This window comes from Rosa chinensis, chromosome 6 (genome assembly GCF_002994745.2).
Source record: "Rosa chinensis cultivar Old Blush chromosome 6, RchiOBHm-V2, whole genome shotgun sequence".
Classification (NCBI taxonomy): Eukaryota; Viridiplantae; Streptophyta; class Magnoliopsida; order Rosales; family Rosaceae; genus Rosa; species Rosa chinensis.
In genome coordinates this window covers 58018974-58154518 of record NC_037093.1, presented here as the reverse complement: position 1 = coordinate 58154518, position 135545 = coordinate 58018974, and the positions used below count along the sequence as shown (strand labels likewise).

At 39.9% G+C, this 135545-nt stretch overlaps 9 protein-coding genes across 9 annotated transcripts; 7 read left to right on the top strand and 2 right to left on the bottom strand.

Annotated features, from left to right (window-relative positions):
- The first annotated feature begins 65513 nt into the window (after positions 1-65513).
- LOC112173059 (metal transporter Nramp5) lies at positions 65514-69910 on the top strand. Its single transcript, XM_024310603.2, has 13 exons — positions 65514-65849; positions 65987-66065; positions 66191-66231; positions 66748-66826; positions 66983-67087; positions 67241-67350; positions 67801-67982; positions 68105-68174; positions 68271-68444; positions 68534-68638; positions 68750-68881; positions 68998-69093; positions 69369-69910. Exons 1-13 carry the CDS (start codon positions 65718-65720, stop codon positions 69693-69695), a joined length of 1632 nt encoding a protein of 543 aa, XP_024166371.1. The 5' UTR covers positions 65514-65717; the 3' UTR covers positions 69696-69910.
- A 16195-nt stretch (positions 69911-86105) lies between these two features.
- Positions 86106-87051, top strand: LOC112171653 (agamous-like MADS-box protein AGL82). The gene has a single exon (XM_024308803.2). It carries the CDS (start codon positions 86125-86127, stop codon positions 87049-87051), a length of 927 nt encoding a protein of 308 aa, XP_024164571.2. The 5' UTR covers positions 86106-86124.
- A 2356-nt stretch (positions 87052-89407) lies between these two features.
- On the top strand, positions 89408-90377 carry LOC112170451 (desmethyl-deoxy-podophyllotoxin synthase). Its single transcript, XM_024307746.2, has 2 exons — positions 89408-89519; positions 89709-90377. The coding sequence occupies exons 1-2, from the start codon at positions 89517-89519 to the stop codon at positions 90375-90377; spliced, it is 672 nt and encodes a 223-aa protein (XP_024163514.2). The 5' UTR covers positions 89408-89516.
- A 367-nt stretch (positions 90378-90744) lies between these two features.
- On the bottom strand, positions 90745-97820 carry LOC112170450 (SWI/SNF complex subunit SWI3C). The gene is made up of 9 exons (XM_024307745.2): positions 97584-97820; positions 96957-97490; positions 95507-96048; positions 93845-94208; positions 93680-93753; positions 93042-93175; positions 92664-92734; positions 92392-92576; positions 90745-91451 (listed from the first exon to the last, which is right to left on the bottom strand). The coding sequence occupies exons 1-9, from the start codon at positions 97612-97614 to the stop codon at positions 90987-90989; spliced, it is 2400 nt and encodes a 799-aa protein (XP_024163513.1). The 5' UTR covers positions 97615-97820; the 3' UTR covers positions 90745-90986.
- A 1127-nt stretch (positions 97821-98947) lies between these two features.
- LOC112168872 (N-glycosylase/DNA lyase OGG1) lies at positions 98948-100911 on the top strand. The gene is made up of 3 exons (XM_024305795.2): positions 98948-99685; positions 99789-99999; positions 100198-100911. Exons 1-3 carry the CDS (start codon positions 99015-99017, stop codon positions 100450-100452), a joined length of 1137 nt encoding a protein of 378 aa, XP_024161563.1. The 5' UTR covers positions 98948-99014; the 3' UTR covers positions 100453-100911.
- A 2580-nt stretch (positions 100912-103491) lies between these two features.
- Positions 103492-108611, bottom strand: LOC112168868 (beta-galactosidase 16). The gene is made up of 18 exons (XM_024305788.2): positions 108234-108611; positions 107210-107305; positions 106977-107089; positions 106767-106833; positions 106545-106637; positions 106305-106448; positions 106086-106180; positions 105832-105940; positions 105671-105755; positions 105452-105570; positions 105189-105350; positions 104923-105104; positions 104748-104839; positions 104551-104660; positions 104290-104382; positions 104108-104206; positions 103834-103979; positions 103492-103725 (listed from the first exon to the last, which is right to left on the bottom strand). Exons 1-18 carry the CDS (start codon positions 108405-108407, stop codon positions 103608-103610), a joined length of 2097 nt encoding a protein of 698 aa, XP_024161556.1. The 5' UTR covers positions 108408-108611; the 3' UTR covers positions 103492-103607.
- Positions 108612-115955: 7344 nt separating this feature from the next.
- LOC112168879 (proteasome subunit beta type-3-A) lies at positions 115956-118558 on the top strand. The gene is made up of 7 exons (XM_024305802.2): positions 115956-116113; positions 116199-116380; positions 116475-116582; positions 116732-116821; positions 117017-117101; positions 117582-117676; positions 118215-118558. Exons 1-7 carry the CDS (start codon positions 116108-116110, stop codon positions 118261-118263), a joined length of 615 nt encoding a protein of 204 aa, XP_024161570.1. The 5' UTR covers positions 115956-116107; the 3' UTR covers positions 118264-118558.
- Positions 118559-118785: 227 nt separating this feature from the next.
- LOC112168877 (E3 ubiquitin ligase BIG BROTHER-related) lies at positions 118786-120119 on the top strand. Its single transcript, XM_024305801.2, has 2 exons — positions 118786-119103; positions 119296-120119. The coding sequence occupies exon 2, from the start codon at positions 119336-119338 to the stop codon at positions 119993-119995; it is 660 nt and encodes a 219-aa protein (XP_024161569.1). The 5' UTR covers positions 118786-119103; positions 119296-119335; the 3' UTR covers positions 119996-120119.
- A 7824-nt stretch (positions 120120-127943) lies between these two features.
- On the top strand, positions 127944-129825 carry LOC112168875 (NAC domain-containing protein 2). Its single transcript, XM_024305798.2, has 3 exons — positions 127944-128211; positions 128311-128585; positions 129057-129825. The coding sequence occupies exons 1-3, from the start codon at positions 128049-128051 to the stop codon at positions 129486-129488; spliced, it is 870 nt and encodes a 289-aa protein (XP_024161566.1). The 5' UTR covers positions 127944-128048; the 3' UTR covers positions 129489-129825.
- The last annotated feature ends 5720 nt before the right edge of the window (positions 129826-135545 follow it).

Here is a 135545-nt window from a genome sequence, read left to right as displayed (position 1 = left end):
GGCGTTATTGGAAAGCTTTAGTTATCTTGAAGTTCAAATGAGACTCAAGAACTCTGGCACCCACACTGCATGTCTAGTTAAATGCTTGACCACTGGAAACGTAAGCCCCAATGCTCAAAGCAAAGTGATCCACTTGTATGGAGGCCGAGCAGAATCAAAGTCCAGAATTTCAGTTCCGTTCATGATTAATGGTGATCAAGCAAATGCATTGCATCGCAAGACTTGCATAACATGGATTTGAGGCTGTGTGGAGTGAAGGTCGATCAGCTGAGGCTTTACTCTAAACCCTAGACGTATTCAAGAACTGGATCAGTTCACCAAGCATCATCCCACAAAATAAAATGGATTTTAGAATCACTAATATAGGATTCTATGCCATGTCTGAACTAAGGTTTTAAATATTGGTATCTTCATATGTATCGGTACTTTAAAAAAATGAGATTTCGGAAATATCGGCGATACAGGGTAACAAAATGTCATTTTTGAAAAATGTCAATTTATTAGAAATTTAGAACTACATATAAATACATATGAATGTCAACTTCATCTACATCCAAAAAGGGACTCTAGGCGGTTGAAAATCCGCTCGCTGGTCTACGAAAATGCAATATTAATCAGGCCAAGACATATGACCCATATATGGCTTTATCTGCAATGTCATCCATATATGGTTCCTTGACTTCCTTCTGCAACGTCATTTGGCCTCATTTGAATAATTGAACCTTTATGGCTTTATCTTCTTTCTATTATTCAACTATAGAGTTATAAACTACATACAGAGTTACAGACATAGTCACAGACTACATATATAGTACCAAATCTCTCCTCACACAGATTTGCATTTAGACTTTTAGAGAATTACTTCTCACCCAAAATCAAGGATTCAAATTTCGGTTTCGGTTTTGATTTCAGTATTTCAAATTTAAGGAAATTTCGGAGAAAGTTTCGATTTCGGTGGAAATTTCAATTAAAATAAAGAAATCACATTAATTGCATTTATAAAATGATATTTTTGATTGAAACTTTTACTTTTACATAGACTAAACTAATCTATAATAAACCTATTTACAATATAATTCTGTAAAATTATACATTATAATAAAATTGTAATATTTAATATGGACGAATAATTAACTAGTATTGTAGTATGTTGCTAAACTATTGTTTTTATCTATGTGTAATTATAAATGTGTTGTATATTGATAATGTGAATGTGATTTTTTTTTATTATTAATTTTTTTTTATGGTTGGAATCCAATGAGAGGCTTGGTTATCAAAACTACTACAATGTGGTTCGATTTAGCTGGTTGAACTGCTTCCATTTAGTATCATTCAATAATGCTCCCAAATTTCGACTTGATTTTTCTTTAAGTCTCAGGATCTAACTTAATTGTTCAAACAATTATTTATTTTCTTTTTTATTTTACTATTTACCATACTACCACTCAATTATTAAAAATTAACATAAGATCTAAGACTTTTACTATCTTTTCACAATCAAAGTGGGTTCTCTTAAATATAAATATAGAGATATAGATAAGTATTGGTTGGTTCACTAGGTTGGTTGCTGTTACTTCTACATTAAAAAGTAGTATGATGTTTTAATCAACTAGTCAAAATGGGTTCTCTTAAATATAATATAGATGAGTGTTGGTTTGTTGCTGTTACATCTACATTAAAACAGAGTATGATGTTTTAATCATAGTTAATAATTTTTCATATTATACGCGAATAAAACATGTTTTTATGTTTTTATTTATTTTTTATTTTTTAATTTATTTTTTTTATAAAATTAAGTAATTCAACGAACTAATTGATAAAATATTTGAATAATACAAGTACGTATTTTTCGTATACCATAAACGTCCTATTTATTACTAACTATGGTTTTAATCAACCATATCATGTATCTAATCGAAAAACTATATCATGTATATAATCGAAAAAATCACATCAGTAATGTATTCAAATATCTTAATCTGTGGACTATTTCAAAGAAAATGAGTGAAGCCTGTTATTTTTAAGGAAGTCCATTGAAAGAAAATTCCCACACAATAGTCCACCATCTTAATTTGGACGTAAATAATTGGGCAATTGTAGAACAAATCCTCCACAAGATATTGATTAATTCTTGGTCAGAAAATGCTGATTGAGATACTTGGCAATAATACAATTTTTATTTTTACAATTAAGCTTCTTAACACACTCTCGTTCCACCATTTTTTCTGCATACCTTCCTCAACAAGTGGGGGACCGTTTTGGCTCTTATAAATGCAGCCGAGAGGCTTTATAGTCTTCACAAGCATTTCAAGTTCTTTCATTATTCTCAACTGTGTTGAAAGGTGAGTACTCCAATTTTCTCCAAATTTGGTTGGAGATAAATGATATAGATAAGTCTTGGTTGGTTGCTGTTACGTCTACATTAAACAAGAGTATGACGTAATACCAAAACCCCATAGATGAAAATGAACAAGTACAACAAAAAGAATGTCATAAAAAAAAAAGTACAACAAAAAGAATGTAAAAGCTACTACAATGTGGTTCGATCTAGCTGGTTGAACTATTTCCATTTAGTATCATACAATACTGCCCCCAAATACATGAATTTTGAAAATGATTTTGGTACTTCATCACATGGGTATTGTATGTATGTTGATCTCTTTCCACATGCAATCCATATATCGGATATTGTGAAATTACTCAATATGGTGTTTCATTTTATGAAGTATACGACATTTGAGACAAAGCAACAAAAGGAATTATGTTGTTGTTGAAGCATTCAACTTTGTAGCAGATAAAAGCAAAAAGGTGTTTTTGTTGTATTCAATTTTTTTTTGAACGTTGTGTATTCAACTTGATTGCAAAAAAAGAAAAAAAAAAATCAAAATTTCATATTTCTTCATGAAAGTATGAAGTAAAAAAATCATTGTTGGTGATATACAAATTTCACAAAAATTTAAGACAAATTTTGGACAAAATTTCGGTGTAAATTTTTAAATATATTTTTTATGTGTAGATATTTCAGAAATTAAGAATTTAGCGGAAATGTACCGAGAATTTCAGAAAATTTCGGGAAACTCCTGACGGAAATGATATAGCATATAGATTTCGTTTCGGTACTTCAAAATTACGGAAATTTCGATGGAAATTTTGACAGTTTCGGAGAAATTTGAAACCTTGCCCAAAATCGCCTTGTGGATATTTCTCCTCAGCTAGATTCGCCTTGAGGGGATTTTTTTTTCCTCACCTAGATTTGCCTTGAGGGGATTTTCTACTCACCTAGATTCACCTTGAGGGGATTTCTCCTCACTCAGATTTGCCTTTAGGAGATCTCTCGTCACACAGATTTTCATTTAGAGAATTACTGAGTTTTTTTATATTTTTACCTCAAATTTTACAGATATTTTTTCACTTTATCGGGGATATATCACAAATATCTAATATATCGGAGATATTTGACGATGTCGGAGAAATTTCGCAGAAACGGTAAAAAATAATATATTTACCCCCTAGATATATCGGTCCGTCAAAAAAAGGAGATATCGGAAATATCGCAGATATTTAAAACCTTTGTCTGAACCAATCAAGGTATTGAAACAAATAAACAATTCTTAGAGTACAAAATATTTATCTCAAATGTGAGGCTGGAGTTCGGATATCTCCCCTCTTTCTTGACCTTGATAAGCCAGAAACAACGCTTTGTTTGGGATGACGTTGTAAGATGAAGCATTACCAACTAAGTCAAGAAAGAGGGGAGATATCCGAACTCCAGCCTCACATTTGAGATATTGTTGATATTTTTTTTTTTGGGTTAAATCTTAGGATAACTGTTATATACGAGAATGATTAATTTGACACGAGTTAAGATTGCGATGTGACTTTCAAATCAAGGTGACACTACCGAAAACTTTACATAACATTGTACTGGCTTGAAAACTTTACATACCGCCAACTGCTACCGTATCCTTTTCCTCTTGTTTTATACTTATACACCGTTGTTAATCCTTCAAGTTGTGCATACTTTATCAATTTCTCTGAATTAATGGTTGAAAAGTTGTGCCTAGCTATGAATAAATTACGTGCTACCAATTGGTATCATCCTCAACTAGGCCGCAAAATTAAAGTCATGTAACGCAACTTTTACTACTTAAGCCGCCACTTATTCATGTTGAATTGCAAGAATCTCTTTAACCAACCGATGACTTATTTGATTGTTTGAGTATATATTATTTTCCTCATCATTTAGTTTATATTATCTCAAACAATGGTATGAAATACGATCACCAACCCCACGTACCCTGTGTTATTTCAGAATCAGTCGCGCGTGCAACGACACGTACACACACACATAACTCATCTTCAAAATATCTCTGCAAATATGATGACATATCTACACACACATATGAAGACATGCGTATACTAGTGTCATTCGACAAGTATGTATATCGATCAATTGACATCCTCGTTCTCATCAGGTGGTCGGAGTTGGTAACTATGTCGGGTTTTCTAAGTTGATATGGCTTGTTGCTTTAGTAGTAGGGTTGGCTTTGTTTTGTTGTTCTTTTTTTTCCCCTCCTCCCGGGATAACTTGCATTCGATATTCATCAAGGAGTCGACAAGGGCGTTTGAGATTGTCACTAGTAAGGTTCTCCGAGTTGATTGAATTGATTCATTGTACCAAGGCACCATTTGACCCAAGAAAAATATATAACATATTATTCTTGGTTTTGTTCGCATTCTTATTCTAATTCATCTAATTATATAATATGCAGTACTACTCCTGTAACGGGAATTGGTATGTATAGCTAGCAACAATAAAACTAATATTCAAGCTGGACACAAGTCAGTCATTAAGAATAAGAAGTCATATGCTATAGTTTAGAAGAGGATGGCTAATTTTAACATAGAATATATCCTTGTTTTGTTCGCAAGCAACAAGTACCGAAAGTTAGTACATATATACAATATGCTGATTAAAATTTAGAGCAAATGATCGAGCTGCATGGGTCACACCAGATACTGCTACCGTTAGCTTATGATGTGTGCCTTCCAGACCTATAGCATTGCCAGTTCCATGCCTCTTTGAGCCTTTGGCATTATGATCACTTTATAATTTCACGGTAGATTGACCATGTGAGGTTTACTGAACTATAAAGTGACAATAGTACTTATGTATTCTAAATTATGGTAATGAACCGTTTATGTCAGACAAATTTGATTTATCCATAGATTTGTTCTTCTTCAATATTTTAATCAATTAAGCTGAAATTAAGTTTTCATAAATGTGTGTGTGGAGGCCTAAACTTTAAACCGTTAGATTGTCGAAATGTAATTAAAAATAATGGGTTCAGTGCGCGAACCCTTAAATGTAGGAAAAAAAATATACGAAGATAATGGCTTGGCTCTATACGACACATGATTCATGATTGTCAAAAAAAATAAAAATAAAATAAAAACAAACAAAAAATTTACATAATATGAGAAAAGAGACAATGATCTATGGACTTTGCAGCCTTGCAGGTACGTATCGTCTTTATATGAAACAAGTTCAATTGTATAGACTATATCGAGGATGATCAATCATAACTACTCCTTTCTCTAAATCATGCTCGAGAATCATCTGTTGCTTTTTATTGATTAGTAGTGATACTTTGCCATAGTTAATTGTTCATCTGCTAGCTCATGCATGTCGACACTTTGCCAAAATTAGCTATTTTAATTTCTTTTAATTTGTTTGCTTTTTTTTTTTTGATACTTTAATTTGTTTCCTTGTTTGTTGTCGTTATTGCTGTATTACCTCCAACACTGTGTTTATAAGTCCAAACTTTTGCACGATGATCAATAGTTCACCTAATTTTAGGACATTGCACTTTTGGTCTATCAATTTTGTAGACGGTAATTAACAAAAGATATATGTATCAAAATGTAAAGGATAATATTTGGGTGAAGCTATTTTCACCCTATTAAATGCTTTGTTCACCCTACAATTAAATTTTTATTTTGAAATTTTCAATTTCACCCTCAAATAATTTAGACGAAAAAAATTAAAAAAAAAAAGAGAGATATCACCATTGAAAATGTGAAACTGGAAAAGAAAAAAAAGAAAAAATAAGCACACTGTCGTGGCAGCAGCTTCTAATTTCTTTTTACTCTTTCAGTTTTTTTCCTTTTCTCTATCTTCTCCCTTCATCAACTTTTGTGACGTAGAATCACATGAAGTAGAACAAAATAATACTAACCAACAATTCTTTTCACTTGTTGCTATAACATGAAAAATTTCGTCTAACTAATTGTTTGGTAGGCTAGTGATGAAGAAGATGAGATGATTTATTTATGGGTTATTATCATAAATGATACCTGAACTTATCCTCTATTTTATCGATGGTACCTGAACTTCAATTTTGATCACAACCAGTACCTGAACTTTTCGATTTCATTTTAAATGGTACCTAAGGCCACCTTTGGTCACTATTCCGGCTAAAAAAGCCAAATCTAAGAAAACAAAAAATAAAAAAAACAAGTTCAAGGCAAGTCAATTACCAAAAAATCATCACTATATATCATCAAAAATCATCACTATGATCACCTCCCATGTCGTTTTTAGTCGGAATAGTGACCGGAGGTGGCTCTAGGTACCATTTAAAATGAAATCGAAAAGTTCGGGTACTGGTTGTGATCAAAATTGAAGTTCAGGTACCATCGATAAGATTGAGGTATAGTTCAGATACCATTTGTGATAATAACCCTTTATTTATTGTTTAAGTAAATCTCTATTCTGTGTCTGGCCTAAACTCTAGGTTACTTGACCTAGTGGTAATTGGGTTACATTAGAATGATCTAGATTCCTATTTAATGTATGATTACTTTCCTTGTATGATTTGGATTCTATGCATTGTAATCCTCTATATAAAGAGGCTCATATTATCAATGAGAATACACAGCAAATTCCTCTCAATTTCAATTTCTCTACAACATTTATTTATTTTTTGGGTCAAGAAAGCTGAGATGATAAAATGGATGTCTGTTGGGTAAACTTTTATTTATTAATAAAATTGTTTTTGTTCAAGGAAAACCTAATTTGTGTTTAGCCCAAACTCTAGGTTACTTGACCTAGTGGTAATAGGTTTAATTAGAAGGATCTAGAATCCTATTCAATGTAGAATTACTTTCCTTGTATGATTGAGATTCTATGCATTGTAATCCTCTATATAAAGAGGCCCCTATTATCAATGAGAACACACAGCAAATTCCTCTCAAATTCAGTTTCTCTACAACACGTTATCAGCACGAAGCCCTAACCCTGAAGCCCTAAATTCGTAGCCTTCAAATCCCAGAAACCACCGCCGCCCACCTTGAAGATCTCAACTCTAGGAGTCCAGAACCGGCGGCCCCGCCCACAGAACCGGCTGGTTAATATCCGAACCGGCCACCGGAAGTAGCAAAAATCCCCCTGCCCGGTTCAAAGCATTCCTCACCACCTCCTGCCGCCATACTCGGCCACCTGAAGCAAATCCACCCCAGAAATCCGGAACCGGAAACTTCACCACCGGAACCGGCCAAAATTCAACTGAACCGGCCACCTGTGCCCACCAGACCTGAACCGGCAGAAAAAAAAAAAAAAAAAAAAAGGGGGGGGGGAAGAACCTGTACGGCCCAAGCCCGCCTGCTGCAGCCCACAGTCGAGCCCACGTGCAGCAGGCCCAGCGAAGCCCACGTGCGCCAGCCAAGCCGCCTAGCCGCCAAGATTCCTGCCACGTCAGCATCCAGCAGGCGTCCAGTCAGCAAGCCACGTCAGCTCCAGTCAGCAAGCCACGTCAGCTCCGACTGCCACGTCAGCACCCCGGTCAACGACCGGTCAACACTTTTCTGGCGACTTTTTCCAGCCACTTTCGGGCGAATTTTCCGGGCAGCTACAGTAACTTTCCGGCGACGACTTTTCCGACCATCTTTTAAGGTAAACTTTTCTAAAAGTTCCCGTTTTTGAAGTTTTATTTCAATTTCTTCTTCTTTTCTCGGGGACTTCCAACATCCCTTCTACTACCCCCCTTTTCTTCTTTATAGGGGAGACCAAAAGCCGAACTGTAGGGGTTCGTGCTCACTCCAAGCTTGGAGCTTGTAGAGTCCTCCAAACTTAAAGTTTGTTGAGAAGAAAACGATCGACCACATACATCGTTGTTTCGATCTAATCCAAAACCCCTCTTGGAATCGGATTTTCTTGGAAGCGACTATGCTCAGAAATTTAATAGTTTTTCGTGGTAGCCTTTTCGCTCCGAAACTAACCCTAATCTTGTGTTGTTTTTCAGGATGAGTAACCTGAACAAGTTGAACTTCGTTCCACTAGAAACAACTGGCGCAGGATACCATAGGTGGGTCCGAGATGTGCGCCAACATCTTAAGGCTGATGGACTTCTGGAAGCCATCCAAGAGCCTGGTCAGAACGTGCTCTCCATTGAACAAGCTATTGCTTTCGAAGCAAAATAAGCTAAAGCCATAATTCTCATGACAAGGCACATGAATGACGCGCTCCAAAATGAATACCTCAATGAGGAAGACCCAAGAAAGTTATGGGTAGAACTTGAGCAGCGATTTGGCAACGTTCGTGACTCCCTGCTTCCTGATTTAGAAGTGCGATGGCATAGCCTCCGCTTTTGTGATTTCAAGTCTGTGCTTGATTATAACTCGGAAGCTCTTCGTATCAAGTCTCTGATGGAGTTTTGTGGCCAAGCCATAACTGATACGATGTTGATCGAGAAGACTCTCTCTACCTTCCCCGTCTCTGCACTGATGATTTCAAAGAATTATCGGATTGATGTAAATGCAGGACGTATCACAAGGTTTCATGAGCTCATTGGCGCCATGAACGTAGCTGAAAAGCACGACAATATTCTTGTGAAGAACTATAATGCTATACCCGTGGGAACTAAGCCTATTCCGGAGTCTAACTATAGTCGCGCCCCCAATGGAGGACGCAAGGAGCGAAACCCTAAGGATAGGGACAATTCTAGACATTCTGGTCCATATGTTCGCCCTAAAGAGGAAGGAAATCGCCAAGAGAGGCGTGCACGGAACCGTGAAGGTCAACGTGTGAAGAGAGAGAGAGGCGGAGCCTCCGACCATGGTGGTAACGCCACCAAGAGGATGGGTCGTCCAAATCGCGCCCCAATGGCGCCTTGATCAAGGGAGCCTGACCATAATGATGTTTGTTTTCGATGTCCATCAACTGAACATTGGGCCAAAACATGTACCGCACCCCAGAATGTTGCAAACGCATACAAGACGTATCGTGAAGCAAGGGAAGCAAATTACATGGCACAAGAAGATCAAGATGGTGATCTAGATCTAAGGGTGGAAGACTACAAGGATCAAGACCCAGAAATTGGCTATTTTGATTAAGTCTTTTTATTTTCCAAGAGATGTAGGCGATTGCCATATTACTTTTTATTGGATTAGATTTTCTTTGATCATAGAAACAATGATGTATTCCGTTGGCTTATGAATAAAATTTCGAGTTCTTTTCATTATGACTCAATTTTGATTCTGAGCATATGACTTTGTGACTACGATGGCTGGGCCATCAGTATTAATTCAAGGACATGGAATAGCCCAAGTTCCACTTGCCAACACTAGGCCAATAACCTTAACATACAACACTTTTTACACAACGAAAAAAAAAAATTCGTTGTGTGATGTGGGAAAGTGAATCACACAACATGTTTACTAAAGTTACGTTGTATAAGCTGGTTAAAATTCTGAATTTTTTTTTAGAAGGTCATTGCACAACGGTTACAAGAATAATCTGTTGTGTGAATCAAAAAAAAAACGCGGCGGATTTACCTCCTAGATGGACTCAAATTTGGCTCCAAATTGTACCCTAGATGCCACTAAATTGTACAACAGTTTAGTTACTTGTGTTGTAGGAGTGTACTTGCAAATCATCATACAATGATTTTTAATGTGCCGTTGTGCAAGTGAGTGGTAAAATTTGGAGAAGTCTCCAAAATGGCATTCATTCTCTCCCCAAAACGAGTAAATTTGGCTTCAATGGTTTGTTATGCTTGCAAGTTCCTACAACACAATGAACTATTCTATTATGTGATTGAGAAATATCTAACCTCAGCGCCAAAACTGAAATTTTGACTGCACAGGCGGGAAATTTCCATCTTTGTTCCCTCAGGCTTGCTACACTTCAGACAACATATATAACTCTATTTGTTGTCTGAATAATTAAAAAAAATAAAAATTAATGTGTGGTGCCTTATACAACTCGAGGGCACCATTACACACACTTTCGTTTTTCAAGTCTAAGAGCAAAACCCAGAGCCTTTCTTCACTTCGAGCAAAATCTCGAGCCTTCCATCTCTCACTCCCACTTTGGCCTTAGAGAGTTTTCAGCTAAAAAAACTTCTAGCTCTTCCTCCCTCACTGCTCTCTCAGATCGATTTACAAACCAACAACTAAAGCTGAGTCATGTGAAGTTCTTCGAGGAAAGAGAGATTGAAGCGTAGAGAATAAAAAGAGTACCAGGAGAGAGAAAGTAGATCTGGTTTCTCCATCTTCGATCTCCGAACATCATCCAGCAACATCGCCTCCACCAATGGACTCTTTGGCCTCCAATTAGTTAACTAAGGCTGTGTTATCCGACGACACCGGAGGTCAGCGGCATAGCTTTGATTTTCTTGTGATCTTTCTTCTTTTGTAATTCGATCTTTCGTCTTCTCTACCCAAAGGAGAGGCTACAAAGGCGGCGGTGGCCGGGGAAGGAGCCCGCCGAGGAAGCGCAGGGAGCAGAATAATGAAAGCCTTTTGGTCCGGAACATTCCTCTGAATTCCAGGCCCTCAATTCTTTGAATCGAATTCGGTTTTCGCTTTTTGTGTTTTTGGTGTTTGTTCAGTTTTTTTTTCATTAGAGTTTGTGTTGATTTGCAGAACGGAAGAGCTATGTAGTTGATGCAAGAGATTTGGGCTTGTTCGGGATGTCTACGTTCCCAAGTATTACTACACTGGGTGAGCTTTACTTTTGCAGCTTTGCTAGTTATGATTTTGATTGAGAATTAGTCGAAGCTTGCTGTAATGGACAAGGGGGTGTGTTGGTTTGAACTTTGAAGTTAAAACAAGACCAAAGTTGAAATCTTTGGTATTGTGTGTTGGTTTTTGAACTGAAAGATAATTGGGAGTTATAGAATGGCTGAATTCCAAGTAGTATATATGATCTGAGTGTTTGATTCTTTGATGAAAAGATTAAAGCTTGATAATGTAACTATTAACTATTTCTTCTTGCTTTGTGATTGGGGAAATGTTTGACCTGATGATGACTATTTGGCTGTTAATTTCTTGGAAATATTCTACCTTTGTAGAATATAGATTAAATCATGAGATTACTAGTGAAGACTAGTGATGGTAAATGGGGTTAGCATTTGATATAGCTGGGACTATTTTACTGTAAGTCTGTATTTGCTTTATTTGTTTTATTTCTTCTCCTTCTTGGGATAGACACCTCTGTGTTTGCTAAGAGAGGTATCTACTGTGGGACTCTTTGACATCCTTCCTTACAAATCTGTTTCAAGATAATAAGAAGATGCATATGTCCCCCATAAAAGGCTCGTAGAAGCCATTGGTATAAAACTAATAGTGTGGATCTCAATGATGTGTTGGATCATCTCTCTATATATAAATATATGTTGACACATATGATAGCTTCTACACCAATTTTAATGTGATGAATACGCTCACATCAAAGAGCTTGATGAAGTGAAAGCTTCTACAAAATCTGTCTCATCAGAACATCGTGGTGAGTAGAACCTTGTTGCATCTTTTCAGTTCTTGAAGTCTATCATTAGTTTTCTGATGTTCTGGTTTTTCAGACATATTTGGGTTTTTCAGGGAGCAAATATCCTTGGTGATGTTAAAGGGCCCATTAAACTTACAGATTTTGGATTTGTACAAAAGTGAATGCAGGGATGGAAGGATAAAAGTGGTCGGGGGTGACAATATTGAAGGGCTTCTGATATCTCCTGAGCCATTGGCTTTAAATACTTGTAATTTTACTTCATATTGCATGTGATATCCTTGTATATTATTTTTTAATCATAACCTTTATAGAAAACTCTTATATCTTGTGCAGTTAATATATTAATTTTCTGGGCAGAGGTGCACTACAACTCAATTTATCCTAAGAAGGTAAATGCTTTCATTTTCATGTACATGTGTAGTTCGCTGTATTGAGTAAATTTGAATTGCGGCAGGGGATAACTTGATAAGCTAAAGTCAACTAGAAATGAGTAATGCTCTAATATGGATGGTGTGTCCACTTAACTTCTATAATACGTGGACTTGTTGAATATATCTAGACATAACTAGATTTTAATAGGATTACTTTTCTGAAGGTAGCTCCCTCATTTATGCCTTAAAGCTTCATTATCCCTAATGCTTCACTTACTGTGTTTTGTTTTGTTTCAGGTACACCTTCACATTTGAAAAAGCTGAGTTGATACTGCTTTGTAAAAGCTGAGGCATAATTACTAATTTTCTTGTCAATTTGAAAGCACATTCAGGCTTAATTACAGATTTTATCTTAAGTGCAGTTTTGGTGGCAGATTAAATATAGAATTGAAGAAAATAACAAGATTTACTTTTCTTAGTTACTGTTTGATACTATAGACGATGAGGTAAGTAAACTGTTCCGTAGGCACTTTAGATACTTGTATGTTATCTGTTGCTATACAATTTGTTGATGGTCTTGATCTAATTACAATTGCACAATTGTATCCATTTTTTTTTTTATGGCTGCTGTCATTGTATGTTTCCTTCTAATTTCAGCTTTTCAATATGATAATTTGATAAATACAACTGTCATTTGTTGAAACTGTCATTTGGTGAAATCAAATGAAGACATGCATGTTGCATTTGATGAAAGTGAAGAACAAGCACAAGCTGCATTAAGTGATATCATCTCTTGAGTGTTTATCTGCTCTAATTTTTTTTTTTTTGGTTAAATTTAGTAGTCCATACAATTATCATCTTATTATGGCTTTCTTTGTAGCTTTTCTGTAAAGGATCCTTCTTGAGTGCAAAAAGGTGCCTTCCTCCTGGAGACATGTTTACCTTAAGAAAATTTTGGAGCAGAAAACCTTTCCCAAGAAAGTTGTATATTTATTAGCATGTTTTGTTTTTGGGACTTAGAAATTACATAGACATTCTAAATGCAGCCTTCCATAATGAGATTGTAATAACACAGTTGACTGTAAATAATGTCCATTTTGCTTTTGGATGGGTACTATGTTGTTTGCTAAACATTGTTAGCTGTAGGAGTAAGTGATTTGATTGTTTGTGAACTCTTAAATTTATCTTTGGGGTGATTTTGGCTGATGATTTTGATTTGCAGGTCTCTCTCTCAAAACTAACTAGCCTGGAATTAAGGCCACATGTTATTGAGAGTTGTTATCTGTCAAAATATCAGGTTGTTTATATCTGCTGATTTCATGTTATGCGTGTTTGTTTGTTTGATCAATTGAAACTTTTAGCTATGATAGAGTAAGTGGCTGATGATTTTGATTTGCGTGTCTGTTGTGTGATAATCGTCTTTTCTGAATTTTGTGCTGATTTCATGTTATATATGATTATTTGTTTGTTTGATCAAATTGTATTATTTGTTTGTTATGCTTACACATATATTATAGCTCTGCTTCTCTTAGTGTACAAGGCTTGGTAATGTTACCTTGCAATGTTTTCTTCTATTTTAGCTTTAATTAGTTTGAATCATTCCTTCATAACCTTGAATTTTGCTTATTCTATTTGCAGGTTTGGGAATATCTAGTGAAATGTTACCTAAAGAGTCACTAAGTGATCAAGCATGGAATACCAAGCAATGAAGCAAAATATATTTTCTTTCATCATGTAAATTCAGCTAGCTAGGAAACTTTATAGCAATGACATGTTACTTGGATTCAATATTTGGTGGATATAGTGGAATTTTATTGATGTATCACATTGCTTTTGGCGTAAATATTAATCATTGTTCATTGGATAATGATTTCAAGCACTAATATAGTAAACTTCACACAATTAGTCATTGTTCATTAGGTAAAATGGAGCATTATTATCAATGCACAAAATCCAGAAAAGACGATTATCACACAACAAAATTTCTAATGTTCACACAATGAATCCTTATATAACATGCAACGGTTCTAACAATCATACGTTGTCTGATTTACAATCACACAACTGTAATAACTAGAATACGTTATCTAAAACTAGCACACAACAATAAAATTTCCAAAAGTGAAGTGTGAGGATAACTCATACAACAGAGAAAATAAAATGCTGTTGTCTGATTCGCCTTTCATACAACGGCTCGGAAATAACTTTCGTTGTGTGAATGATGCCAATGACATGTGCAGCATGACTGCGCGGCAACTGTGGCTGCCATCTGCCGAGAGAAGGCACAATAGTTTTGACCAAATAAGTGTTGACTGTTTGTGATTCACACAACGGGTTTCCACCGTTGTGCCATTTTTCATCACACAACGCTCCGATACACAACGGAGATCATCCAAATCACACAACGAATTTGGTCCGTTGTCTGTTCGCTTTTTTGGCCTAGTGCAAATGGCACCTTGATTACAGTTGTTACAGAAACTCTCTACGCTCTTAGGGCAAATAGTACCCTATGAATAACCAACGAATTCCATGCGAAAATGCATGTAGAGAACGGAAATGAGTTCCTTTGCATTACCTCTAATGATTGCGAACAAAGACGTATCTTAGAGAAGTTTATGTGTCTCTCTAGTGGACTTTATGTCACTATTCGAGCTATTAAATCCAATAAAGTTATGAGAGAAGATCTCTTGGATTTAGACACATATTGGCTTTGTCACGACATGATAGATCATCCTGGTCATGATATGATGATCCGTCTACAAAAGACTTCACATGGACATCATTTCTTTCGAGCGAAACGAAGCATGAATCACAAGTTGATTTCTAGACTAAGTGTGACCGACGCTGCTGCCTAGGGCACCGCCTCCGTCCACCACCAGCCTAGGGCTGGCGTAGTCCCTATCCATGACTCCATGGATGGCGTCCATCATGGTGATGGCTCCCTAGGTGATGCTGCAATCACCAACTTGCTTCAAAATAGCGTTTCAGACGCTCAGGCCTAACCAAAATTCTCATTGGTTGCTTCTAAAGCCTCTCACTCGTTTTACTAAAGCCTGTTCCTTAGGGAAATTAGGACTGAGACCGTCCTATGCAAAGGATATGACATTACTCATTCTGTTCTTACAAAGAATCCGTAGGGATTTTGTGGATTGATTCAACCAACTTGCGGACGTTTAAATATCTCATGATGTTGGTTGACACGCAAACACACTGGTCACGTGTTGTGCCATTGTCCACTTGTAATGCTGCTTATGCTACACTCCTAGCACATATCATACAACAACGGGCTCACTCCCCGAATCATCCTATTTAGTCAATTGGATTTGACTATACTAGAGAGTTTACATCGCAAGACTTTCGATGGATATTGCAATGGGCTTGATGTTGGACATCACATTCCCATGTACACACCCAATTGGTCTCGCGAAAACGACTACGATGGTAGTCCGAACATTGGTAATGCGCACCAATCTTCTTACATCCGCTTGGGGTGATGCAATATCGCATGCAGCTATGCTAATTCGTCTACGACCTAATGCCACTCCATGTACCTCTGCGTTACAACTAGTGACTGGGTACAGTCTTTTGTACTTACGCACATTTGAGTGAGCCATTTTGGTGCCAATTGCGCTGCCACAGCGCTCTATGATGGGTCCTTACAGACGAATGGGCAACTACGTTGGATTTGAGACTCCAACAATCGTCCGCCTCTTAATGCCCTTGCCAGGCGATCTCTTTACCGCTAGATTTGCAGGTTGTCACTTTGATGAGACAGTCTTCCCGTCGTTCGGGGGAGATAAGAACACAGATGTTCAACAGGAACGACAGGAATTGTCGTGGCCTGTCCCCACTATGTCTCATCTCGATCCCTGTTAAAGTGACGAGATCACACAAATATGCTGCAAACAAACCTGCAAGGAAGGACGTCCCTACGAGAGGACGTAGCGCCACCGCACACGGAGGTGGGTATAGCGCCAACGCCAAAGAGAGTGGCACTCTGGCGTTACAGGCCATGGCCCCAGCTAGGATGCGTGGGAGGCCCGTGGGTTCGAAGGATACTTTGGCACATTCCAATCCTTTGATCATCAAGACTCAAAATCAATCTCATGAGAGACTTCCGGGTTATGGTTATCGTTGGGGGACGCCTCAACGTCAGAACCTATTCCTGAGAATAAAGAGCTCTATGAAACTTACACTAGTGTACATGAGACGTGGGATAGAAACTCCATCCTAATGATGATGTAGTTGCGCATGCGCATGAGTTTGTTGAGTCCGATGATATCGAACCACGCTCCGTTGATGAATGAACGCCAACGTAGAGAAATTTGGCCTAAATGGAAAGATGCGATCCAGGTTAAGATGAATTCTCTAATGAAGAGGAAGGTTTTCGAGCTAGAGATGCCAACACCTCCTAATATAAAACCTGTTGACTAATGGGTCTTCGTTAGAAAGCGTAGTGAGAAAAAGATATGGTAATCTCGCCTTATGGCGCAAGGCTTCTCACAAAACGCCCTGGAATTGACTACGATGAGACATATTCTCTCGTAATGGATGTCACTGCACTCTACTACCTTGTCAGTTTGGTAGTTTCCGAATAACTGAACATACAGCTTACAAATGTGGTCAGTACAAATCTCTATAGGGATCTAGATACGGAATATACATGAAGGTTCATGGTGAACTTCATTTACCCAAGTCAAGTAGCTCTAGACCATGGAGCGCGTTTACAAAGAGGTTGAAACGCTCACTAAAGTGACTACTTGATTGGGAAGGGATATGCCCACGCGTTTCTATGACAAGTTTTGGATTCTATCGCGGTTCATGTTGGACATGATCTTCATTAGAAGCCCTTAAAGAGTTAAGGGAAACCGCTGAACACTTGAAATCCGTAGTTTGAGATGAAGGATTTTGGGAGAACACGATTATGGCTCGGTTTGGAACTTGAGCATCGTGTCGATAGATGCTTAGGCATTTTTACAAGGTCAAGCCTTCGAGCACCCCCATGATCGTCCGTAGTCTTGATCCTGAAAATGATCCTCTTCGTCGAAAGGATGATGACGAAGATATGTTAGAGGCAGAAGTGCCTTACTTAGTACAATAGGCGCATTATTGTACTTATCCCAATGCACAAGACCGGACATCTCATATGTTGTGAACTTGTTAGCTAGATATAACTTTGCACCAACGCGACGCCATTGGATTGGTGTAAAAGATATCTTTCGATACTTGAGATGTATGAATGATATGGGCTTGTTCTATCCCTACAAAGAGATGATGGATTCGGACCCATCACACACCAGAAACGCCGCCAACACTGGCCTGCGTTCTCTATCCCCATCCCAAAACGACATGTGTTTTGGAAGGTTTTGCTGATGTTGGGTATCTCTCTCACCCACACAATGGTCATTCCCAATCCGGTTAAATGTTCACCATGGGAAAAGACCGTGACATCTTGGAGGTCTACATAATAGACTCTAGTCGCTATATCTTCGAACAATGCAGAGATCATTGCTCTTCACAAAGTGGTTCGTGAATGTATTGGATCCATAATTTCGCATGTTCGAACAATTGTGGTTTGAAGTCTACAACAGATAAGCCTACGAGCATTTAGGATAATGCTACTTGTTTTGAACAAATGAGGCAAGGCTACATCAAAAGCGATAACACCAAGCATAATCAGCAACAACAGACACTCCTCGAGATCAAAGTGAACTAGATTCAATCTGAGGACAGTGAGGCAGACTTGTTTACTAAGTCATTGCCCAAATCCACGTTCGAGAAACATGTGGCAAGAATTGGCTTGCAGAAATTATCTGAACTCCCATGATCGTAGTCATCAGGGGGAGGCGCAGACATCAGGGGGAGATGTCTACATGTTCACCTCAAAACGTGAAGGGTGTGTTGTGCTCTTTTTCCCCTTCGACTGAGGTTATTTTTGTCCCACTGGGTTTTTGTTACTCGGCAAAGTTTTTAATGAGGCAACGAGAGAAGCACCGCGTTTGGGCAACACAAGGGGGAGTGTTCAAGGAAAACCTAATTTGTGTTTAGCCCAAACTCTAGGTTACTTGACCTAGTGGTAATATGATTTAATTAGAAGGATCTAGAATCCTATTCAATGTAGAATTACTTTCCTTGTATGATTGAGATTCTATGCATTGTAATCCTCTATATAAAAAGCCCCCTATTATCAATGAGAACACACAGCAAATTCCTCTCAAATTCAGTTTCTCTACAACAGTTTTCTCATTTTATTGTTTTTGTTAATAATTGTAGTTGAGGACAATTTTGAAATTTTAAAATAAAAATTTGGTTTTAGGGTGAACAAAGTGTTTAGTAGGGTAGAAATAGCTGCACCCTAAAAAATCTCATATTTTTTTCCCCAAAAAAAATGTCATTTTTCTAACACGGCTCTTCCATGTGACATATATCATATGTGATGTAATTAATGTTAACAAACTAATGAACAATTTATATGATGAGAAACCCATGTAACCAACAGGCTAGGGCTTTCTTATAAAAAAACTTTTTTTTTTGAATGATTGGATCAAAGCATACCATTCTTGACCTGTGGTATATCTTCAAGAACTGAACTCTCTAAATCGAGCGGTCTTTTGTTGAGAATTAATTATAGTACTGTTGGGAAAAATAAAAAATATGATTAATTTCAGTTTACCCCCCCCCCTGAGGTTTAGGGGTGTCATCATTTCACCCCCCAAACTCTCAATTTCACTTTTTTACCCCCTGAACTTTCCAATTTTTATCTTCCGTGCCCAATATCTCATTTTCCGTCCAAATTGGAGGTTAAGTCCGATAATGGGGCCCACTTTGAGGGCTAAAATGGTCATTTCAAGCCAAAACAAAAAACCAAAACAAAAAACCCTCTCTCTTTCACGTTCGGGGGTTTCTCTCTCTTCACCAATCCCTCTCTCTCTCTCTCTCTCCCCCCCTCCTTCCTCTTCCGCGGCCAAGAACCTCATCTGTCCACAATTTTCCTCACTTAATAACTAACCAGAAATAATGTCCTTCACTTTCATAACACAATACACACAAACAAAGACACCCAATTCCAATTCTGAAATTTCTAAACCCCCAAATATGCATATCAAGAACAAAACCCAAATTTCCAATTCCAAATCCAAACTCACTCACAGAAATGTACGAAACAACAAAGATCTAAGAACCCACAGTGCTCATAACTCAACAACCCAAAAAGCAAAGACCTTTACCCTAATTTGGATCCCCTGACGTCCCAGGCTCCGACTCATCAGCCGAAACGGGTCTCTGAGCTTCGATAATGGAAGGCAGTGTGTTCTTGAGCTGCTCCGGTACAGTGGCTCGGTACTCTTGAATCTTCACCGCCATTTCGGTGACTTGGCACTCCAACTCGTCCAGCTCGTCGGCGTCAGGGCTAGAGGCCATGTGAGGAGGGATGAGGATGTTGGCCTAGTAGTCGGCCCATCTCGGGTCGTTCTCGTAGTCGTAAGTCACCGCCGCTATCTTCTTTAGCTTCTGTGGGTCGTCCGTTTTCAGCGATGATCGGACTTTGTACGAGGGGAGTAGGAGTTCTCGGTGACTAGCTTCTCGAGGTCGGAGATGGAGGCGGAGATTTGTTCGAGGAAGGGTTTGAGGTGAGTGGGATCGGTGAGTCCACTTTGTCGCGCCCTTAATTTTTAACAAAATTAAAAATCGATATATAATCTCATACTTATATATGCGCGATCGTTCAGCCATCAATACAAAATACCTGGAAACTTTTCCCTTTTAACCTAAGTACACATTAATGCCCTGAACCCACAATAATAACATATACTCGCCCTCCACAGAGTTAGGTAATACAACAGCTTACGAATTAAATAGCCACAACAAAATAAAACGTAAATGCTCCTCAGAGCTCACTACAAGCGGAAGTCTTAATAACGGTAAAGTCACATAAATGACTTCCTACCATTAAGCTCCAAGCACGCTACCTCAGCTTCAGCCACGCTTATCCTGACCTGCAACAATAACCCCTACACCGTTTGAATGGTGCACCGGGTTGCCACACAACAAACCCAGTAAAATTTTGTAAGCCCGTATGAGTAACTCAAAACACACACGCACAACTCACCCAACGAGGAAACACATCAACTCGTAAAAAGGGACAGACACTCTGTTTTCCCAAAACAGTACATTTTTTTCCCAAAAGAAACAAATACAAGTCACCCCGTGACAAGATCATATTAATTGAAACTCTGACAATTTACATGTGATACACAAGTCCTCCCCGAACATTTAAAAGAAAGCATCCCCGAAACTCCCTTTTAAAAACATGTACTCATGAGCATCAGATAGCTCCCCGCTACCCCCCATGATGTACCAATGACAAATCAGTCCAACCTAGACACACAACACATCAACACACCCTCAATTATACCTATCGTTAACCTAACAAATAAAATATGATTCACAAGTCCTCCTAAGACATTTACAAGAAACAATCCCCGAAACTCTATTTTAAAAACGCATACTCATGAGTATCAGATAGCTCCCCGCTACCCCCAATGATGTACCAACAACAAATCTTGACACTTCCCAAACAAGAGGAATTCCCAATTCCTAACACATTGTCTCCCGAAAAGTCAAGCCTCAAGCAATAGAATGAAACCCATCAATCCCTATTGCATAAATCACCCCTCTACCCACAAGAATATACATATTTCACGTAAATATATATACACACGTAGTCATTCACTCAGGAATACTACTAATACCAACAATAGTTTGCAGTTAACTAAATAACTCTAAAAACAATAAAGATATTCCGTTCATTAATGAACCTTGTGAGATTACTCACCTTGAAACTCCCGCTGCGTCTTCAATACAGAACAAGGCAGCCACACCACAAAACAACCATCCAAGGATACCACGTCAAGTACCTAATCATATACGGTTTCTACTTAGCAATAATTCACATTTGATTTAAGTTCGAAACCCATGTTTTGAACTAAAATCCCCCAAAGTGGCGCCAATCGAGGAAAAATGACATCCGAGACCTCCCAAAGTCTCCAGAATACTTCTACGATTGATATGACCAACCCACAAGTCGATCGGAAGCTCGAATCCTCACGGATCGAATAAATCGACCGGTATGAAACCGTAAAAATCATAACAAATCCATACGAACTCCAAAATTTGCATATTATATATCAAAACGCTCGTATCAACGAGTAGAACATATATAATACCAAAAACAGTTCCCTATATGGCCGGAAAGCCACCAGAACGCCACCACAAGCAGTGGCGCACCGCCGCCTGCCAAAACTCAATATTTCACAAAACTCCCAACATCAAAGCTGTTCATCTAAGCATGCTTGTGAATTTTCATAACTAGCTCAAAGTCAGAAAACAAGTATAAAGAGTCGAAACTACCTCACAAGTTTTGGATTTTTGCTCAAACTGAGTTAAACCGATTTCCATGTAAATCGATCCAAACAAACACCATAGATCGATCAGGAAGCCTTCTCTGAACTCAACCAAGGAAGCATGAAGCCACGAAGTCGTCGGAGCTGCGTTTTCCGACCGGGTCCGAATACACCAACTCCGCCGCCTTCTAGCGCTATCACCGCCGCGAATCGCTGATAGAGGACACCACAGGGAGGAGCAGACGGCAACGACAAACCGATCTGGAAAGTTTCGTCGCCGGAGACAGCCGGAGCTCGCCAGAAAAGCCAGGTCGGGTTTCAGGGTTGGGGTCAGGTCAGTTAAGGGTGAGGAGAGAGAACGGAGCGTTTCTGGTTTCTAGAAAAGGAAATGGAAAATGGAAATAGTAAGTTTCCAAAATGGAAACTCCTATATATAGAATTTTCCCAAAACTTCAAACGCTCATAACTTTCACATACGAACTCCGATTTTCGCGTTCCGTATGTCCACGAACCGTATCGATGCGCTCTACAACTTTTGTGAATGAAGTTTTTGGAGAATCCCAATGACTAAAAAGTCAACCCTTGCACCCCTCCCTAAATGACGCTTTTTGAATAATTATTCGCCCGAAACACTTCCGCTCCATCTACGAAACCGTCTGATACCCACAATTTAAATTCCGTAAAATCCTCGGAAAAAAATACGAATTTCTGGGGCATCACACACTTGGGTGTTGACTGAGGACTTGGAGATGGGGAAGCAGGAGAGGAAGGCGGAGGTGGACTCGAAGGAAGGGGAGGGGTCGAAGGAGTTGGCGGCGGCGAGGCGTGTGAGGGAGGTGTCGAGAGGGAGAGATAGATTTGGAGATGCAGATCTCTGAGAGAGAGAGAGAGAGAGAGAGAGAGAGAGATAGATTTGGAGTTGCAGATATGTGTGTGTGTGTGTGTGTGTGAGAGAGAGAGAGAGAGAGAGAGAGAGAGAGAGAGAGAGAGAGAGAGAGAGAGATGAAAGAGAAATCGAAAGTGAAGGAAAAAGGTTTTTTTAGTTTTTGTTTTGAGTTTTTTTTTCCTTTGAAATGACCATTTTAGCCTCAAAGTGGGTCAAATAGTCAGACTTAACGTCCAATTTGGACGGAATCAGAGAAATTGGACACGGAAGATAAAAATTGGAAAGTTCAAGGGGTAAAAAAGTGAAATTGAGAGTTTGGGGGGTGAAATGATGACACCCCCAAACCTCAGGGGGATAAACTGAAATTAATCCTAAAAAATAAACGAGACAACAAGTCTAAAATGATTCGAAATGAAATAACCATCCCTGATGATGGCATGTAAATGGTTACATTAAAGCAAATACTTGTTTAAGTAAATCCAATACGTACTTAAAAATTAAGCAAGTTTTTAAATTTTATAAATTTAATATATAGGCTTATCGTGTCGTCAATGATAAAGAGTGGACTTTTATCTTGCTTAATTTTTAATGAGGCAACTTTCATATCTATTTATATTATTTTTAAGAGAAGAGACTTTTTTAGCCAAAACTGAAAATTTTGACAGATTTAACTCTGAAATATTAAAAAACTTTGAAAATAAATTAAATCACAAGGGTAAATATGACAATTATAAAATAGATTTTTATTAAAATTATTAAAAAGAAATGATCCCACAACCCCATATATTTCTCCCACAACCCCACATATTTCTCTCCCACTATTTTCTCTTTGCAATAACTATTTTATTTTATTTATTTTTTATTTTCTTAAAAAAAAAAAAAACTACCGCACATGCAAAGCATGTATGAATAAGGCTAGTGTATATATATTAGGGCTGGGATGGTTCGGGTTTGCCGGAAAAAAAAAAAAAAAAGAACTGAGACCGAACCGACAGGACAAGATTCGGGTTGGTTTGATGATTTCTAAACTCTGAAACCGAGAAAAACCAGAACCAACAAGAATCGGATTGGTTCCACGATTGTTCAGTTCCATTTGTGGAAGTACCTCTTGCACTTGGAATTCAAGAACAGGAAAACCTAAACCAAGCCACAACTCCAGTATTAGTGATCGAGACGATAAGTATAGAAATCGATCAGAGAGAGAGAAGAGAGAGAGAGAGGTCCAGTTAGGCTTTGGTGTTTAAGCTGAGAATCGGAGCGGATGAATTTGATGCCCGTAGTCCCCTACCCAGGTAGATCTCGGCGCCACTGAAGCGGCAAAACTCAGTCTTGAGAACCATGGCTGCTGCTTGCTAATAGTTTTTTTCCGACTAGGATGAGACTGGAATAGTTGAATACGAAGAAGTGAATGAGGAGGAGGAGGAATAGGAGAGAAGAAGAATAGTTGAGGCTAAGAGGGAAGAGATGGAACCGTGGAAGTATAATTAAAAAAGAATCAGAGAATAGAGAAAAGGAGGTGGTGGGGCCGAGAGACATATTGAAATGGGAGTCTGTGGTTTGTATTTAATTAGAGAAAAGAAAGTATAAAGGCAAAAGCACGTGAGTTAGCCATTAAGAGGTTGCCTATTAAAATACTGCCACCTAATTATATATTGGGTAAAGTGTAATCATACATTGCATTCTCAGTTCGGGTAAAACGAGAAACTATAGTTGAGAACCGGAACCGAACCGAACACTGTAGCATCTGAACTGAACCGGAGCAAAACAACTAAATTAAGATGGAAAACCGACCCAAACCGCACTGAGCCGGTCGGTTCGGACCAGTTCCTCGGTTTTCTGGGTCTAAAATCCCAGCCCTAATATATATATATATATATATATATATATATAGAGAGAGAGAGAGAGAGAGAGAGAGAGAGAGAGAGAGAGAGAGAGAGAGAGAGAGAGAGAGAGAGAAGACTTCCTTACTTTTGATAGAATTGTAAGGAAGATGAAAAAGATGATGAAAAGCCCAGAAAAGAGAGAGAGAGAGCTTTGTATATTGATGCAAAAAAAAAAAAATACAACCTTGCACACAATACACCAGACTTGTTTTTCTACTTTATACTTCTACATTTACTTAATACGATTAACTTTCCCTTTTTACCCTTAACACCCCCCTTAGCGGGTTATTCCATGTGTGCATGCCTCACGGCCACACAGACTCCACGTCACCCAATGTTGTCCATGTATACGGCTTGAAAATTCGCCACATGTGCAGAGTATATTGAGAATATATACATCCCACATGAGACATATCAAATATGAGACATTTCCTATAAGTTTATAAGGGTTTGGGCCACTCTATCCATTGTCAATTGATTTTGGATGTGAACCCCAGATTACTTTATCAACTTTAAGAATTTGAAGATTTTTACTATTTTACACTAATATATAACCAAATTTAATGATTTCGACCTTTGATAATTTACATTCCTATGCAAGAATTGTGTCTACAAAAAATCAACCAAATTCATAATCATTTGGTCATTGAAAATTGTGTAAACACATGTAGTCCGTTAGATTAAATTAAAATGAACATTGCGATAATCAAATGGTTAAACGTTTTCCGATTTAATTAATTTTTTGCATGATTCATATGTGTGTAGGTAACTAGAGAATGAGTGGTGTTGATTATTAAAATACATGCTAAAAGTAAAAACATCCTCATTTTTCAAGTTTGAGTGTGTGTGTGTGTATATATATATAGTCTTTCTATGCTGAAGGCCTCCTTAGATTTTAAAATCTAAGGATTTCATTGAATCTACTCACTTTTCGTTCGCATATCCACATCTCGACCGTTTAGTTTTTAGATCCTAATGTATAGATCACTTCTGCAAATTTTCAGCCAAATTGATAATTGTTAAGGTATCGAACTAGATTAAATCAATGATCGAACCGAATCTGTCCAACTTGAACCATTCGTGTTCATAATTGTAAATCACAGTTTTGAATGCCTTAATGATTATTAATTTGGTTGAAAATTTGCAGAGATGATATACTCATATATACCTAAAAATTGAACGGTCGAGATGTGGATATAGAATCGAAAAGTGAGTCTATTCAAGAAAATCCTTATATTTTAAAATCTAAGGAGGTCCTTAACATAGAAAGACTATATATATAGGCCGGATCAGAAGCGGACGTCCGCAACTGATGCAAAAGTGCGGACACCACTCACAAAGGCTTGAGGCTGTGCGGATGGCGGCTCTAGTTCTGTCCTCGGAGACCAAGGACACCCTGGACGGCGTTACCATCAAGTTGAGGGAAAACGTGATCGAAGTCGGAGGTCTGCGCAGGAAGTTCAACATAAACTCCTAGCAAATTAATTTCGACTTCTAACTCGTCACTGAGGAGTCCACCGACAAGAAAAATCTCAAGATGGAGGCCTGGTTTGGCACCAACAATATCAGCGCCACCATCCGCGCCACCCCGAGCAGTTCAGAGAGTCGTCTGCACTTTTGCATCTTTGCGGACGTCCGCCTTTGATCCTATATATATACTAGATGGCCCCACACACTGTGTGAAATTGAATTTTTTTTTTTTTTAATAAAGAGTGGGTAGTTTTTCATGGAATGATAGAAGTGGGTAGTTTGATTATTTGTTTCTCATTTTCACATTTTTTTATAATTTCTGTTTATTTTGTAATTTGACTATATCACCCCTATCTGTTTTATGAGTTGTATAGTTTTTTAATATTTCAGGGTCATTTTGGTATATTTTTTTCTATTTTGGCTAATAAAGTATCTTCTCTTAATATCTTGATTTCGAACAAAACTCGATTATTCTTAAATTTGGCCTAGAGAGATCCATTATTGAATTTGACACTGTAGTTCTAGTTGTCTAACCAAGGAGCCCTCCAACTTGGGCGTTGTCGGAAAGCTTAATTAGTTATCTTGAAGTTCAAATCATGAGAATCAAGAACACTCGATCGCCACAATGCACGTCTAGGTAAATGCTTGACCACTAGAAATGTAAGCCCCAACGCTCAAAGCGTAGTGATCCACTTGATATGGAAGCCAAACAGAATCTATGTCCAGCATTTCAGCTCTGTTCTTGAATGGTGATCGAGCGATCTCCAATGCAAGACTTGCATCACATGGATTTTGGGGCTGTGTATGTGGTTGAAGGTTAGTTGTGGCTTTACTCTAGACGTATGCAAGAACTAGATCAATACATCAATTAATCATCAACCATAAACACTCTAAGAGATTGCCCACTTACACAACAATTTTTATTTTTAAACCCCGCTTACCCAAAACTCTAAGAGTTAGACATGTTTTCTTCATATTTTTGGACCGTTTTGCCCTTTTCTAATTGTCAAAGCTGAAAATTAAAATAGAAAGAGATAGAGAGAGAAATTTTCCGATTTTAGAGAGAGAAGCTCTGCCATTTTAGAGAGAGAGAGAGAGAGAGAGAGAGAGAGAGAGAGAGAGAAGCTGCGCGGTTTCTGGAGAGAGAGCTCTGTGATTTCTAGAGGAGAGAGGAGCTGTGCTGTGATTATCACCATGGACCGAGATCGAGCTCTTGCTTGTGTTCCTCCTTCATCGTGGTTTGATTCTTTTCTTCATCGTTCTCAAATTGTTTGATTTTAGCTCGGTTTAATTTGTTTGATTTCAATTTCTAGGTCTTTTGTGTACGTTGTGTTAGTTTTGAAATTTTTGGGTTACGAACTGATTTTAGTGAATCTAAGCTTTGTGTTAAGTTCGAACTCTGCGATTTCTAGAGAGAGAGGAGCTGTGCTGTGATTATCACCATGGATCGAAATCGAGGTCTTGTTTTTGTTCCTCCTTCATCGCGGTTTGATTCTTTTCTTCATCGATCTCAAATTGTTTTATTTTAGCTCGATGCCTCGATCTAATATGTTTGATTTGAATTTCTGGGTCTTTTTGTGTACATTGTATTAGATTTGAATTGATGTGTTAATTTTGAAGTGATTTTGGTGAATATGAGCTTCGTGTTTAGTTGAACTGGTTGTATTGTAGTTTTGACTATATTATTGGGGGGCAATAATCTGTCTATTGGGGGGTAGTAATATGTGTTGGTTGTTATTCTGTCTCTCTAGGTTTTGTTTAGTGATCTTTTCCTTTGTGTTAAGAGCAAATTGTTACAGTTTATGAAGTGTTTTGGTTGTTCTGACTACATCATTGGGGGCCAATAATCTGTCTATTGGGGGGCAATAATATGTCTTAATTGTTATGAAGTCCCTATAATAGTTGTTCAATGATCTTTTTCTTTGTGTTCAAAGTAATTTGTTGCTACTTCTGATGTGTTTTGGTAGTTTTGAAATTATTATTGGGGGGTAATAATCTGTTTATTAGGGGCAATAATAGTTTTGTTTTGTTGATTTTTTTGCAGGAATATGGGTGATCCTTTCGTTGCTAGGTGCTTTTATTCTGGAATAGGTTATATGATTCCTCTGAAGTAGTAGTACATGTTTTTGGACAGAATTGTTAGGTTTTACAGTTTTTATTGGGGGACAATAATAGGTTTATTGGGGGGGCAATAATTGTTAATGTCCAGGCTCATTGTAACATTTTTCTTTTGAGGATGATTGATATTGACTTTTATTTTGATTTTTGTTGCTTTTTAAGAAGTGAATTAAATTTTGAACAGGATTACAGTGACTGTTTATAAGAGGTATATTGCGGGGCAATGGAGATTTTATTCCCCCCCACCCCCCAATAAACATGTTTAAAGGACTTGTAATAATTTGAATGCAACAAAAGTATATCATATCATCCAAATAATATCATTTCACCGTAATTGAAGAATAAATTGCATAGGAGAATGTACAATCCCTACTTTCGGAATCCCTATGTTAAATTCCTACTTTCAAAATAAAGATCCTCCTTTATAGTACATTAGAAGTTAGATATCATGTTCATGATCTCAGTTTTCACTTTCTCCAAGCTGCATCAAGAGGCATGATTCACTCAACTGTGTGATTCCTCTTCAGAATCACTCAATAGGTTGAATCTTGGTCTTGCCATTCTGCGCACAAACAAAACCAAAATCATTATCTTAGACTTTCAAACTCGAAGTTTCTAACATTACACTACTACAAAAATTGAATCATACCACACCTCTCAGACGACGCATCATAATTTTTTGTCATCTGATTGATTTTTATTTTTTTGTACGTCATTTTTATAAAACCTGTCATCTGATATGGAATTATGAACTAGTTCACAAGACGTTTAAGGATAAAAATGTTGTATGACCCTAAATAAATTGAGCCGCAAGTTTCCCACCATGTCTGTGATGCCAAACCTCGTCTCAAACCCCAAATTTTCCCCCAATATGTATTAATCATATGACGAGAAATAATAAAACTGTGGTCTGATTACCTGCTGGCAGAAAGGAAGAAGATTTCCCACCATCATTTTTCTCCAACTCCCCAACGAGGGAAGTCAAATTGATAGGAGACAAATTTCAAATTTTAAACTCATGTACTCACACCACATTTTTATAAAATTATGTTATGTGAGTCTTTGTAGGGCTTGTCCAAATTCATAGGGCAGGGCTTGAAACCCTACACTTAAGCCAAAAAAATAAGAAAAATAACAACAGATCGACCCAAAACCCTCACTCTTCACTCTCGGCAGCGCCCTGCGCCTCACTCTCTCTCGACACAAACCCAAAACCAAAACCAAAACCGTTTTGCTCACTCTCTCTCTCCTTGACAAACCCTATCTCCTCTTTGACAAACCCCAACCAAAGCTCTCTCTCTCTTCGACAAGCCTCGACCAAAATCTGATGGGTTATTCCATCTAGGAAATAGCGAAGGCCTTCATCGACGACCACTCCGAGCTCACCGCTGACCTCTTCACCTAGGCCATCGTCGTCGACCCCAACAACTCTGTGCTCTACTCCGACCGCCCTCAACCCAACATCAAATCCAACAATCTCACCGGTAAAAACCCCTTCTCTCTCTCTTTTGCAATTTCCGAAGCTTGTTCTTCGTCGTCCTCTTGTTTTGTTTCTGAGACATAAAATTGAAGAAATTGAATCAAAGATAGGAGACCTCAGATTGCCAGGGCTTTGAAATTGGAGTCGAATTAATTAGGGTTAAGGATTTGCGTCGATTTTCAAGAGGCTTCAAGATTTTGATCACGATTCAGGTTAAGAAGACTTTTCGGTATTGGATTTGAAATTTAGTTATGGGTCACTGGATTTGAATTTTGTGGTTTCAGCATTGGGTTCGAACATTGGAGCTGTGGATTTGGGACTGAAGGCAAAAATGTCAAAATTGGGTCTAAGAAGGTTTCTGGGTAAGCGGGTGAGTTTTATGTTCTTCAATCTTCTGGGTCGATGAGTTTTCTCTTAGCTTCCTTGATTTTTCCACGTTTTCTCATCTAGATCTCCTTGTTTTCTCAATTTCAAGTTTTCTGGGATTCAAAGTTGGGTGCTTTTTCCTCAGTTGCTTGTTTCAGTGACATAAAGTTGGTTAATTCTTCCATTTTTGGGTCTCTTTTGTTTTGGGTTCTGGATCTTGTTGCTATTGCATGCTAGGTTTCTGGAGAGATTTTGGTTCTGGAAGTTGATCATTCTCAGTAGATTTGGTTTTTCTTCCTTGAATGTTAGATACTAGGTGGATTAGAGTTGGAATTTTTTATCAGGAAGTTGGAAATTGAGGATGTGATGGTTTTTGGGCTCTTAAGTTTTGTGTGAGGAGTTTGAGCTTCTTTGCTGTTGCCAACTCTGTTGGGGGTCTTCAGGGAAACAATGTTTCATGCTTAGGTAACTTGTAGTGTTCTTCTTCCTTGAATGTTATTAGAAGCACGTTTTTGTTCTCAGGTTATTTAGTGAATTGAGTGTTTTAGTTTAGTTTCTAATTTTATAATGTCTTGACTCTTTGAATGTAGGTTCAAACTCTGACTAACCGCAAAGAGAAGTTCCGTAAATTTCTTGAATCATATAAGCCGAGTCTTGTATACTTGTGTACATGCATGTACATTTGCAAGCATAATTAGCTATAATGGGCCACGCTCATTGTACCGCCAAAGGTACTAATTCCAACTAAAGGAATGACATGCAGACACACCGCCAGACAGGCTACGGCCTCGGCGTCGGACCACCTCCAGATCGCCGCCGACGCGCCGCCACGCGCCACGCCAAGATGGATCAGAAGCTTTTGAAATTGGGAACTGAAGCATGTCAGTCCCACATCGAAAACAAAGAGAAGATCAACCTCTTCCTCACCTATAAAAGGTTCTCTCCTCTCTCCTCATTAGGGACGCATTCAATACTTACCTACTGTTACTTTGTCAACACAAATACATTGACTAACTTAGGCATCGGAGAGCAGAAGACCGCCCGGCGCGGTCTCCCTCTGACGCCCATTGTATTTCATTTGACAGGTGACGGTAGCTTCGAGAACAACACAAGTATTGATCCGCCCACCGGATCAACGTTAGCTAGGGTCCAGCTACCGCTGGACTTTTAGGCATCAACATTGGCGCCGTCTGTGGGAATCCTTGAACAAAAGGCCATCCCACCACACTCACCATGACTAACGGTAGTGGGGGAAATTCTGAAGAGCAGGCAGACCATCCCTCCATCCCCCAATCTTCCGACCCAGCGGTGGGCGTTAACCGCGCACTATTCACAACCCCGGTCAACCCCGGTGGTGAGGTAGATCCAAGTGGCAGTCGCCCGCCGGGCCAAGACCTCGTCACTATGTACGAGCTAGCACTAGCGGATCTCCATAGGGCAAACAGGGAACGTGAGGAGGAGCGCAAGGAAAAGGCCGAGGCCCAAAGACAGGTGGCTACGCTTATGGAACGTTTTGAGGAACTGAAAAGGACGCTGGCGGCCACCGCCCGCCCAGCACTGAGCGGGCAATCACATAACACCAGGCATAGTCGACCCAGCACCGGCACATTGGTACCAGGGCCGGCCATACAGATGCAGGTACCGTTGAACCCACCTGAATTGTTGGGAATGGGACCACCGCCCATACCTCAACTATTGCTGGAGCAAGTGGCGGAATCACTCCCGCACACCAACCACTCGGAAGCCAGGGCAAGGACTGAAGGCAATCTGCCTATGCCAGGGCGCAGGCCATCCCAGCGGGACATTCAGGCCGATTCCGCCGGCGATGCAACCGCCCAGATATTGGAAAGGATGCACCAACTGGAGCAGAGGTTGATCCGGGCGGAATCGGGCTTCCCAGCACCAACTCGGAATCCGCTCTTCACTTCCAGACCGGGACCCTTCTCCGCTGCAATTCTGCGGGCTGTCAGACCGGCACATGCAAAAACCCCAAAGATGTCGCATTACGGCGGAATGTCCGACCCCTTCGTCCACATGGACACCTTCAAGAAGGTCACCAACAACAAGGGGTTCGACGACGCCACCTTGTGCCACTTGTTCAGCAAAACGTTGGATGGCGAGGCAATGAACTGGTTCTTTGAGTGTCCGCCGGGGTCTGTCAGCTCATTCCATGCACTATCACACGCTTTCCTCTCCCGCTTCATCTTATTGTCCGCCGGTCATCACAACACGAGCCAGCTATTCAGCGTTAAGCAAGGGGAGGACGAATCACTGAAGGCCTTCGTCACAAGGTGGCGAGCGGCAGCGTCTCAGTGCCGCGACCTAGACAAAACTATGGCATCAGCGGCCTTCAGGAAGGGACTTCTCAAGGGACCGTTCCTCTATCACCTCAACTACAATCATCCCAATGCGACGTATGACCACGTCATGAGTGAGGCGGTCATTCACGCTCAGGCGGAATTCATCACATATGGAGAAACCCCACCACCACCAGCAACGCCAACAAAGTCAACACAGCCATCCTCCGGTCACCAGGAAACCGCTAACAAGAACCCCTCAGCACCACCAACTGACAAGAAAAGAGAGTGGCAGCAGGGCCACCACCAGAACAAGAAGCATAAGGACCAGCATTACAACAGGGGAAACCGCCCAACCCATGGGGATAACCGCGGCAAGCAGGCGGAGTCCTCGCAGCGGTATGCAGTTTTCACGGTCCTAACGGTCTCGTATGAAGATATCTATAATCAGTGCAAGGATCTGATTCCACCGCCACCTCCTCCAAAGTACCCAAAAACGGGTAAACCCAGGAACACCGGCAAGTGGTGCAAATACCACGAGGACAGCGGCCACAATACCAACAGCTGCAATGCTCTCAAAACAGCCGTTGAGACCTTGTACCGCGACGGCAAGATGGAACAGTTCAGGGTGCGCCAACCACCACCAGTAATTGCCAACGTCGAGACCTTGGGCCGCATCAACACCATCGATGGCGGTGCTCCTATCACCAACATGTCCCACAGGGCAAGAAAGCGATATGCACGCGCTAATCATCCGAAGGAAGTCTGCAACATCCGCTACGAGAGATCCGCCAAACTCCCAAGATCAGGTTGGGAACCTATTACCTTCTCAGAGGAGGAGGAGCGCGGAGTCCATTTACCCCATGACGACCCATTCTTGGTTGATGCCATTCTTGGCAAATTCTCGGTGGGGAGAATCTTGGTGGATAGCGGGTCCGCTGTCAACGTCATCTTCAGCGGCTGCTACGACCATCTCAAGCGGAACAAAAAACTACTCCAGGATCACGAGCCACTACTCAGCTTTTCCGGAGACGTCACACAACCGCTAGGGTCTGATTACATGCGCTTGGTTATTGGCACTAGTCCGTGCATGGCGGAGGTGCATACAGAGTTCATTATTGTCGACTGTTTCAGTTCGTACAACGCCATTATTGGTCGACCAGCGCTTAACAAGCTCAAGTGCATCATTGCCGGGTACATGCTTCTCATGAAGTTCCCCACGCCCAACGGCACGGGCTGTGTGAGGGGAAGCCAGCAGCTGGCACGAGAATGTTATTCAACGACTATAGCGCGGTCAACACGCCGCCATGAGATTCTGACGGTGGGTAACGAGGCACCACCACCAAACATCTTTGAGGATCCTAGAGATAAGGAGAAGAAATATGTAAAGAAGGAGCCGGTCAACCCGGACACGTCGTTGAAAGTTGTCTGCATCTCAAACGAGCACCCTGAGCGAACAGTCCGCATAGGCGCCCAACTAGATCCAGAGGTGGAGGCAGAACTCACTCAGTTCCTACGTGATAACGCCGCCGTCTTTGCATGGTCCTACGCGGACATGCCAGGTATCTCCCCTGAAATTATCACTCATAAACTGACCATCAAGCCCTCCTTTTATCCTATGAAGCAGAAGCGGAGGGCCTTTGATGAGGAAAAATACCGGGCAATCGGAGAGGAGGTCGCCAAACTACGGAACATTGGATTTATCCGCCAAGTCATCTATCCCCAGTGGATCTCAAATTTGGTAATGGTCAAAAAGCCCAGCGGCAAGTGGCGGATGTGCGTCGACTTCAAAAATCTCAACAAGGCATGCCCAAAGGATAGCTTCCCGCTACCTCGTATCGATCAGCTAGTTGATTCAACTGCCGGACACGAACTCCTCAGCATGATGGACGCTTTCTCCGGATACAATCAAATCAAGATGCACCCTAGCGACTAGGAATGCACTACCTTCACCACCGATAAAGGCCTCTACTGCTACAATGTCATGCCTTTCGGTCTAAAGAACGCCGGCGCAACGTACCAGCGGTTGATGAACGCCATGTTCGCTGAGCATCTGGGAAAAATCATCGAGGTCTACGTGGACGACATGCTAGTTAAGAGCATAAAGGCCGGTGGACATGTGGCAAACCTCAGGATCATAGTAACCATCCTCCTGGCCTATAATATGCGCCTCAACCCAGAAAAATGTTTCTTTGCAGTCACCGCTAGTAAATGTCTCGGCTACATCGTCAGCGAGCGAGGCATCGAGGCTAACCCGGATAAGGTACAGGCCATCCTTAACCTGGCGAACCCTGAGTATAAGGTGGACGTCCAGTGCCTCCAGGGCAAGTTAACCGCCCTTTCTCGATTCATCTCTCGACTCACTGATAAGTGTGCCCCATTCTTCAAACTCCTCAAAACAACTCACAAGAAGGTCATTGACTGGAACCCAGAGTGTCAGGCGGCGTTCCAGGGCCTAAAAGAATACCTGGCGGCAGTCCCTCTCCTTTCTGTCCCTGTGCAAGGAGAAACACTGTTCATCTCTCTAGCGGTCTCGGCAACGGCGATAAGTTGCGCCATTGTCCGACGGGAGGGCCAGGATGAGCTCCCCGTGTTCTACGCCGGCAGAGGCATGAACGGAGCCGAAACAAGATATTCACCGTTGGAGCAACTGGCCCTCGCACTTATCGTTGCCGCCAGACGCCTCCGGCAGTACTTCCAGGCTCACACGATCCATGTGTTAACCAATCAACCGCTGAGGCAAGTGATGCAGAATCCTGAACACTCGGGGCGCCTCAGTAAGTGGGCCATTGAGCTCAGCGAATTCGACATAGAATACAAGCCAAGAACCGCCATGAAGGGCCAGGCGGTGGCGGACTTCATCGCTGAACTTACTGAGCGTCAACCGGAACCCGGTACTCAAGCAGAGCCCGGAACAGAAATAGTAAACGGTGAAGAGGCAACTCCCCCACAGTCGGATTGGAACCTGCATGTGGACGGCTCCGCCTGCGCCAAGGCCAGCGGCGCCGGAGTCATCTTAACAGGACCCGGGGGACTGAACGCGGAGTACGCGTTGAAGTTCAACTTCAAAGCTTCAAACAACATGGCAGAGTACGAGGCACTTATCGCCGGCCTACTCCTCGCCATTGACTCAGAAGCTGACAGCGTCAACATATTCAGCGACTCGCAACTAGTCGTTAACCAAGTCAACGACAGCTTCCAGGCCAAGGACCAGCAGTTAGCGGCATATTTGGGATACGTCAAAACCTTGCTAAAAAAGTTCAAATTTCACTGCATCACACAAATCCCCAGGGAAAAGAACGCTAAGGCTGATTCACTGGCGAGACTGGCAACCGCCCAACCACATCAGAGTCCAGCGGACACAAGGGTGGAATACCTTGACAAGCCAAGTATCACAAAGACCCTGGCAGAGATTTTCAACATTCAGGTCAATCCCAGCTGGATGGACGAAATCATTGCATACAAGCGCAGCGGCACATTGCCAGAAGATAAAGTCCACGCAAGACAGCTCAAACGCAGGGCAACCCGCTACAACATCCAGGATGGCAAGCTTTACCGCCAGGGATTCACCCACCCCAACCTCCGTTGCCTAACCCCAGAAGAGGGAAAGGCCGTCCTAGCACAAATCCACGGCGGAGAATGTGGAAACCACTCGGGCGCCAGATCCTTGGCCAACCGCACAATGCGACAAGGCTACTTCTGGCCCACACTTGGTGATGACGCCTGGCGGATTTCGAGGTCTTGCCACAAATGCCAACAGTTTGCAGATCTCCCCCACGCACCGGCGGAACCACTGTCAGTCATCATCGGCCCATGGATTCATTCCACGTGGGGCCTGGATTTGATGGGAAGGTTCCAAACCGCCAAGGGTCAGTTCAAATACATCATTGTTGCCATAGATTACAACAGTAAGTGGATAGAGGCGGAGCCACTGACGGCAATAACTACCGCAAAGGTAATTCGCTTCCTTTGGAAGAATATTTACTGCCGCTATGGTGTCCCACATACAATCATTACAGACAACGGCACACAATTCAACAATAAGGAACTCATCTCATTTGCCGCCAACCTGGGCACCAAGTTAAGTTTTGCATCTGTCGCCCATCCCCAAACCAACGGCCAGGTCGAAGCAGCAAACAAGATAATCAAGAAGCTGCTAAAAAAGAAGCTCGACGACGCCAAGGGTTTATGGGCAGAAAAACTTCCAGAGGTCCTATGGGCCATCCGGACAACCCCATCTACCGCCACCGGCGAAACTCCTTTTTGTATGATGTTCGGCACAGAGGTGGTCCTTCCTATGGAGGTAACTCATCCTACCGCTAGGGTCGAAGGCTACGGCCCAGAGACCAACAACGACGGTGTCAACTTGGACAGGGATCTCCTAGAAGAAAGAAGATACAAGGCCCATCTGCATAACTTGCAAAACAAACAACGGGTATCGCGTTTCTACAACGCCAGAGTCAAGGCCCGGAACCTCCAACTGGGGCACTGGGTAATAAAGGAAGTCATCCCGCCACCTACAAAACTCCGCCCAACATGGGAAGGCCCATACAAAATCGTGGAAGTCGTTAGCCCAGGCACCTTCTACTTAATGGACAAGGACGGCGTCACGTCGACCCACCCTTGGAATACTGAACACCTTCGGTATTACTACAAATAGTCAAACCGCTACCCAAGAGCATCTTGACTTAGCTAAATTTTTGCTCAAATATTTAGCTAAGGGAAGCTACCCAACGGGTACTACCCCACTGTTGTACACTGATCCGTCAGCTATCAATGAAACGAGGAATTATTCAAACCATTGTTACCAAGTCTAGCACTGAGGGCAGCTGGCAACGCCAGCAATCGTCTGTGGACTTCGTCCGCCACGTGGTGCACTTGGACCAATCTTAATTCCTTTAATGTTTCATTGATCGACAGAAGAAATATATATAACTCAAAACACTAGCACTTGCAAACACATCATGGCAAACCAAGTCAGAAATTTATTTCACTTTCAATATTCTTTACAAGCTGTCGTGACTCAGCGGCCACAAAACAAAACAAAAAAAAAAAACTAGGAAGGTCTCCAGCGGCCTCGGCCGGCTTCAGGGGTTGCCTTCGACATTTTCTGCTTCGGCGGGCGGCGGCACGATCGATCGACTCGCTTGGTCGGACCCTCGCGCCGTCGGACTGGGGGTCTCCATGGTACCATCCGCCCGGGTGTGTGCCTCCAGGAATCCGGCACGTGAAACCTCCGACGGGGTGGGGTGGGGAGTCTGCTGGGACCCTTCCGCCGGATGAACGCCACTTTCTCCGCTGCCCGAGCATACACCGGCTGGGGCAGGCACGTCTGTCTCCGGCGGGATACTCTCAGTCGGCGGCACGTCAGGCTGTGACGCTTTGGCGAAGTCGATGGCGCCCTTCCGCTTCAGCATGTCTATATTTGCTCGGGCCCCAGCCTTCCCCGACTCGGTCATTGCCTTCTTAAACTCCGCTGACTGCTTGAACGCCTCAACGGCGGCGACCGCAGCGGTACTCCCTTCAGCCCTCAGCCGGGTAACCTCACCCCCCAGCCGCTTCACTTCAGCCATTCTCTCGGCGGACTCCCGCTGCACAATAATGAGTTTTTTATCCTTGGCAGCTATCCGCTCCTGCAGCTGGACGATGTCTTGCTCCAACTTGGAGACATATTCATTCCTCTCCAAGTCCCTCTCAATGGCTACGTTGAGCTTTCCGCGGACGTCGGCATAGTCACATTCCGCCTTGGCAAACCCCCGCTCCGCCTCCGCCAGCTTCTCCTTCGCCTCCTCCAACTCCCTCTGGAGACCTTGGATTTCATCCCGGAGCTCCCCCTCAATCAGGGGCCGCTTCGACGCCGCCACGAACATGTCGTGCAGTCCCGCCGATATTTGACCAAGCGCCGAGCTGAAGGGCGATTGGTCAATTGCCGTGGGGCGCGAGATACCCGCTAGGCCGCCGAACCCTAGCCGTTCGCATAGATGGAAGAGGAACTCCCGCTCACCATCTGTCATGAACGCGGCGTACTCAGAAAACGAGTCCAGATCACTGCCGGCGGCCGTCTCTCCCTCCACTGCAACAGTTTTCGAAGGAGCTTGGCGAGCCTTCTTCTGCCGGCGGGCCCCGATTACCTCAACCTCCTCTTCCTCTTCCTCGTCAGGAGAATCAACCTGCCGGCGTTTTCTCTCCAGCGCCCTTTGGTTCCCAGCGGCGGTCCTCGTCACCCTCGCTGGCGGCTCCGTCGGTTGCACCACTTTCCCCTTTTGAGGGCCACGCCTCTGAGCAGGCATCCTCTCCTTCTGTTGCCCAGCTGCAACGCCTCCCCTATCCCCGCCAGCCGCTTGGGTCCCCGTCTGCACTACCGGCAGACCATCCTCACCAAGGTGGGAGTGGTGCGGCATAGGCAGCACCACGGGAACCTCCGACTGACTCAGTGCCAGTGTCTCGGGGTTCACCAGCGTCTGCTGAGCCGCCAGCCCCTCGGGGTACATGGCCTCCAGAAAGTCGTCTATCTCCGCGTGGTCCATGGCCTTTTCGAAAGCGTCGCGACTTGATTTGTTACCCGGCAGAGTTTCTAAAAAAAAAAAAAAGAGAAAACGGTGTGGCGGAGATTTCTCACCAATGGAACGCGTTAGCCGCTGGTCGACCAGCAACTCCCAACCGGTCAGAAGTCGGAAATCAAGCAAGTTGCGGTTCCGCCAGCAACCTCTGATCCTCGCTACGCGGCACTCTTCTTCGCGCGTTAGCGTATACCGCAGTCCCGCTGCACAAAAACGGTAATCGTTAGTGAGACTACAAATGCAAATACGTAAACCCGCCAACTACGTTCAGCGGAAACCGGTTACCAACCTCGAATGGGTTGGAACTCCGACTTAATCCTAAATGTCGGCCCTTCCTCGTTCGACCTGGCGTGATACTCCCAACCCTCTGTGGCTACGCAGAAGGTCCCCCGCCAGTAGGACATTGAGTCCCTTAGGTTTTCGATCAGCTTGGGGGCTCCCTGCCGGCGGCTCAAGTTCACTTGCCCTTTGCAACCCCGGCGCTTCACGTACACCAGCTCGTAGAAGTGAAGCACTTCCGCCACAGTAGGCCCCTCGCACCCGGACAACCGCCAGAGTGAGTTCATGGCCAACATCAACCGCCACATGTTGGGGCAAATCTGACCAAGGGCAAGGCCAAATTCGTACACCAGGATTTGGAGATTGGGCACCAGCGGGAATGTCACTCCTTGGCGGAATATCGCCTCGTGAACGGCAGCAAATCCCACTGGGAGAATCGAGGCCTTCTCATCCGCTGTCGGCGGGTGCAACTTTACCGAGCCCGGCAACCGGAATGTCTGCTTCATTCGGTTAACGGCAGCGGCGTCCATCCGCCCTCCTGCCTCGTCGACGGCGGTCCCATCAGATAGAAACCACGCCGACTCAGCATTCTCACCCGCTACTTCTTCTTCTCCACCAGAGCCGCTAGCGGCGCTATTACTCTCCAAACGCTCGTCGTGCCTAGCGTTGGCAGCAGCGGCCTCACCCGCCCTAGAGCTCTCTGGACGCGAACCACGACCCATTTCTACCTCCCAGGGGATGGTCTGTAGCGGCTCAACTTCTAGTGGTCCTGGCAGTGAGGTTCCTGCATGGGCAGACGGACGCAACGAGTCAATAAAAATCCTATTCGCCGCGCTGAACGACACGTCAGACCCGGAATCCTCACTGCTCGAAATCTCTATGACGTTAGCCATCCCAAAACCCTAAAACCCACATCAATTAGCACAAACACAGATCTAGCCTATTCTCACATCAGTTATAGCCGAGCACATCAAGAACAAAAAAAAAAAAAAACCCAGAAAATGGCAAAACACGAACAAACGCACTCAACCCAGATTCGACCATCTAAATCCCTAACCACTAACGCTTGGCCAACCGCAATTCAACCCCCCCCCCCCCCCTCAAATCTCATTTTACACCTCAGAACACGCCCAACAAAACCAGCAGTCACCCCAGAAAGACAAACAACAAAACCGAGAAAGTAGCAGATCCAATGAAACAGGAAAAATAAATCCAGAAACCAACCTCGGTGGTGAAGCCTACAATACGATGATGCACGGTAATCCTAGGGGACCGCTATCGCCGTTTCTCCGGGAACGATATCTCCAAGCTCCGGCAACCTCTTTCTTCAATCTCGGACAAGTAGAGCGATAAGAACACGGCTGTGGTTTTGAAGCTTTTACCAAAGTGTCAAATCTCGCTAGCTTTCCCCCCCTTTTATGTCAACATCAGCGCGTCCTCTGCCGTCCGCTGCAAAACGACATCACACGACAACCGTACACGTGTCACAGCCCTCCACTTAATACCCGGATTAACCGAGGCGTCACTTCGATTGCGAAACCCGTAATTACTATCATTTATGGCAAGCAGACGGCCAGGCTTAGGGGAGAGGCCTCCGCACGCTAACCCCCTGCGGGTTGGACACGTGTCTACTACCACCAGACGAAGCGTCTGGTGGAAGTAACCACCGCGATAACTTCTCCCTTGAGTGATGAAGTCTCCGCTGAGCGAAATCCCGCCAGCGGAAACTTCTCCCTTGTCATCCCCCAAGCGACGAAGCCTCCGCTGAGCGAAACCCCGCCAGCGGAACTTCTCCCTTGTCCTATTCCAAGTGATGAAGTCTCCGCTGAGCGGTGGAACTTCTCCCTTATCCTCTTCCAGGTGATGAAGTCTCCGCTGAGCGAAACCCCGCCAGCGGAACTTCTCCCTTATCCTCTTCCAGGTGATGAAGTCTCCGCTGAGCGAAATCCCGCCAGCGGAAACTTCTCCCTTGTCATCCCCCAAGCGATGAAGGCTCCGCTGAGCGAAATCCCGCCAGCGGAAACTTCTCCCTTGTCATCCCCCAAGCGACGAAGCCTCCGCTGAGCGAAATCCCGCCAGCGGAAACTTCTCCCTTGTCATCCCCCAAGCGACGAAGTCTCCGCTGAGCGAAACCCCGCCAGCGAAACTTCTCCCTTGTCCTATTCCAAGTGATGAAGTCTCCGCTGAGCGAAACCCCGCCAGCGGAACTTCTCCCTTATCCTCTTCCAGGTGATGAAGTCTCCGCTGAGCGAAATCCCGCCAGCGGAAACTTCTCCCTTGTCATCCCCCAAGCGATGAAGTCTCCGCTGAGCGAAGTCCCGCCAGCGGAAACTTCTCCCTTGTCATCCCCCAAGCGACGAAGCCTCCGCTGAGCGAAATCCCGCCAGCGGAAACTTCTCCCTTGTCATCCCCCAAGCGACGAAGCCTCCGCTGAGCGAAACCCCGCCAGCGGAACTTCTCCCTTGTCCTCTTCCAGGAGATGAAGTCTCCGCTGAGCGAAACCCCGCCAGCGAAACTTCTCCCTTGTCCTCTTCCAGGAGATGAAGTCTCCGCTGAGCGAAACCCCGCCAGCGAAACTTCTCCCTTGTCCTATTCCAAGTGATGAAGTCTCCGCTGAGCAAAACCCCGCCAGCGGAACTTCTCCTTTGTCATCCTCCAGGTAATGAAGTCTGCGCTGAGCGAAACCCCGCCAGCAGAACTTATCCCTTGTCCTCTTCCAAGTGAGGAAGTTTCCGCTGAGCGGAACCCCGTCAGCGGAACCTCTCCATGGCCATCCTGCAAGCGGGGTGTCTTCCGCTATACATCTTCGGCGGAACCCCCTTGCAAACTGCGTACTTTGTTCAACGCAATATCGTTCAACAAAATACCGACAGCCGCGTCTACCGGACGCTGCTTCCTGCTACATTTAGCGGGGGGATATCCGCCAAACTGCGAATCCCGAGGCCACGCCTCACTCTGACAACGACCGCTACGCGGCGTTACCGTCAGACCGTCCCTACGGGACACGGGGACTAGTCAACAGTCTACGATGGCCCTGATCAGGCACGTTGACCCCCGTCATTTGGGTGTCACATTGGGCTCGCTACCCAACACCCTCTGCTCCGTGCAGCTCCCCCTCAACAAACAATTTGCCGACCATCCGGAGGTCTATCTTCGCCGGGGAGTGGGGGACTCCCTGGGGGGGCCCAGCAGGGGCCCGCCCGAAAGGGTATAAAGCATTTGCTCAGTAAAACCAACGGTTGACGACGCACTGACGCTAATTATGCTCTTGCAAGTCTAGCGGAAGAAAACGCTTCAAACCGCCGAGCAACTCCCCAACCAAGATTGCCCTCCTTGACTGGGGAATTGGGGGACTTGTACATGCATGTACATTTGCAAGCATAATTAGCTATAATGGGCCACGCTCATTGTACCGCCAAAGGTACTAATTCCAACTAAAGGACTGACATGCAGACACACCGCCAGACAGGCTACGGCCTCGGCGTCGGACCACCTCCAGATCGCCGCCGACGCGCCACGCCAAGATGGCATCAGAAGCTTCTGAAACTGGGAACTGAAGCATGTCAGTCCCACATCGAAAACAAAGAGAAGATCAACCTCTTCCTCACCTATAAAAGGTTCTCTCCTCTCTCCTCATTAGGGACGCATTCAATACTTACCTACTGTTACTTTGTCAACACAAATACATTGACTAACTTAGGCATCAGAGAGCAGAAGACCGCCCGGCGCGGTCTCCCTCTGACGCCCATTGTATTTCATTTGACAGGTGACGGTAGCTTCGAGAACAACACAAGTATCGATCCGCCCACCGGATCAACGTTAGCTAGGGTCCAGCTACCGCTGGACTTTTAGGCATCAACAACTTGCAAGGAGAGCAGCTTGAAAATGATGAAGTTGGTTCTTTTGCCTGGAGAGATGCTGATTTGCCAATTGCTAAATCTGTATCCAACATCTTTCCACATTGCCTACAACTGTAAGTATTAGCTATGTTGAACTAGTGAAATGTTTAACTTTTTTCTTTGTGATTGTGTGTATATATATGCATTCGATTCTCTTTGTGACTGTGTGTTTAACTAGGTGCATTGCAAATTGCTGCATTTCATTTCCCGGGATTTAGTTGATGATTTTTGTTTTCTTCGCTACTGCATTTAGATCATAAAAGCATAAAATTGTAATGCTACTTTAGAAGAAATGAGGATAATAACTCCATGGTCAATATCTGCTGCTGTGACTACTTATTAGGTTCACGATTATAGCTCCTTTACGATTCATTATACTGTTTGAATTGGGAATGAGATGTGTTAAAGTTTTACAGCAGGTTTATTTCACATTCTCCACATTGTGTTAATCATAGATAAGCTAATCTTATGCGTTAATAGATGGGAACAATTTCTATACATTGTCTTAATACAAATCAAAATACTAACAAAAAGTAATATTTGTTTGATGAGGTCAATCTTCTCAATTCCATTGTGGAATCCAATGATGAGATTGTGTTCCCTAAGCCTCAGAGAGCTTTTTAGCTCACATCCAGAATCACCCTGCTATAGCCTCCCCCAGATTACCTGCTGGTTTGACTTTGCCTCCTCCTGGTAGGAGTTTTTTTACCTTGTTGCCTGCAATGCTCTTTTTTTTCTTTTTTTCTTTTCTTTCCTGTTGTGGATGTATAATATTCCTTTTCATTGCATGTAGTGCCAGTTGAAGATCCATGTAAAAGAAAGAGAGGCGACACAAAAGATCATCCCCTGACCCAGTGGTTCATGAATTTTTCAGAAGCTGATGAGGTTCTACAGCTAGCTGCAGCTTGTCAGCAGGTGAGCATTACTTGGTCTGAAATTTCTGGATAAATAATATGGAAATTTGACCTGATTGATTTTATAAATTTTGTTGCATTTTTGTGAGCATCACGAGTTGTACTGCTGCATGTATTCTTAGATTAGTATGTAAGTGTTGAATTTTTTTTCTTTGTAGAAAATCCTTTGCCATGGAATGCATGTTTGTGCCTATGATTTAACCTCTTTTTATTTTAGAGTTCTTGGGGTGAGCTCTATGTTCATACTCCTTTTGCAGTCAAAAGTAACATTGGTTAGACATTAAGGCCTGCATTCAATAATTTGAATTTTGGAAGTAATTCATGCTTCTCATTTATGTATCTAATCCATTCTACTCACACCTCAGTGGTTATATCTTTTCTGCAATTTGAGAATGTATATTTGAGAATTATGAATTTTAAGATTGTCCTTGATGTGTTAATAGAGAAAGCACATAAGCTTGGTCTTAAACCAATTTGATTACTTACTCACGGTAAAGGCTGTGAAGCCGATGATGGATTGTAAAAGATTTTTTTGGGTCTATTATGAAAACCAATAACTGGCCATCCTCCCTACAGTAGGTCTACTATAAACTGAACATTGTTAGGTAGCAAATTCTTATTAGAAATTGATTTTAATTGGTGTAAGTTTAGCCAAAACCATTCCAGGTCTAAGTTTCTTCCTTCCATTTGGTCTCTCTCTCTTTCTCTCTCTCTCTCTCTCTCTGTGGACAACACTTTAAACTGTATGATTGCTGCAACTTGCAACACAGTGGACAAATGTAGGTGTATGGGCTTAGTAGAACCAAAAAACATTAAACACGGATTCTTTTATTTTGGTTAAGAGTCATGATGTGATACAAAGGAACTCTACTTCAGCATGCTCCTTTCCTTTACTACTTGGGTTCCTTTGCTGGTGGAATTCCGGTGAGCACCAATCGCTACTCTTTCGCTTAGGTAGCAATCCCTCTGCTTTGTTAGATGTACTCCTCAAGTAAATGGCAACAATGAAGAAGTATTGTTATAGAGTCTGCATGCTTGCTGTTAGTTTTCAAAGTAGTATTGTTTTAGTTTATCAAATAGCATGAGTTCAAAATTATGATTTTTAAGCTCGCATAAGTCTAACCATGCTAGTATTTGGTCGAGTTAATTGAGTTTTGGAACACGTGCTTTGTGCATGCCGAGTTATTGGCTAAAGATTTTTAGAGTATTGATCGATCTTTGATTTATTGCATGTGTGTGTGTGTGTGTGTTTTTTTTTTTTTGGAATTATGCTTTACAGTTCCTATAATCACCAAGCACCTATTCTTTCCTTTGATATTTATTTGCATATGTTTAGAAAAGAACCTTTTTTGACCTCTTGTGCGTTCTTAATTTCAACTTCTAGAAAAATTGTACAAGGAGAGATGGAAATGGAATCCTAAGGATTGGGTAGTCAGCATTATTATATCTCTGCAATCAATCCTATTGAATTAGTATTTGGAATCTTCTAAAGCTAGACTCCAATGAGGCTATGAGAGCAGCAAAGCTAGACTTCTTAAGTAAATTTCTGGATGTATTCAAAGTAATTATTAGATGTACTCCGTTTGTGGTATCTTTGCACAATTCATTTTGGAACATGATGTAGATTATAACAATCTCTTCTATATATTGATTAGTTACTGTTAATTTGGTCATTTTTTATTCCAGTTTCAGCATATATAATGCATTGAATCATTCTATTAGGACAATAATAACCACAAAAAAAACTGTCATATGTACACAATATTCACAATAGCCACAAAATAAAAACTGTCGTCTGAATTCAAAACAGATCACGGATGCTAAGAAAAAACAGTTGTGTGGATAACAGTCATACAACAGTTATAAACAAAAACGACTTCTGAATCGCAATCATACAACAGATTCTTAAGTTGCCCATTGTCTGAGTAACGTTCACACAACAGTTAATGCTGTCGAGAGCCTGTCGACATGCTGTTGACATGGATGCTGAGTCCTTCAGACGACAGTTTTCTAATTGCACTTTCATCAGACGACAACCACCCTCTATAGCAGACGACAGTTTTTAACTGTCGTCTGATTCAATTTCTGTAGTAGTGTTATTAAACCCCCCCCCCCCCAATAAAGACATTATTGGGGGGCAATAATCTGTCTACTGCCCCCCAATAGACCACCCAAAAATCACATGTTTCTATCATTCACAGATTATTGTACTATAATAAACTCAAAACAACAAAAGACATCTCAAGGCTCTAATTTTAGTGATTAATTAACCACACTTAAGAAATTATTAGGGGCCACTAATTTGTCTATTGCCCCCCAATAGGCCACCAAGAAAACACTCCATTCTCAATCAATAACAGATTAGTGTACTTAAATACATAGTGCAGTGATTATTGACCCCCAATAGGTATATTATTAGGGGGCAATAATGTTTTTTTTTAGTGTTTGGACTCCACAATAGGCTTTCAATGAGTCTCCATTTTCACTCAATTAACAGTTTATAATAATTTAAAAAAAGAAGAAGCAAAAAGCAAAACAAACTGAGAATGTGAGTGTGTGCAGAGAGAGAGAGAGAGGAGAAAACCACAGATCTTACCTCTGACGACGGCGACAGAGAGAAGCTCCTCTCAGAGAGTAGACAAAAAAGAACCTGGCGTCGCCACTGCCGTGACCTCCGATTTGTGCATCGACGACTGTGTCGGAGCCTTTGTTTGAGTCTAAACCGTGCTGCATGACGACGGATTGAGAGCCTTAATGTCGGACCGATTTGAGTGTCAACGACGACGCGATTCCGATGGCCTCGGATTGGTCCTCGACGACAGTGCTGAAGGGGGAGGAGGGAGGGACGGAAAGAGAGAGAGTCTGGGAGGAGAGAGAGTGAGAGAGGAGAGAGATCGATGAGTTTCAGTTTAATTGATAGGGCAAAACTGTCATTAAATGTTAAATTGGGTGAATGAGGTTAAAAAACTCTTAGTGGTGTAAGTGGGCAATTTTTAGGCTAAAATTGAGTAAGTGGTCACGGCCCCTATTTTTTTCTACCCTCTCCACCTATCATCTTCTTCTTTGAGAAAACTTGGGAGTATTTTTCTGCTTTTGGTTCCTAATTTCGTTTCTCAGTGGAAAAACCAACTTGCTTCCACAGTCTATTGGATTTGGCTTCATTATTACCACTATTATTATTCTGTAATTGAATTCACAGAGATTGGTACTAAAACACCACTAGGCAGTAGTTATCATCAGACTTGCAAATTTTAGACAACAAAATCGAATGAAGTGAAGGTGAGCGAGAAGTCCTAGCCTAAACACAGAAAAGAAGTCAGGAAGACGTTGGAGAACAGTCACAATCGGAAATTCGCAGGGTGATTCTCAGGATTGGCGATTTCCGGCACCGGTGATCCTATTTGTTCCTGTAACTGGAGATTGTGGGTCTTCCGGCGTACCTGGAGCTGCAATTCGTGAATGTGTTGGAGATAGTACGGTTAGAGCTAACCCTTTGTTGAGTTTTGACGCGGCCAGCTTGGTAGAGCAAGTTGTTGTTGTTGTTCAAATAGGAAAATCGAGGTGCTGTTGGGAGATTTGAGATTTGGGATGAATAAGAGAAAAATTCAGCAAATGTCCCCAAATTCTTGTGCCAATGCCAATTTGATACCCAAACTCTTAACTACACCAATGTGATACCTGAAGTTTTGTATTGATATCGTGTCTAATTTCCGTAACTGCTCCATCAAATTGATAACGTGAGGACAAAAAAAAAAATTAAATGACCAATTTATCATTTTTTCGTTAATTTTTTTTTTCTTTTCATTTCTTTTTCTTCTTCTTGTTCTTATGGGATTTTGTTCTAACCAAATCCCCGCAAGTTCCGCCCCCACATTTGCTTACTTACCTGACAACGTCATCGAAAAAATCCTCTCTTCCTTCCGATCAATCTAGCGGCCCAGGCGAACACCGTCTAGAAGCAGTGGGGGGCCTTGTGGCCTTCGTTCCCAGTAATCGATCTCGACGAGGCCGATCCGATCAATTGCGAACTCTATATTGAAGGTGGACGTTTCCTTAGCTTCTTGCACCATTCTCTCAGACGATGCAGGGATCAGAGGCTCTTGGACCTGCTTTGGTGCCATTTACTCTGACGGGTGGACAGATAAAGGTGTTAATTATATGACCTGGGCATCTAACAAAAGCTTTACTGTTGGACGTTCTTCATAAGCAAATTTCCTTCCTCAAATCTCCAGAATTCAGTTCCACCTCGAATCTCCAGAATTCAACTCCACCTCAAATCTCCATACCAACCCCCTTGCTAGAAACCCAACCACCACCGAAAATCACGATATGAATTCCGGCCCCAATCCCAATCTGATTTGGCCAACCACGCAACCCGCCATCAATCCCTTTCTTCCTCTTCCTTCTTCCTCCTCTGATTTCCTCTTCCATTTTGTTCCCAATATCTTCGTCCCCGATATCATGAATTCCAGCTTCAATATAATCCGTATAAACAAACCCACAAGCAAATCTACCAAAGGAGGGTACCACAAATAAAAGTCAATCGAATTTGGACAAAAAAACACCAAAAACCAGTGTACTGAAGACGACGCAAAAGGTTGGTTAGGATAGTTTCTATGGTGTTGGGTTGATTGATGGGGTTTGATTCGCAAGATGTTGGTATTGGTGGTGGTAGTGGAAAACAATGGGGTGGAATAGTTTTTGTTTTGTTCTTCGGATTATTGTTTTTTTTTTGTTTTTTTTTAACCTATTTGAGTGGGAGGCAGTGTTGGGAAGAAGAAGAAGAATGGGAGTTGGGAGAGAGATTGAGGGCACGTTTACTTACTTGGAAGGAAATGGAATGATTACGGGGTAAAAACATTCATGTGTTTACTAACACATAAAGGAATCGGAATGATTCCGGGTAAAAGAATTCCTGCATTTACTAACACATGAAGGAATCGGAATGGATGTAGGTCCCACCTCCTTATCAGGAATCGATTCCTGAATACTCATGAATTCGATTACGAAGGGGGGAGATGGGTTTAGGAATCATTCCTCCGGAATCAATACCGATTCCTTTCTTCTCACATTCCACTTGTCTCCGATTCATGATTATTTTCCATTTCAAGTAAGTAAACGTGCCAAGAGAGTGCTCAGTTCATGGGTCATTTTTTTTTTTTTTACTTAGTTAGTAGTGATAAGGGGAAAAAATATAAACAGTACTCCAACTATGGTCCATTCTAAATTTTCATACCCAACTTTTCAAAACTATCACATTAGTACCTAAAATAGCCAGCCCGACCCAACATTCGTACCTACCGTCCATGACAGCGTTAACTATCATGCCACGTGGCATATTTGGATGGGTAAAACCGTCCCTTCGTATTGAGAAGGTTTGCTCTTGAAGCTATTGAAGTTGTCAAGCTGCTACCCTTGAAGCTGTTGAAGCTCCAAAAGCTGCCCTCCATCACTCTCTTGGGCATCCCATGTTTCACCACCTGGAAGAACCCATAGCTCTCTGTGGCCCTCCGGACTTGGTCGATCACCTCAGCACACCTTTGACACCAGCTTTGGAGTCGTCGAAGGCCTTCAGCTGCTGCAATGATCTGGGTAGCTTGATTTCCTAGTGACCATATTCATGAAATCTGGTTGATTTTTTTGTTGATCAAAGAAAGCTGGTAGAGTGGTAGATGAAATTGGAGTCTTGCTCTTCTTCCCTTTAGACTTGCGGACGTGCAAATCCAAGTAGGTTCTTCAGTTGAATTGTTATGAGTTCTTTCCCAAATCTTTCATTCAAAAATTGGATGAAAACATAGCTTACCTTAGGTTCATTATGCTGTGGGAATAAATGATGTTGGTTTGGGTTGTTGAAATCTTGTTTTGCTTTCAATTTTGCAGGATTTTAGTGATTTGATTCCTACAATTAAGAAGTGGGGTTCTTGATTGTGAAGGGAATAGCTAGGTAGAATCTAGGGCCATCTAGTTAGGATTCGATGATCAAGATGAAGACGCATGCACATGTTAAGGGGAGAGATGGGTACATTAGTGAAGCTTCAATTTATGGGTCTTGTGCCATTTGGAGCTCCACATAAGCTGCTTTAATGGAATTGAATCCGGTGAAGAGCTTGGCCAGTAAAAGCCTCCATGAAAGCTCTGTTCTTGGCTTTGAGTTCCTTCATTTTTTCGAAATTGTATTCCTCTTTGGTGGCTTTGGCTTTGGCGTTGGGCTTGAGCTTGCAAATGCCATTGTTGGAAGCAGATTTTGGTTGCAGCTCGGAGGCTGATGACCTTGTGGAATGTCCTGACCAGCTTGCTCCACTTGATCGAAGCTTCTGAGCTTTAAATAGTCTACAGGAAGAAGATAACGAATGAAAGAGAGAGAATCGGATACCAAAGAGGCGACAGAGGAGGGAAATGGGATCTGCAACTCTGCTTTGGTGGGGGAGATAAATAAGGAAATTATCAAAATACCCATCTATAATTAGCACGTGGCATGATATTTAACACCGTCATGGACGGCAGGTACAAATGTTGGGTCGGGCTGGTTATTTGGAGTACCAATATGATAGTTTTGAAAAGTTGAGTATGTAAATTTAGAATGGGTCATAGTTGGGGTACTATTTATATCTTTTTCCCTAGTGATAAACTATTCTGTATTTGATAAAAATATCACATGCTTGTCACGTCAGCAAATAGACAGAGTCGTCACAGTTTTTGGACGGAGTTATCACGTCGATGTCAATATAAAACTTTGGGTATCACATTAGTATGTTTGACAGTTTGGGTATTAAATTGGCCTTGACATAATAGTTTAGGGACTGATGCTGAATTGCTGAATTTTTCTCAAAAGATAAATACCACTATTATTGGGCTTTATTATTTCTCATTTTCTCTTGTGTAAGTGAATATCTTCTAAACCAACCTCGTTCAATGCTTTGTAAAAATATTATTCTGTGTTTCAGCATACACATGAATTAGAATTTGGTTAAAATACCTTACATGTGGCTACTGTAAAACCATTTTTGAAAATTGAAAATTAAATCCGTATAAAACTCAATTCATTATTTGTAACATCCTGACTCGAATTAATAGTAAAGAACAAAAATAGGACTACACCATCTACTAGATCCATATCTGGATCAATATTTTTGGTATCTGTTATAATCGAAATAATGGGAAACCTTGGGTTCACCGATCATGGTCACAACATGACCAAAGATCACTTCACTACCCCCGAAGAAACTACCAACACAAAATTTTCAAGAAAAGATGATTGGGCAATGCCTCTTTTTGGTTTGGTCACCACCAATGAGGGCTTCGCCGAAAGGACAGAAGAGGGAGAAAGAAGCAAAAGGATCGAGTTTTCCGGATTCGAGAGAGATTGAGTCTCTTCTTCTTCTTCTTCTTTTTTTTTGTTCTCTTTTCTCCCTTCTTCTTGATCCTTCTTGACCCATCCCTTTATTTATTTTTCTTATTTTATTTGTATATTTATTTTACTAATGTCGGCTAACAAATCTAAGTGTATTACTTCACCATCTTTGGAGAAAATATCATATTAAAATAATCTTTATTATCTTTGTTTTCTAAGAAAATTAAATCACTCTTAAATCTATTGAAATAAGAAGAAAATATTTATTCCATTTTCTCGTGGTCTCATGAACTTTCTTATGTGAGAAAGATATATATTGTCAATAATTACTTGTCACTAACAATAATACAATATGCAAGCATTATGAGATTTTACTTCTAAAGGGTATTACATTATTATACTACTGAGAGGACTTACAGGCGGAATACATATATTCTCGTTATGATCCACATGTGCACTATCAAAAATAGGGACATTTAGAACACTTTTTAGTAGACTATACATTTTAATATCGTCATACAAAATTTCTTATTTTCTGTTTGGGAGTTTCAAAGAGATATCGAGCGTGTTGTTTAGTTTTAATCCAACTGAGCTTGTTGGGGGTGTTAACAATATTACTATTAATATTCTACATCAGCTAGTTCATGTTTCAAAATAGTCATTGATTATGTGCCACGTGTTTGTAATCTGTGGTCTCTAACTCTAGCATATATAGTTGGTTTCAGCTCGTGTTGGTACATTGAGGTTATCATCTCTAATACAGGCTTCTATTTTCCTCTGTATTTCTCTGTTTTCTCTGTTTTCCTTGTAAACACTTTCATGGTATCAGAGCCAGGTTACCCAGGTGTGCATGCCTAACGGTCACACGGACTCCACGTCACCCAAGTTGCCCACGTGTATGGCTTGAAAATTCGCCACACGTGCGGGGGCGTGTTAAGAATATATACATCCCACATAGGAAAATGGGACCGTGCCTATGAGTTTATAAGGGTTTGGGCCACTCCATCCATTGCCAATTGGTTTTGGATGTGAACCCCAGATTACTTTATCATGGTAACCTTTTTGTAGGAGCACCATCTAATGCATTCTTTCCGTCTCCATATGTTGGTAATTGTTTTGTGTCATCTACTTCACATATTGCTGCAACTAATATTGGTTTGATGCCTGGTGTTGCCAATAATGTTGTGATTCCTAATATGCATGATTTCATTCATTATAATATCTCACTTGCCACTTCTACTGTGAATCACTACAATACTCCATCTCCTAGCTTTAATACATACTTTGGGTTATCACAGAACAGTGTGATGTCAAGTACAGCTTCAATATGCCTAATGCATCTACAAATATTGTCAAGTCATGCCCTCAATTTCTATCAGTAATGGTGCACCTCAATCAATGTCTAACTCTGGATATGTGATGAGTAATGGGTCATTCGATGGTACTCGACAGCTACAATCACAAGTATACAATCCTACATATGGTGATAGTTGTTTTCAGCAAAATGGAGGCATTTCACAACAGCAAAGTGGTGGTGGTCTTCAGCAAAACAATGGTCTTCAACCTATTGGTAACCTATCATACAGTGGATCTAAATCTCAAGGTTAAGCTCAACTCAATTTCAGTAAAGGTTATCAAAATCAAAAGGTGGTGTGTCACAACACAATGTGAGTTCTTATCACAAATCAAGAAACTCTAACTCAAGTGACGGATTTTATATGCATATTCAACCAATTCATGTTCCCCCTGAAGAAGAACTTGTTGCACATGTGAATACTTTTGTTGATACTGCTGAAAAGAAGATGGATAATACAGATAGAAAACAGTCTCTCAATACTGATAAATGGACAAAGAGTCATAATGCGAAGGAAGCAGAGAATACAAATGTACTTGTGCCTTCTGTGCCTGATGACATACATGTGGTAAAGGATCCTGTGCTGATGCTTGAAGATTTCAGAAACAACAAAGGAAATCAATTAGACCAATTCACTTCCTTGGAATATTGGGAACAGTTTGATGCTAAGGAAAATGATGACAAATATTATGTTTTCAACGAGAATTTGAACCAAACTTCAGGTGAAATAGGAGCCCTTGCAGATGCAGTGATGTCTCAAATAACTAAAACCTATATGGTTGGTTTTTCTGGATTACATGAATCTTATGATAAGTCCAATAAGTCTCTACATGTGAACTTTGCTGCTAGTGATGCTGGAATAGATCAAACAACCCACTCAATTGGTTCAAGATCTACTGTAGGAAGTCATGTCAAGGCTGCTTTCCCTTGTACTCCTCGTGAAAGACCTCTACTGAACTGTAGACAGGCTTGTCAGCCTATGGAGCCATGGAAATCACTTCCTCTTATTCCTCCTGGCTAATAACTTCCAAGTTTAATCACCGAGGGTTTATGCTCAACTTAACTCTTGTACCAGTGTGCCAACTTGTTGTGCCTGAACTAATCTCTTCACCAATTGCCTGTTCTTCAATGCCAGTTCTTATATTTTTACTATAGAACCATCTCTAGTAGTTTTACTACAGAATTAGCAAGTGCTTCACTTTCAAAATCTTCAACAACAATCAGCAGAGCAACAGCTTGATGGAGCAGCAACCATCAAGTTGAGGGAGGGTGTTAAAAATATTACTATTAATATTCCACATCAGATAGTTCATGTTTCATAATAGCCATTGATTATGTGCCACGTGTTTGTAATATGTGCTCTCTAACTCTAGCATATATAGCTGGTTTCAGCTCGTGTTGGTACATTGAGGCTATCATCTCTAATACAGGCTTATTTTCCTCTGTATTTCTCTATTTTCTCTATTTTCCTTGTAAACACTTTCAGGGGGTGGGTTTCTTCTGTTCAATGTTCTGGGCTTTGGGCATTTTCCCTTTAATTCAAGAACTCTTCAGACCCAAAAACAAAAATACTTGTTCAATTCATTATATATAATCAATTTCCAATACCAATTACAGTAGATCGACTAGTACGTAGAGTTGTAGCTAGCAGTTGATAGCCTTTAAGGGTTAACATAGAGTTGTAGCAGTTGAAATCCTTTAAGGGTTAACATTGCAAGTTTGTCCTCTTCGTCGTCTCAGTAGTCGGGGATAGAGTTGGGGACTTGGGATCTTGTGGCTGTGGTTGTGGTTGTGGTGGTGGTTAGAGAGATAGCGATGACAAATAGAACATAGAGAAAATTGTAGAAGGAGGCTTAGTGTTTTTATTAAATAATAATTATACTACTATAAAGTGAGGCCATCTTTTTGGTGTCAAAGGCTTCACCAAAACATAGTTTGATTGATATACCATTGCCTAGCTAAATGAAATAAAACTAAAAAAATTATCAAATTTAAATGGTCTTATTGGAAGTAGATAAAGACATAAAGTACATAGTTATCCATGATCGTTCAAAAATTGAATAGTTAACTCATGAGAAACTTAACCATGTTCAAATCAGTTTCCAGTAGTGTCAATTTCTATGCTTTAGAAGTTTCATTAGAGACTTAATCACGTTCAAATAAGTTTCCATGCTTCAGAAGTACGTTCAGAGCATTATACAAACCTATGTTTTTCCATGTTTATATCAACAAAGAGCAGGTGAAGAAAAATTATTAAATGGTGAGCCATTTGCTTTGGGTTTCTTTTTCAATTCTTTGATCACTAATTGAAACTCTTCTTCAACTTTTTTAGGCAGTAACATTTTATACAAAAGGTGATTTTCAGGGCGTTTATAAGAGAAATGCATTTTGATGTACTTTATAGAACAAAGGAGTTCGAGATATTAAGCCATTTAAAATTCATTGTTCTTCATTCTTTTAGCAGTAACACGTACATCGCACAGGTATGAAGCTAGTACTATATTTAAGAGAAGAGACTTTATTAGAGCAACTCCAACAGCTTCCCTATAATTTTTGTATTATAGAGAAGCAAAAGTCAAACCTTTAGCCTATTTTTCTTCTCCAACTCCAACAGATTCCTTAGTTTACAGTAATCTATAAAATCTCCATATTCTTCTTTAAAATTTTGGAGTTTGCTGTAAATATAGGGAATTTGGTTTTCTCTCTCCTCACTTTCCCTAAAATAGAGATAGTTATAGGGAATCTGTTGGAGCAAAAGAGGCTCATTTTTCCCTAAAGTAGAGAAAAATCAAAATATAGAGAATCTGTTGGAGTTGCTCTTAGTCGAAGTGGGTGTGAAAAGACATTAAAACCCTTAGACCTTATATTAATTTTAAATAACTTCTAATAATTGAATGGTAGTGGTAAATAGTAAAATAAAAAAATCATATAGAAAAGAAAATAAATCATTTTTCAGACAATTAACTACTCATATCTGCATTAACCACCTATAATTCAGATAACCTCCTACTTTCTTTTTTCTTAAACAATTTTTTTTTTCTCTCAGTTTAAATTTTCCACATGCAGAGCATGTGAGCAAAAAAGTAGTATGTTATTAACAAAAAATCTTTAGTTTTTTTTTTTAGTTGGTGGAAGAAGACAATTTTATTCTTAAAATCAAGTCACATGTGTAGCAAATGCTTCATTTTAACAGGTCTGTGATGAAAATTGGATGGAGATATGACATTTAAAATAAAAAATAAGTCCATGTATCACATTGAAAGTCACTTAAGTGTTCAGATATTGTTGGTGAAAAAAACTCATTTAACGAATTAAGCTGAAACTTTGCATACTTTAGTAGATTTGTTCTGCTTCAGTACTTTGACAAATTAAGCTAGAATTTTGCATAAATGATCTGTGTGAAGGCCTAAACTTTGAACTGTTGAATAAAATGCATGGGCTTAAGTAGATGGCTCTATATACACATGTATGATTCATGAGTGTCAATATTCTTTTTTTTTTCTTTTTTTCTTTTTATAGAAAATTGCATAAATTAAGAAAAGGGCAATGATTTATGGATCATGCAGATACGTATAGTCCATTTATATGAAACAAGTTCAACTGTATAGAATAATATCGAGGATTAATTCCTAACTACTCCTTTCTCTAAATTATATATGGTCGAGAGTCATCTGTTGCTTTTTGTTTGGAGGTTATACTGATCAGTATGTTATCAGTAGCCTTTTACTCGGCAAAATTAATTAGTAGTGATACTTTGCCAAAGTTAATCGTTCATCCGCTAGCACATATGTCTCATGCCTGTCGACACTTTGCCACAATTAGCTATTTAATTTCTTTTAATTTGTTTGCTTGTTTGTTGTTGTTATTGCTTTATTTCCTCTATTTATAACAGATCAATAGAATTCACCTATTTTACTACATTTTCACTTGTGGTCATTCAATTTTAATACAAGAGGTATGTGTTTTGTACGTAAAGCTTAATATTCTTATGTGAAAATGTATCATATTTTTAACAAAATTCATCTGTATGACGTAAGTGGTGTAAATTAAATAAAATGAACTATTTATATAAAGTAACGGAATACATATAACCGTCAGAACTTTCTAGCGTTACAAGTAAACATATGTGTTTTCATTTTGATCAAAATATGATTAACATTCATTCTTGATCTGCAGTATATTTTCAAAAATTGAAGTCTTTAAAGTGGCAGCCTTTGTCATTGATGAATTATATTGTTGCACTGAAAAATTAAAATATAAACGTGACAACAGGTGTAAAATGATTCGATATGGATTATGTAATATCCATGCATAGTAGCCAAAGAAAAATAATTGATGGCATGGAAGTGGCCGGTTACAAAAAGCAATTACTTATTCAAGTCAATTGAATACATAAAAAACTAAACAGGTTTTTAAATTTGATAAAACTGGTTTATAGGCTTATCATGTCGTCAAGGATAAAGACCGGACTTTTATCTTGCTCAATTGTAAATGAGGCAACTCAGCTTGAGCTCCTTGATATATATCTAGATTCAGAACTCGGTTATTCTTGAATTTGGCCTAATAAATTCAATATATATGCTACTGTATATAGAAATGCTCCAATTCTTTACACTAACTGTCGACATGTTTAAACTATTAAATTCTTATCTGAATGCTTGATCACAGGAATTGTTTGGAGAAAATTAATCATTTTTTCTCAAAACAAATAAATTAGGGTTCATCTTCAGTCGTAAAGACGCAGATGCTGTTCCCATTAGGCCATTTGTAGTTAATTGCAAGTGGAAATCTGAGAAGGATAAATACGAATTTTTGGAATTTAACTAAGGAAAGAAATTAAAAGCATGGATCATGTCTCATCCATAAATTAAATTAATTAGGTGATAGACTGATAGTGGAAGTAGCGGCTTGTTCTCTACATTTCTGAGCTACTACAATGAAAACTAAATATAGAGCCAATCATATTCACTACCTTGTACTAAATTCCAAATTAATACCTTCAGTGATGACCACTATCGTGTCCATTTGTTTTTAGCAAGTTACTATTTGAAACTGTAGGATATAGTTGCAGCTAGACTACATATATTATATGTAGTAGTATAGAGAATATGATGTTGGCACTGAATTTAATAATATCAGATGATGAACCATTGAAATTGAAGAGTTATGTTGACAGAAATAGTTAACTATCCAAGAATCTTGGGCACAAGTAGTATATCCTATACCAAAAATATTAAAACTAATTAGCCATAAAATAAATTAAATAAATTTTGTCTACATCAAGCTTTATTGATTAAAGTTAATTCTTAATTTCTTAACAGGGTACGGCTATTGTCACTCTACTAATTACTTTTTTTCATCTTACAAGTTTCTCATTTATTAAAAGACTAAAATATTCTAATATAAAATTACAATAAAAGATAGTATCTTATTAACAATTACAATTTATTTTTCTCATTACATTAATGCACCCCACAGAACACGTACTTAAACTTCATTATTAATCTCTTCATTCTTCATTAAACTCTAACGCTTTATTTCTTAGCATTCATTATCTTCAAGACTTCAATCGTTCTCATGTTATGCTAACCAAAAAAATTCGAGATGCGAAGGAAGGCAAATAGAAAAGGAATTTAAGTTAAACCACATATTGAAAAATAGTATTTTGGTACTGTAAATGTCACGCCCCTGATTTTAACACAAATAAAAATCGATATATAATCTCATAATTTTACATGTGTGATCGTTCAGTCATCAATACCAAAAATCAAGAAATTTTTTTCCCTTCAACTAAATACATATTGATGTCCTGAACCCACTATGTCAATATTGACCCGCTCCGTAGTAAATTGTCAACAACAAAATAAAACGTAAATGCTCCTCAGAGTTTACTACACAACGGAAGTCCTTATCAACGGTAAAGTCACAAAAATGGCTTCCTACCGTAAAACTGCAAATGCGCTACCTCAGCTTTTAGCCACGATTATCCTGACCTGCAGAATTAACCCATACACCGTTTGAATTGTGCATCGGGTTGCCACACAACAGACCCGGAAAGCTTTTGCATGCCCATATGAGTAAACTCAAAACCACATAGCAGAAACACAGTCTTAAATCACCTCAACCTAAACAACGATAAGCACATTACTCACAACTGCAATCATCTGTTTCATAACCTTCCATAACATGCTTACGTAGGTCAACTCGTGAGTAAAACCACATGCTCAGATTCTCAACCTAGCATCCAATTACACAAATTCCAGTCAAATAAAACCTCCTCAAGTAATGTTTGGACATCCTTTGATGCACAATGGCGAGTCACAAAGATCACACTCATTTCCTTTCCACCGGAAGCCTTTGTCATCAACATGACATCAAAGGTGAAAACAATGAATCATCTTCCTATTCTAACACAGAGCACAATCGTCACCACTATGGCCTTCAAGATCAATCAAACCATAAATCAATAAAATCAAGAAGAAAACAAGGCAATCACAATTCAAAACAAGCAAAACAATTCATGGTAACCCCTGCATACAGTTTTAGTTCAGGAGGTCACATTAAGACAAGCAATTCAAGTCATAGTAATCATCATAACCTCACACTTTAACATTCGTAGGTAGCTCCGACCATCACAACAGTCCTCTCGATCTTTGTTAACTTAATAACAATTCAACTTCGCTACCGAGCAGTCATCACACAGATTTCACCGGTCATCACACAAATAGCAATCGTCGAACTGATCATCACACAGATATCACCGGTCATTACACAGATAGTGATCATCACATAGATTTCACCAGTCGTCACACAGATGGCGATCATCCAACTAATCATCACATAGATATCATGGGTCATCACACAGATATCACCGGTCATCACACAGATAGCGATCATCACATAGATTTCACCAGTCATCACACAGATAGAGATCATCACACAGATTTCACCGGTCATCACACAAATAGCGATCATCACAAAGATTCATCACACTGATGTCATCGAATCATCACACAGATATTTCTACACAAGGTATCATATCTTAAATCTCAATTAAGACGGTCATACTAGACTCATGGTATCTCAACACATGAAATTCTACAATCACAACTCAATACACAATTTCACCATTCTCGAGCAATAATGAACTCATTTTCAATATTGTTCACATCACAAGGAAGCCACCAATACATATATATTTCACGTAAATATATATATATATATACACACACACGTAATCATCCACTCAGGACTGTCACTAATACCAACTATAGACATAGTTAACCTAATAACTCCAAGACCATATGGTAATTATGCTCATAACAAATATCGTGAGATTTACTCACCTATGAATCCCGTTGCATCTTCACAAGCCAACCAAGACAAGCACAAATAGCCACAATCCGCTCAACACAAGCCTGTCAAGTACCTAAACACATACGGTCTCGATTTAGTGAACAAATCACAAAGTGATTAAAGTCCGAAACCCCGTTTTGAACTAAAACCACAAAAATGATGCCAATAAAGGCGAAACCACATCCAAGACCACCCAAAGTCTCCGGAACACATCTACGATCGATATGTCAAAACCACAAGTCAATCGAACACTCGAATCCTCATGGATCGAATAATCGAACGGTTCGAAACTCTGAAAACCCTAACATGCTCATACGATCACCAAAAATTAGGTATTGCATATCGAAATGCTGGTATCGACGAGTAGATCAAAATCAGGAACGTAAACTATCCTTGAGGTGGCCGGAAACCTCCGGAAAACACCACCACAGTGGCGGCGCCACCACCGGCCCAAATTCAGAATTTGACAAAACTTCAAACACAAAAGTTCTTTATCTCAACTCCAATTACAACTTTCATAACTAGTACAAAGTCTGGATCAAAGCCATTTGGCCTAAATTTACCTTGAAAGCTTTGAATTCCGATGAACCCTAGAATCTCAATCTTCAAAATTCAACCTCCACACTTTGAATCGTTGCAAGCCACCTTGGAGAGAAGCATCTATGTCCTCTGGGCTCCAAAAGCCCTCAAGAAACACCGGTTATGGTGGCAGAAATCTGAAGTTCCGATTTGGGCTCGACGCAGCACCGTCACCCACTTCTCGGTCTTGCAGCGCAGCACCGGCCATCGCCCACTTCTCGGTCTTGCAGTGCCCACGAGCTCGACCCACTCTCGATGGCTTCCACAGACCTCTAGAGAAAAGCAAGGCGAGCAAAAACCCCTTAAGAATCTCGTCAATTAGTGGCCAGATTGTGAAGAAATCGGCCGGCGAAGGGAGAGGGTGAAACCGGACTCGGGACCGAAGAGAGAAAAGTTTCCCAAAATGGAAATCTATTTTTTTTTTTTTCCGGAAATTTCCCTATTTAACCAAAATGGAAACTTTTTCTCATGGCCATAACTTCTTCATACGAACTCTGATTTCAGCGTTCCACATGTCCACAGACTCGTATCGACGCGCTCTACGATTTTCATGAAGGAAGTTTTCAGAGAAACCCAACGAATAAAAAGTTAACCCTTACCCCCCCCCCCCAAAAAAAGACGCTTCCTGAATATAATTAATAAGATTATAGAAAGAAAAAAGGGTAGGGCTATTTCCACCCCACCAAATGCTTTGTTCACCATACAATTAAATTTTTATCTTTAAACTTTCAATTTCACCCTTAAATAATTTAGATAAAAAAAAAGATATCACCATTGTAAATGTGAAACTGAAAAAGAAAAGTAAAACTAATATTAACCAACAATTCTTTTCTTTTCACTTATTGCTATGACTTGAAATTTCGTCTAACTATTTATTTGGTAGGCTAGCGATGAAGAAGCTGAGAGCCTGAGATGATCATTTGAATATCTATTGGGTAAAGTTTTGTTTATCGATAAAATTGATTTCTCATTTTCATTGTTTTTCTGTTAATAATTGTAGTTAAGGACAATTTGGAGATTTTAAAGAAAAAATGTAATTATAGGGTAAACATCGTGTTTAGTAGAGTGGAAATAGCTGCACCCAAAGAAAAAAAAATGATATTTTTGAAAATTTAATTAGAATACTAGATTTAACACTGTTACTTGGACCCCCCAAAGTTCAACTTCTAGTTCCGCTCCTGTGATAAAGTATAGTCACTATCTAAGTAACTTCACATTAGACAAGTGGTCATAGCACATATGCAAATATAGATATATTGGACTAAGACGCAGCATAGGAAAGTGTCGAATTTGGTGACGGACTGACTTCGCTTCCAATATTATTTAGTGACGAAATTTGAAAGATTGGAAACAAAAGTGACTTGGCCTAAATTGGGTAATTTCTAGTAGTAACTAGTAAAAAAATTAATTGCTCAAGACGATTTCAACACATAGTAGTTTGTGTACTTTTTTTGTTAATTAGTTTGTTCATTAAATAGAGAAAAAATCCTAGGCGCCTCTCTAACGCCCAAAACCCTAAACACTGCATCTACTTCTCAAGAGCATTCACCATGTCCACGATCGATGACGTTGCTGCTATCTTTGCGTCATCGTTGGCTCTCCTAGGCGATGACGTGGTGGCAATGTTCTAAAAAACTGCCTAGGCCCCCGCCTAGGCGCTAGGCGGCAAGGAACCGCTCCAATTTTGGCCTAGGCGTTTCCCTTAGGCGCTGGGCTACTAGGCGGGGACTAGGCGGTTCTAGGCGGAGCCTAGGCGGTCATAAACCCTAATTTATTCTATATTTTGACTATTTTTATATTTATAATTAATTTTTATACTTTAAATATTGTCATTTATATTATTATATGTCATTAAAATAATTTAAAATTTTTTTAAAAAAAAACCCCCTAGACTAGCGCCTAGCGTTTTTTAGAACCTTGCGTGGTGGACATCTCTAAGCTGCCTAGCGCTCACACTTGGCACTGTTCTCATGCCTACCTCATGGCACGCTCTCTGACCTCGAAGTCGTTCACAACGCCAGATCTGCGATGGCATTTCAAGCTTATTTGGGTCCTAAACGCTCCTTCAAGTTCAGGAAAGAGCGCAGAAGCGCTTTGTTTTCTCTTTCGACATGTGCAAGGACCGAAACAAGGTTCTTCGAGGTGAACTGTCGTATTTTCAACAAGCACCAGTTATCATTCAAGAGTATGATGGCTGGAAATCCCCTACTGCAGTTCAGATGGATGAACTTTTCTTTTAGGTGAAACTATGCAACATACCACCGGCTTTAGAGGTAAAGAGTACGATCGTCAATGTTGCTTCGATTGCTGGGGGTTTCTTGAAATGGATGACAAAATTTTCAAGGCCATAGGTGATATTAGGGTTCATGTGGCGCATGATATTACCAAACCCTTCTTGCTGACAAAAACTCTAAAACTGCCACCGGGGGTTATTGAAGAAATCTCATATTTCTTTGAGAATATTTTGGGACGCTACCGGGATTGCAGCCTTATTTTTCATGAGAAAGGTGTATGCCCCTTTGCAGGTAGAAAAGCCGAACCAAACTCTGATCCAAAAGCAGAGGAAAACCGTGTGGAATTGCCTAGTTCTTTTGCAAGTTTTGCGCAATGCAACTTCATTGGAGGAGCATTCTGATTCCAGGGCATTCAGACTCCCATTCTGGCCCCCATTGCAAGAAACTTGTTCGGCCCTAGCTCCTCAACCAAACTGCAAAAGCCAACGGTTATTCGCAATGCAAATGTGTAGGCACCAATATTGATGCAAACAAGCAGCTTGCATGTACCAAAAGCAAAACAGTCGCCTTTGAAATAAGGACGACCTGGTTCTCCTTTTGCCTCTCCCAAGAAAATAGAACTCATGCTTGGGGACCTAGCAGTGGGCAATACTGGCTCACCAGCACCACCAAAGAAAGTGAAAATGCCTACAGCTCCAATCAAGTTCTCAACCAAATCACTGGGCCTAGTTGTGACACCAGGAAAGTGATGCTGCTACTCGGAATCAATATGAAGAAGAAAATGGGAAGGCCATTGGGGTCCGAAAACAAGAACCCTTCTAAATTGAAGAATCAAGTCTCTGTTGAAGATGTGCTCTCCTATCTGCATTCGGGGAAGCCTACTAGCCCTAGCTTGAAGGGCAACCAAAAAAAAAAAAAGATTTAGTTTTTCACTTTATTTAGCTTATTACTATGCTTGCTTTCATAGCTGAATAGGCTCGCTGGAATAAGTGAGCATGACATGTTGAATGAATGCTCCTAGCCTATGTATCACTGTGATGTTTATTTGCATCACAACTTCTTGACCCATAGCGGAAGGATATGTAATCTGGCCTTACCCATATTAATGAAATTTATATGATTATTTATAAATAAATAATTTAAAAAAAAAAAAAAAAAAACTAGTTTGTTCATTAGAGGTCTTGTATCTTAACAAGATGATTTTCTTTCTATGATTGTGACCTAGATAGAAAATGAAATTAGACAAGAGTATTTATGTTTGAAGCTTGCGATTAGTTGCGAATCATAATTACCGATGACCATTTTTGAACAGTAACCCACGAGCATGATATGAAACATAAGACCATCTCCAACGGATTGGTCATTTGCCACCTGGAAGCCCAACAACTATAAATGACACATGAGAGTACCCTCCAACCCATATGTCATTGCCACCGTGGATGACAATTTGGTTTCAAACTGTCAAAAGACTCAAATGAAACTGTCTTTTCTTTTTTTATTGTTTCTCTCGTTCTCCCACTTTCCGCTGCCTCTCTCTCTTCTTCCTACCCAGACCAAAAGCAAAAACTCAGTAGATCTGCAATTTTGGCATCAGCATCGTTCTTCAATGGGTCTTCGTTGAGCTGGGCATCAAATCCTGTCATCCAAGACGAGCAGTTCCACTAGATTCCCTAAAACTGAAGAAGGAAAATCCATAGATGGCAAAGATGTCTTAAAATCAGACAGGTTAGGTAATAAAGGGAGGCAATTCAACAGTTCTGGATTAATTTTGTGGAAATCAGCACTTCTAATCATGTCAGGAAAACGTCGTAGGTAATGAAGATCCATGAGGTCTGGAGCTCTTGTTACTGTGTAAATAGTGAGGAAAGGAAAAGGAAGAAGCCAATCAAATGCCTGCAAATAGAGTCAATAATGTTTAAGAACTGTTGAGAATATATACATCCCACATGGGAAAAATGGGACCTTGCCTATGAGTTTATAAGGGTTTGGGCCACTCCATCCATTGCCAATTGGTTTTGGATGTGAACCCCATATTACTTTATCATGGTATCAGAGCGGGTTACCCACGTGTGCATGCCTAACGGCCACACGGGCTCCGCGTCACCCAAAGTTGTTCACGTGTATGACTTGAAAATTCGCCACACGTGCGGGGGCGTGTTGAGAATATAAACATCCCACATGGGAAAAATGGGACCTTGCCTGTGAGTTTATAAGGGTTTGGGCCACTCCATCCATTGCCAATTGGTTTTGGATGTGAACCCCAGATTACTTTATCAAGAACAACAGTCTTAAAATCAATGGCCATTCTGATCGGTAATAACCCAGAATGAACTCATTGTCCCTTAAGAAAGAAATGGAAGATTTAAACAGAAGGAAGAAATCTGCAGAAGACGAAAAGGAACTGAGAAACTGAATGAGAAGAAGATAGAGAAGAAAGAGGAAACGTTTCTCTCTTTGTTATAAAATATTCTGAAAAAATAATAAAATAATATTTAAATTAGACCTATTTGTTGGAGCAGAAGCATGTCAAAATTGACAATTGTTACCTCAACCTTCAAATTCAAATTTGACATAGGCATTTTGACTCGACCATTGGAGATGCTCTAAAAAGTACAATTTTTTTTGTCATTTGATCTAGAAAACCGTAGATTTTCCAACATCTTCAATTCGTGAGGGAGAAAGGCATACTTAATATTAGAGATTTAGAGGCGTGTTTGAAGTTAGCCAATTTCACAGGACGATTAGTTATTAAATAGAGCGAATTACCTCTAGCACTCATAATTGGAACAAAAATTATAAATTAGATTCTTAATTATATGAAAATGTAAAACAAAAATCCAATAAGAATATAGCTAGCGAGCGTCGTTTATGCCACACGGACAAAGACAGAATAGATGGCCACACGGACAGAGACAGAATAGAAGGCGAAGAAGGGGCCGGACTGCTCAGTTGGCTTAGAAGGCAGGGAATTGTTGTGGATTCACCTCTTGCTGACTACATCTCCCAATTCCCACGCATTATAAATTCATGCACGACCCCTCTTTATCTCCTCACTTCATTCAAGCATCACTACTAGCTCTCTCTAGCTTTTGCTTGCTTCACAGAGCTACAGACATATCAGAAAAAGAGAGATGGAAAGCCAGCAACAGAGAATAGGTGTTGGTGAGCGTGGAAGCAAACGCATCTATTCAGCAGATGTCGAGACACCACCACCCTCCGATATCAAACAATTTGATGACCATCATGATGATCCTGAAAATCAGGTCTCCATCTTCATATATACATCTTGTACATAATTTTTCTTGCGCTCTTTTGAATCGTATTAAGTTCATTGATTCTTGTGTACGAGTAACAACAAGCTATCTGACTTCTGAGGTTGTTTCTTGTTATCTACGATTAGAAGCCTGGATGGAGGAAGTTTCTGGCACATGTAGGGCCTGGGTTTCTCGTCTCCTTGGCTTACCTTGACCCCGGCAACTGTAAGTCTTGCTCTGCTTCTCATTTCAGTACTTCTTTTGTACATATATGATCGAGTATATATGTTCTGCTTTTTATGTTTATTGACAAAAAAAAATTTACTTATATGGCATAATCGATCTTACAGTGGAAACTGATCTGCAAGCTGGAGCAAATCACCAATACGAGGTAAAATAAGATCCATATATAAACAGAAGTAAATTAATATGCAGTTGGAACTGGAAAAATCTATATAGGGCCGTGCTTTTCAGCTTTATAAAATTACATCGGATCTTATTTTAAGGACAACGTTACATTAATTAGTCGTAACATAAAATGATATATCAGTTTTCTGAGTTATCTAAGAGAGTATCTTAGATACATCATTTATGGGCTATACCAATTGATATGTCTGACAAATTATTGTTTGGCATGAGGTGTCTGTTTTTTTTTTTTTCTTTTTTAAAAGGGTTTAGAGGAAAAATATAAAATTTAAACCTTGAATTTATGACTAGCCTCTTCTATACCTAACATTGTGCGGTTCGGTCCTAACAAAGATTTCACAATATTTTAAAGGAAACTGAGTCCTAAGAGGCTAAAAGGATCTTTTAACTTGTTTTTACTCAATGTATTGTAAACATGCAAAGGAGAAGGTTAAAGCAGTAGTCTAATATTATATATTGTGCTATATGTTTTGATGATCAGCTACTTTGGGTTATACTCATTGGATTGATCTTCGCTCTCATAATCCAATCTCTGTCAGCAAACCTTGGCGTGAGCACAGGTAACGGCAAAAGCAATGTTATAGAGCTTAAGCAAATAGGTCCAATCGATCTGTTAGGTTTTATGTTAATATTAAACTAAATATTAAAATATAATTTCTATTGTTAAATTTCTCACTTTTACTGGTCATACTCGTTCGTTTTTCTTAAATTTTCAGGCAAACATTTATCTGAATTATGTAAGGCGGAGTACCCACCATTTGTCAAATACTGTCTCTGGTTGCTTGCAGAGGTTGCTGTCATAGCTGCTGATATTCCCGAAGGTAAGCCGTACATATATATATTCAATTCAATTTTATGTGAAATATATAATGGAAAAAACAGAAACGTACAAACTTTGGGTCAATACATAAAGTACAATTGTAATTGGCTTTAATCTGTTCCATGGTTAATTCTTAATTTTGGCATATATGCAGTGATTGGAACAGCGTTTGCTCTAAATATACTGTTCAACATTCCAGTTTGGACTGGAGTACTATTGACTGGTTTCAGTACTCTCCTTCTTCTTGGCCTGCAAAGATATGGGGTAATTAAACTTCAATTAAAAAATTGTATTTTTCATTATCATGCTGTACTTATACAGTTATACCTAATTTGGTCTTATCCTCACAAAGAAGAGAGCTTATTCCTACTTTAGTCCTAGTACATCAAGAAAATATTATTACACAAAATGAATCTTATAATATATTCTATAGTAGCAACTAGTAAGGGACAGTTAGGTCAAATATAATTCTATAAAAACGTTATCCTTTTCTTTTCCTAGTTAATTTCAAGTGAATTAGTCAATTAGATACAACTTTGGCCTTATTGTTTTGAGCCGTTCGTTCTTTGAGCTTGTTATCAGATATCAATAATGAGTTCAATATCATCTTTTATTATTAATCAGTACGTGTACCCTAATTATAGTTTATGGTTAAGATATCTCAGCATGCATAAAAATATATTTAATGTTTGTCGTTGAATTAATATTGGGCAGGTTAGGAAGCTGGAAATGCTGATAGCAGTACTAGTGTTTGTAATGGCAGCCTGTTTCTTTGGTGAAATGGGTTATGTGAAGCCTCCTGCATCCGGTGTGATCGAAGGAATGTTTGTCCCCAAGCTCAGCGGCCAAGGAGCCACCGGAGACGCCATCGCCCTCTTGGGTGCCCTTGTCATGCCGTAAGCACATTTCTCTTATTATATCTAGTAACGATCTTTTTAGTTAGTCAAATATTAGGCATGTTAAGCCATCAAGTTAATTTTCAATCATAACAACCTTTATATTTGTTTAATTTCTCCAGCCACAATCTTTTTCTCCACTCTGCTCTTGTGCTTTCAAGGAAAGTCCCAAACTCTGTCCGTGGCATCAATGTAAGCCCCATAAAAATACCGATGAGCTTTCCTTAATAATCAATTGCACATACTAAACTGTATTAGATTACTAACCTAATGATGTTTGAACTGCAGGATGCATGTCGATATTTCTTGATAGAAAGTGGATTTGCATTATTCATAGCATTTCTAATCAATGTTGCCATTGTCTCTGTGTCGGGAACCGTTTGCCACGGAGATAACCTCTCTGACAAGGATGCTAAAACATGTAGCGATCTGACACTCAATTCTGCTTCTTTTCTTCTCCAGGTGCAACTCGATCTTTCATATATCAATGATTATATACATAACATGTCGTTATATAGATCAAATTGCTAATCTGTTTTTCAAACTCACAGAATGTGTTGGGAAAGTCAAGCAAAGTTATCTATGCTATTGCATTATTAGCCTCAGGACAAAGCTCAACCATTACAGGCACTTACGCAGGACAATTTGTCATGCAGGTTATATATTTGTTTACTTTAATTTACTGCGTACCTACATGTTTATTAGAATATTAGGTGAATGACTTAATTCTGTTTTTCTCATGATGTAAAATTAATGGTGGATTGCAGGGTTTCTTGGACATTAAGATGAGAAAATGGCTTAGAAACCTGATGACTAGGTGCATTGCCATTACACCTAGTCTTGTTGTTTCCATCATCGGTGGGCCTTCAGGAGCAGGGAGACTCATTATCATTGCATCGGTTCGTTATAGTAATTAATTACATATATATAGACAATTAATTTCCTTTTCAGTTTTACATGCATATATAATTATATTTCAGAAAAATAAGGAGCTAACATTTACTGAAATTTGCAGATGATACTATCTTTTGAACTTCCATTTGCTTTGATCCCACTCCTCAAATTTAGCAGTAGCGCTACTAAGATGGGACCTCACAAGAATTCGATCTACGTGAGTAGTTATTTTCTTTATTTAATTATGAGATTCATTGAGCTGAGCTCGAGTATGCACTGTAAATAACTATTAGTTTCATTTCATAAGCTCAAGTTGGTGGGAACGTTAATCTTGTCACTTCGATCATGTGTGTGTGTGTGTGTGTGTATAATGTGAAGCTTACAGATTTTTTACTTAAATCAAGATAAGCTTGTAGGCAACAATATATGTATATCAAGCTATAACAAGTGACGATGTCATCATGTATTCATGTTGGCATTCTTTGAATGCAGATCATTGTGGTATCATGGATTCTAGGGATGGGAATCATTGGAATCAACATCTATTACCTCAGCACAGGCTTTGTGGGCTGGATAATCCACAGCAGTCTCCCCAAAGTTGCAACTGTGTTTATTGGGATCTTGGTGTTTCCCTTAATGGCAGTTTACATCCTTGCAGTCGTTTACTTAACTGTCAGAAAGGACAGTGTTGTAACATTCATTGAGCCAACAAAGAACGACCCAGCGGCCCTGAACCAAATGGAAAGTGGGATCACCAACACGCATGGACCTCCTGTACCTTTCAGAGAGGATTTGGCTGACGTTCCTCTACCAGAATAGAGGGTTATCCAAGATCAGCTAGCTGCACTCCTGCATCTTCAATTAGAGTTGAGATCTAAACCCTTTTATATCAGGGTTTTGTTGCCAATTATATTGTGTTAATTAGAAACAAGTCAAAATGCTCTTAAACAAGTAGCAGAGCTCTTCTCATTTGTTAATAGTGAATGTAGCTTTATGTTGTTCACATGTATTTGAGTATTGGAGAACAATAATTATATTAATGCTTTAGGGAGTCAGAAATTGAGAGAAATTTGCTGTGTGTTCTAATTGATAATAGGGGCCTCTTTATATAGAGGATTACAATGCATAGAGTCTGAATCAGACAAGGAAAGATAATCTCTAGATTCTTTTAATTAAACCTTATTACCACTAGGTCAAGTAACTTAGAGTTTGGGCCAAACACAAATAGAGATATCCTTAAACACTCCCCCTTGTGTTGTCCAAACGCGGTGCTTCTCTCGTTGCCTCGTTAAAAACCTTGCCGAGTAACAAAAACCCAGTGGGACAAAAATAACCTCGGTCGAAGGGGAAAAAGAGCAAAACACACCCTTCACGATTCGAGACGAACATGTAGACATCTCCCCCTGATGTCTGCGCCTCCCCCTGATGACTACGATCATGGGAGTTCAGATAATTTCCGCAAGCCAATTCTTGCCACATGTTTCTCGAACGTGGATTTGGACAATGACTTAGTAAACAAGTCTGCCTCATTGTCCTCAGATCGAACCTGGTTCACTTTGATCTTGAGGAACTTCTGTTGTTGCTGATTATAGAAGAATTTGGGTGATATGTGCTTGGTGTTGTCGCCTTTGATGCAGCCTTGCTTCATTTGTTCAATGCAAACAGCATTATCCTCATAAATGCTCGTTGGCTCATCTGTGGTAGACTTCAAACCACAATTGCTTCGAACATGCGTAACTATGAATCGAAACCATATACATTCACGAACTACTTCGTGAAGAGCAATAATCTCTGCATGATTTGAAGAGGTAGCGACTAAGGTCTGCTTTCTAGACCTCCAAGATATCGCGGTCTTTCCTATAGTGAAAACATAACCAGTTTGGGAGCGACCTTTGTGTGGGTTAGAGAGGTACCCAGCATCAGCCAAACCTTCCAAAACACTTACATCGTTTTGGGGTGGGGAGAGGGAACGTGGTCTACCATATGTGGCGTCCCTCACACTAGATGGGTCTGAATCCATCTTCTCTATATAGGGATAGAACAAGCCCATATCGATCGTACCACTTAGGTATCGAAAGATATCTTTAACACCAGTCCAATGGCGTCGTGTTGGCGCAGAGCTGTATCTAACTAGCAAGTTCACAGCGAATGAGATATCTGGTCTTGTGCATTGTGCTAAGTACAATAATGCGCCTATTGCACTTAGATAAGGCACTTCTTCGTCGTCATCTTTTGGACGGAATGGATCCTTCTTTGGATCAATACTACGGACGACCATTGGGGTGCTTGAAGGCTTAGTCTTGTCAGTGTTGAAACGCTTAAGCATCTTTTCGGTATAAGCTGATTGATGAATCAAGATACCATCTCTACAGTGCTCAAATTCTAAACTGAGGCAAAACCGTGTTTTCCCAAGATCTTTCATCTCAAACTCGGATTTCAAGTGTTCAGTGGTTTCCCTTAACTCTTTAAGGGTGCCAATTATGTTCATGTCATCAACATAAACCGGTACTATTGCAAATCCGGAACTTGTCCTTTTTATGAGCACACATGGGCATAGTTCATTGTTGACATATCCCTTTCCAATCAAGTAGTCACTTAGATGGTTATACCACATCCGTCCGGATTGTTTCAATCCATATAGTGACCGTTTCAATCTAATCGCAAACGCGCTCCGTGGTTTAGAGCCACTTGATTTGGGTAACTGAATTCCATCTGGAATTTTCATGTATATTTCCGTATCTAGATCCCCATATAGATATGCAGTAACCACATCCATAAGCTGCATGTTCAGTTTTTCAGAAACTACCAAGCTGACAAGGTAGTGGAACGTAATGACGTCCATTACAGGAGAATAGGTCTCCTCGTAGTCGATTCCAGGGCGTTGTGAGAAGCCTTGCGCCACAAGGCGAGCTTTGTATCTTACAATCTCGTTTTTCTCATTACGCTTTCTAACGAATACCCATTTGTGACCAACTGGTTTGGTGTTGGGCGGTACTAGTACAACTTTGCCAAATACCTTTCTTTTCGCTAGAGAATCAAGTTCTGCCTGGATCACATCTTTCCATTTTGGCTAATCAGCTCTACGTTGGCATTCATCAACGGAGCGTGGTTTGATGTCATCGGTCTCAATAATCTCACGCACCACTGAATACGTGAATACATCATCAATGATGATGGAGTTTCTTTCCCACGTCCCATGTACACTAGTGTAATTTACAGAGATCTCTAAGTTCTCATGGATAGGTTCTGACATTGAGGCGTCCCCCAATGATGTCTCTTAGACATAACCGTAATCCGGAACATTCTCATGGGACGGATTTTGAGTATCAATGATCAAAGGATTTGTTTGTGCCTCATTCGCTTTCTTTCTAGGGTGAGTATCCTTCGAACCAATTGGTATACCGCATTTCCTTGCGGGACCTGTGACCATAAATGCCACATCATTGCCATGTTGGGCAATGGCGCCATCTCCTGATGTCACAGGAGTGGCGTGATGTCCAGTATTTGGGACATCTATCCTTGCAGGCACGTTTGCAGCAGGTATGTGTGATCTCGTCACTTTGGCAACATCAGAAAACGCATCAGGCAGAGTGTCTGCTACGTTCTGGAGCTCGATTATTCTTCGCACTTCAAGTTCGGACTGTGCGGTATGGGGATCGAGATGAGACATAGTGGGGACAGACCACGACAATTCCTATCGTTCCTGTTGAACATCTGTGTTCTTATCTCCCCCTAATGATAGGAAGATTGTCTCATCAAAGTGACAATCCGCAAATCTAGCGGTAAAGAGATCGCCTGTCAAGGGTTCAAGATAGCGGACAATGGTTGGAGATTCATAGCCAACATAGATGCCCATTCGTCATTGTGGACCTATCTTAGTACGCTGTGGCGGCGTAATAGGCACATAGATGGCACACCCAAAAATGCGTAAATGCGAGATATCAGGCTCGTACCCAGTCACTAGCTGTAACGCAGAGTAAGATTGGGTTGCAGTGGGTCGTAGACGAATTAGTGTCGCTGCATGCAATATTGCATATCCTCAAGCAGAAATAGGGAGATTGGTGAGCATAACCAATGTCCGTGCTATCATCTGTAGTCGTTTGATAGCGGCTTCTGCGAGACCATTTTGGGTATGAACATGGGGAACTGGATGTTCTACATCAATCCCCAGTGATATGCAATAGTCATCGAACGTTTTCGATGTAAACTCCCCAGCATTATCAAGTCGAATTGACTTAATAGGATGGTCAGGGTAGTGAGCCCGTAGACGGATAATCTGGGCGAGGAGTTTAGCATAAGCAGCATTTCGAGTGGACAACATCGCGACATGTGACCAGCGTGTTGACGCATCAACCAATACCATAAAGTATTTAAAAGGTCCGCATGGTGGTTGAATTGGTCCACATATATCTCATTGGATTCTCTGTAAGAACGAAATGAGTATTTTAGGATCCTTTGCATAGGACGGTCTCGGTCCTAATTTCCCAAACTAACAGGCTTTGCAAAATGAGCGAGGGGCCTTAGAAGCAACCAATGAGGATTTTGGTTGGGCCGGAGAGTCTGTAATGCTATTAGAAGCAAAGTGTGTGACTACATCTCCCATTATGGCGTTAGAGCCATGGAAATAGGTTTGTGTGGCGTCATGGACACTAGGAGGAGCAACCATGGCGTCATGCTCATGGTTGGCGCCATTTATGGCGTCATCACTAGGGACAGGGGCGGCCTTTCGGCTGCCCAAGACAGCAGCAGCTCCAGAAGCTGCAATTTTTGCGGTCTTGCTAAGTCCTGGAATCAATTTTTGATTCTTGCTTCTTCTCACTCCGAAGAAAGGATGCCCGTGTGAAGTCTTAAGTATATGGAGCATCATATCACAACCAGGATGTCCTAGTCGGTCATGCCAAAGCCAATATGTGTCTGAATCCAAGAGATCTTCTCTTATGACATTATTGGATTCAATTAATGGTCGAATTGTAGTGACATAAAGTCCACTAGATTGACACATAAGCTTCTCTAAGATGTGCTTTCGTCCGCAATCATTAGAGGTAATGCAAAGGAATTCTATTCCGTTCTCACTATGCGTTTCCGCATGGAATCTATTGGCTCTTATATCTTTAAAGCTTAATAAGGTTCGATTTGCCTTAGGAGCGTAGAGAGCTTCAGTGACTTTAATCAAGGTGCCATTGGGCAAAAGGAATTGGGCCATTCCATGTCCTTGAACTAAACTTGATGGCCCAGCCATCGTAGTCACAGAGGAATATGTAGGCAACATCTCTAAGAATAATTGCCTATGTCGTAGAATGGTGTGCGTAGTCGCACTATCCGCAAGACATTGAAGTTCATCCATTCCTAAAAGAAAATCTCGTAATTAAAAAGGAGTCATAAAGAAAAGAACTCACTTTTATTAATAAGCCAAACGGAATTACATCATCGTTTCTTTAACCAAAGAAAATCTAATCCAATAAACTAGTTAATGCAAAACAATGGTAGTCGTCTAACTCCTTTAGGTAATTCCAATGTAAATGTGACCAGATGAGTAGATAGATGTCGGTGGAGCAAAGCTCGCTTAAGTACCATTTATCTCAAAACCTTCCTAGACATCACATTTTCATTGAGTACGCCTACTTTGAAGAAAGACTAATATCATTGGCATCTACTACAAAAGTAATATGGCAATTGCCTACATCTCTTGGAAAATAAAAAGACTTAATCAAAATCGCCAGTTTCTGGGTCTTGATCCTTGTAGTCTTCCACCCTTAGATCGAGATCTCCATCTTGATCTTCTTGTTCCATGTAATTTGCCTCTCTTGCTTCACGATACATCTTGTATGCGTTTGCAACGTTCTGGGATGCAGTACACTTCTTTACCCAATGTCCACTTGATCCACATCGAAGACAAACATCTTTATGGTCAGGCTCCCTTGATCGAGATCCTTTTGGTGCATGATTTGGACGACTATTACTCTTGGTGGCGTCACCACCATAGCTGGAGGCTCCGCCTCTCTCTCTCTTCACACGTTGACCTCCACGGTTCCGTGCACTCCTCTCTTGGCGATTTCCTTCCTCTTTAGGGTGAGAATATGGACCAGAATGTCCAGAATTGTCCATACTCTTAGGGTTTCGCTCCTTGCATCCTCCCTTGGGGGCGCGACTATAGTTAGACTCCGGAATAGACTTGGTTCCCACGGGTCTAGCGTTATAGTTCTTCACAAGTATGTTGTCGTGCTTTTCAGCTACGTTCATGGTGCCAATAAGCTCATGAAACCTTGTGATATGTCCTGCTTTTACATCAATCCGATAATTCTTTGAAATCATCAGGGCAGAGACGGGGAAGGTAGAGAGAGTCTTCTCGATCAACAATGTATCAGTTATGGCTTAGCCACAAAACTCTATCAGAGACTTGATACGAAGAGCTTCCGAGTTATAATCAAGCACAGACTTGAAATCACAAAAGCGGAGGCTATGCCATCACACTTCTAAATCAGGAAGCAGGGAGTCACGAACGTTGCCAAATCGCTACTCAAGTTCTACCCATAGCTTTCTTGGGTCTTCCTCATTGAGGTATTCACTTTGGAGCACGTCATTCATGTGCCTTGTAATGAGAATGATGGCTTTAGCTTGATTTGCTTCCAAAAGCAGTAGCTTGCTCAATGGAAAGCACGTTCTGACTAGGCTCTTGGATGGCTTCCAGAAGTCCATCAGCCTTAAGATGTTGGCGCACATCTCGGACCCACCTATGGTATCCCGCTCCAGTTGTCTCTAGTGGAACAAAGTTCAACTTGTTCAGGTAACTCATCCTGAAAAACAACACAAGATTAGGGTTAGTTTCTGAGCGAAAAAGGCTACCACAAAAAACTATTAAATTTCTGAGCGTAGTCACTTCTAAGAAATTAGGGATTTTCTAAGCGTAGTCTCTTCCAAGAAAAATTTGATTCCAAGAGGGGTTTTGGATTAGATCGAAACAATGATGTATGTGGTCGATCATTTTTCTTCTCAACAAACTCTAAGTTTGGAGGACTCTACAAGCTCCAAGCTTGGAGTGAGCACGAACCCCCACAGTTCAACTATTGGTCTCCCCTTGAAAGAAGAAAGGGGGGGTAGAAGAAGGGATGTTAGAAGTCCCCGAGAAAAGAAGAAGAAATTGAAAAAAAAAAACTTCAAAAATAGGAACTTTTAGAAAAGATTTACCTTGAAAAGTGGTAGGAAATTCTTGACCGGAAAAAGTTACTGTAGATGGCCGGAAAAGTCGCCGGAAAAAGGTTGACCAGTCGTTGACCTAAGTGTTAACCGGCGTTGACTGCAGGTGCTGACATGGCTCTCTGATGCTGATGTAGCCTGCTGACGTCAGAGGGCTGACTGGACGCTGATGTCAGTGGGCCTGCTTCTGGGCTTGGGCTTGGTGGATCCGCTTCTGCTTCTGGGCCTAGGGTTGACTTGTGGGCTTGGTTGACTGAAGCAAAGGCAGAGGATGCAGGCGGCGGTTCGGTGGTGTAGTTACTTCAGGCGGCCGGTTCGTGTGGTTCTAGGCCGGTTCCTGTGGTGATTTTTCAGCTCCGGTGATCTGGGGTCAGGCTTCAGCTGCTGGTGGAGTTTGGTAGCAGTAAGCAGGGAGGAAGGCTTCGAACCGGGCAGAGAGGATATCGGTATTTCCGAGGGCCGATTCGGGTATTTTCAGGCCGGTTTTGGGGACAGCGCCGCCGGTTCTGGGCTTCTGGAGGTGAGAGCTTCAAGGTGGGCGGCGAAGGTTTCTGTGATTTGAAGGCTATGAATATTAGGTTTCAGGGTTAGGGCTTCGTGCTGATAACGTGTTTTAGGGAGTCAGAAATTGAGAGAAATTTGCTGTGTGTTCTCATTGATAATAGGGGCCTCTTTATATAGAGGATTACAATACATGGAGTCTGAATCATACAAGGAAAGATAAACTCTAGATTCTTCTAATTAAACCCTATTACCACTAGGTCAAGTAACTTAGAGTTTGGGCCAAACACAAATAGAGATATCCTTAAACAATTAAGAAATAATCATAAACAAATTCCATATTGTCCCACTTTTCACAGTTAGATTGCGAAGATGGTATATATAAATAAAATTCAGTTTTTTTTATATATTATTTATTTTTCACTGACTTGATTAATTTGTACCATCCTAGCGTGAGTCAGTTTTGACATATTCCCTTAACGCTTTTTTTTATTTTATCGGGCGGATAAAAAGAATAAATCAACGTTTAGAAACATGAGGTTTTTAATTATATATGTATGTGTACGTAATTGTGGATCAGGTGTATAAAGGGGAAATGAGCATATGAAGACGATCGAAACTTTCAGCATGACGTCCCCGGTTGTGGGAGTCATCCTAAACAGTTCAGTTCCAAATAGTTCAGAGTATCCTAGCTCGTTTCCATGAAGAAGAGGGACGTTGAGGGGTCGTCGATCAGCATGCATGTTGTGGGAGATAGGACTGGGGCGGACACCTATACATGAGACAGAGGTTGAGGGGCGCCTGGGCGTGTGTGAGGTGGCGGGCATGCAGAGAAAATCTTGCAAGGCATAGCTAGGTTACCAGTGAGTTGGTAGTCGTTTATGGACAAACACAAAACAGAAGAAGAAGAAGAAGAAGAAGACTGCTCAATCGTCTTGGAAGGCGGGAATTCGATTTCATTGAGTTCACCACTAATGTGTTTGGTCAATGGGCCGGGGTTTACCACTTGACTGCTACATCTTGAGAATTTTTTTAAAGGGTTTTTGACCATTTACTCCATTTCTGGAGATTTTTTTCCCACTTACCCCATTACCCATTAAGTTTTTTTAATTCTCTTTTACCCAAAACACTCTAAGAAGGTCTTCCCTAATACCCCATTAAGATTTTTGTTTTTGTTTTTGTTTTTTTTAATACCATTTTACCCTCACCTTTTTTTTTTTTTTTTGAAGAATATCAAATCGATATATTAAGAATAACTCAGGCCAGAAAGGACCATTACATAGCCTCCCTCTACCATCTATGGGTAGATAAAGAGTTTGTGGTAAACCACAGCGATACATAGATTAGATCCGATCATTTGACAGTACCCATGCTCACTTATTCAAGAAAGCATATAAACTATGTTACAATGACATGCAAATAGGCTGAGTTCAAAACAAAATAAAACTAAACTTTCTCCTTACCCTTAACACTAGGGCTTGGATGCTTGGTGGGGCAGATCACACTCAGCACTTCTTCAGCATATACTTTCAGAGTCTTGGAAGGATTTTTGTTCTTCGACCCCAAAGGCCTACCTTTCTTCTTTTTGATCAGCTACGACCCCTCCTTCTGGATTGTACCTTCTTTAGGAGCCAAAATTCCTCCTGGAACTTCAATCAAGCCTAGAGATTTAGCCAAGAATTTGGTATGGAACTCTGGAACTTTCAACTTCTTTGAAATTCCTGATATACTCTCTGATGCTTCACCAAGCCAAAGATTGAGCTTCTTTGGGGAGGAGAAGGGAGAGGCTGGCCTATTTCTCTTCAAATCTGCCGGTGTTTCCTCAAAAGGTACCAATGCTAGGGCATTCGTACTAGTACCCTCAGTACGAGTAGTGGCAGCATGATTCTCCATATTTCCATTGCATATAACTATCGGCTTCCTAGGCTTATTGCCTTCACCAGAACCAAACAGGTTTCGCACCACAGAAGGTAAGATCGGTGTTTGCACACCCTGGAACTTGAACGCACCATTGACAAACTTGTTTTCAGCAAAACCCATAAATGACTTTGGTAGAGGGAGACGCACCTGCTCCTCTTCCTCAGACTGCTTGCATGGTGAGCCTACCTGACAAACACCTTGGGTATGGTAAATTAGGTTGCACTTCTTGCACTTACCAATCAAATTTTCGAAGAAGAATTCGATCTCTGCTACAATGCCAGGAGCGAGTTTGAGAGTCATCTTGTTAAAGAAGGGTTTAGAGATGTCGTGTGCTACCCGAACCCTAATCTTTCCAGTGTGATCGAATAGCTTTTGATCTATTTCCTGGTATGTTCCCGCCATATAGGCCACGTTCATGATGGTCCTCTTCTCTTCCAGTGCTGGTGGGATGTTATTGATTTTTACCCAAAAGTATAGGGTTTCCAACAAGATCAACTGAGGCACAGCAAGACCATCGTAGGTTTGCATGATCACAGGCGCCTTTGATTGAAGGAGAAGACATACATGTTGGAAGGATTATCTTGTACCTTGAAGGATCCATCCAGTACCCAGATTCTTCTAAAATGGCATTGCAGATCTGCAATGTTGCATGGTTTCCTCGTCAAAGGACGCGCCAACAAGAAAGCTTGAGATCCCCGTGTCGTGGATCCTCCAGCCATGTGGGAGATATCAATAACGTTGCCTCCGGCCAGAGCCAGAGAGGTAGCAAAGGTGGCTGTGACATCCTCAATGGAGGCCATGAGGTTGTTGGAGGAGGGCGCCGAAAGCTCGATGCTAGGGTTTCTGTGTTTTGAGAGCGCGGCAGGGAGGCAACGCATTAGGATTACTGATTAATCACTTCCTTGGGGCATTTTACATTCACCTTTGTTACTTAGAGAGAGAGAGAGAGAGAGAAAAAAAGAGAGAAAATGGAAGAAAGAGAAACCATAGGGAACTTTGCGGAGCCCGGTCACCGGTTGCCGGATTCCGGCCAATTTTTTCTTGATTCCGGCTACCGGTCCCCTGCCGCCGCCCACCAGACTTTTCTGAAAACCTCACCGGAAAGATTTATTGACCCCTAATAGACGTCTATTGCTATTGCCCCCCAATAGGACTTTCAGTCACCAAAATGGGAACTAATCTCCCTAAATTTAGACAAATAAAACTTTGATTACAGAAAAAATAACAAGGAGATTACATCAATTCAAAACGTCTATTGCCCTCTAATAAATCTTTAACAGGACTCTATTGCCCCAATAGAACCTCTCTTTTTTTCATTTTTCTTTCATTTTGGGCTTATGAACCAATTTACTGCAAAAAAAAAAAAGAAAATTTGATTTGGGCACCCAGAAAATGCTCTGGGCACCCAAGTCTTCTACCTTTTCTCCCTTTGCCGGTTGCAGACCTAGACTGTGAGACGTGAAGAGATGGACGCCTCATAAACCAAGTTCCATCTGATCCATCTATCTGTTACTTTATTTTGCAAAGTTCTAATTCAAAATACAATTGAATTCATCAAATTAATTGGAAAGTTGCATGGTGGATCGAGTTGGATACACCATCCCTTCACACCAGTCTTAACCCCAAGGACGAACTGTTGGCGTCGCCGGAGAGACCACTGCGTAGTAGGCGTTGTCATTAGAGGAGGATCGGCAGAGCTGGCCAGTCTTGACCCTAAGGAGAGCAAATGGTATCGGAGCTCCGGCGTCGTCCAAGAGAGCCCTGGCTTTGTCGCGTGTCTGCTTCACCAGGTACAAGGTGAACAAGGCTTTGATTCTGATTTTCAGAGCTCGCGGGTGAGCACTTGGGTTTCAGAGAATTTCGATCACGCCTTGGTGGATTGCGCTCGAAGCTCCGCTGTCTGTGACTTGGCCAGGAGGTTCTCGATAAACGCTGCCGAGTTGACTCGAACCTCTATCGAATTGTGGAACAGAAGACCGGCCAGGAACTCGACCCGGTTTGGGTTCGACGCCACTGCAGCACAGTCGGACTCCGAGAGAGAGAGTTTTCTCCGATCTGCTTAGGAGGATGAGAGAGAGAGAGAGAGAGAGAGAGAGAGAGAGAGAGAGAGAGAGAGAGAGTACTAGTAGCTGTAGTTATTTAATTAGAAAGTGGGCAGAATAGTCATTTCAATTTAAATTGAGTTAGTGGGAATAAAAATCTGTTATTGGGGTAAGTGAGATAACTTTGGCTCATTTTGGGGCTTTTGGTCAGGGACTCTTTTTAAAAGGGTGCTGCTATTGCCACCCTACTATTTTCTTAGTTCACCCTACAAACATTTGAATTATAGAAAAACTATATTACCCAAGTACAAAATGACTAATAAGTACACTGATTTTCTAAAATCCAAATCTGTAAGAAAAATAAATAGATAACCAATTAATTAAATACAAAAACTACTTAATTCCTCATTGGATAACAATAATCTTCATATTCTCCACCCAAATTTGAATTTATTACTATTTTTTTTTTCTTTTTGTTGCATCCTCATCGTTAATTCGTTATTCAATTCACAAAACAATTAATGTTTACTTCATCAAAATCTTTGCAATACCCTTTGTGAACAGCGAAAGTAAAATTTAAAACACGAAAAAAAAAATTAATCTTTTTTTTCATTGCTCATAGTTGTTAACTTACTAACGTTTGACATAGATTAACATAGAGGAACATCGAAACAAAACAAAAAAATTACTTAGAAAACTTGAATATGTTTTAGTGTTTTTATTGGTATAAATTAAATAATAGCTTTTTCTTAAAAAATATTTTTTAATTGGATATGTCATATAAGGATACTCTTGGAAAAAGAAATGGGTTAGATAAGTAATTTTAATAATTGAAATTAAAATGTAGGGTGTAATGAGTAAGTAGGGTAAACAAATAAAATAGTAGGGTGGCAATAGCCGTACCCTATTTTAAAATGACCTATTTTGGGCTTTTAAGTTGATTTTTGACCATATTTTTTAAAACAGATGAAAAATAATCATATATAAAGATATAAAGTCTTAATTACCCTAAACTCCAATCGCTCTAATGGTCAAATTTTTCCCTTTCACTTATTTTTTGAATTTTTGAGGAATTATTCTAGTCTTAGAGTACCAAATGCCACGTGGTGGTCTCAACTAATAATATCACTCGAATTTGGTGGGGACCATGCAGAGGGTGAAAAAAAATTAAATAAAGATACCAATCAGAAATAACTTCAAGTCATATGGGTCAATATATCACGTGGTGCGTGTATTATGGTCCGGGACCATTTTATAATTTATCTGAATTTTTAGCTTGTCATTAACTGCACCGAAATCACTTCCGTATATAACCTCTATATTTGGATTGATGCAATGGTAATATTTGATCAATCAATATATTGGCCACTGTACTTATATATATATATATATATATATATATATATATATATAATGTCTCGACCTAGCAGAGCTCTGCTAGGGTTGGGAGAGCGCCGCCTTGGGGTTTGGCCTCTCTGTACCTCTCTCCGTCATGTATGGAGTACAACTACGGCGTCTCTTTTGGGATCGCCCAAATCAAGGCAGGGTTTTGCCGTGTCTTCTCTTTCGCAGGTTTCTCCTGCGCCATCGTGGCTCATAGGACTGGGGACCTGGTCTTTTCTGGAGCGATTGCCTTGTGCGGTGCAGCACTGTGCAATCTCAGGGGTGCCATCAAGTTTTGGTGGCTCGCCTAGGCCACGGCTTGCGCGGCTCAAAGGATCTGAGATGCAGGCAGATCTGGTTCAAGCATGGCAGTTGCGATTGACTGGTTGGGTTTTGCACAGGTCGGGTCAGATTCTGTTCAAGTCCCTTCATGGTTGTTTTCCGGCTGACCGGCGTCTACTGGTATGGGGGCAAAGTCAACTTGCGATTCCAATTCCATTTTGCTCGTCTATTTTCTAGGTTGACGATGTTGGGCTCAATCTTTTGGTCCCTCGTCATCAGTTGGATGGAGACATGGTGGGGCGGCGCTTTGGAATTACAGTCAGCTTTTTTCAGGATTTTGGCAGTTTCCGACATCGGCGCAGCTTGGGTGCAGGTGTCAGGGGCAGCAAAGTCAACGGTTCTGTTGTCTTGGTTGCCAGGGCTAATCCTAAGAGCTGTTGGGCCTTGCTTTGGTTTTCTGATTTGGGCTTAGGACTTAATGGAATGCCTAGGGCTGCAGCATGTGGTCCATGTGGGCGTCTTCAGTTTTGGAACTGGATTTGGGATCCCGGTGGCTTTTTTATAAAAATTTGGGATCCAGGACGGTTTTTGTCTAGATACCTAATTTTTTATTGGGATTAGTACCCGCGAGGAACTGACAGGATTATTGGTTTGAGGTTGTCAGCGAGTCTACTGATGGATTCTGTAGAAAAATTTTATTATCAGTTTCTTATTAGTTTACTCACTCCTGAGCTTCACTCAATAGGTTGTGTGATATTGCGTTTAGCGGTGTCTCTTTCTGACGGCCCTACAGGGGCGGGTCACTGTGTAATATTGCTTCTTCCATATTGAATAAATATGTCTGACCTCCTTCAACTCAAAAAAAAAAAAAATATATATATATATATATATATATGTGTGTGTGTGTGTGTGTTCATTATTTTGCACCTTCCATTGACCGAAGCACATACATCTGGCTAGACCAAAAGATATATTATATTATTATATATACATGTGTGTGTGTTTCTGTGTGTGGTAGATTATGTTTCCAAACAAAAGTAAGATCTCTTCCTAAGTTTATTAAGGTAGTCCTTGAAGATGCACATTGATTTTCAAATGTATCGTAAGGATGTGTATGTTTGGTGGGTGCACAACTTTTCATTTAGGAGGTCACGTATTCAAGTCCCATCAAGATTCAAGAGTGCGATGGGGTGAGCTTTAAAAAAATAAAAAAATAAAAACAAATGTATCTTAATTAAAAGGAAAAAAAAATTTGGAAGACGACTTCGCTTTGGTTAAAAAGATTCAACACAAGATTCACTCATTCTTCTTAAGATGAGATTGCTTATTCTTCGAAACATGATTGAACATTCACGTAACAAGGCCAACAAGGCAACATGATTTTTCTTTATGGCTTTTTTTTTTTTTTTTAGAAGATCTAGAATCCATTAATAACCAAAAAAATTACAAGTCATTGAAATAACCGGTTGTGGTATCAACACCACGACACATATTCCTACCCAGATCTATAGTTATGGGTCCGTCACTAATAGTAACATCCATGAACCAAAAAAGTCCAACCCCTAACCAGTTTTTACGCCTATCACCCCAGGCTACAAAGAACGATAACCAATCCCGAGTGTCACGATACGAACTCGTCACCAACATCCAGACAAACCACTCCACCCTCTTCCACACCGTGTCCATAAACCGCCAGACCACGTGCAAGGGAAATCCACCTTTCCGTTGATAACCAAACAGCATCAAAATTGTAACATATTGCTCCCGGGAATAACGCCAACCAAATGGCACAACTACAAAACCACCATGACTCCCAAACCCTAGCTCAGTTGAGTAGGGACTTATTGATACTAACCAAAAAACTAAACCAAAAAAGAAAACCCTAAAGTAAGCCAAACGAAGACTACTGAGACCCAGAATCATGTCCCAAAGAGCCGCCACGGTATCCCTGCTAGCACACATTCTCAGATCGATACACTCATCTGAGATGTCTCCCACATCAAGACTAATCTGTGTGAGTCCAGTCAAGCCGCCACGAGAACTCCACCCCCAACCCAACGCATCTGTAAGCCTCCACCGCTGCCAAAATTCCCACCTGGACTCCAGAACTACACAGAGCCTCCAACCCCAATAGCACAGCCGACCACCGTCGATCCACCAACCAAAACCCATCTGCACAATCATCACATGCCAACCACCAAACCCATCACAAATCAGAACCAATGTGGGATTCCCCGTCGATCTGAAACACTCTGATCAAGTGTCGACGGAGCAACCCAGCCTAACGATCGCCGCGACAAGATTGCCATCGACTTCCGAACCAGATCGGAACAACCAACAGTGATATCGCCGCCACTCCCCAAGGCAACAAGCCATAGGTAACCATCGCTGCATCCCCTCAACCTCCCGTCCGGCAGCATCCACCACACACCGGCGAAGCCAGAGGCTCTCACTGCAGTTGGGGCGCCGCCGGACGAGAACCACCAACCACGAACGAGAGAACCCAAACTTTGAGAGAACCCTAGAGCTCCGAGAGAGACGGGGTGAAAAATTTAACGAGTCAATCTCTCGCACCAAACAAAGGCTATCGTAATTCTCACATCAGATAAGCATCTCCATTGGACAGAATTATTAAAGATCCCAAACAATAAATAATCGTTGACCCAAAAACGAAATAAGAGCATTTTGGTTGACAATAATCTTTTAGCATTCACCTCGATAGGTTGGGAAAAGCAGGCAACCACGCTAGAGAAAGAAAAAAAATTAATGAGGGAGAGTTCTTTTGTCACTGAGAGATTAGGTTGGATAACTAGGGTTTGATAGAAATTTGATTAGGGTAGTTATGACATTGTATCTCTCTATATGGTTACTTTTCAACTATTTTATTAAAACATGGTTAGAAATCAATTTGAAGACCTAAAAGGGGTTTTTTTTTTTTTTTTTTTAATTTCTCAAAATTACTCATAAGTGTTGTTTTAAAACTTTTACCAGTTTTTCGAAATCTTTCTTTCAAATAAAAAAACAAAACTATAACATTTATGTCCCAGTTTCGAATATGTTCACAGTTGCAAATTTGTTGAGATAATAATCTTTTATTTTCCTAATTGGAATATATGCCCATAAATGGATCATGTGGGGGTCAATCAACTCCACAAATTACTATCCAATTTATGTATTTAGTTGCCTTCAGTATGGCCTTCATCACTCCTCCTTAAAGAAAATTAAAGTTTCCTTGATCCTCATAAGTGATTGAATATCCAATTTAAGAGAAATTAGGTTGATTTCTTGCAATGTTTATGTGATTTTCTTATAATGACAGACCCTTAATTGTTGGGAACACCAAAAATTTAGTTATTTAGGTATTCGATCATCATTCAAAAACCTATCCTACTGGCCAGAGATAAATAAAAAAGAAAAGATAAGAAAAGAAATAACCAGCCCAAAGAAAAAAAGAATACCATAAGAAAAAGGCCAAAAAGAGAAGAGTGGAATTCTATACACAGACGTTTATCTTGTCGTCTGACCTAAAGACTACTTTGGTATTATTCTCTCTTTCTTTTCTTCGTCTATTATGGCAATTGTTCGATAAGATATATAGAAAGATCGAGCAGCGATTTCTGAATCTGCTTTCATTTCAGTATATATTCTCATTTCTGTAGTTCTCATTTATTTGAGTTGTCTTGAAATTAATGTTTGGGGTTTTTATTGAGATTTTCAACGGTAGAACAATACGCGGTTTTAGGGTTTCGAATACTTTGTTTCTGGTTCTTCTAGGGTTTGTGTTATACGATCGGAGCTTTTTCAAGGGTTTGTTAAATTATTGTTTATAGTCGAAGTTTTGAGGTTTTCATTTGTTCTTTCTCTTTATAGGTTCTTTTTCTTTCTTGGATCAGAATATCATGGGCCGTGGTGGTGGAAAACTGAACATGCAACTCATTGCCGATGAGAGATCTCGCAGAATTACCTTCCAAAAGAGAAAGAAGGGCATTCTCAAGAAAGCTTATGAGTTTTCAACCCTTTGCGGTGTAGATATGTGCTTGATAATCTACGGCCCAAAACAGTCTGATCGGCGACCTACTGAACTCCACACCTGGCCACAAAATCCAGATGAGGTTAATCGCATTATTGGCAAATTTAAGCTCAATAACAAACCAGCCACCAAAACCTACAACTTGTCCGATTGGTTGCATGAGCAAAAGGTCAAGATGGATGCTAAAATCTCCAAACTGAGGAGTGATATGTATGAGGCCAAGTACCCTACATGGGACGACCGCATCAATGATTTTTCAGAACATCAACTGGAAGAGCTTGTACATGTGTTGGATCAAAAGATTGAATCCGGGAAGAGAACACTAAATAATGTGAGGGCACCACCAAAATTGCTGCTAGGTGGAAACCATGTTGCTGATGTAACTAGCCAAAAGCTCTATAATCACATGCAAGATTATGCGCACTACCTTGGTGAGTATGAGGACCAAAAGCCTAGCTATGTGAGTATGATGGATATGCAAATGCCCTTCTCAATTGATCAGCCTACTAGCTATTCTCAAACGCTTCAATATGATTCAGAATTGAATTCGATGATGACTAATCCGTTGATGGGATATCCGAGCACTTACTATGATCCAAGTGGAGCAAGTCAGATGATCCAGTCTCCTGCCGAGAATAATCCGAATATGATGATGTTCAATAGCGTTCCAAGTTCCTCAGTGAGCCACTATGCCCAACTAATACAGAAGCCTATGTCGTACACGCAATACCCGATGAATATTTCGACTATTTCATCACAACTGGGAAATTCTCAAGTAAAAGATCGTGAAGATGATGATCTGATCCATAACAAGATGGTTTGATGAAATTTTTTATTAATTTACTTTTAAGTTTGATTGATCAAGTTCTGATGTGCTAGAATTCAAGATTTTTACTTCAGTTTACTGCAACTATGAACTATCAAGACTTTAATATGAAGTTACTCGGTTTAGTTTTTGGGATACAGTAGTTAGGCATATTCTGTATCTCTCTTGAATAATTTAATTGGTTCATTACATGGGTCTAAGTAATTTAATAGCTTCTTCATACTTGAAGAGTTAAAAAAGTCTTTGGGATCTTGTAAGATCATTGTGATTATCTAGCTTCTTTGATGCGAGGAACTTTACAAACTGCGTTGGTTAATCTCAACTGATTTCTCTAGTTTTCTCAAACGGGTTGTGTATCTCTCAGCCTCATCGATCACTTATTACCTACTTACCTGAAAAAATGAAGATCGAATAACAGGTTACGCACGCCAACATGCAGAGAAGAATTAAAAATGGAGATGAAACTCCACCCACAGAACGTCACTGCGTATTGAGATAATATACCACATAAGCTACGGTTGTTTCATACATAACTAGGTTTATGCAAATTTTCAGCCAATTTGATGATCGTTAAGGCATCCAAAACTGCAATTTACCATTATAAACACGAACGGTTCTGGTTCGACAGATTCAGTACATTCGTGTAAATTGCAGTTTTGGATGCCTTAACGATCACCAATTTGGCTGAAAATTTGCAGAAGTGATCTATACATTAGGACTTAAAAACTGAATGGTTAAGATGTAAAAATATAATGTAAAAGTTGGCCTAATGTCTATCCCTATAAAAAGACCAAAAAAAGAGATCCCTTAGTAGAAGCCCTCTATATATATATATATATATATATATATATAGACACACACACGTTGGCGCATTTTCTGTATATACACACACACAATACAGAATGACTCAAATGCAAGTTGGGCTGCTGGGCTCATTATATTATATTATATCAACATACAAAGATCTAACAGTTTTAATTTACCAATAAGTTTAAGCTTAACCAAGACAATTCAATTAGGTATTATAAATAAACATGCATGTATTCGTTTTTCCTTAATAGTTTAATATATTACACACAGCACTACGACACTGATTTCTTGTTCTTGTTATCATGCTTACAGCGACTTCAATTGCATCAAGGGTCAAGACAAACCGGCCAAACAATTGTCTTTCTGTTGCAGAGGAATCTGGCTAGAGCTGTACGCACTGAAATGATAACATGCATCAACAATAAAGTTAACATGCATGCAACTACCTTAATTGCTTCTGCTGATGTTAAATAATGGCCTAATGGGCCAGTTGATCGATCGTATAAGCCACCACGGATCATCATTATCCTGGCAAATCATCTTCATCGGGAAACAATTAATGAAGTAATTAACTGAGTTGCGACCCCAATAGATTATATATATATATATATATATATATATATATATATTCAAATTCCTATATAAACTTCTAGCTAGCTAGCTATGAACCATTCATCAAATTCAGAGCTAATTTATTTCGTGTATCCAAAATGTGGTCCTTAATGCTCCAAACACTACCCATCAAAGCTCTTCCTCTTTCAGCTTATCTCCTCCTCTTAATCCTAGTGGTTCACTTTTGGAAGAGTTCCAAATTAGGCAAAAGCCAAGTCCTCAAGTCACCCCCAGGGCCATGGAAGCTGCCTATTCTAGGAAATTTGCTTCAGTTGGCTGGTCATCCACTGCCACACTACCCATTGAGAGACCTAGCCAAGAAATATGGACCCATTATGCACCTGAAACTAGGTCAGTCGGAGGCTATTATAATTTCATCCCGCAAAGCAGCCCTAGAGGTGTTGAAGACGCATGAGATCACTTTTGCTCAGAGGCCTCTGGTTTTGCAAGTCGAAACCATCAACTTCGGCCGAGGAAGCATTGCCTTTGCTCCTTATGGAGATTTCTGGAGAGAGGTGCGCAAGATTTGTGTTTCCGAATTATTAAGCGTTAAGCATGTGCAGGCATTTCGGTCCATAAGAGAAGAAGAGGTAAAGAACTTTGTTGAATCCATTTCCTCCTCATCATCAAAATCATCAGCCATAAATTTCAGCGAGGAGAGCTTGCTCTTGACCAACGGCATAATATCGAGGGCAGCATTTGGAAACAAGTGCAAATATCAAAAGGAGTTCCTAGCAGTGCTCGATGAAGCACTGAAACTCGGTGGAGGGTTTGACATACCTGATTTGTTTCCTTCACTTCGGTTTCTTTGTTTCATTACTGGGACCATACCCGCGATGAGAAAGATGCGAGACAAGATTGGAGTAGCACTTGACAGTATCATCGATGATCATAAGAGGAAAAGATCATTGAAGGATGATAAACCAGCAGGAGCTGATCATGATGATGAAGAGGAGGAAGATCTAGTCGACGTACTTCTAAAACTCCAGGAGTCAAGTAATGATTTCAAGTTGACAACTGGTCAAATCAAAGATGTCGTTATGGTATGTAATCGTGGATAATGTTAGGTTGATATGCATTGTTACTACATTAATAACCTAGCTAGCTAAAACGATCTTAAATGCATGAAAAAAATATGGATCCAAAAATATATACTATTGAGATCTCTCTATTCTAAATAGTTGATTAAGATCTATGAACAAGTTCCTTATACTCGGATATATATCATGCAGGAAATCTTCGTGGCGGGGAGTGAGACATCAGCTACAACCCTAGAATGGGCGATGTCGGAGTTGCTGAGAAACCCAAGAGTAATGAAGAAGGCCCAATCTGAGGTGCGACAATCAGTACTCCTTACAAGTGAACGAAAGAAATCAACAATAGAAGATACGACGTCTGACAATGTTCATCACAAATTGGATTACTTGAGATCAATTGTGAAAGAAACCCTGCGGTTGCACCCTCCTACTCCCTTGCTTTCAAGAGAATCAAGGGAAAGATGCGAAGTCGATGGATATGAATTACCTGCTAAGACGAAAGCAATCATCAATGTATGGGCACTGGCAAGAGATCCAGAACAATGGGGGGATGATGCTGATTCCTTTAAGCCAGAGAGGTTCCTCCATGACTCTATGACTGCCAAAATCGACTTCAGAGGGAATAACTTTGAGCTCTTACCCTTTGGGGCCGGTCGAAGAATATGTCCGGGCATGTCATTTGCCAATGCAGTGATTGAGCCAACTCTTTTCCAATTGCTCTACCGCTTTGATTGGGAACTGGCTGATGGGATAAAACCAGATGAACTAGACATGACTGAGAGTTGGGGAGCAACATGCAGGAAAAGGGATGATTTGTACGTCATTGCCACCCCTCATTTCCTTGATTCAATGACCAAGTCCTAGAAATAGGCGTCTCCTAATGGCACATGAGATCTGGGTCAGTGTGTGATTGTGTGGGTAACTATAGCGGTATAGCCTACTTGAGCCTATTATTAGGGTGTTGTGGTGTTTGTTTTTCCTTTAAGTTGTACGAGTTTTTCCTCAAGTTGTACGAGTTTTTATTGAGTTTTTCCTTCAAGTTGCATGAGTTTTTCCTTCAATAAACTGGGACAAAAAGTAATGTGACAACTAAATTGGTATGGACATTTTGCATACATCTAAAATCATCATCCTGCTCAGGCATACCAAGCTTATGGACTCACTGCGAAGTGAGTTTAGGAAGTAAATCTAATCTCTTCTGAACAAGAAGATATGGGAAAGGAGACAAAAATGGCCTCATTTTCACAACGCAATTCTTCTTGACTGAATCAATTTTAAGAATTAAGGTATGCACATACAGGGCCTACAAACTGCCGAAGATATTCCTGTATAGAACAACACTACAAAGTGTGGCATGGATCATGAATGAATTACATCTATTTTATCCTTTATCCCCTCCTTTCGATTTCAGTGCAGAAAGCAACGACCAAAAGGAATAACCTTTAAAAGCCCCAATTTACATCCCGTTTTCTTTCAACCTAAACCAGAGCTAGTACCCGGTACAGGCCTCAGCATCGGATGACTTAGAGTCGGCCGACCAGTCCCTGGGGAATTAAACATGGCATTTGGAGCTGATGAGGAGGCTTGTATAGACGCCAAGGGCATCCTCGGTCCCAATCCTAGCATTGATTGTTGTGGCATGAAAGGCATGTGAGAATGGACTGGTTGGCTGTTGCTGTATCCGGATACGCTTGGCTGGGAAGCCGAAGATGGCATAATTTGTTGCCTATTGTTACCAGAATTATTATTGGCCATGGAAGGACCAACACCTGCTAAGTTAATGGTTGGAGCAACTCCAGCAGCACCAAACCGAGTTGATATAAGACGGGTACGTTCGGCAACCATCCTCTGCCTTGTCTTCTCCACTTGTTCACATTCTTTCATTAGATAAGTTTCCACTTCTGCAAACTGCTTTAACTTCAGCTCCAATCTCTTCAACTACAATAAGTTGTACATGAGAGAAACAGGAGTCCAAGATAAGAATACTCGTCCAACTAAATTTGAGTATGAAGTTCAAAAGAAAACAAATACACCCTGATTGCTAAGATATTAGGGGAAACTAAAGGGGCAGAACTAGTCAAAATAAGCCAAGTCACATCATCCCTATGGTCAGGAATGATTCAATATGTCACCCGTGTGGCAAAAAAAAAAAAAAATTGGTGTTGGGAGTTGTCGGCAATCTCGATCCAACTCAACATTCCTTCCGATTTCTGTCAAATTCTTTTGTGAAATTTTGTAGCTAGTTATGTCAAATGTTCAGTTATTTTGTGTTTAAATCGTGGGGTCCAATTTGACAGAATCTGGACAGAATATGAATTCAGAATGAGATTGGCAACAATTCTCACCCAGTGGTATTTTTGAATTCTTGGACACTTGGTTAACTTTGTGAACCAAACCCCACAAGGATGAGTCATATTTCAATTTAGGTGACTTTCTGAGAATGTACAGTTATCAAGGACATATGAGAATGGTAATGAAAATAAAGATATGACAGAGAGAGAGGGGGGGGGGGGGGGGGGGGGGGTATAGATGCTAGATTAATGAAAATAAAGCTGTTCAAGAGATTATATACTAAATTTACCCTGACGGGAATGGACACCTATTTATGACTTGTATTAATCAATTTACGCTGATCCAAGGGGCAAACCCATAGACATGCCAATAGAAGTTCTCTACATCTTACAAACAATGGCACACATCATATTATAAATCTTTTTTCTATAAGCTGAAATCAGGTTTTAAAACGGACCCTTTAGCCTGGTTCAAGTCTTTCTAAGATCAACTATTAATAACTAACAGCTAGAAATTAACAATAAGAAAACTATTAATAATTAAAAATAAACTAAAATTAGAAAATTGCAGTAAGCACTAGATTTACCTGATGATTTACAATATTAGCAGATAACCTCTGAATTTCCCGTTCTTCATGATCAGCAAACAATTTTGCTTTTATTGCAGCAGCAGCAAGGCCAGCTTTGGCAGCAGCTTTAACTTTTTCTGCAGGTACTGGAGTCGCCCCTGCCTCATTTTTACCCCAAGAACCTTGTCCTGCTGATTTCTCATCTGAAGTTTGATCCATGAAGAACCGTAAGTGAGAAAGGATGACAGAGGGAATGAATATGAAAAGAATATGAAAATTCAAAGGCCTACCCTTCTGCTGAACTGAATTTGCAATATTTTTATGAGCGCCACCTTGACCATGCATGCTCTCCAAGTTCATCCTACAGAGATGGAAAAAAAAAATCAGCTCTGCGAACAAAACAAAGTTTGCAATATCAATGAAGCACATACAACAATTTCAACGAAAATCTGTTAGGGGTTTCCAATGCATTTATAACAGTAGCAGTACAAGAGAACCCCTCTTTTAATGATGAGGAAGTGGGTACTTGGTAACACCGTGAAAGTGCAATTGTGAAAATCTGAATGTTCACAACTCCTAAGACTAGGAAATTATTTTGATAAAATGAACATACGAAGCCAAGTACTTAAAAATTGGTGGCACTGCAAAATAATAATCAAAGGAATTACCTATGTCCTCCTGATCCTTCCTGCAAATTACTTCCAGAAGCAGGTAAGCCATTGTCCTCAGACAACACTGCCAAGGCTGCATGGGCACAAGATGCAGCGACTCTTGGCCCAACAGAAGAGGCCAGAAAGGCAACCTACAAAAACTTTCCACAAGTTAGCTGTTTAAGAACATGAGTGAAATCAGGGGGAAACCTTTATCCCTTTTACTGAACTCTGCAATTATATCTCTAAGTAGAACTCCCTTGGCTTTAATCAGTTTAGAAAAGAATTATAAGATTATGTTAAGAGAACCTATAGTCTTGAAATCTATTTAAGAACCAATTCATCCCTCTACATCAGTTTTATCTAGAGTTCTTTTCTTGTTCTTCTTTTTTTTTTTTTTTTTTTTTTTTGTCATGTCTGAGCTTGCAGTGATAACATATCCACCCCTCAGAACCACTCTCTCAAGCATGTAAGGTAATTATTCTCAAACGAAAGCACAATAACTTTGGGTATACAACTTATGGTCCTAGTCCTTGTTCACCTTGTTGTATTATCGTGTTCTTGTATTTCAGTAACAGTGTTTTACATGTGCATAAGCTTCCAGATAAATATATGTAAATAAAGGACCATGTGCAAGATGGGGAATAGTCACCTACCAGGGACATGACTGGATTCCCAGAATTTGCAAAAGGGAAGCTGCTTTCAGAATCACCATCTTGTAGGCAGGATCCTACAAAGAAGTTTTAAAAAGAAAAGGCATAGAATGTCAAAAATAGATCACGATTACTTGAAGGATGTGAACCATAAGTAAGTAAGAACACCTGCTGAATTCCCATTTGAAGTTGAATAAAATCCGCCATGATCATCTCTATTTGACGAGTTGGATGACAGAGGCATCTTTGGAACTTCAATATTTTCCAGCAGGCCATCCTCCACAGGCAAACGTAGAAAATGAAGTATGCATTGCGCTTTTGACTTTGTACCAACATGCTCTGCAATTTCATTCCAGTTCTCATTATAGATTTCCATGGCCTCAAGCAGCAGTAGGGTTTCTTGATCAGTCCAATTTTCCCCATCTGGATCGCCATAATCTTTTGTTGAATCCACTCGTATGAAATCTATGCTTGAATGGCCCACAACATATCTTCCCTCATGGAAGCAGTCAGAGCAGAGCAGTACATCAACCTGCAGCATAGGATGCAAATTAGTTATATGGATAAACTCCATCAGTTGGGTTCAGCTCCAAGGATACTGTTTTTGTGGAAACTCATCTAAGGTCACATGTTATGTTTTGAACATATATATACACAACTCTCATCCATATTTAGGTACAGCCAAGGCTTCCAAAGGTGTTTCTTTGTATGCCACAAACAAAACTGGTGGTGGGGTATTAACTAGTGGCCGCTGAAATTAAACAGTTCTCTTGTTTGGTATACGTCCATCAGGCATCAGGAAAGACTAATCAAATTTTAAACCCTTGAGTATTAGCCAAACAACTATTTTTTAAGGAAACAATTAGACCCCTCATTATACTAAGGTACTTTTAATAATACTAAAATAACATTTTATTTTTAAGTTTTTCCACAATCCTATTTTTCTTAAATAAAGATTTGATAAAAAAAAAATCCAGATTGATCCCTCCCTCTAGGGCACAAATTATGTACTAGATGGTTATTATGTCCAAACTTGGAGCAACTTAAACTAGCATAGCATTTACAAAATCATAACTTCCACGGGCATATATGTGACAGACGTTACTAGTCAAAGATGGTAATATGGAAAGGGAAATCCAGCAGCAATTAGTAATGAGATGTTTGTGTGAATATTCATTACACAACGGTATAATGCTCAATACCAATTAATGAAAGCTAAATGGCAAATTGAGGATATTAAATTGCAATTTTAAACAGCATTTATTGCGCAACCCAACTAAACCTCATCGCATGCAGAACCACCAGGTTTTGCAAGACAGGTTCAAACAAGGGTCACAAATGCAAAGCAAAGGTCAAACTGATTCACCAGGAAATCATATTACAAGAATAGGCACATCATACTACAAAATACCATTCAGGTACAGTTTTTAGCTACTTCGATCATACCAGCACAAATTGACTCAACTTTCAGAACACTGACCATTATCTTCAGTAGCACTTTTAGACAGAAATTTCAATCATGGCTAATACAGGCAGGTAAATTTTCATGGGAAAAGTTAAAAAGTTATTGTAACTCAAGAAACTTCTTGTAGTTGGACTAGGTGTCACATCAAGATGAAAGCAACATGCCAAGGAATATTGCAGATCAAAGGAGCTGTCTAGACCACAGTTGTGCCAATTAAGACAGAAAAGTCTAGCTTCTTTACTTAACTGGGATGTCAACTGCCTGCAGTTTCACCACCTTTCAACTCTAACAGAAAAAAAGCTACCCAATTGATAAAAAAGGGACAAAGAGAAGTAACAGAACTTGAAGAGAAGTTAGAGATGTACCTCCTTCTGTGACTGATAGCATACACTGGGAAGAGAACAAGAACAATAATTGCAATGATTTTCACAGAGACGTTTTCGAATTCTGTTGTCCAAATCAGAGGTGTCATCATCGTCGTCATGACAGGACAATGACTTATAAACATCAGCTGCCTTAAGCCTACATCTGGGCTTGTCAAATTTTATCAGACTATCAATCGACTTCAACGCAGCTGATGGAACATGAATCTCACCATTTTGCTCCTCCCTTAAGTAGGAATTACCATTCCAAGGCTCAGGACTTGGTGCGGCAGCAGAGTAATTGATAATTCCCCAGTGATCAAGAAACCGAACTATTCGAGTCAAATCTTCAGTATTTAGATGGCTTGTTAATTTTGTGCAATCAGAAACTGTAAGCCTCTTCTCTGGGTTTTCCATGTACTTGGCAACAATTTCATTCCTACTTTGCATGTACATCTCAGGAGTAAACTCTGGTGATTTTCCTGAGAAAAAATGTGGCACCACCTGTCTCTCCAGTCGATGCACTGTAGCCGGTGAAAACCAATCTGCCAACAGGAAAATCCCAAACTCATAAATCCATACATCAATATACATCTCCATTAAACCACATAAAAGCATGTAAAGCAATTTGCAATAAAGGAATCTCAGAGCCTTATCACAATCCACCTCCAAGAAAAAAGAGAACAAAAGTCAAAAGTATCTTATTGTCCCCTACAGCTCATGGAAAATGATACACTCCATATAATGCAAGTCTGCAATTATCCAGAGTAAGTTGCAATTCCTTTTACACAATAGGTTCCTATAAACCCAAAATTGAATAAAGGATCTCAATGTATCCCTTTATTATAATCATTCAACTGTTGTAATGTCAATCCAGGTCATCACACAAAACAAATGACATGTGTTGACTCAGATCAGTTCAATTATAGTCACCATGACAGTTCCACATAAGTGAGTTGTACAGAAACAAGGAAGCTTTTTCAGATAAAGCAATCTTGTTAAGAGTTATTAAATATGAGATGACAAGAAAACTTTCCAGCAGCTTTCTTGCGCGTATAAAAGGAGATAATCCAAAGAACCTGTACCCTCTCTCTGATTCCACAAGGGACGAAATTACGAAATTTGCAGTGCAAGAAATGACGATGGTATTTGAATTCCTTGACTAAATTAATTTCACAAAGCCAACGGCAGTAGCTTCATAGTGTAACGAGGAGACAATCAATGCTACTTGGCAAATAGCCCCCCAAGCTCCATCCAAAGATGCAGAGCTCAAAACCAAGCTGCCACTACAAAGTAACCGCAACAAAATTTCGAAAACAACCCAAAATCAACAGCTAAACACCGAAAATTCCCGCAAATTCCACTACTTTATCAAGCAATTTTGTCACTTTCTAGCTCATGAGGTACAGTAAATGTGAGATAGAGAGACCAAGAAAGAGTAAGAATTTTATACCTGCGTGCATTGGAACCACATGAACTCTACTCCCATACCGCTTCACAACGCCGCGGCCTTCCATAATCGCCGGCGGCGTAACGACATAAGCCGAACTGGCGCCATCTGGACGGTCCTGATCCAACGACGGACAATCGGCCGGGACGGCGGACAAGGCCTGAAGCTGGCCGTGGGACACATTCTCCAACACCAGAGGACTCACCGGGCCCTTCCCGTCGCCGGCGGAGTTAATGTGGTTGGCCCGCTCGACCGCAACAAGCGCGAGAACCGAGGAGTGGGGCCTATTCACGGTGCGCAAAACGACGGGAGGGAAATCGTTGTGGCGGAGCCCACCGTCGAGGACCTCGGTCTCGTGCGGGGCGGGATCGGGTGCTGCGGCGGCGGCGCTAGGGTCGGAGTCGTCGTGGTCGAGGTCGTTGTTGTTGTTGTTGTCGTCGGCAGCGGCGGCGTCGTCGTCCTCATCGTCGTCGTCGTCGCGCGGGCGGCGGCGAATTTGGGGGTCCCGCTTTCGCTTCCTCCATTTGCCGCGCCCGTCTGTGAAAATTCAAAACATTTATGGGTCAAAATTGAAATTGGTGGAGAGTGAATTTGTAAGAAAAAAAGGGTTTTAGATTTTGAGAGTTTTACCTGAAGATGGGAAGGAAGGGGAAGCTGGCATTTTTAGGAGGGAGATTGATTTGGAGATTTGTGTGGGGAGGGGGGGGAAGACTTTGATTGGCGCAAAAAAATAGAATCGGGGGCAGAGAGAGAGAGAGAGAGTAGGGCTCCCTCTGCTCTGTCTTTCAGCTCACCTGTTTTTGCTTTGCTTTGCTTTGCTGAGCAAATCCTAGTTTTTCCTATTTTCTTCTTTTTCTTTTTCTTTCTTTTTCATGTGCTTCCATGCTTGTGAAAGCTATGGTATATATGTATGCATCATACATACGCTTACCAATTTCTTTTTCTTTTTCTTTTTTCTTTTTTTTGAGTGCATGGGTATCCATGGCACCCGGCATGCCGCATGCTTGACGCGTGCTTGCCAGAGAGACAAGAGAGTTGTTTCCAAGATGGCAAGATCTATCCAAGTAACTTGCGATACGTGTGAGTAGTCGAGAACTCGTTTGAGCTGTTTTTGTAAAGGTACACGCGTGTTTGCCGTGGAGATTATAAGTTAAATAGTTGTTTTCAGATGACAAAAAGTATCCAAGTCACTTACGAGATGTGTGACTAGTTTAAAAAGGTAAGTTAGGTCTAAAAATTTTAATGTGTTCATGAGCATTTGTCAACTGAATACTACTTTTACGATGTGTAGTAGATGAACGAGAAATTCATTTATTTTTTTAAACCTCTTTTGATATTTTAAACATAGAAATTATGGATTTGTCTGTAAAAGAAATGAACAAATTGATTGTCTGAATTTTTTACTTCAATTTGCATTAAAATAAGAGTCATTTGGAATTTCCTTGTAATAGTTTATTCTTATTCCTTTATTAATTTCCAAAATAAGATTTTTTGTTTTTAATATTTTACACTTTCTTAATTTATTACACATTGAAAAGAAATACAACCAAACAATACAAATTATAATTATTGAAAAGATTCGATCATTTCAAAGTTTCTCAAATTATGAAATTCTCATCTAAATGAAATGTTGACTTTTAAAATAATAGAATAAGAACAAACATTACATAAAACTTTAATTGACATCGAGTACAAAACACATTACATAAGTTTCTTTTAAAGATGGTCCAATGTATATCCTCCTCATAAATGTATATTATTTTCAGTTATAAAATATGCTCCATATCTAGCTCAAAAAAGTTGAGATTTGACCCTATTATTGATCTACCCTACTTGTATTCTTCTATTTTTCTTTTCTTTGAAATCTATATGGATGATTTTACATCATGACACCATGTCACCATGTAACATATAACTTGATGCAGGGGGTTTGGCCCATTGATGAAGCCCATAGGCTGCTGGGCTTAAGACCTCCTCAAATAGTATTCTACTCAGTCTTCCCCTTCCTCTTTTCCCTCTTTCTGGGATTGGAGGGAATTGCAATCCAGACCTGAAATTTTGATGCTCTCACTGAAACTGAGACCTCTCTCAACCATGAAGAAGAGACAGATCCCAATCCAATCGCCTCCATCCACCCCTCCAACCCCACAAACCCTAAGCTCCAAATCCAAAAGACCCAAAACCCTCAACCTCAAATCCCCCAAATGGGCCCCACTCAACCTCACCCAGTCCGAGCTCTCCCTGCCCCTCACCTTCCCCACCGGCCAAACCTTCCGGTGGAGACAAACCGGCCCTCTTCAGTACACCGGCGTTGTTGGGTCCCACCTGGTCTCCCTCCAGCACCTCCAAAACGGCGACGTTTCCTACTGCCTTCACCAATCCGCCACTTCCGAGTCCAATGCCGAGTCGGCTCTGCTCGATTTTCTCAACATGGGTATTTCCCTGGCCGGAATTTGGGAGGTTTTCTCGGCTTCCGATTCCAGGTTTGCCGAGCTCGCCACCCATTTGGGCGGCGCTAGAGTTCTCAGGCAGGACCCACTTGAGTGTTTGATTCAGTTCCTGTGTTCTTCAAATAACAACATTCAGAGAATTACCAAAATGGTGGACTTTGTGTCTTCACTGGGGAACCATTTGGGGTCTGTAGGAGGTTTTGAGTTCCATGAATTTCCATCCTTGGATCGCTTGGCAATGGTGTCGGAACAAGAGCTCAGAGAGGCCGGTTTCGGTTATAGGTTTGTTACTCTTCACTCTATGTAACTACATTGTGTTGTAAAGTTCATATCTTTGATAGTAAAGATTGAGACTTGGTTTTGTTGGGTTGGTGTGGATGAGCAGGGCTAAGTACTTAACTGGCACTGTGAAGGCATTGCAGTCGAAACCTGGTGGAGGTGAAGAGTGGCTTTTGTCTCTTCGGAAACTTGAACTCGAAGAGGTGATTGACGCTCTTACCACATTGCCTGGAGTTGGTCCCAAGGTGGCAGCATGTATAGCTCTTTTTTCGCTTGATCAACACAATGCCATTCCTGTTGATACACACGTGTGGAAGGTAGTGCTTTTAAAACTTGAACTTTTAACACTAACATGATATGTTGCTTTCTGTGATGATGATGTAGAATAATGATATCTAATAGGAAGTAGGCGATATAGATTTTGTTTTTGTTTTGGGGTTCTTTTGCTGTTGTATGTGTTTTAGTTTTATGTGTTGACGTGTGAATGATTTTTCCTTTTTTGGGGATTGAGTCAGATTGCTACAAGATACCTCATTCCTGAGCTAGCAGGGGCTCGTCTGACACCGAAGCTCTGTGGCCGCGTGGCGGAGGCATTTGTGAGTAAATATGGGAAATATGCTGGATGGGCTCAAACTCTGCTGTTTGTTGCTGAATTGCCTTCACAAAAAGCCCTCCTACCACCACATTTTTCAAATACCAAGGAGAGTAAATCTGCAAAAGGAAAGGGCCGTGGAGTGCAGACTGTAGCGGATGCCTCAAACAGTGAATAACAGACTTGATATCATACACGTGATAATGCAATCTGGCGCAAGACCTGGTTGAGTAGAAATTCTTGTTCTGCAATGGCAGCGGACTGGCAAGGCCTATAAATTTAAGGACCACAAATGTGAAGCTCGGTATGCACAAGGGATTTCTCAAGAATTTTGAGCTCCTTGCCAATCAGGACTCAGAAAAATGAATGATAGGGGTATCTGGACTGCTGGTTGGAAATGAGTTGCAAATTATCGTTCTTTAGGCCTCTGCTCTTTCCTTTGTTACATCACTGCTAGCCATTCTTTCTTGTGAACGCTGAACCAATATATCCATTGAAGTAGTCATATTGTTGTGGGAACCGCTAGAGTATTGATGCTTGTTGAAAACATTGTTGTAGATTTGTGTCTCACTAGGATTATTTGTATTCACTTTAGTTTTTGAATCAAGTGTGCGTTTATGTATGCGCAGATTTAATATGTGGCCTTGCTCAGACGTAGCTTCAGTTATTCTTATTTCAAATGCATAGCTCTAAGAGTTCACTGCTAAACAAATAGGTCATCGAGAAGCTTAGAAAACCATGCTCGCTAGTTTCTTCTCAAGGTTGCTTTTCCCCTTTTTTTGTTTTTCTTTCAATATCTTCCTCACGTAATAGCTACAGATTTTTCATTGGTTTTCGAAATCTGTTGTTCTATTCATTTATGAGAATACAAATATACAATATTCTGGGTTTCTATTCGTGGATCTCAGTGAGGAGAAGATAATGTCATTCTTTCTTTTTTTTTTACAAAAGAGGAGAAGATAATATCATTATACTGAGACGAATTTGAACGAGAATAACTGGTCAAGTTCGGTAACAGTGAATAGATTATTGGATGGGCTCGAGTTGCAAGGTTTATGTAACCATCCCCGTCTTTGATCTCATGATACATGAGTTATCATTTTGCTCACGAAAATTGGGGAATGTACGTTCGAATGCAAATCCATTGCAGTTTAGTTTAATTTTCAATAGATCACACAAGAAGTTATATTAGTGAGAGTAAAACTAAACTCAGGTTTGTGAGCTATTCAACTGGAAGTAGAGTATTGCCTGAGATATTACAATTTACAAATCCCATCAGATCACACCGATATCATCGCAAAATACAATAGTATTGAGGATGTAGCTCACAAATATAGATCGAGGTAAAAGTTTACCTCTAACAATGAGACTGCAAACCACGCAGTGGAACTTGATGATAGATTAGTAGGTTTGTCTTGGCCTGGTGTCCCCAAATTAAAAAATATTGGGGGTCTCGAAGGTAAATCCTCACCAAATTGATCGTGAGATATCATTAAGAAATAGAGATTCATGTTATCAACAGATATCCTACCATTATTTCTAGGATACGATTATCAGAAGTACTTGTACACTTGTAATACTTGCTTTTCTCTTCAATGCTATGCTAGATATTTTAAAGTATATGATACTAGTATTGGCATTCCATCGAATATATTTGTATAGATGCAAAAGAAATTTATTATACATTGAACTAAACGAAAGTTAACGCAAACTAAATCAAGTTTCCATGAAATACAATGCTTGCTTGAATAATAGAACATTGAACTTTAGCTCGCGCAACTTCCCTCAAGTCCTCAACAGGACTGCAATGGAGTTTACTTTGAAATGGAACGAATTGTCCCACGCATAGGTGAAACTAAAATTGTTATGCGCATAGATAGGTTGTCCACTATTGACGAGACAAGTGCTACCAGTTATGTTCAAGATTGAAGGAGATCATATCTCTTCCACAGGTTGTTACTCATCATTACGTTCCATTCTGGCTTATTTTGAACTAAATTTCCCGTCGTCGACTGTGTAATACTCGATTCATCATCTAGAGTACTATATAGACAATCGCCGGGAATACCAAAAGTATAAACACAAGATTAAGAACCAAACGCAAAATAAGAACTCTACTAAAAAGTAAGCAACATGCGATTTTGAAATCAGAAGAATGGGGACAAACTACATAACGTAAAAGTTCACCTCCCATAGTGAGACTGCAAAGGATGGCAATACAGAGAAACTTCAATATAGCTGCCATTAACGATATAGACAGATATTGCTTTCTTGCCTCAATGTTTGATGAAATAGAGGGATCACAATTTATAAGAGGTTGTGTGATGTAACAGTAAGAAATATAATTAGTGCATAATTATTTGATTACGCATATGGAAACGAATTCGTACGTACCCCATCTTTATGGAAAGATATTTGTTTAAATTTTCTTTACGTTCCCTTCTTTTTTACATTTTTGCCTGTAAAACTCGATATCTGTTGGGAACAGGAGAAAATTGAATGAACAGGAAGAGTCATTAAAACCATATGGTATATTATGAATAAAAGTGGGGAGATATTGCAGTGATGACTGGTGTCTCACCATTATTGGAAAAGGAAAAAAAAAATCACATCATGATATTGCAAGCATTTTACATAATTCGCATTGCTAAACAAAAGCATCATACTCCGGAACAGAACTACTGTTGTCTGCATTCAGAGATTATAAGCTACACCACAGCCTAATTGTATATGTCTATTTTCCATATATATGTTTTTGTAGAATAATCTATTTTCCATACTTGACACATAATAAGGCTGCCCATTGTGTGGCAAGAGCCGCTCTTTCTTTACCGTTTCCTACGTATTGGTGGAGGATGACGCCGGAGTGGCTGAATCCAATTCTAGCTGCAGAGTTAAGTCATTGAGTCTTTAAATGGAGTGTGGTACTTTTCCCTATGGTTGTTATAGGGTTTAATGAGGCCACTATATACTCCTTGATGTAGTACTCTATTATTGATGAATGAATCCACTTTCAATCAAAAAAAAAAAAAATCAAAAGAAAAGTGATGATCAAATGATCGAACTACTTGACTCGCTATTCTTCCTTGTGAACTTGTATATGACTATTTTCCGATATTGATGCGGGCTAGATTGCAATTGATGCCTGTTATTCTACTTAATTCAAGATTTTCCACATGAATCATTTGAATCAACTGTATGTTTGCGCAGATTTAATATATGGGCTTGGTAAGATATAGCTTCAATTATTATTATTTTTATTGTTTTTTTTTTTTTACAATAGTGCACTGATAAACAAATAGTTCAATGACAAGCTTATGAACCATCCAAACTTCATTGTAAACTATAATTTACTTTGTCCAGAGATATCTTAACCGGGTCTCCAGTTTCTTCTTCAATGAGAACTAACAAGTTTCCAGTAGGCTTAAGGAAAGATCGAGGTACATGGTACCTGAAATTCAAAGGGTATAGGTAACCGGTTAGCAGTCTAATTAACAACATAACATACCAAACTGTCTCATAAGAGATAAAAATTCATGATGAACTACAGTCTACATACCATGTCTGTGAAGGAGTCCCTTTTGGGGTGTGGAAGGAGACCCAATATCGACCAATGCTTTGACCATTGATCCAAACTTCCCCCTTTCCCATGGAACCAAGATATAATGCAACAGGGTCATTTCCTGCTGGTGCATCAAATAAAGTCTGGCAATTGACCATGAATTAAAGGGGTTATATATGGTGGAGGCGAGACAATATAGAAGACTATAGATTTCGATTAGCTAATTACAATTGAACGAAAACTCTGCATTTCCATGGACGTTCCTCCTTACCTTATACCATATCAGTGGTTGTTTTGAATAGCTTAATCTGTTCCATTGAACTTTACTTGTGTCTGTATGGATTTGTAAGTTCTCTCCATACAACCCGACCTTCATAAAATTTAAAGTAAATTCAAGAAGAGATTTTTTAAGCAGTTGAACATAGAGATTATACATGCACCAAAGAAAGTCACCTGGTATCCCCATGCATATTTGCCGAAATCTTTATCGTTAATCTTCACACTCTGTAATCCATAATCTCTACGCTCTAGATATGCTCCAGAGTCCTTCACATAAAAATTTAATTAGACTTCAATTTGCATACAGACAACGATCACAAACCAGAAAATTTAACTGACTTTCAAATATACCATTTTTTTTTTTTTTTTTTGCTATGATTGCATTTGAGAAAAAAAAAATAGAAGGGAAAACAGAGGAGTAGGATAGAAAAATACCGGCAGTCCAACCATTGCACTTAGCAGGGAGACATGGTTTATCCCCTTATTCAGAGTAATCTTATTCTCCAAGGAAAAACTTGTATTCCTGAGCACTCCATGTCCAGATCCTATATGATATAGCAAAGCATTTCCAAATAAGAAAGTGAATGATTGGTGATAAAAGAATCCTTCAGATACTGAGATGCAAACTTTACCTACAAGTACTCCGTTTACGAATGAATGCAGGATATGTCCGCGTGTTTGCACGTTTAATGTGGATTCTGGATTAGGAGAGTCATGCTGAACGCTGCATTTGCAAAACAGGGTATTAGTAAATTACATGGTTGACTAATTTTCAGCCTACTTCATCCTCATTCTAGTTGATGATACCTGAAAGTGTACCACAGATAATCAGAACGATCATTTGTAGTTCTCATTTGGTCTACTATTATGTTCTCTCTTAGAGAGGTGTCATCATAAGTGGGAATGGCTTCTTTGTACTCTTGCCAATTCTGAGGTGAATCAAACTTTTGAGCTGGTGTCCATGATCTTGTTGCTTGGTTTGCGCTTACCTAATGCATAAGCCATATGAATGACCAAAAGTTAGTATTTGCTTGCATACGAAATGGCATGAATGGTGGTGGGGACTATTTTACCTTTCCAGTGTTGAAAGTCACATTTTTACAGTCTGGTAAGATACTAATTGACTTTGGAGACAATTGATAAGGAGAGTTCTGAAATTGGACAGTGGCATCTTTAGGGCCATTGTTCACCAAGAAAGCAGCACATTCACCAGATTGAGCTTTGTAGACATAGGCCTAGTGCAAAAAAAAAATCAAAAATGGGGTTGGTCATTTTGCTTCAAAGAAACTAATCACTGGCAAAGAAGATGCTTAGAAATTATAATCAATGCTCGTACTGTTTGAAATTGACCCAAATTGAGGACGGTTTGTTCTCCAGCAAGTAGAGGACTGATGGACAACTTCACTGCAGCATGCAACTCCTTGAGATGACTCCATTTTGGTTCCTTTGGTATACCTGCAGAACTCACCAGGTAGACAGTTTAAACATAGATCTATACGAAAAATTATGCCAGTATGCCAACTGCCAAGGAAAAAGAATTGAAGAAAAATCTTACCATACTCATCAAGAGGAGCTTCATCGTAATAACTAGTAGTCACAAACTCGGAAGTTGTTCTTCCAAAATTGGTTCCTCCATGATACTAGACCAGAACATAATGCAAGTCAAACATCATGTTATATCCTGGATTCAATTGAATTTTATTTTGATAAACATACCATGTAGTAGTTTACATAGCTTCCTTTATTCTTTGCAATAAAGAGTGCAACATGAAATGCAATATCTTCAGCTCTTCTGAGGTATGGTTCTTCACCATATACAAGGTATCTTCAAAATAAAATTACAAAACCAAATCTAGGGATTAGTTGGCTACAAGCATTTGCTAGCGGCCAGCCATCTCATTCTAAAAAGTTTGGAAAACGAAAATCGAGATAGTTTTAGAATTCAGATCATAAAGACAGAAAAGACATACTGGCTTGTCCAGTCCTCTGTCCAAATTGCTGGCTTATTAGGGGCATTTGGGCCAGCAAAGGTTTCTCCACACTTCAACCCATTACATGCATTGATCTGCAGAATCAGAACAAAACTAATTTATACATGGCCCAGATTGATGCAGCAATATAACAACTTAGACTACTAAGCAAAAAACATCTAGACAATCAGCGGGTTTGAAAGGCTTGAGGCTACTAACCACAGCGCCGGGAGCATCATTTTGCTTGCACATAACCCAGGGCACACCAGTTTGAAGGCCCTCCGCCATGGATGCAGCCCAAAGGACATAAGGAGGTCCCTTTTCATGAAACGCCGCTTCCACATTTTGGTACTCGTTCTCAATCTACACGCAGATTAGAAATGAGAAGAGAGGCCTAACGCCCTAACATCTACTTTTATGCAAAGGTTACAAGTTTTCAAGTTTCTGATGGACTTAAACCTGTGACAATATAATCGGTCCGCCTTGTGAAGCGTACAGTCCATTTGATTTCATTAGGTCTACTATTTTTGCTGTAAACCTCTGCATTTCAGCCTGTCATTAACAAAATGGTAACTCTATTAGCTAATGTAGCATACTTCTATTCCATATACTTCCATTGATGAATTGCATTATTATGGAGATAACAAAGAGATAAATCCCTTCAACAATAGAAGCTGATACCTTATACGGTTCATTATCAGACCGGAAAACAATGCCCGGAATGTTCCTTAACCAAACTGGAAGACCACTGCACCAACAACTCCATTACATTAACATGGTATGAACAATTGTTAATTACAGTATCAATCTGACGCCACACATTAAAACAAGAATCTACCGAGCCAACTGACAAAATAAAACATTAAACTTGGTGATCGGGACTAGTTTTACCCATAAGACCATTCACTCTGAATGAAGGGTCCAATTCTAAGGCACACATACAGGCCTTGTCTGTGGACTTCCTTTATAAAGGCTACTATGTCACGTCTTCCATTGAAAACAAACTGCCAAAAACAAATGTTACCCAGTAGCAGGTATCAGAGACAAATTTTAGGCATTATTACTCTCGCCAATTAACAGATGATTAGATAAACTGAGAAGAGGGAGTGAAATCAAATTCTGACCTGTCCTTTTTGGGGTTCATGAAGGTTCCAAAACACGTATGTTTGTATCACATCTATTCCACCTTCTTTGGCTTTGGCTATCAGAGATGGCCACATCTGAAATGACATGAAAAAATTACATCAATATATAAAAAATTGAGTTGTCACCCCATAGCTTTCTCTGATTATGAGGTTATGAGAATTATCGAATTTATGGTGTACAAAAGAAAAAAATCAAAGAAAATTCGTTGTATGTATGTCACTTAAATTTGTCGTCTTGCCCTATTATCTTATTAAAACAAACAAAACAGGAAAAGAAAAAAAGGTAGTATGAAAAACCATGATCGAATTGCATGATATATTTCGTGAAGAATTGGATTTGCATGATTGGGTAGCACCTCTCATGCTTCTTTCAGGTAGTTACAAAAATAACAACAAAGATGTCATAAAGTTGCACACACAAAAAAAAATAAAAAAATCATACTTTTGTAACCAAAAAAAAAAATCATACTTTCCAAACACATTTTGAGAAATATGCATATAAGTTGGGTTGCCAGTTGCCACCGTTCCTAATATGGCAAGACATATCTCTTGTACAAGTTATGCACGTGGTTCTTTCACTATTGCCAACATAGACGAAGACGAAGACATCATTATCAAAATTATAGAGTAATTAATCTTCATTATCAACAAAAATACGTAACATAAATTTGATTTTATGAAATTAAGCATCTCCCCCAGTCTGCGCCTATAATTTCCAAAAATTAATCATGCAGTAGTAGCTTTCCATGTGTAAAAACTCTCTCAACGTTTATTCTCTACCTACCTACCTAAAGTAGGACAGATAAACAACGAGGAAAGAACGATTAATGAATCTTCCTTTCCAGTGAGAAAACTAATTATGTCAATTAATAAATCCTTCCTCACCGGTCAAACAAAGTAAAACCCAGAATTCGAAATGTAAAGAAACGTGGATTCATTAAACTAATAGCAATTATAGACCAAACCAATGAAGAAGGAGGAGGAGGACAAGAATGCATGTAACCTGAGGAGTGCTTCTGGGGTAGTGAATGGAACCGGAGAAGAGAATCTTATGCTGACCGTCGATTATCAGAGACCGGCCATCGTAAGTGACGTTGTTGCTGCCGCCGGCGAGAGAGGTCTCCAGGTTCATAAACAACAATGCAAAACCACACAGAATATACCACACCATGTTCATGAGTTACCTGACACTTCTTCACGGAGTTGTGTCCTCAAATTACGTCTCGAACTCCGAGGAGGAGTTGTTGCTGTGAAAAAGCACTGTTTGATTGATCAATATATCACAGTAAGATGATAGAGAAGAGAATATAAAACTGGGTCGATCTGTGAGATTAGAGGCTTGGACTCTTTAACAGTATTTTGAACTCCTACAACAGCTCCGTTTTTCCTACTTATATATACGATGTAGTGGTTTGTCTTTGTCTGAGTCTCCATTCATTTGATAAAAATATTTATTTAATTTGCCCGAAATTAGGCAATATATTGATATATATCGTACGTTACGACGGTTACCTTATAATTCAATGAATCCATTAATTTCATAGAGCAAATTTCTATCTTTGCACAATGATATCTGATTTTGTATCCGGAAGAATGGATTTTTCGCATTTAGGGTAATAATTAGTTATATAAGTTTCCAATTAAAATAGGCCAACCGCCAACATTTGGAACTTATCCCGGCAAAGAATACTTGGACCTTTACCGGGTAATTTTATGCACACGAGAAACAATCTTAATATAATCCGCTTTGTCGTGAACTTTTTAAATAGAAATGTAACTAAATTCTAAATAATGAATAATAATATGATAAAATAACGTGTCGAATCATGTTAATTTAAAAAAGTATACAAAGTAATGATTATAAGTTTCTGTTAAGGCACGTAAATAAGAGCTATCATCTGGTCTATAATTACTAACGGTTTTTTTTTTTTTGTCCATTTACCTCAATTCTAGAGATTTTTTTGCCTATTTACCTCATTAAGTTTTTTTAATTCTCCATTACCCAAAACATTCTAAGGAGGCCTTCCCTAATATCTCATTAAGTTTTTTTTTTTTTTTGACAATTTTATCCCTACCCCTTTGTTACATAGAGAGAGAGAGAGTGGAAGAGAGAGAAGTCATAGGAGACTTCGCCGGAGTTCGGTCACGGGCAACTGGATTCAGGTCTCCTAATTCAGGCCAATGGTTGCCGGATTCCTATCACCGGCCGTCACCCATCGGATTTTTCTGAAAACCTCGCTGGAGGTCCCCAAAGAGGTCGTCAGAGATCTCATAGGCCGCCGGAAAAGTTTATTGCTCCCAAATAGATCTGTATTGCCCCCAATAGAGGGGTAATAAACCTCTATTGCCCTCCAATAGAACTTTCGGTTGGCGGAATGGGAACTAATCTCCCAAAAATTAGACAACTAAAAATTTGATTAAAGAAAAAAAACGAGGAGATTACATCGATTCAAGACATCTATTGCACTCAATAGACCTTTAACAGACCTCTATTACCCTCCAATATAACCTTTTTTTTTCTTTCATTCTGGGCCTTCTGCCCCCATTTTACCTTAAAAAAACGAAACAAAGAAAATTGATTTGGGCACCCAAAAAAAGCTCTGGGCACCAAACCATTGTTCTCCTTCGCCACCGGCACACTAGATCATTGTTCAAATTGGCAATAGCCATGGAGGAGGAGGAGGAGGGAGAGAGAGAGAGAGAGAGGACTGGAAACGAACTCGCCAGGGTGGCGTTGGGCAGGAGAATAGAGCGGGACTCGGCTTCGGAGATGAGATGGTAGTTAATGGCTTTGAGGCGACGCTGAGGGACTGGAAACGAACTCGACCGACTGGGCCTCAAACGGCAAAGGTCAGATTGCTGATAGTGTGACTGCTCAGAGGAGAGAAAAAGACAACACGGTAGTCGAACTGGTGTTTGGAGAGAGAGAGAGAGAGAAGAGAGACAGCACCGTCGCGGTAGTTCAACTGGTGGCCGGAGAGAAGAGTGCGGCCAGGTTGAGGGAGGGCGGCGTCATCGTCTTCAATCGTGGATGCCATCGCTGCATCGCATATAGAGATTGGAGAGAGAGAGAGAGAGAGAGAGAGAGAGAGAGAGAGAGAGAGAGAGAGAGAGAGAGAGAGAGAGAGAGAGAGAGAGAGATCTGTTGGAAGGATATGAGAGAGATAGAGAGTGGCATTATGTAATTTCTTAATTAGATTAAGGGCAAAATGGTCATTTTTTGTTAAATTGTGTAGATGGGAACAAAAAATTTTTGCTGGAGTAAGTGAGATAATTTTAGCTCATTTCGATGCTTTGGGTCAATGACCCTGTTTTTTTTTTTTTCCTTCTTAGAATATGCCAATTACCTTGTTTTTGTGGTAGAAATTGCTCCTCAATAGGGGCATCAAATAAACCTATGCAGTATCTAGTACCCTGAAAATTGGGTTTTAAATTTCATTAACTAAACATGAATAGACGACTGAAGTTGCTGCTTGTTTTAAGGCACAAAAACTAAAAGGGGAGTGAAATTTACACTCCCCTTTTTGTAAACCACACTCCCATTTGTTCTTTTGTCCATTAAATTTCTCAAATTACCCCTACCATCTTCATATATTTTCCTTGCCACTCATTGCGTTTGTGAAACAACTAGATCAGAGCTCCTCTATTTTGAATCATATTCTCTCTCTTCCCCGTATCATCTTCAATCCTTTATAATTACCAAACTCTTAACATATCCAAATCCATGAAGCAATCCTTTATAATTACCGAACTCTCAACATATTCAAACCCATGAAGCAAACCAATTAACCAAATCCCAGCTTGATTTCTTATTTAAAATCTTTATGGGTTTAACACTATGTCAAATGAGTGAGTATAGAATTTAGGCAAGTTGTTTCTCAACATGGAGACTTGATATGGAATCTTCTAATATCAAGGCGTCGAGAGGCCTAGGCGCAATGAAATTGGGGACTGAATCGTTTGGGTTTGAGCAACTAAATCGTTTGGGTTTGAGCAATGGACCAAGATTGTGAGGGAGATAAAGTTGTGATTGATGTGGCGGCTGTGATCGAGGGAAACTCTCTCATTTGAGGTGATAGCGTTGTTTGGGCCCATAATCAGCTTAAACAAAAAGGAACAAAAGAATAAGTACTCAAGTACATTGATGAGCTATGGAGAGCTGCCAAGTCGATCCAATGGAGAGTCGATTATTGACTGCAATAGCATTTTTCAAGCATGCCGAACATTACCTTCATCATCGGAGATAAGGCTTTTGTTCTTACTCTACAATAGTGCGTTCTGAAAAATGACCAAGGCATGCTGCTCTCTGCATTAGTGGGTTTACAGCTTTGGATATACCCCCTCCAACGGGTCCTCTCTAGATTAAATAAGGGGCATATTTGGAATAACAAATAAAGGGAGTGTGGTTTACAAAAAGGGGAGTGTAAATTTCACTCCCCGACTGAAAAACATGAAGCAATATTGCACCAGTCCTTATTTAATAAAGTAGCAAGCAATTGAATTGTGTTTGACTTGTATTGATACGCAATCCACCAACTTATACATATAAAAACCACCCAGTCAATGTTGAGACTTGAGAGTCGACCAACCATATATGTTGGGTTTCTTTATATATCTGCACAAATTTACTAAACTAAGATCGATTTTAATAATTCACGGCTCAGGTTTCTTGTTGAGTGATGTTCCCATTTCTTGCTGAAGATATCTTCAATGATCAATATGAATATAAATGAAGTGTGATGATCTATTCAAAATTTCAAAGTAAGTGACAGCATGTGACCAAAACGGTTGGATATGCAACTTGTGAGTCAATTAGATATGTCTGCAACAAATGCAAATCAGTAACTGTTGTCATGGATATGTAGCATAAGTTGATGAACTAGCATGGGATCGGTTTGGATGAGACTTCATAAGCCTAGGAAATAAGAGTTTAGAAAGATACAACAACAATAACAAAAACCAAGTCCATCGTCGTTGGGGGTTAGAATTATTTAGCAAGTGTTGGTTGTCCTCTTGTTGAATACTAGCGAAATGGGTTGAACAATTCAGTAGTGTCGACCCTTAAGAGTTTTTTTGTGAGTGCGCGCGTTATTAAGAGATCACTTCACGATTTTGCCTATTTATAGAGGCCGAGAACATGTTAAGGCTAGCATCTTATATAAGTTGAGCATATATCAAAGTTGTTTATGTGTTAGATGTACAATTCTATAATGTCGCATATCCAACATACACGTTGAATGCAATGAATATATTTTGTTGAATCAACAAAATCAATTTTCATTCAACTCAAGCAAAAATGGCACAAATACATATTTTCCCTTATTACTATGTGTAAGTCTAAGACGTGGCATGTTAGCACCATTCATTAGACAACCAGTGCTCACTTATTCAAAAGAGATCTTATGCACTATGAAAAGAAAACCTAGTAAAATAGGCTAAATCTAAATAACGCAAAAACTTAAATTTTCTCCTTGCCCATAGAATTAGGGTTAGGAGATTTACGAGGATCAAGCCTACAGGATCCTAAATACAAAATCCCATATAGCCAGAGCCCATCAATTTGTGGGCCCTAAAACTCCCTAACATATTTGAGCCACCATATTGTCTTGGGCACCCAACTCTCCCCATGCACCCCGACTACTTTAGGCACCCCCTCATCAATCTGGCAGCGCACCACCATATCGCCATCGTGGTCAGGGAAAACTACCATGAGTTCCGTAGTCCCTCATGCACCATGCAGTGGCTAGAGTTCCCAAGCCACTCCAATCCCGACCCCAGTCTGTTAAGCCACTCGTGGCCTTCAAAACCAACCCTGATCTGCTGACAAACCAGCATCAAGACACCCAGTCTCTTACCAGCATCGATATGCATTGACGAATCCCTCCAAACCTCTTATATGAGCTGCACCACCGCCTCCAACAAAACTCCAGACTTGAGCATTGTCAGCGTCGCCGAGGTTGAAATCTGCTACCATGGTTGGCCAGCTATCGCTCGACGGACCACCTCCTTCGAGATTCACAGGTGTCTCATCTTCCTCATCCTCCATGCTCGTAATTTCCGCCAGGTCGAGATCGTTCCGGCAAGGTGGGATTGCAATGAAAGCACCCAAATCTAAACATGGATGAGTTGTCACCAAGAAGCATGTACAATGAGAGATTAAGAAGAAACAATCAAGTGTGGAGAGGGAGCCCCCAATAAGAAAGAAAAACTCGTCAACAAGATCCTCTATTTCTTGTTCGTATTTATATGCAGTAATACTACATTCGTACTGATTACACGTTTTTTGTAGAATTTGAGTCATGGCAAGCAAATGTTATATTACCTAAGTTGGGTTAGATGATACACTTTTCTTTTAGTCATGGAATTGAGTGAGCAATGAGTTGCAAGTGCAATAGAGACAGTGACACTTTTGAAGTTCAAATATGCTCCTCAAATTAGAATTGTAGTTTTCTAATTTCTTAAGAAAGAAATAAAATAATATCTAGGAAAAATATCGCCAGTGATTTAAAAAAATATATATATATTGCCAATGTCTATTGCATCGACAAAAGTTTATTAATTTTTGAACTTTTATTTCAAAAAACTATTGCCCAAAAATGTTGAAAACTCCTGCCGACAAACCATTTGTCGGAGTCTTCGAAGTTTTATTTAAATAAACTATTTCCGATAACATTTTTGTCAACAAAAGATTGAAAGAGATTCTCAACAAAACTTCATCGGTCAGAAAATATATTACCAATGAATTGTTCATCAGTATAAGGTGTTTTTCAATAAGTTGAAAGAACAACAATTGCCCGCAAAGAGTCATCTGTAGATCGGTACTTATAACTTTTCTTTTCAAAAACTATTACTGACGACATATCCCTTATTAAAAGGCTGAAAACTATTGCCGACAAAACTTCATATGTTAGGAAATATAATATAGACGAAAGTGTCAAAAGTTTTCTTTCAATTTTCAATTAGAATAACTATTTCCAACAATTATTCAAAAAAAAAAAAATTCCAACAAAAAATCGCTGCAATAGTTTTCAACATCTACCAACGAAAAATGATTAACATGATCATGTTATTTTATCATTTTCACCCTAGCCGCACATGCGCAAGCAGAGAGAGAAAGGGGAGAAAAAACCCAAGCTTTTGACATGGATGTTGTGGATGAAATGGCAGTGCGTCTTACAACCTCATTGGGACTGGCTGATGGCCGTAAGCCTGTGGATCTCAGGCCACCGAAAGGGGAAGGTCTGAGTCGGTTGCAGACGTTTTTGGTTGCGAAACTGCTGACAGCCTGTGCTTATAACAAGCGCTCCTTCATGGGCATGTTTCGCCAGCATGGAGGCTCAATGGTCGGTATACGGCCCAGGCACACGGGGACCAATTTTCTGTCACCTTGACGGATCTTTCAATCATAATCGCATCCTTCGCGGCAGTCTATAGGGATTTGATCGAGCACCGATGGTTTTGGAACCCTATGATGGCATAGGAGATCTCATGCAGGTACAGCTGTCATCTTTCGCTTTCTAGATCAGAGTAAGGGGACTCCCACCAGCGTAATCTGGAATGCGCTTTGGCTCAGGTGGAGGCTACACTGACTTTGGGACAAGCTTTGGATACAAGCTTTGGATACAAAGCTCAAAGACGTCTCGTCTGGCAAGATTTGCAACCATGCTTCTACAAAAACCTAAAACTCGTAGAGAGATTCGCGTTCTTGCTGGGAAAGCAGAGAAGGCTACTGACAAGACGGTGGTCTAACATAACGGGAATGGACCAGAAAATGTGGTTCAGCAGGAGACTAAGGTTAAACAGAAGGTTGTAGTGCCCGTTGGGAATGAGTTGCTGCAAGTGAAATCTGGACCGGTTCAAGCTGCTGTAACGAACAAGGTTTTGGAGGCTGTGGCTAGTATGGTTTTGGATGAGATTGCAACTGCAAATACAGAGACGGCTTTGGTGCCGATGGTCAATCATCACCATAAACGAGTTGATGATGGTGATGTGTCGCCTAAGAAACCGAGGTTGAGTTTGGCTGTAGGAAGAACAAATCTGGATGTTGTATCAATGGGGTTGACTGTTCTGAATAAGGTGTTAGAGACACTAAGGAAGAGAGGTAGACTGAGGGGAGCCAAGAATAAAACCAAGTCAGAGTTTAAGGTGGTGAAAAAGTCCCCAAGGAAGAAAGCAAAGTCTTCAAGGAAGACGGAGAAGCTGATCAATGGCTCACCGCAATTTAGCATGCCAAATGAGGGTGCTAACTCCACTCCTATTAAGGGGAGGGAGCTTTCTGTTGTCTAGTTTTTTTTTGTTTAGCTAGAATAATGTGTATGCTAGTATAAGTGTCTTTATGAGCCTTTATAGAAGTACTTAATCGTAATGTATCACAATTGCATGCTTGTCGTTTGGAATTAAGTAAAACATAGTGCCTACAAGGCTAGGTGTTTTTGTTAGCATAGACTACGCTGAGCTATCAATGTCTAAACAGAGTAGTCCAATCTTTTGTACTAATCTGATCTATGAATTAGGGTCATACAACTGGTATGAACTCTTTATTTTCCAAAAAAAAAAAAAACTGCCAACGAAAAATCATCGGTTAGGAAATATGCGGCCCAAAGGTGCTTCAAACTTTTCTTTACGATGGGTTTTGATTTAACAAACCTCGCTAGAGCCCAGCCCAGCCCAAAACATATGGCCCAATCTGTATTAAGAGTATAGCAGAATACAAATATTGAAAAAAAGAAAATTAGGAAGAGCTGGAGTAACGAAGAAGAAATAAAAATAAAGTTTCAATCTTTATTTAGTTTTCTTCTGCAAAACCATTCGCAATTTCCCACAAAACCCTCTCCTCCAGTCTCTAGTGAAACCAATTTTCCGGCGGTCTAATTTCCGATGTCGGTAGGTTCAAGCATCTATGACACACTCACACGCCTAGGGTTTTACAAAATCGAGCAAAGATTTGATTTTTTTTTTTTTTTCACAGATCTTCGAGTATAATGGAGGTGCTATAATCGCCATGGTGGGGAAGAACTGCTTCGCCATCGCCTCCGATCGCCGCCTCGGCGTTCAGCTCCAGACAATCGCCACCGACTTCAAGAAGATTTACAGAGTCAGCGATAGGCTCTTCCTCGGCCTCTCCGGCCTCGCCACCGATGCTCAGACTCTGTAAGTTTGAATTGCTTGTTGGACTCTTAGGGTTAGGGTTTGTGATTGTTGAGTTTGGATTGGTGTAATTTTTTGTTTGGGTAATTTGGTGAAGGTTTCAGAGGCTTATGTTTAAGCACAAGCTGTACCAGCTGAGGGAAGAGAGGGATATGAAGCCTGAGACTTTTGCTAGTCTCGTCTCGGCTATTCTCTACGAGAAAAGGTTTGTAATTTGGTTCAATTTTGATTGGGTTATGTGTATGCTTGACCAATTTGATTGGTATTGTGTGTTTTAGCTTAGTGGGGAAAAACTAGGGTTTTTACAGTAATGGCATATGAATCCCAAGTGTGTTCTCCTTTTTGTTGATTTAGGTTCGGTCCATACTTCATTCAGCCTGTGATTGCTGGATTGGGAGATGAAGACAAGCCGTTCATCTGTACTATGGATTCAATCGGAGCCAAGTAAGTTCGTGTTTGGTTTTTATGTTATGAATTTCTCACGATTTTAGAACTGCCTGGATGCTAGGACTTCAAAATAATGTTTTCAAATTTTCTGAATAGGATAAAGATGCATGCTTTTCTCCTACTTTGAGTGCATATGCGTACATGTGTTAAGCTGCTTCCTATAGTGATGCCATTTCTGCTATGTGTATTCAGGGAACTGGCAAAGGATTTTGTTGTTGCTGGCACTGCATCAGAGTCCCTTTATGGTGCTTGTGAGGCGATGTTCAAGCCTGACATGGTTTGTTTCTGTACTCAACTATTCAAGATTTGTTATTTGAACTGCTTGTATTATTCTATATATCAGGTTTTTTAGTTTTAGATACTTTAGACCATCATATATGTTCAATACAAGTAACTGTCAAGAACTTGGCTACTATGTCATGGTGCCAATTGTAATTTATAGTTAACTTAATAAACTGTGGTGATTGCCATGAGTTGAAGTTCAGAAGTGGTACATAACGGGGATATTAAAATCAAAGAGAAGACAAGCTAGAGATATTTTCTGTGTTGTACCTCTTGTGAAGGCACTAACGTGCTACATAATAGAAACAAGCTTTTGGAGAAAAACAGTAATAATGATTCTGAGGATTTAATAGGGCATTACTTTTGTCATAGTTGCTCTAATTGGTTGGAAAATCATACAGTGAATTACAATTGAGCAGTGGTAACAAAAAGCAGAGTGATTTCTAATGGATTGTATTTGTAAATTGTCCTTCAGGAACCTGAGGAATTATTTGAGACTGTATCTCAAGCACTTCTATCATCAGTGGATCGAGACTGTTTGAGTGGATGGGGTGGCCATATCTATGTTGTGTAAGATTCTTCTTATTCCTTACTTTTCCTCTTATTATGTAATTGCTATACGAGGTATATCCAATACAAACTCTTTCATCTTCATAGCTGCTAAAGAAAGCAAGTAAGATATGCCTGTTGCAGTTGAATACAATGTTAGGCAATCAATTTGTCAATGCCATAACTTTGGCAGGAAGATTGTTCACTTAATATCTTTAGCGCTATGTAAGCAGTATGGTTCTGTATCCTTGGGGCATACCGTTGCAATGCCTATTGTGACAGAGCTGTAAATCTGCCTAGAAAAGAGAAGGGACGAAAATTTAATAATAGCTGCTCTTACCATAACATACATTTATTGGTGATGAAATTGAGCATTAATTCAAGCTTTTTCTTCCTTTTTATACCAGGAATCAATTTCTAGGGAAGACTGACTTTTTAATCCATTCTAAATGATTTCGTCTTCACCTTCTAGACATCCACTAGAATTCACCTCCATCTTTTGGTCTCCTTGTATGTGAGAGGTATTGCTGCTGTCTAATATGTATATTCACTCTTGCAGGACACCAACCGAGGTGAAGGAGAGGATCTTGAAGGGACGGATGGATTGATGCTTCATGGATGTATTGAATCATTTCCTCCTCATGTTTGTGTCTTTGACTTCAATGGGCAGCTATAAGCTCTTGTGGTGATTCAAGGCTCTATGTTCTGTGTTGACCAAACTATGTAATTTTATCATATTAGATTTTCACTTGAGGAATTGTTGGGAAGTAATTCAGATGTGCTTTTTAGTTATACAATCAGTATGGTCTTAAATGTTTCTTATTGAGAATGCACATTTATCCACATATATTTGCTTCTCTGATACATTTTGTGTCAGCTGGTCCTTATTCTTGACCAGTGGAATCTACTGTGATGGTTCCTCGATTCTTTTGCCCAGTACTCCTCATCATATTTCTAATTTTTACCCAATGAATATGTAATCCCTTGTATCCAGGAAAAATTGAATATGGATCTTGTGGAGTTTAGATGGTTTATTGCCGTAGGCCGTAGTTAATTTAACACGGTGTTCATAGTGCTCTTAAGCTTTTTATGTGTACGGGCTTATACATGTCTATGATTTACGTAGTATAGGACAAAGACTCCCCCAATCAGAAGCCACCTTTCTTTTGGATCAGGCCTGCATTTGTGTAAATGGACCCAAGACAATATCAGAGTTTCTTGTGCACAATTACACAAAAAACAATACAGTAATTCTGATAGCGTGCTTTTTCTACTATGACAGGTGAATTAGGTTTTAGGAGTAGAATATTTTTTGACATCCTGCGAATCATATGAACCAACTTTGGATGTGTTCATGGATGAATTGACATGGGATTGCCTTTGCCTAGAGGATAGGCAATTGTGTAGGGTTCAAGTCTTAACCTAGGACTTTAATCTTGGAATAAGAGGTAATAAACTAATAACTTGTGGGAGATTATTTTCGATTGCAGAAGACTTTGAACTAAGAATCTTGGAATACTGAAATCCAGGATAAATGGTTTCCCATTGCTTGCCATGGAAGTTTACCTCTTCTCTAAAGAAACCTCATAAAGTAATACCTCCATATTTCCCTCATATACCTGAAACGAATTGTGTTACAGGCACTGTGCTGCTGCAACAGATTGATCATCATAGTTTCCAATGGAGGGAGAAGAAGAGAGCAAGCAATCAGATCCGCGGAGCTTAATCCCTTTCTCCGAGCTCAACCAAGTCAGCTCGGATTTCATCCTAGCCATGACTATGCACGAACAAGAGCACGCATACAGGTTGCTCGAAACAATTGAAAGTGAAAGCGAAGAAGAAGATGAAGAAGAAGATGATGATGATCAAATTCATGATGTCGACGATGGTACTTCTTCCTCTGAGGAATTCTATCATCAAGATGATGCTGATTTCTTTGATCTTCTCAGTGACGATAATGGAAGCGACAGTGACCAAGAAATGGAGGAAGATGACTTTGGTGATCTGGACGTGGATGAACTAACTTATGAGGAATTGTTAGCACTTGGAGAGTTCATAGGGGAAGAGAAAAGAGGTCTGCCCAGCAATGAAATTTCTACATGTTTGCATCCCCACACATACAAATTATCTCCAATTTATCAGAGCAAGAATAGCATTATTGATAAGTGTGTTGTATGTCAGTATGAGTATGAAGATGGTGAGGCTTTGGCTGCATTGCCTTGTGAACACCATTATCATTTGGAGTGTATAAGCAACTGGCTTCAGATTAAAAAGTGTTGCCCTATTTGCAGCACAGAAGTTTCATCATCATCATCATCATCCAAAACCAAAATTGTATAGCTGTCTGTTAGGATTATGAATTTCATTATTTATTGGCTCTGATTGTATACTTGTTAATGTATGTACAAGATGTCTGTTCCTCACCCTATGCAAAAAATAAAAATGATAGCTTATACTTTACCTACAATATTTGTACAGACAACACCACGCAGCCTAGTATAATTTCCTAGGCTAATGAGGAAAGCTTCTATAATCTATTCTCTCATAAGCTACATGTAATCACTCACAACAATGATGGGTCGTTAAAAGGCAAATAGAATCCTCCCCATACTGGAGTTTCTTCCCTTGATTTTAAGTGCTTGTTTTTTTAATTGTTTACGACAATGTGTTTGGATAAAATATTTCTGAGGAAAAGATTTTCCAAAAGAGCAAGCACAATTAATGCAACATAGATGAGGAGCCAAAGCGCCAGAAACCACCAAATTTTACAGCCTGCTAGTGCATGCTTTAAGATAAGTTAAAGAAGAAAACATATCATATCTTGAAGAGCAAGGAAAGGAGCAAGTTAGATGTCAATTTGTCAAAGCAGCCTTCTTACCTTGTCCACCAAGAACATAAACAAATACCAAAATTAAAGAATTTTAATTATCAAAACCACACGATGGCACAAACAAGGCGGAGAAGTCTCTGAGGGAAAAAAAATCAAACTTTTCAAAGTTTGAAAGTTCTAAGGCGCCGCCTTTAGCATAGCGCAGCTGCCATTGGTGGTCTCAGTTTCTTAGTCTCAAAGTCTCGGTAGTCTTGGGGCAGGTCTTATCTTGTCCCCAGGCAACATGCCAAAACAGATCTAAAAAACCTTAACTGGACACGGACTAATTTGACAACCCGATGGGAAATAAATTTAGTTTAATGTATATAAATTGGAATGGTAATACAATATTCATATAGAGTAGTGTGAAGTTCTTGTCCTTTGTGGTGCACACTTTAGCGCTTAACAAATATATTTCATATATAAAGACGAAACATACAGGAATACGAAATTGACAATAAGCTTTGTTTATTTCTAGAGTTTATGAGTGTTACAGGGACAAGTAACGATTATTCTGATTTGTATCACTCTCACTATTTGATGAAGTTTATCAACATCAGTGATTTGATTTGCAATCAGTATAGTGTTTTAATTGTTGTTAACATCAGTGATTAATAATCAATCATGCACATAAATTCTATTTGTTACTTGAAATTTACCGGTCAAAACCTTAATTTTTGTAAGCATATAACAATAGTTTAAAACCTTAATTTCTTGCAAATCTATACCACTTTGAGGACTCATGTTACCGCTTCGATAACTCATAAGGTAACTAGAAAAGTCTCGTTAATGTGAATAAAATCTTCATCAAACTAAAATATGTTCTTGATTGAGTTAATAAATACTAAAATTAATAATTGTATGTATCTCATATATTAACATACTGTCAAAAATTTTGCATTGATATATTTATCAATTTTATACAATGGTAGATGGGTAACCGAACAACCGATGATCAAACACTTTTTAACTTATAAGATACAAGATTCATTTCTAGACTTTATGATCTTAATTAGCTTTCAGAATTCACGTGAAAACAGCACAACCCTTGAAAGCCAAGTTGTTCAAATGGCGCATAATGCCTACCCCAGAATATGGTTCTATCAATTCTCAAGCTGCAAAAACAACGTGGGCAAGTTGTCAATTTCCGGCGGCCACCATTAACAAAAAGATTTCAAAATATTAATCTAGGGATTAACCCCTGCACAGAGTTTGTGACTATATCTTTGGAGGTGTGGAAGAGAATGAAGAATGGGACAAATAGGCGGCTGACTTTTGAGTGCGGCCCCTTTGGATTTGTGACCCTTTTGTCATTAGGGTAGCTGTAGTCAATATTTTGACAAAAAAGGATCGATTAAAAACGTGTTCATTTCACTTGGTCACTTTGCCCCAGTTTCTTGACCCACATAAATTTAGAAACTAGGACCAAAGTTTCTCTGTGCTAGTTCACTTGTGCTTAAAGTAATGTTTAGATTATAGTAATTTTAGGATCGTGATTAGATATTAGTCACCCACATTCTTCCTCTGGTTTCACACCCCAGACAAAATGCTTCTGTTTCTCTTAGATTAGTGTGGAAAGTTTTTACTAAGCGTTGATTAATTTGGAGACTGATTAATGATCACACCACTTACTTTACAGTTGAAAAGAAGCCATGTTTCTCCTTTTAGGCAAAGCAACCTTAAATTTCTTGGTTAAGTGGACTTGATACTTGATGCCTTGTTCTTTTTATTTGCTCGTGCAAATTAGGAAATGAGTGGAAAACGAGAGCAACATTGGCATGTTTACTCACGTAATTCGATGAACAGAGAAAAAAAAAAAAGAGGAAATGATCATTAAAAAAAAAAGAGGAAATGATCATTTATCCAATTTCAACAACAAAATTGCTCACTTGCTCCACCAACAGTTTTTTAACCTCATTTACCCAATGTAACATCCATTAACAGTTTTGCCCATATTTTAATTCATAAATTACATCTCTCTCTCTCTCTCTCTCTCTCTCTCTCTCTCTCTCTCTCTCTCTCTCTCTCTCTCTCTCTCTCTCTCTCTCTCTCTCTCTCTCTCGTCCCCCCTCACCGGAGACTTTCCTTCTCTCCTCGCCGGATCGTCGTCCACCTCGTTCCATCCCCTCCACGCAGAGGAAAAACGTCACCCTGTCCAATCATTCCCTTCCCCATGCCGGAATCAAAAGCCCAGATGCAGATCGAAAAATTCTGATCTGATCCAACCCAAATCGGGTCAAATTGGCCGAGCCAAGCAACGTCACGACGATCCCATCAACTCCAGTCCACCCCCGAACCCGCGACGCCACTCTACGTCGTCGACAGCCCTGAACTCGACGCGGACCAGATAATTGACGCCGGTGGCAAACTGTTGATGGTGGAGTCGGACTCCACAACGGATCGAAGGACTTGAGGAGCGAGCGGACTCGGTGGCCGGTGAGTCTGATTCGGATTCCGGCGAGGGCTTGGGTGTGATTCACTCTCTGCTCTACCATCCCATCGATCCCCTCGTCCCAGATACCCCAGCCTCCAAATCGCTACCGGGGAAGCACAGGCGAAAAAAGAGCCTGTCTCACACTTTGGTGGGTGCCCAGAGCACTTTATTATTATTTTTTGGGGATACTATGAGCAGAAGGGTTATAAGGAAGGAAAGAAGAATGAAAAAAAAAAAAAAAAAGGTTCTATTGAGGAGTTATATATGTCTATTGCGGGTCAATAATACGATTATTAAGGGCCAATAATAAGATTATTGGGCAATAATAAGATTATTACAGCACAATGATAAGATTATTTATTTGGATAAACCTATAAAGACTTTCAAAATTGTAAACATCTTCATTTTTCATTAATTATTGATCCCTAATAAACTTGTTACTGGGGGGGGGGGGGCACAATAATATGTTGATTAGGGAGCAATAATATGATTACTGGGTATTATTGGGGGGTAATAAAATTAGATGCCAGAATCCGGTCACCAATCGCCGGATTCCGGTAATTGATCTCCGGATTTCGATCACCGGTCGCCGGATTCCTGTCACCGATCGCCAGAGTCCGCTGCCGGCCATTAGTCGCCGGAGCACAGTAAGGTGGAGGATGACTTTTCTCTCTAAGTGAGAAAGAAGGAGAGGGCAAAAAAGTCCCAAAAATAAATAAAAAGAATAAAAAAAGAATTAATTGGGTAGTAGGGAAATAATCCATTAGAGTGTTTTGGGTAAATGGGGTTAAAAAACTGTTGGTGGAGCAAGTGTGCAATTTTGTTGTTGAAATTAGGTAAATGATCATTTCTCATTTTTTTTATAAATTACCCTAACTACTCTCTCTTGTAATTATATTTCTTTTTCTTTTTTCTTTTTTCTATTTGGCAAGTCAACCATGAATTAAACATCATTAATTCATTATACAATAAACTAATTTTTTTTCTCATGCATGTCATTGCTGAGTTAGAAAAAAAAATGTTGGGCAAGTCGAAGTGTAATCTGTCAAAAATTCTGCAATTAGTGTGGCAACATTTAGGGCTTAGATGAAAAATCATGATGTAACTGATTTTGGGGATTTAGGTATGTCATGATTGCTATATAAAACTGAACAAAGCTATAAGCATATCACCTAAACTAACGGAGATCTAAAACCTCTCACATCCGATTAAGCAACATTGATTTAAGATACCATTCCCAGTGACAAAGCATTATGCAGAGTGATGATATGACTGATGTCAAAATGAAATCAAAGCGTCAACAATTTCAAAATTATCAATCAACTCAAGTAAAAACCATGATTAGCAAGTAAGCCATACCAAAATCATACTAAGACGAATAGAACGCTCACATTTAAAGCTCCCAATCCACCGAATTGCTGAGAAATTGATTTTTTTAGCGGAGAGAGATGAATTGAAATACACCAAATAATTTGAGTAGAATCTTATCAGGAATGATGAATAGGGGCTCGAATGATCACTACACTCATATCTTCCATGTCTCTATTGCAAATCAGATGTAGAATTTTCTCCAAAGATGGGTCTAAAGTTATTTGTTCTACCATAATTAAACTTCAAAGCATCACGTTAGAGAGATAGAATGACTATGCTAGAGAAGTTTTTGATGGAAAAGAAAAGAGAAAATTGCAAAGAGACCTGAAGCAATTTGTGTCTGCGGGAAAATAAGGGTTTAAGATTTTGGGATGATTGACTTGCCAAAAAGAAAAAAAGAAAAAAGAAAAATAAACAGAATTGCAAGGGAGGGTAGTTAGGGTACTTCGTAAAAAAAATTAAATCAAAGTAATAGATAATAGATAATAGAGAGGGTGTGTGAATAGAAAAAATGGGTGTGCGAATAGCTAGCAGCACCATACATACATATATATATATATATATATATATATGACTGTATTTGAATTAGTTAAAAGAACGTGAAATTTCACTGGCCTAGTTTGTTTTAGGACTTGAGAAAGGAAAGTTATTCATTTCCTTTGTTTGGTAACCACAAAATCCGGAAATGCTTTCCTGACATAGGGGGAAAGTTGGGAGTAAACTCATTCCACTCAAACTTCATGGGATTGAGTTTCTCATCCCATTTCCCAGCATTAATTGCAATAATTTTGGACAATAATACCATAATATTAATTGCTTGAGTACCCTTTGGTAGTGTTAAAAATTCATTCCAGGTTGTTTTTATTTTAAAATATAAGGGTATTATTGAAACATTGTTATATTTTTCCTTTCCTTTCCTGCACCAACCAAACATCGGAAGGGAAATCAAATGATCTTTTCTGGATACTTTCCCTGCTTTACCAAACACAGGAAAGGAAATGTGACAAGAACTTTAGTTTCCCTTTCCCACGGGAAAGACAAGGGAATCTATTTCCCTTCTGTGAACCAAACGAGCGCTACCCCTGTTTGGTTGGTGGAAAGGAAAGGAATCATTTTCCTTTCCATTGGGAAAGTGAATCCTTAGGGGAGGGGGAGGAACCAATTTCCTCCACTTTTTCCTTTGCTTTGGGAACCAATTTCCCTTCCTTTGGCTGTCCCAAACGCAGGAAAGGAAACACTTTCCTTTCCCAATGCCCAGATTCTGGGAAACAAACATGGAAAGTAAGCATCTTATAATTTCCTCCTCCCAATAAATGATTTCACTGTTGTCCAAATGGTTACACTGTGTTCCCTCATTTTCATATGCAATACTTTGGATAGAGACACACATAATGAAACAAAATTTTGAACTACATTGCAAAATAATACCATGAAGAATAATGCACCCCTTAGCACCTTACCTCTATATGTCTATATCTATATCTTTCACAGAACCCTATGTCTATATTAATATGCTTTTACGTCGATAGCAATTAACAACTAATACAAGGCTATATACGAAAGGGTTGTTGCCATTGATACCGCATATGCTCTTTCATAGTTAGAAACCCACGTAAATATAGCAAGCAACTCAATGTCAAAGCATTAACACACTCACTCAAGAAAACCATAATCTGGAAACAGAGAAAGAACAATTAATGGTCGATCGGAGTCGGATCAACCACCACTCAACCAGTCTTGACCATCAATCTCCGACCTCTCCCACCACAAGTAACCATAGATTAAGACAAAGCATATAGTTAACCAAGAGATAAGATCAGCCTAACCCAACTTAGGGTCCTAAGTGTAGCCAAGCAAACGATAATAAACAACCCATGCCAGTAATGCATGGTCGTAACTCGTTAGGGCAATACGTCCATATTTATATCGACGTCGCTTTCCGGTAGTCGACGTGTCGAGATAGCTCCAGAGACTGAAGCTTTTGAGTCAGGGCTGACGTGGCCGGACTTATCCATCAGAAGGGAGAGGGGAAAGTTACTAATTAGCTCGGAGTTGGCGCAATAACGGCCACCGAAAACCGGGTCGGATGCGGCCACGTATGGAGGGGCTAATGAATCCACGCCTTTTCTGATGTTTTCGTGTGCGTCTGTTTCGAACCGGACAAAGACTTTTCGAGAGAATCACTGAAAAGTGAGCGTGGATTTTGCTGAACGTTTCCTCGTTCCTTCCCTGGTCCCCGACCTCCGTGTCTAGTCTACGACGTCGTCGTGGCTAAAAGAGAAAAGAGCAATAAAGAAAACAATTATTTTTTTCTTTTCTTTTTCGGAAAAGCTTATTGAATTTAAAAAGAAAAGAACGGTAGTGAGAAACTAGGAGATATACAATGCACCGAAACTTATATATATATATATATATATATATATATATATATATATATCCCTCAATGTATGTATAAAACACATCTGCACTCAATAATTGTTTGTTTATTTTATTTTGAGTAACGTTAAATTAACTATTTTTCTAAGTATCACCTGCATTTCACCTTACATGACATCTGAAGTAGCAGAAAAACTAATCTATCATAGAATTTTATTAAATAATGTGGTTGTGTCACATCAGCTGTCACCTAATATGAGATGCAGGTGGTATCCAAAAATGTGGTTCACCTATCATTTTTATTTTATTTTTCGTATAATTTTCTGTTGATTAAATTAAAAAGAGAATAAATAATTACGAGGCAACTAAATAATTTGCTTTGCAGAACTAAAGTTGCTCATGTTAACAACCTTCTAACTAAATAATTTCAATTTTTGTTTGTAGAATTTGAGATTTAAAGTTAAGATATTAAGCTAATCTTTTCAAACTGGTTGAAAACATTTCATGCAGAATTAACTTTAATTAAGTTATCTATATATAAAGTTAATTAAGTTATCTATATCTTACTCACGGTACAACCAGAACATGATCATGTAATTTTCAATCAAATAATCTTGATTAAATCAGTGGATATCATTGACCGAAAATTAGGTAATTGCTTAGTCATAAAAAATTAATGAAACATTAAGCTTGTGCATGTATGATACATTTACTTAACCTAGAAATCACAGATAACATATGGACGACATAAAAAGAATTAAGACACCATTCATTTTGTGTAAAATAATAAAACGCCATTGTAATTTTCCGCATTTTCCATAAAATAAATATACTTTTTCTGTTGAATATTAATCGATCGCATTCAGCAGCTGACAAATCGCACCACACGTGTAAGGCGACAATGCTGACGTGCACACTCGATTCCACCGTGAAATATGTCAGCTTACTTGACCAGACCCGCCGACTACGAAACGGATCCCTAGGCCACCAAATTCAGTCCGGTCCAGACCGCCCCGCGAGCCCGTCCAAATCCGGTTACGTAAGCAGTGACTACATCCCACCCCCACATGAGCATTTCGACACGTCCGCACCGAACTTCACCGCTCGACACGTGTCCGGCTGCGGTCAGCACCCACACCACTCCTTAGAGAAAAACGTTATCGCCCACGTGTATTCTAGAACCCACCGGTTCCTTCAGCCACGTGTCCCTCCCCTCCCCCCTATATATTCGTCGCTCTCCCTTAAGTTTTAAGTTTCAAGCGCCCAGTAACTTGCTTAGCCCCAGAAAGAGAGTCGAGTTACTGCCAAATAGAGAGAGAGTAAGAACCCCATCGCGGTGAAAAATGTCTTCCTCGGAGTTACAGTTACCCCCAGGCTTCCGGTTCCACCCCACCGACGAAGAGCTCGTCAAGCACTACCTCTGCCGGAAATGCCAGTCCCAACCAATCTCTGTTCCTATCATCGCCGAAATCGATCTGTACAAATACGACCCCTGGGAGCTACCTGGTAATTTTTTTTTTAATATTTATTTATCATTCTCACAATTTAATCCCGGAATTGAAGTTCTCCGATTATCTTTTTTATTAATCGATTCTTGATTTGCAGGTTTGGCTCTGTACGGAGAGAAGGAGTGGTATTTCTTTTCGCCGAGGGACCGGAAATACCCGAACGGTTCGAGGCCGAACCGGGCTGCCGGGAGAGGGTACTGGAAGGCGACCGGAGCCGATAAGCCGATCGGGCTTCCGAAGCCGGTCGGGATTAAAAAGGCTTTGGTATTCTACGCCGGAAAAGCCCCGAGAGGAGAGAAGACCAATTGGATCATGCATGAGTATCGCCTCGCCGACGTGGATCGAACGCCTCGCAAGAGAAACAGCTTAAGGGTAATAATCAATCTCCTCGATAATCTATGGGCATAATCGCCATTATAAAATTGTTTGTTTGCATGACGCATGACACGACGTCGTCCCAATCGTACTTTTTTAACATAATCAATATTCCCAAAATGTTCCATTGCCGACTTCATCCAGGACCCGCACCTGTCCTTGTTAATGATTTGGCAATTGGCGGCCATAGTGTGAACGGTTGAGATTTAACCTAATTATGAATTTATTTGGGTTATTAATTCTCCATTTTGGGTAAAAATCCATAAATTCTTTTTCTTGATGGGGACAGAAGCACGCTGGCATGGTTGATTGTAAATTATTAATTTCTACGTCTAGAAATTATTCCATTTCCATCGTTTTCGTGCTTGAAAGATAAGACTGATATTTTATCTAGGGAGCTTAATTTGTGGTCGGGATTTCTTGAACTAATTGTGATTAGTATCTAATCATTTTTGATTAATTTTACAGTTGGACGATTGGGTTCTGTGCCGCATATACAACAAAAAGGGGACGGCGGAGAAGCAACAGCCGCTGATTAGTCGGAAGGCGGTGAGCGGCGGGTCGGAATTCGAGGACGTGAAGCCGGAGAATCTGATGGCGTGCCCACCACCGCCGGCGGTGGCGGCCACGCGCCCGAGTGAGTACGTGTACTTTGACAACTCGGATTCGGTGCCCCGGCTGCACACGGACTCGAGCTGCTCGGAGCAGGTGGTGTCGCCGGAGTTCACAAGCGAGGTGCAGAGCGAGCCCAAGTGGAAGGAGTGGGAGAAGGCCCTTGATTTTCCTTACAATTACGGGGATGCCACCGTGGAAAACGGGGGGTTCGGGGCGCAGTTTCAGGGTGGGAATCAGATGTCGCCGCTGCAGGATATTTTCATGTACCTGCAGAAGCCCTATTGATGTGGACGGTTAGATTTGGTTGGGTCCCGACGCACTTCGGTTGAATTAGACGGCAACAGGAGACCCAAGTCAATGAGTGTGCCTTCTGCGAGTTCTAGTGCGTTGATTTAGACGTTTAGACTTTGATGGGGTACGATTGGGGCTTCGCTTGCGGGGTCCAGCATTTGGATCCAGGAGTGATTTGGGGCCGTTGATCAGGGGGAGGGGTGTAGAGGGGGGTTAATAAAATCCTAGTATGTGTGCAGCATGTACATATAGATATAGATGTGTTGTTCACATTGGTGATTTTGAAGGTTCCCTTATAAATTCTAATATTTGTTTCTATCTTTTTCATATAGTAGTGAATGTGAATTAATGTGTTTTTCTTAAAAAAAGAAAAAAAAAGATGCATATTGCATCTACTTCATATTTATTGAATTCAATAGATTGACTCACCAAGTTTTTCACAAAGGATAAGGATGAGATGTCATGAACTCATGATAAGCTTGTTTTATGAATCACCAAAAAAAAAAAAAAAAAGATTAGTCTTGTGAATAATTTGACAAGTCTTATGCTTATGTCAACCACATATTTTGCTTGAACTTGGTTGTGAACTTTCAATTTTTTAATTTTTTGAGATAGAACTTGGTTCTTTTTTTCGATGACAGATAGAACTTGGTTGTTGAAATGGACTTGCAAAAGGGAAAAGAAAAGGAGAAAGAAGAATAAATGCAAAGCCAACTGGGCTGAAATGTAAAAGAGTGATATTGTGGTGCTAGGTTTAAATGTTTAGTTTTGTAGGCCAAACCCATAGTCAGAATTTGTGAATTGCCCTTTGTTTTTTTTTTTTTAAGGTCTGAATGTATGAATTCTTGCAACTCCATGCTCATTTCACCGTCTTTACTCTTAGTCTTGTAACTCAATTTGCTTATTTTAAAATTCTGGCCCAAATTTTAAGTTTGGTTGGGCTTTCATCCAATCTAGCATAAGTCTCACACAACAAACAAATTTTTCTATGAGTTTCCACATCACCTTTGGGTATGGTTTTGTTGGTTGAAAGAAAACCAATCCTTCGGTAATTTTCATAGGCCTGGAATTAGTAAGACTGCACACAGATTGAGTTGGATTAATTTTAACTCCAAATTATTTCTATGCCAAAATTATCGGTTTAGGCATTTTAGACAATTGGTCAAAAAAAAATAAGTTTAATTCGATCTAATTTAAGATGGTTTAGTTATGTCAGTTAGCGGTTTTACCTTATGTAATATTAACATTGTTGTTTATGAAAAAAATTTAGAGTTTTTCTATTGGAACTTCCAAATTTACTCACTTGACCTCTATGCTTTTTACACCTCTTATCAAATTTTCAAATACTAAATTTACTCACTAAACCTCACTAAATTTCCTCAAATAACCTCACTCATATAATTTGCAAACAAATTATTAATTGTCTTTAAAATAAAAAATTTAGCCATATCAATTATTCAATCACTCTATAAATTTTAACTAAATATACATTTCTTAATCAAACTTGAGTTTTAAAAATTAATGTCTAATCAATAAGAAAATGCCATGAACTATTATGTTTTTTTTTTCTATTTTAGCTGTGCAAAAAAAATGAAAAAATCATTTGTTTTTATTCTAAAAAAAAAATCACTTGTTTTTTTAATGTTTATTTTTTTTCTGTATTGTTTGTACCAATGATTAATTATTTAAATATTTTTAGTTTTTTTTTTTAAATGCTAGTTTTTTTTTTCAAATATAATTGATTGACTTAGATTTAGGTCATAAATCATAAGAGGATTTATTTTGTTTTCTCTCACTAATATGCGTTCAACATATATATCATACCGAGCAATTCCGAAACCTAAACCTAGGTTTCGTGAGCAATGCGGCAGCGTCTCTTGGTTCTGATCTGCAGCAGGGCGCTCTGGTGTCGTTTTCCTGACAAAGGAGGACGAGATTTCGATCTCGGGCTAGACGGTGGTCGAGTCCGGTTTAGTTCTTTCGGGATAAGTTGTGGTCAACGATCGTGGTCGGCATCAGGCTTGCGGGGAGGAGGAGATTGGTCACTGTTTTGGGTCTAAAGGAGGAGATCGGTCGCGGTTTTCAGACTAGAGAAGGAGCGAGGTCGGAGCTTTCATGCTAGAGATCGGCGGTTAGTGCAACAAGTAGCTAGCACAGGCTTTGGTGGGCGGCGAGATGGTTGCCCAGGTTTCCTGCCTGGGGAGGCCGCCTGACTGATTTGGCGATGGCGGGCGGCTTCTCGGAATGGCCAGATTCGACAGCTGGTTGTGAGGCGCGTAGGGTGTGGGTAGTAGGCCTTGGGACTCTGCCTTTCTGGGCTGCAGTTTAGAGAATTGGGTCTTTAGCCAATTACCCTATTTTTCTCACACTTTGGTAGGGTTTGGGCTTTTTGGGGGTGGTATGTCCTGCTCTTTGTCCTGCATCTATTTCCTATAATGTTGCTGCGGGTGTGTTGAATGTCGCGACGTACACCAAAAGGGTCTTAGGCGTCAAGATGTTCAGGACATTGGTTCCATTTTTGGGCAGTGTAGGATTAAGGAGTTTTTTCAATTTTGCATTTTCTTTTTCAGCAGTTCCTTTAGGATTTTAGTTTTCAAGTATGGATTTCTTTTGGATTTAGAACTTTTCGTGAGCTTGCATTGTAATATGAGGGGTGCTTGTACCCTTCATGCTTGATCGAGTGAGGTCGTCATGATTTCGATCAATGGATTAGTCTTCCGTTGCCCTAAAAAAAAAAAACGTATATATCATACATTTTTATGTCACCTGATCTTAATCGTATTTTTAATTCTTATTAAATATATATGAATTCTTTAATGACTATGTAGTGAAATTGGAAAATGAAAATAGATAAGAAATACAATCTAATATTATTGAATTGATATAATTATTGTCCTTGATAGTCATTTTATAGTAGGTTATATATGTCATTTAATAATTCATAATAGAGTGAGGCCAAGTGAGCAGATTTTGAGGTCTCAATAAAAACTCTCAAAAATTTATAGTATAATTCAATCTCAATAATAAAAATTCTATTAAATAAACAATATCTAAATTTAAAATTCAATAATCAAATCCAAAGCCTACATTCAAAAATCAATTTCTAGAATAGATTCAATGATTCGCTTATTTGTTAACTTAGCTATCAGTACTAGCTTAATAAGGTAGTAATAAAGGTTAGAGGATGAGAGATTTAAAGATGTTTTTTTGTGTGAAAGGAACGACATCAAACTTTATTAACTTAAAGAAAGTTAAAGTGTACAATGCGAGGTAACAAAACCCCTAAGCTCTGCAAGAATACAGCCAAACCAAGAAACAGTAACTTGACTATAAAGGGCTAATCTAGCTAACTTATCAGCAGCAGAGTTGGACTCCTTGAAGACATGGGAGAATGACGCTCCAAGTAACTGACTCAAAAAGAAAATGGAATCATCAATTAACCGACCCCAAGGAGATGTGTCCTCCTCACCGGCATTAACATCTTGAATGACCTGTAGGCAATCCCTTTCAAAACTGATTGGAGTAAGCTGAAACTGCACAGCCAACGCACAAGCTGCCTTAGCAGCTTTGGCCTCAATTTCTACTAGTGAAAAAGCCACATCAACATGCATGCAAACCCCCCTAACGACAGCACCAGTGGAGTCCCTCACCACCATACCAATGCCACCCTTACGAGAATTAACATCAAATGCACCGTCAAAGTTGGCTTTTAGCCAACCCTCAGAGGGAAACTGCCATTGTGCCAATGTTCGTCTCGGCCTGGAAGGTGTAGAAACTAACTTTGTAACTTGCTGGAACAGGAGAAAATTATGGGAGGCTTGAAAGCCAACATGTTGTGCACTCACAGCCTTACCACTCCATACCCTCTTATTGCGCTCTTTCCAAAGCATCCAAAGTGTAAAGAGGAGTAGAGCAAAATCATTCTTAGGCAGGATTTCAGAGCACGCTATTAACCAGTCCATGACAGAGGCATGAGAAGAAGGTAGATGCATAACAGGAGTAAAAACCTGGAAAGAGAGCAACACTGACCGCACAAAGTGACAATCCCGCTGAACATGTGTAATGGATTCATCTTCGTCATTACAAAAAATGCAACCATCTTGCAAATAAACTCGACGAGATAGAAGTTGAGATATCGTTGGAAGAATACCGACACAAGCCTTCCAAATGTGTACCTTAACTTTACCTGGAACCTTAGCAAACCAAATGCAATGTTATGTGAGAGGATCAAATAAATTGTAGTGATTATAAACTAGGGTTTTAGGCATTGGATTCAATATGGTAGTATATCATTTGAGAATAAATTTATGACTAGATATTTAGAACTTATTTAGAACAGACCGGACAAATGAATATATATTTATTATATATATAGATTTAAGACTTTTTCTATTATATTTCAAACATATCGATCGGTTCGGATTCCGCGATTTAAGCTCAAGAAAACCAAACAACCCCATTCATAATTGTTTTGGTGCAGTATTGAACCGGCTTTCAATTTTTAAAGTTAAAAAACTTTAATCAAACCACATTTGTCAACCGGTTTATACCATGTTTTGCACAGCCTTAGAAGTTAATACTCCTATGTAGTTTTCATTCCAATATTTGGTAAACACTAGAAAAATTGATCAAGAGAATTCGTAACTAATGCAAGAGATGAGTAATTAATACATGAAGAAATAATGTGGAAAATTGAATCTGTTGGTGCAGTGGAAGGCTCATCACTCTCTCTTCCTCTTAAGAAATGTGTTCTTATCATTGTGTTTACATAAAAAATGGATGAAATTATTTTTCCAAAAATGCAAATCCGCAAACCAAGTGCAGTCTTATCAAGGAGGGAACGAGGGAGGCTGGGTATTGCAGGAGCACCCATTTTTTCGTTTAATATCTAACATATGTGTAATATACATTTATACATGCACAACAAGCAAAAAAGTAAACTTAAGAAGAACTTGGTAACTACTAACTTATAGCCCTCCTTAATTTTGATCCATAATTTTGTGCCCTGTAGACTAAACGACAAAAGTTGAATCTGAGTAAGCTTGTCAATAATTGAGTTAAACCTTATCACTAGCCTATCAAAAAGTAACATGAAGAGTTTAGGAAGCACGTTTTACATTTCATATGTGCAATGAGTTAATGATACCTTTTAATGAAGTACATGACTTTTTTAGAGGTGCTTTATTGAACCTCCACACTAATTCAGTTTTTAAGCCTTTGAAGTGGGCAGGTGTCACAGTGCTTAACGTATTAAGTCAAGCACTTAATCACTAAACTGAGGATTAGAGGATCATAAAGATAATCTAATTGGCTTCACTTCTGGAAAAGTTAGTTTACTTGTTTAATCATAGTTTGAGGCCATCATCTCCCACTACTTCTCACTTTAAGCAACCAAGTCGAGAATCATGAGTGGTAATTATGGCCTTAATCCCTTATCAGTCAACCTACTTATTATTCTGATTGGTTTTAGTGATCGACTAAACAGTAAAACTGATGAGTGATGACATAGAAAAGCCATGACATGACCAAAGGGTCATATCCACGATGTGAAATATCGATAATAAAAATGTGATGTACTGCATTGAACCATCAAGAGTATTTCGTATGTAATACCGGTACTTGCCAAAGAGTGAGAACTGTAATGGTGGTAATTTATAGAAATTTTCGGTACTTCGTTATCAAGGATAGTGGCTAGCTAGGTTCATATTTTTTCTTGTAAACCTAATTACTTTCTTATTCTTGTGGCTTTTTTGTAACATCTCATTTTGTTAAAATTAGAAGGGCCAAATTAGAATTCACCGATCTCTATTAACAAACGAACATGTAAGAAATAAGTTTTACTTATTAAAATTTCAATTTTTATTTTTTAGCTATGTTTTATGCTAAAATCCCTTTGCTTTTCATTTATAATCATAGATACCAACAATGGCTCCCAAAAGAGGAACTCTCCTCAAAATCGAGATGAAACTACCGTAACTACTACTTTACAAGTTTACATGAACCGAAAATATAATTTGATTTATATTTATATTTTATATTTTTTTATCCTTT

Bases quoted from the DNA above. Each gene is read 5' to 3' on its own strand.
- LOC112173059 (XM_024310603.2), top strand. From the start codon at position 65,718: ATGGAAAGCCAGCAACAGAGAATAGGTGTTGGTGAGCGTGGAAGCAAA. The intron at 66,232-66,747 runs GTAAAATAAGAT...TTTGATGATCAG, and splicing joins GAGCAAATCACCAATACGAG to CTACTTTGGGTTATACTCAT. The intron at 68,639-68,749 runs GTTATATATTTG...GGTGGATTGCAG, and splicing joins CAGGACAATTTGTCATGCAG to GGTTTCTTGGACATTAAGAT.
- LOC112171653 (XM_024308803.2), top strand. From the start codon at position 86,125: ATGCAACTCATTGCCGATGAGAGATCTCGCAGAATTACCTTCCAAAAG.
- LOC112170450 (XM_024307745.2), bottom strand. From the start codon at position 97,614: ATGCCAGCTTCCCCTTCCTTCCCATCTTCAG. The intron at 97,491-97,583 runs GTAAAACTCTCA...GAATTTTCACAG, and splicing joins CCCTTCCTTCCCATCTTCAG to ACGGGCGCGGCAAATGGAGG. The intron at 92,735-93,041 runs GTAATTCCTTTG...CCATCTCTGTAG, and splicing joins GAAGGATCAGGAGGACATAG to GATGAACTTGGAGAGCATGC.
- LOC112168872 (XM_024305795.2), top strand. From the start codon at position 99,015: ATGCTCTCACTGAAACTGAGACCTCTCTCAACCATGAAGAAGAGACAG. The intron at 99,686-99,788 runs GTTTGTTACTCT...GTGGATGAGCAG, and splicing joins GAGGCCGGTTTCGGTTATAG to GGCTAAGTACTTAACTGGCA. The intron at 100,000-100,197 runs GTAGTGCTTTTA...GGATTGAGTCAG, and splicing joins TTGATACACACGTGTGGAAG to ATTGCTACAAGATACCTCAT.
- LOC112168868 (XM_024305788.2), bottom strand. From the start codon at position 108,407: ATGAACATGGTGTGGTATATTCTGTGTGGTTTTGCATTGTTGTTTATG. The intron at 106,638-106,766 runs GTATCAGCTTCT...TGTTAATGACAG, and splicing joins CTGATAATGAACCGTATAAG to GCTGAAATGCAGAGGTTTAC. The intron at 104,661-104,747 runs GTAAAGTTTGCA...TATATCATATAG, and splicing joins CGTAAACGGAGTACTTGTAG to GATCTGGACATGGAGTGCTC.
- LOC112168879 (XM_024305802.2), top strand. The intron at 116,583-116,731 runs GTTTGTAATTTG...TTGTTGATTTAG, and splicing joins GCTATTCTCTACGAGAAAAG to GTTCGGTCCATACTTCATTC. The intron at 117,102-117,581 runs GTTTGTTTCTGT...ATTGTCCTTCAG, and splicing joins CGATGTTCAAGCCTGACATG to GAACCTGAGGAATTATTTGA.
- LOC112168877 (XM_024305801.2), top strand. From the start codon at position 119,336: ATGGAGGGAGAAGAAGAGAGCAAGCAATCAGATCCGCGGAGCTTAATC.
- LOC112168875 (XM_024305798.2), top strand. From the start codon at position 128,049: ATGTCTTCCTCGGAGTTACAGTTACCCCCAGGCTTCCGGTTCCACCCC. The intron at 128,212-128,310 runs GTAATTTTTTTT...CTTGATTTGCAG, and splicing joins CGACCCCTGGGAGCTACCTG to GTTTGGCTCTGTACGGAGAG. The intron at 128,586-129,056 runs GTAATAATCAAT...TTAATTTTACAG, and splicing joins GCAAGAGAAACAGCTTAAGG to TTGGACGATTGGGTTCTGTG.